This window comes from Primulina tabacum, chromosome 16, assembly GCF_025594145.1.
Source record: "Primulina tabacum isolate GXHZ01 chromosome 16, ASM2559414v2, whole genome shotgun sequence".
Classification (NCBI taxonomy): domain Eukaryota; kingdom Viridiplantae; phylum Streptophyta; class Magnoliopsida; order Lamiales; family Gesneriaceae; genus Primulina; species Primulina tabacum.
In genome coordinates this window covers 32,367,950-32,478,452 of record NC_134565.1, presented here as the reverse complement: position 1 = coordinate 32,478,452, position 110,503 = coordinate 32,367,950, and the positions used below count along the sequence as shown (strand labels likewise).

General features: G+C 32.9%; 7 protein-coding genes, 1 long non-coding RNA gene and 2 pseudogenes across 11 annotated transcripts; 3 read left to right on the top strand and 7 right to left on the bottom strand.

The window, feature by feature from the left end:
• Positions 1-7,111: 7,111 nt before the first annotated feature.
• On the top strand, positions 7,112-8,266 carry LOC142528606 (uncharacterized). Its single transcript, XM_075633668.1, has 2 exons — positions 7,112-7,253; positions 7,674-8,266. The coding sequence occupies exons 1-2, from the start codon at positions 7,148-7,150 to the stop codon at positions 8,159-8,161; spliced, it is 594 nt and encodes a 197-aa protein (XP_075489783.1). The 5' UTR covers positions 7,112-7,147; the 3' UTR covers positions 8,162-8,266.
• Positions 8,267-8,344: 78 nt separating this feature from the next.
• LOC142528604 (5-methyltetrahydropteroyltriglutamate--homocysteine methyltransferase-like) lies at positions 8,345-13,453 on the bottom strand. Of its 4 annotated transcripts, XM_075633665.1 has the most exons (14): positions 13,284-13,389; positions 12,724-12,937; positions 11,935-12,288; positions 11,755-11,842; positions 11,432-11,559; positions 10,945-11,336; positions 10,704-10,867; positions 10,441-10,521; positions 10,193-10,359; positions 10,007-10,112; positions 9,646-9,896; positions 9,361-9,562; positions 8,587-9,000; positions 8,345-8,549 (listed from the first exon to the last, which is right to left on the bottom strand). In XM_075633665.1, the coding sequence occupies exons 2-13, from the start codon at positions 12,783-12,785 to the stop codon at positions 8,632-8,634; spliced, it is 2,364 nt and encodes a 787-aa protein (XP_075489780.1). In that variant the 5' UTR covers positions 12,786-12,937; positions 13,284-13,389; the 3' UTR covers positions 8,345-8,549; positions 8,587-8,631. The 4 variants fall into 4 exon arrangements, with proteins under 4 accessions (XP_075489780.1, XP_075489779.1, XP_075489781.1 ...); XM_075633664.1 differs by having other exon boundaries at positions 8,345-9,000; positions 13,284-13,388; XM_075633666.1 differs by lacking the exon at positions 12,724-12,937 and having other exon boundaries at positions 8,345-9,000; positions 13,284-13,453.
• Positions 13,454-18,317: 4,864 nt separating this feature from the next.
• On the bottom strand, positions 18,318-20,266 carry LOC142529461 (protein VAPYRIN-like). The gene is made up of 2 exons (XM_075634993.1): positions 18,444-20,266; positions 18,318-18,410 (listed from the first exon to the last, which is right to left on the bottom strand). The coding sequence occupies exon 1, from the start codon at positions 20,149-20,151 to the stop codon at positions 18,535-18,537; it is 1,617 nt and encodes a 538-aa protein (XP_075491108.1). The 5' UTR covers positions 20,152-20,266; the 3' UTR covers positions 18,318-18,410; positions 18,444-18,534.
• A 7,307-nt stretch (positions 20,267-27,573) lies between these two features.
• Positions 27,574-32,643, bottom strand: LOC142530058 (FH protein interacting protein FIP2-like). Its single transcript, XM_075635819.1, has 11 exons — positions 32,369-32,643; positions 31,295-31,404; positions 30,956-31,090; positions 30,349-30,504; positions 29,642-29,725; positions 28,957-29,003; positions 28,680-28,753; positions 28,411-28,469; positions 28,282-28,341; positions 27,886-27,969; positions 27,574-27,789 (listed from the first exon to the last, which is right to left on the bottom strand). Exons 1-11 carry the CDS (start codon positions 32,415-32,417, stop codon positions 27,697-27,699), a joined length of 951 nt encoding a protein of 316 aa, XP_075491934.1. The 5' UTR covers positions 32,418-32,643; the 3' UTR covers positions 27,574-27,696.
• A 1,045-nt stretch (positions 32,644-33,688) lies between these two features.
• LOC142528584 (protein RRP6-like 2) lies at positions 33,689-43,236 on the bottom strand. The gene is made up of 14 exons (XM_075633628.1): positions 42,390-43,236; positions 41,602-41,757; positions 40,147-40,305; positions 39,987-40,070; positions 39,545-39,624; positions 39,133-39,183; positions 38,436-38,544; positions 37,265-37,347; positions 37,079-37,124; positions 36,380-36,467; positions 36,079-36,248; positions 34,978-35,328; positions 34,621-34,716; positions 33,689-34,523 (listed from the first exon to the last, which is right to left on the bottom strand). The coding sequence occupies exons 1-14, from the start codon at positions 43,080-43,082 to the stop codon at positions 33,873-33,875; spliced, it is 2,817 nt and encodes a 938-aa protein (XP_075489743.1). The 5' UTR covers positions 43,083-43,236; the 3' UTR covers positions 33,689-33,872.
• On the top strand, positions 43,116-50,305 carry LOC142529347 (putative inactive leucine-rich repeat receptor-like protein kinase At3g03770; annotated as a pseudogene).
• Positions 50,306-50,696: 391 nt separating this feature from the next.
• Positions 50,697-51,819, bottom strand: LOC142528876 (histone-lysine N-methyltransferase SUVR3). Its single transcript, XM_075634134.1, has 2 exons — positions 51,191-51,819; positions 50,697-51,112 (listed from the first exon to the last, which is right to left on the bottom strand). The coding sequence occupies exons 1-2, from the start codon at positions 51,777-51,779 to the stop codon at positions 50,724-50,726; spliced, it is 978 nt and encodes a 325-aa protein (XP_075490249.1). The 5' UTR covers positions 51,780-51,819; the 3' UTR covers positions 50,697-50,723.
• A 2,467-nt stretch (positions 51,820-54,286) lies between these two features.
• Positions 54,287-55,027, bottom strand: LOC142530033 (uncharacterized; annotated as a pseudogene).
• A 2,186-nt stretch (positions 55,028-57,213) lies between these two features.
• Positions 57,214-83,094, bottom strand: LOC142529812 (calcium-transporting ATPase 10, plasma membrane-type-like). Its single transcript, XM_075635461.1, has 35 exons — positions 82,964-83,094; positions 82,558-82,780; positions 73,048-73,164; positions 72,928-72,967; positions 72,401-72,522; positions 72,157-72,288; positions 71,969-72,058; positions 71,378-71,447; positions 68,139-68,209; positions 67,978-68,061; positions 67,744-67,821; positions 67,584-67,658; positions 67,117-67,200; positions 66,949-67,031; positions 66,746-66,854; positions 66,612-66,667; positions 66,269-66,311; positions 66,081-66,164; positions 65,792-65,929; positions 65,313-65,378; positions 65,133-65,231; positions 64,871-64,981; positions 64,461-64,631; positions 63,723-63,782; positions 61,934-62,098; positions 61,720-61,836; positions 61,174-61,272; positions 60,515-60,652; positions 60,281-60,381; positions 59,409-59,454; positions 58,852-58,986; positions 58,040-58,147; positions 57,832-57,923; positions 57,585-57,668; positions 57,214-57,494 (listed from the first exon to the last, which is right to left on the bottom strand). Exons 2-34 carry the CDS (start codon positions 82,717-82,719, stop codon positions 57,587-57,589), a joined length of 3,228 nt encoding a protein of 1,075 aa, XP_075491576.1. The 5' UTR covers positions 82,720-82,780; positions 82,964-83,094; the 3' UTR covers positions 57,214-57,494; positions 57,585-57,586.
• A 19,005-nt stretch (positions 83,095-102,099) lies between these two features.
• Positions 102,100-104,107, top strand: LOC142529228 (uncharacterized). The gene is made up of 3 exons (XR_012815856.1): positions 102,100-103,692; positions 103,783-103,852; positions 103,950-104,107. It is a non-coding gene; the product is annotated as an uncharacterized LOC142529228 (long non-coding RNA).
• Positions 104,108-110,503: the final 6,396 nt, after the last annotated feature.

Below are 110,503 nucleotides of genomic sequence, written 5' to 3'. Positions count from 1 at the left end.
TGTCCCGGCGTAGCCCCTCCGACGCTCAACTTAGAGACTGAAGATATAAGTGGGGAGCAGCTAAGGGTGCTGCTGAAAAATAATCTATTGAATGAATGAACTTGACACTCAAACCTGGTATTTATAAGAGGGTACCTGGGCGCGTGATGAGCTTGTCTTCCATTTGGGCTAAGTATGAGCCAGGGATAATGGGCTTATCCATAGGGTATGGGTTCATATTTACTATAATTAGTAGTACTTCTTCATAAAAAGTAATATTTTTTCATGGGTGACCCAAATAGAAAATCAGTCTCACAAAATTGACTTGTAAGATCGTCTCACGAAAAGTTTTTATGAGAAATATATTCTCTCATCCTGTGATTTTTTATTTTTTTATGATTTATGATTTTTTTTTTTATTGTCATGTATTGGAGGCTGTGAATTTACTAGTATTCAGAATATAACATTTATATTCATATCTACACAAAAGTGTGGTAGCCATCACTTGGCCTCTGATTTAAAATTTGACATCTTTCTTGAAAACGATTCAATAATAACGTACATTAATAGATAGATACGAATGAATGGAGGTTAAAAACCGCATATTATAGTTATTATTATTTTTATATATATATAGAGTTAAAATAGTGTTATTTTGTATTTTTTTTCCTTCAAATTTCATTCTTTAGATTGCAGTTTAGTTCATTTGTTTTTTATTTCATTATTTCAAATTATTGTTTAAATTATTTCAAATTATAGATTTTCACTTTCCGTTCCTCGCTGGAGCGTGCAAAGAATGTCACTAAAGAACCACTTCGATATCCCTTGAGAGCTTTCCCAACAGGGTGAAAAATGAAGTGCTAGCTTCCTCTACCGTTGGTTTTTTCGGTCTCACGGATCGTATTTTGTGAGACAGATATTTTATTTGGATCATAAACGAAAAATTAGTACTTTTTATGCTAAGATTATTACTTTTTATTGTGAATATCGGTAGTATTGATCCGTCTCATAAATAAATATTCGTGAAACCGTCTCACAAGATACCTACTCTAGATTTATATAAACGTCTTCCAAAAAACTACTATTTTAAAAATATTAATAATTTATCGAATATTAATTTACACATATTTATCAAATTTATTATCGATACTTTATTATTAAGTGAATAATCCACGATAACTTTCAATTTTCTAAATTATTTTTTTCTAATAATTAAAATTGTATCTTAGTCTTTTTATTATCCTTTTTCCATAATTTTTTTAAATCAATGGCAAGCTTTGTTATATAAATAAATTATCTATACATTACATTAGTTTCTACAAAATATCTTTCAAAAAAGAAATCTACAAAAATAAAAAACAATAATAATAAAAACACTTGGGCTTGCGTGATAAATCACCCGTCTTCGAGAAACGTGGATAAGTGACTAAGTGGGCTAATAGATTATTTAGTCCAGTCTCGTTTAATGTTGGACTCGTTCTAACCTTGTCAATTGATCCAATCCTATAATTTTCCAATAATTAACATTAGTTAAAATTAATAAAATAAAATATATAAAAGTTTGGATATATATTTATTTTGAGTAAAAGTTTTGGGTATTTTGAAAACCTTAAAGATTATTTTTTTTCCTTTCCTCTAAAACATCTACCACATATATAACTCGAGAAACGAAGCTTCTTATCCATTTAATAAGGAGTAGATCTTTTGTGAGACAATCTCACGAATCTTTATCTGTGAGAAGAGTCAACCCTACCGATATTACAATAAAAAGTAATACTCTTAACATAAAAAGTAATATTTTTTCATGAATGATACAAATAAGAAATCCGTCTCGCAAAATACGACATGTGAAACCGTTTCACACATGTTTTTACCTTTAATAAGTTAGATTAATAAAATAGATTATACTAGATAAGCATGGTGATTTTTCCTTCAAAATTATATGTTTTTAGTCTTTTAATTCTTCTGCGCATTTAAAAAATGACAGATTCAGAATTTTCCCATCTTTGTTTGAACAATTCTTAACTTATAAAAATTATAATTTTAGTCATGTATATTTATCTTTTCGCGTTTTTGATACACTATTTTCAAATTCCAATTTTAATTCGTTATTTTTTAATCAAATTTATTCAATTTTAATATGACTTGACGTTGGCATGACACTGATATGTATGTACAACACCACATAAAAACCAACATGGAAAAAAAGACTAAAACTGAAATACATAAGAAGATCGAAATCAGATAACTGACACGATAGATGATCAAAATATTAAAAAACAGACAAAAAAACAGGCGTAATTAATAAAAAATACAAATTTTCTTTTTAACTCATTATCTCATCAGGTCATCAACGCTCCTTATAACTAAGGCATATCTATACTTCCTAAACATCTTTGTAGAGCAACTGAAACCTTCGGGTAATCCTTCAGCTAACAACAAGCTCGCCCTTCATAGATCCTATAAGCTATGTATATTGCCAGCAATATTCAGATAAAGCAAGCATCATGTATCCAAAAACATTGTTTGGTTTCGAGAGTGGGATGGCTACGCATAGTAGAACCAAACGCCGGAATAGAGAGTAGTGGTCCTTATTCCCTTATACTTCTTTTCTCATTGGGAAAAACTTAGATCATCTCACGAGTCGATTTTGTAAGACAATCTTCAATCCTAACAGGTTCATAAAAAAATATTAATTTTCTTTAAAAAACTAGATCATATTAACCCGCAATCTATATATATACCTATAAAAGTGTGGATAATCTACAATGTTTTTCAATTGTGCATTGTCTATAATACCCTTCATGCAAAATTCAACAAAATAAATGACATAAATTGCTCACACATTTTCCTCATCATTATTACTAAAACCTTTGTATGTGACCGTTGTATATTCATTATTTAGAGTCTTATAAATAATCTATATCTATATACCTATAAAAGTGTGGTTAATCTACAATGTTTTTCAATTGTGCATTGTCTATAATACCCTTCATGCAAAATTCAACAAAATAAATGACATAAATAAATTGCTCACACATTTTCCTCAGTCATTATTACTAAAACCTTTGTATGTGACCGTTGTATATTCATTATTTAGAGTCTTATAAATAATCTATATCTATATACCTATAAAAGTGTGGATAATCTACAATGTTTTTCAATTGTGCATTGTGTCTATAATACCCTTCATGCAAAATTCAACAAAATAAATGACATAAATTGCTCACACCTTTTCCTCATCATTATTACTAAAACCTTTGTATGTGACCTTTGTATATTCATTATTTAGAGCTTTATAAATAATATTCAAAAATTGCTGTTAACCTTTCATTCAAAAATTGATGTTACCCTTTCATAATTGTCATTTAGAAGCCTCTTGAGTGTGACCATTGGATTAAAGGTTTTACTCACTCTGAATATTCTTTTAGCAAGTCATTATTACTTTTAAATTAAATAAAACGATTTGAATTGAAAATAGAATTATATTTAATAAATTCAAATTGATTTAAAATTATAGTTTGACAAAATAGATTTAAAATTTTGATTAAATATAATTTTATTTTCAATTCAATTTTTGTACAGTTGCTAAAATGAGAAAAAAATATGTAGAAAATCAATCAATTTTTTCATTAGTTTTTTCGCACTAATATTGATAATAAATAAAAATAAATTGAATTATTAATTGTTTTAATTACTCTCATAGATTCTATTTTATTAAAGTTTCCCCGTATTTATATATTATCAACTAGTACTCAATTATAACAATAATGACATGACATTTTATTTGTATTTGTAGAGTTATTTACATACAAGTATATTATGAAAATTATTTTGACAAAAAGGTAATCAAACATTAAATAAAAAAAATCAATAAACACTTAATTTGAACAAAAAAAATATCTTGAACTTATTCACATATGTTATCACAATTGATACTTTTTCAGCTTATTTCTCTAAAAAAAAAAAAATCAATGACGGTATCTATTATATAAAGAAAAAAAGTATAGTCAAATGGTACATAGATAAAATTATTATGAAATTGTTTTAAAAATGACACAAATGAGTCAAAAAGGAGTGAGAGCAAGATATTCCTACAAATAATTCTTAGTATAACGTTACCATAACTAAATTGGAAGTTATGTTGGTGTTGAGTAAGTCTCTTGTGAGACGATCTCACGAATTTTATCTGTGAGACAGGTCAATCCTACCGATATTCACAAAAAAAGTAACACTCTTAGAATAAAAAGTAATATTTTATTCATGGATGACCCAAATAAGATATTCGATCAATGAAATTGATCTGTGAGATCATCTCACAAGAGATTTTGTGGTTGATGTAATGAGAATTACCAGTTATGCAAATAATATATACAAATTAGAATTTAAATGAGAGGGAGAAAATAATCTATAATTAATTTTCTATATTTTATGTTAAAATTCTAAATTTCTATCTTTGTGATGCCTTTGAATTTGTATAGAGAAATATATAATTGTATCTATTTACAATTGTAAAACAATTAAGTTATGACAATTATATCACTTAAATTAATATGATATAATAAATTTTAAAATATGAAAAAAAATCAGACCATTATAAATATGACATTATCATCATTCATCTGACACCTCTGAAATATTTCTTATTATCATGAGTCGCAATTTGACTATCCTGATTAATAATTAATAAGAATTGATTATCTATTGTTATTACTATCTCATTATTATTTATTATCTCATGCATCACCATTTTGTGATGTTGAATTTAATTGTTTTTAATTAACAAAAAAAGAAGAAAAATTTGAAGAAGTTAGGCACGATATTAATCTAATTTATTGATAATCTTCTAATAATAATCAATTGAATTGAAAAATATTATTATATTTAAGTAATTATAATTTATCCTAATTCAAATTTATTAACATTTTAATGTCCAATATATATATAGAATTCATTAGTAATGTACATGATTTTACTTTTCAAATGATAATAAGAAACATCTTAAAATATAAATATATAGTGAAAACGAATTCAAATTTTCTATTAATAGTTTCGAACCTTAGCAAATGTAATTCTAAAAAAATGAGAGGATAATGATTATGATGATACATGTCACTGAAGATTAATTTAGAGTGGTGATATTTTTTTCTCTTTTATGAGATAGAATAGTGATATTTCAATTATTAATTTAAGGAAATGAATCTCCATTTAATAAAATTGTTGGAAATGAAATTTTCTTAGTTCACTGATTTAAGCAAATATATCTAGGGCATAGAAAGGGTTAGGGATGACAACTTTCCCCACAGGTTTGGGACCCTGCGGGGAAAACCCGAAATAGGGATGAGATCTCCGATTTTTTTGGGTTGGGGTTCGGGATCGGGTATTTTTTAAAATCTCCGAAGTAGTTCGGAACGAATATGAGCTTACTATCCTCATCTCCGAACTTACCTCGTCCCCGCCCCATTGTCATCCTTAGAAGGGGATGAATGGAGTATTTATTTACTTTATTTTCAATTCTTGTGTTTAAATATATTAATTTTTTTTTCTCAAAATACAATTTGTGTCAATAGGCTTTCTTTAGCTAATGTAATGTTTTATTATTATTTTATATAATTTATTGACTAACAAGATATAGGTTTTTGAAAAAATTCGAATTTACGATATTTACGTTAGTATATAACTTAAAATGAAAAATTGTTGTCACATGTTCTTAATTACTCCAAAATTATAAGTAAGTACTATTTTAGATTTTCAAGATGTAATTTTTACATTTTAGGAACATATTTATCAATTAATTGATGTAATGAGTAGATAAATATCAACATCATATACTAAAATGTTTTCTTCCACTTTTATATTGCTTAATTGATTAAAATATATTCATATAATTCTATGTACACTCTTATATTGCTTAATCAATTCAAATCCTTTCATATCATTGTATTTGTATTGTTATATTGATCTATCTTTTTTCGAACGAAATGTTGTTTGATGGATTGAATCACTATGCAAAGATTAAAAATATTTTTATTATTAATTTATTTTTTAGTTATTTAGAATATGGGTTCACGTGCGAATGCACGTACTTTTATGCTAGTACAAATATAGATCCGTAAGACCGTCTCACAAGAGACATACTCTATTTCATAAACAAGAAAAACGAGACTAAGCGAATTAGTATGTTGGCGTTGCTATGCGTAAACACCTATTTAACAAATCAAGGACACTTGTTTACCAATAAAACTATACAAAAATGTGGAATCCAAACTTCAAGAATCAAAGTATGGATCTTATACATATTTTTTAAAAGATTTAGAATTTATGAGAAATTGTTCAAATTAGATCAAACAAGGACAAACCAGTTTTGGTGCAGAAAGTTTCCCACAAGCAACATAGTGGAAACAGAGGGAGACATCACACAATGCCTTAAGGGGACAACAACAAGCGAGAAAGGCGCATTGGTGCTAATTCTGGTTAGCAGGGCAGAGGTAGACGTGGATGAGATTATAAGATTTTTCAAGAAAAAATATGGTAAAGAATTGAAAATTGTAATTTGTGAAAGTGTAGAGGAGGGAAATTACAGGGGATTTCTGGCTGCATTGGCCAATAAGGCCTCCACCTGTTAATTTATGTGGCTTGTAGACTTATATCGAAGGAAATGAAGGATAATTTTTCCATCACCGACAATGCACGCATTATATGTTTGTATAATCTTTTTAACGAGAATGTTAATTTGATTTATCCGATTTTTATATAAAAAAAATTGGGAATGTTAGGAGAATAAAACCTAGAATGTTATCTGATTTTATTTAAAAAAATGATTTTTCACGTGAAATAAATACGAAGAAATCATATATTTCTGGTAATAATTTTACACATGAAAAGTTGTTATTAAGTAAACGAGGCGATTTCGATTGCCCACATAACGAAGAAATAAAAACACTAAAAAATTAAGTGGGATTTCTCAAGCATAAAGCAACAATATCCCTATAAAATCAGCAAGAATTGATTCTCTTTCGCAATGGGAAATCCACAAGAAACCACTTGGGTAATCCATCGCATCATGTTTTCTCAATTGTTCTTAAACGTAACAATATGTATATAAATGAATTCAAGACAAAAAATACCTCAACTGAACATACAAAACATTCTCAACAAATTGTAACAAATGGAAAGAAAATCAGGTGCTCAAGCGCTTGAAATTCACGAATTCGAACCATTTTGTAAATGGCAACGCAAGGAGGATCGTGACATTCTTGAAATCCATCTCCAAGGTGAATTTTTTTATGCAATCAGACTATGATGTTGTCGATTTTTAGCTTTTCCTATTGAGCATAAAATAATATATTTTACTTCATAACGTTTAGATAAACTCGTTTTTTTTCCTATTGTCGATTCATTAACATGTTAAGTATATGACGAAAAATTGTTTCATTTGATCATAAATAACATAGAAGAAGGGGAAGAACAGTAGCCTAGTCACCACAAATAGTGTTAGACCTATCTGAACATCAAGTCATCAAGTAACCTTTCCTTCTCTCCTAATTGAACGTCACATTGCCATTATCATTTTCACATTTATATTTTAAAGTAGGATAATGTCTCCAAAAGGGTCCTTTTAGTTCAGCATTTCTACGTCTACTCATTCTCATGTGAGGATTTTGGCCATAACTCTTTCCAAATTTTATTTCAAGATTTCGAAAAGGAACAGCTAAGAGTGCAAATTAGCCATCAAGCGACTCTAAAGATTTCAGGGGAACGCTCAATAAATCCATCGCGGAAAAGTAAATTCTACAAGGAACTAAAAATATCAAACATCTATGATTCCTCAACAATTAGTGCAAAGTTTGTGAATGATTGTCTCCATATTACAATGCCCAAAATAAAAAACAGAGTCACTGAAAAGGATGACAAAAGGGTCATTGGATCCAAGGATGATCAAAGGCCTAAAATGGAGTCCACCAAAGATGAAGCCACGGCACTTCCTTCGAATGATGTAGGAAATACAAATGCATATATAGAAGATGAGTTCCGGGGACGGAAATGGGTGGCTTCAGCTTTGAAAGTGGCCAAGACAGCCGTGATCGTGGCAGCTATGGGCGTGACTGTGGCGGCGTTGGTGTCTTATGTTATTTATATGTACAAATCTACCGTTGTCGAGGTTGATGATTGTAATTACTAATGATTATAAACTTGATATTTGGTCAGCCCGTTTGATAGTAATGTACGAATTCAGGTTAGTTATGTACATGATGCTTTGTGAATAAGAGAAAAAAAAAATTTCCTACTTGTTCGCCATTCAGTTTCAGCATTACTTATTTTTATTAAAAATAATTGAATTTAAATTTAATGCAAAAAACAATAATTACAGCGAATTTAGCCACTTGTTCTGATTTCAATTTCTCCCTTGATCAAGATACACTAATTGAAACAATGCTTAAAATACAAAATACAGTAACACTTAAGAAGCGTGAAAGATAAAAACACGGAAACCAAAAATAAAAGGCCATTTGGCAGCCTACAACCAACCGCTGAATGAATTTTCATGACAGACAACAAATTATTCAATACTGAGAAACCATTTCTTAGAACTTGAGAAACAACTACTTATAGAAACTAGTGTGTGTGTGTGTGTGGCACCATTAAATTTGCTCATTTAGCACTTGCAAGCTGAGTGCGAAGGAGTTTTGCTGCAGAAACCATGTTTTCGAGTGCAGGCTTCACTTCACCATACTTGCGCGTTTTCAGGCCACAATCGGGATTTACCCACAAGATGTTGGTTTCAAGAACAGCAAGCATCTTATTGATTCTGTCCGCAATTTCTTCAGTAGATGGTATTCTCGGGGAGTGGATATCGTACACACCAGGACCAATTCCAGCACCATATTTCACGCCTTCACGGAACACAGATAGCAGCTTCTCATCAGACCGGGAGTTTTCAATCGTGATCACATCAGCATCCATGTCGATAATGGAGTGGATGATGTCGTTGAAGTTGGAGTAGCACATGTGGGTGTGGATCTGTAGTGTCAAAATGAGAAAAAGGTTATTGATAAGTGTTATTGTGGTGTCGGGTATATACAATACATTTTTACCTAAAAATTTAAACAGATGAAAAAAATTAATTTTCTACCTTACATGACGATTCAAGAAAAAACTGGAGTTCGAGGAAAATATACACTGGTATTAAATTCTATACATATACATGCACGTTGGTCTTGAATACAAGAAGTTTATTGCCCCATGTTTTTTTTTTAACTACTGCTATCATGCTAGAAACCATTTCTTTTAAAAAAGTTGAGCATGCTGATGGGAGGTGCCCGACATTTTTTTAACACGATAAGATAATTGACTAGAAAGGGCGAGGTAAATGGGACAAACCTGGGTTGTGTCCTCGACACCAGAGTTGGTGATTCGGAATGAGTGGACGGCCCAGTCTAGGTAGAAAGCATGTTCAGCCTTCCTCAGAGGCAATCCTTCTCTCAGTGCAGCTTCGTCAATTTGGATCACAGTAATTCCTGCCTTCTCAAGATCCTCAACTTCGTCCTTAATGGCCAAAGCGATTTGATAGCAGGTTTCGAATCTGCGAACCAAGAAATGCGAGTCAGAATTTGTTTAAATGGTGAGAAACAAGAAATGTCGTATCTTTCCAGGAAAGATATAGACCTGGGTTGGTCGTTTCGTACAAAGGACCAGTTAAGAATGGTAACTGGGCCTGTAAGCATTCCCTTCATTGGGCGCTTGGTCATGCTCTGGGCAGCAGTGGACCAGAAGACGGTCATTGGCTTGGGCCGACTCACATCACCATAAATAATCGGTGGCTTCACACAGCGAGATCCATAAGATTGCACCCACCCATTGGCAGTGAAGGCGAAGCCAGACAATTGCTCGCCGAAGTACTCAACCATGTCGTTCCTCTGGAATTAAAAAATTCAAAATATAAATACATAATCACAATGACTTTATAGTATCTTCGATTTGTCAGAACATGACAAATAGCTTATTCATGATCATTTCATTGGCTTACCTCTGGCTCTCCATGAACAAGAACATCGATGTCAAGCTCCTCCTGAAGCTTGACAACTTTCTTGATTTCCTCTTTTATAGAGGAGATATATTCCTCCTCAGAGATCCTACAAAACGAAATGTTCTAAAATACATAATCTCAAGTCCGTGCTGATTACAAAGTGCAGAGGAAGAGAGAATCACTCACTTTTTGGCTTTGTATTCACGGCGGACTCTTCTGAGTTCTATGGTCTGGGGGAAGGAACCAATGGTGGTGGTTGGTAGGATTGGAAGGTTAAGCTTCTTTTGTTGAACATCAAGTCTAGAACTAACATTGGTAGCACGGCGGTGGTCAGAGCCCTTCAAAGCGGCAGCCTTGTTTGCAAAAAGTAGAGTAGATTGGTAAGCACAAGACAGAACTTTATCAAATGGTAAATATGCAGATTAACTACTTACAGCCTTTTGGACAGCTTCATTATTCACCCTCGGGGAGAATTTCCTGGAAGCCTGAGCAGCAGAATTAGCAGAGAAGAATGCCTGACTTGCAATAAACAACCAAACACGCATATTAGTTTATTCATCTCATGTTCCAGACAAAACTATAAGGAAATTGTGGAAAGACATGTGAACAGTATACTAATGAACAAATTATTTAGGAAGAAAAGTCCAAATGAAAATAATGTCCTCAATTCATAAGAGAGCTGTTGTGAATTATATACCTCATCCTTCTTTCCAGCCAGTGACTTTGCCAAAGCATCAACTTCAACAATTTTTTGCGCAGCAAATGCGAGCCAGGATTTAATTTCTCTGTCCAGCTTAGGCTCATTTACAAGATCCACAGCAGTGTGGAGAAGGGAGCAGGAGGTGGACACAACAAGCTTATCTGCACAAAAAGTGAATAAAAAGACTCTCCATAACAGCAAATTGATACCTCGTAAATTCAGGAATTCGCCAATATACCCTTTCCCACGATGCCTTCAAGAGACTGCAGGGTGATGAGAGATGCATCCAGATCATTAGCCCAGATGTTCCTGCCATCAACCACTCCAGCAAAAAGGACTTTTCCAGAAGGGAATTCACTCTTGATCAAATCAAGGGTCTTGCTACCACGGACCAAATCAAAACCAAACCCAGCGACTCCGGCAAGAGAGGTAAGGGTTTTGAATGCCGCCGCAGGGACATCAGCAAAGTAAGTCTCGATAAGAACATGAAGCCCAGATAAGCTTGATTCTAATTGAGCATATGCCTTGGTGAATGCTTCCAATTGGTGAGAGTCGAGATCCAAAACAAGTGTGGGCTCATCAAACTGGATCCACGAAGCACCTGCTGCCTTCAATTCAGTAATAACTTCCCTGCAGGTAGACATCCATTTAAATACCAAATTGGTTCGACAATGTGATGAGTGAGACAGTCAATTGATTAAAAATATTGCAAAATGTTTTCTTACTTGTAGACTGGAAGAATTTTGTCGAGAAGAGAGAGAAGAGGGAAAGTCTTTTCAACACCCTTGGCGGGCTTAGAAAGCAACAAGTATGTAACAGGGCCGACAAGTACAGGGACGGTATCAACACCAAGCTGCATGACGGTGAATCCCATCAGGTGGCAGTAACAAATCAAACAAACTTTTAGTTAACAATGAGACACCCATTATACAATGACACTTAAACATACAAAGATGTGAGGGCAATGACTACCATCTTTTAGAAAAACACACATGTTCTGTTTGTTGGTAAAATTGGAAATATAGAAGGATATTTACAGAGCTCATACCGCTTTAGCCTCTTTGTATTCGTTCACAGCTTTGTGGGAAGCATATGAAAATTTCACATCTGGTCCCAATTCTGGTACAATAAAGTGGCTGCAATGGCAAAAGAATGCATGAGTTTAAAAAGCATAATCAACATAAAGATGAACTCTCTAAGGCTATGTGGAGTTTTACACATCACTTACTAGTTGGTGTCAAACCACTTGGTCATTTCCATAGCAGGAACTGAGGCATTTCCTCTTGCCATGGAAAAGTAGGTTGAGAAACCAATCTCAGTGCCACTCCAATTGTATCTCGAGGGGACAGCACCAAGCATAGCAGTTGTATCAAGTACCTGATCATAGTAAGAGAACGTGTTGCTAGGAATATACTTGATCCCGGCATCAGTCATCTGCTTCCAGATGGATGCCCTGAGGTCAGCCGACACTTTTTCCAAATCCTCTGCGCTGCTCTTGCCATCCCAGAAAGATTCCAGAGCAAACTTCAGCTCTCTCTTAGGGCCCATACGTGGGTATCCAACGATGTGAGAAGCCATGTTTCTGGTTCATCAAATTCATTCGATCACATCACGATTTAAATCGTACAACATAAATATCACATAGGTGATACATACAATCAAATCAAGTTAATAAAATTATGCATGTTAATCATGTGAGATACCAGAAACCAAAAAAAGTTGTTGACTCTATTAATCACATGGCTAACATGCAGCCCAGATTTTCTTACAATTACAACGCATCGAATAATCAAACAGGGAAAATGTCTGGAACAGATCTTATCACTGATTGCCCACAAGATTAGCTCATAATGCTCACAAATGATAAATACTAGTAGAAATTTCACAATTAAAATCGTTACGATGATTCCACTGTATGGTGGTGTTAAATCAACCACTATAAAAGTTCTAAGATAAAAAAAACTTATTGCCAAAAAACCAAAAGAAAATTCCAGATCCAAACAAAGAAACCCATTACATGCCCGAAACCCGAACCAGGGGCACAATGCCGACAAATTTAATCGAACTACACACTCTCATTATCCACTTCAAGCCAGATCTACTCGGATCAAAATCTGAAATCCAGATCTACAAATTCCACCCCGAAAACTAACTATGTATAGCGTATCCACACATATTCCATCCCCGCCACCCAATCACAACTCCTTACTAAAGCCACGTCAGCACATTACCTGCATCGAGATTCCAGAACACACATAATCGACATCAAAACAAATCGAATTTCAATCAACAACAATAACAATTCAAGTAAACGGAAATCACATCAACAAAAGAACACATGAAAACCAATAAAACTGGCTCTCACCGATTGATCTAAGCGAAACGAAGCAAAAAACCTTCAAAAATGCAATTCAAAAACCACAAATCTACCAAAACAACACAAAAAAATCGCTAGTCTAATTCTAATACCACAAAAAAAGGGACTCAACAAAATGAACGAACGAAGACGTCCAGCAAAAAACATAAATACACAACACGAACGGAGCGAGACACTAGAGAAAGACAGGGAATCCATACTTTTCGGGGAAATGGAGACGGGGAGCGGTTGATTTGAGGGCGAGAAACGGGAGACGCGAGTTTTGGGAGTAGGGTGATGAGATTATTTATAGAGACTAATCAATTAATTAACAAAACAAATTCTGAGTACAGTAATTGTCAGCTACTGTGCTGTAGTGTGGCAGAAGATTGCTATTATTTATTAAAGTAAAAACCTGTTTAAGAAGACATTACGATCGTATTTTATGAGACGAATATTTTATTTGGGTCAGTCAGAAAAAAATATTACTTTTTATGATAAGAATATTACTTTTTATTGTGAATATCGATAGAATTACATGTTTCACAGATAAAGATTTGTGAGATCGTCTCACAGTTACCTACTCGTTTATTAAATGTTTGGATTCATTCATTCATTTAATATTTAATTTAATTATAATATATAAATAAGTGATTATGCGTTGAATAAATAATATCATCACCCATAGTTGACATCTACCAAACTACGGTGGTAGATCTAGGATAGTGAAATCTTCCTACGGAGAATTCAGTGAAACTTCGATAGGGGGTAACTGGGTGACGCGCGATTATTGGGGCGCGTGCTTTTAGTGCTATTTGTGATATGATTCATGATATCGACCAATATTGAATTTGATTTGATTACTTATTTTTGGTCAAAAATATTATTTTAATTCTTCACTGATTTGGATTATAATTTTATATTACAAAGTTTTCAGAAGTTTTATATAAAAATTTGACCAACTTATTTACTGATTTATTCGAACATAGAAAATAACATATCCATTTCACAATTTTATTTAAGCGTCTTTTTATTGAAATAATTTTTTTACATTTAAAATATATATATCCCTAATTCGAAACAAAACAAAACAAAATTGAACTAGATCAGAACGGGTTTAGAACATTATTGGAATCAAATTTAATTTTTTGCCCAATCTCTTGAGAAATTATTTATGAAACAAATTACTCGAGATTAAAAAATGGTTTTGCATCTGTTTGTAGTGTTAAATTAACTATTAACATTTGTTAAATGCAAAATCAGTCAGTCACGCGCCCCATGAAAGCCTGAGCAATTTTGACAACGTAAAAAAAAACCATTTGGGGACGTAACTCGTAAGTCTTGGGTGGTGACGATAGTTGGTAGGAATGGGTGGCCTGCCACGTGGGCCACCCATTTTATTTTTATTTATTTTTTATTTTGCATATTTGATTCTTGAAATCTATTCTTATAGTTGTAATGAATATTGAATAATTTTTTTTTAGTAGTTCTCTTGTGAGACGGTCTCACGAATCTTTATCTGTGAGACGGGTCAATCCTATCGATATTAACAATAAAAAAGTAATACTCTTAACATAAAAAAACAATATTTTTCCATGGAAATCCTTGGTGGAGTATATATAGAGCTCTTCAAAACGCTATATTGTAGCACATAAATTTTTATAAACGTGTTTTATGAGTTTATTTTATGAGACGGATGTCTTAAATCTGACTCGTGAAAATTATTATTTTGAATGTCGATATTATTATTTTTCATTCTAAATATGGACCGTGTCGATCTGTCTTATGGATTAGATCAGTTAGACCGTTTCATATGAGACCTACTAAAAAAACAAAAACTCCTATGAAATCGTCTCATGGGTCGGTTTTATGAGACAAATCTTCGACCCTGCCTGATTCATAAGGCATATCATTTTTATGTCAAAAGTAATAATTTTCAATACATATATGAATCAAGTCGACTCATCTCATATATAAATTAACATATACGATATTAATGACATTGAAATTTAAATGATTTTGCTCTAAAAATTTAAAACACAGCTTAATTAACTCTATGTGATACGATAAATTATTATTAAACATTACAAATTTTAAACTGAAAAAATTTATCCAATTAAATCAGTATGAATAATTTAAAAAAAAAAAACAGAAAAATTCATTTTTAAAGTTCTAGTATAATCTCTATATATGTTTTTTTATAAAAATTACTTAATAGTAGAAATTATTATATAAACAAAATATTTAAGTTTTTTAAATGTTGTTTGAACCCGAAGCTGTTATCTTTAAATGCACATTGGGTACATTCTCGGGTTAACGTAGTAGCTAACGAATTACGCTAGTCAGATAAATCACAGTGGATAAGTCATGTACAACAAGTTCATCTAAGAAGATCTTGGTAGGAAAAATCGAATTCATGATTATGAAGTCAAATATTCATTCATTCTACCAGATACAACGAAGACTAAAAACCAAAAAAAAATTGATCCCTATGTGCACAGCAATTCAGAATTATCAATGATAGGCGTGTTGCACTAACAAAATATATTTTAATTTCTTACAAATTTCTATGTTTATTTTATTTGATTATATATATTAACGTGACCATTTATGTATAAATATATATTTGAAATACCATTTTATATTTTTTAGAAACACAAGATTTAACCAATATTTGGTCGTGCATGATTCATTAGGAAATTATATTATTGTACCTTTTGTATTCCTAATGTTCGAAACGTTTTATTTATACACTAATTAATTCACTTAAAATTTTAGTAAAGCAAAAATTTCAAAAAGTTATACTATACATAATTTAATATTATAAAATATTATTAAGATATTATAAATCGGTAACTTAAAAACTACGTTTAAAAAATTGATTAAATTGACCTATCGATCGTACGGGTGCAATATTAGAATCGTGATAAAAAGTGTATTGTATTATATTATATACATGTAAATTTTATTTAAAAATAAAATTTAAATTATTGTTAAAGTATACACTTATTCCATGTTTATCATAAAATTGGTTATTTTTGTATTAGGTTTAAATTTTTAATGACTTTTGTGCAATTTAAAATTTTAGAAGTATTCAATTTAAACTTGTATATATTTAATAAAAGTTTAGTATTATTCAATGTAAACTTTTGTATAGTTTTAAAAAGTCATGTGATCTTCAAATTTGTCTTTTAAAAACTTTACAAAAGTTTAGAGGTATTCAAAATGTCAATAATTTTTTAATGACTCTATGAAATTTTATTAAGTACAATAATTAAACCAAAATGTATATCTATAAAACCGAATTTTATGTTTAGTCCGTTTAACCATGTGTTGATCAATATTTTTAAAGTTATTTTCAATTTATTTTTTTTCGAGCCGAAACCAAATAATAAAAATACAATCAATTGGTCATATTAAATACACGATACCTACGAAAATATCGATTAATAACATAAAATAAATCAAGACCCTGATCAATTCAATATGCACAAAAAGATCACAAGTTTGATTCTATCGTGGTCTTCGTCATAAGATGACTACACCATAAAATTAAAGTTAGATAAAAACATAATGTTTGATATCGTGAAAATAAAGAAATAAAAATAAAAAGAAGAAATATCAGAATTATGCATGAATCTTGCTTGTTTAGTGTGTCTTTCCCTCCACCTGTTCTTCCCTTCCATATGGTGAATTCCTATGAGACTGCGTGTAGTATTTAACTTAACTTGTAGATAAGGATAGAGGAGATAAAGTAAAAATAAATTACAAAAATAACACATCATCGAATAGAGTATATCCAATGAATCAAAGATTTTTAAAATATGGTATTTTTATGATCAATTTCAAGCTCCTATATGCAATGACAAGGTAGTCGTTAAGCAGTCACAAGACGTCGCCACACTTTATTCCATGACTAATTCTATTTTGGTTTTTCTTTCAAAATTTCATCCTACCAACTTCAAATGTAATAAAAAAAAAATATTCTTTCTTATCCAAATTTGTTGCAAAAGTATAAAACTTCCTAAAATGTTATCACAAATCTGTTTGAAAGATAGAAAAATTATTCATCAATTATTTTCTTTATTATCATGAATCATTCATACTTGACATTAAATTTTTTGTGATTATCTTTAAAATTAAACTTTCACACTTTTCGATCAGACCTAAAAACAATAAAAATATGACGATTTAAGCATAAAAATCGGGGAAAAAAAAAGTGAGATAAGACAAAATAAAGTTCTACAAGCGCTAATGGATTCATGCTTGTCAACCGTGCAACATGTTAAATGCTTTGTTAGCAACGACTATGTTTTAAGTTCACTGATATTTAATCAAATAATTTTTTCGCATTATAATTTACTAACAGCTAACAAATCATGAAATTAGGACCTGGAAGTGGCTCAATGTAATTATTATTATTATTTATTTAACTTATTTTAAAAAAGAGACTCCTTCAAATGTCAACTTTCCATAGTTTGTTTGTAATATCGTATAGTCATAGCAGTTTAGTATAATAATTGTTTTTGCTAGACGGGTGACCAAAACGTGACATCTGAATTATTATATGATTTAAAAATACTCGAGTTATATCGTTGCCACTTTCGATAGCTTTTAGTAAACGACAAGTACTGATCTTACAATTAGTATCATAGTCAATGCATGTATTCGATTTTCATAAATTGCAATCAATGCAAATATTGGGAGATGTTTGGATGTGATAATTTTACGATGTAAGTTATCAAAATTTGGCGTTTGAGTTGCTATATAATTTAAAATAAATTTGAATTATATTGTTATCATCATCTATACTATTGATAAGACGAAAAACATTCGATCCTATATTATATTCTTGAGAAACGAACCATAGTCTCAATGAAATATCAGTTCAATATGATTTCTTTCACTTACAATATAATTACATTGGATATATTTCAGGTTTGGAGCTTAATCTACTACCTCTTTGTGAAATAAATAAATAGAATAGATTTGCCTATGAGCCTCGGTAGGGAGCAAACAGCACCGGATTCGGAGTAATCCCACGGTTTGATGTACAATTGAACCACCAAACTGTAAGATTGTTTTTGCCTTAGATAATCTCGTCATTCATCGGCACATTCAAAGCCCATCAAAACAAAACAAAACAAAATAAATGGGAAAAAAAAAAAAAAAAAGATTTCTCGAACAAACATCCACCAAAAAGGTAAATAACATCCATCTTTCATTTAATCACTGTAATAACAGCAGAGAAACAGACAGACTCGAACATATTTGAGCACTTCTATCCTTGTGAATCAACACTCATAATTCTACTGATTTTCCTCTGAACTGAAAAAGAACGCTTCCACCTTTCGCTTAATGAATCAGTTGTTTCCTGAAACTAAATCCAAGTGATGACTTTATATATTTTAGTATGCAACAAATATTTTTTTTTTAAAAAATGTTTCACATGAACTGTGTTTCTGTCCGGCCTCAGACCACGGCTAATGGAGCATAGTGATCGAAGCTACTCCGACGAACTCTCCTGCTATGATTCTGATTCCTCTTAATCACACCAGTATCCATTTCTCTGCTAGAAATCCCCTTACCAAATGCCACAGAATCTTGCTTACTTTTAAGCTGTAAAACGCCATCTTTTGCAGCTCCTCCCTGTACAAGAATCCTAATAATCCCTGTATAGTTTAAAGATTCAGCAATTTGAACGGCTGTAACGCCCTTATTTGTTTTTGCTTCAACGTCAGCTCCTCTCTTTACGAGCAATTCGATCACATCCACCTGCCCCGACTCCACAGAACAGTGCAACGCCGTGTATCCATCTTCATCTTTCGCATTAACATCGACGCCCTTTTCGATCAACATTCGTGTCACGTCTATACGTCCCTTAAATGAGGCCCGGTGAAGTGCGGTCCAGCCGTTCTGGTCCCGCCCATGAATGGATGCCCCATTTTCTAGAAGCTTGAGGATCATCCTCAGCTCTCCCTTTCTCGCAGCAGTACATAGCTTGTCGGCAAGTTTTAGGACGTCAAATAGGTTTGTGTGCCCGTTTTCAGCAGCAAGATCGTAGGCCGTCTTACGTTGTTTGTTCCTTATATCTTTATTTGCCCCCTTATGGAGCAAAAGTTTCACCATTTGCTCGTCTCCTATGGTGGAGGCTGTGTGTAGAGGTGTGTCACCATCACTTGTGTTTCGAATATCTGATCTAGCTGCATTGGCTAGCAGCAGCCGGGCACAGTCTCGTCTTTTCTCTTCGACGGCTAAGTGCAGTGCAGTGTTTCCGTCTTTCGTGAGCGAATTCGGATTAGCACCTTTCAGTAAAAGATGCCTAAGAACTTGAACATGGCCATTCCCTGTAGCTAGATGGATTGGACCCCAAGTGGAAAATTCTGATCTCTCCGGGCTTGCTTTGTGAGCCAAGAGTAGCTCAACTATCAGTTCTTCCCCCGAGGCAGAAGCGGCCTCGAGTGGGCTCGATCCGGTTCTATTAGTAGCCTCAATATCTGGCTCGAATTCAAGCAACAACTGGACCAAATCAGGCCTACTCTGAGCAACAGCCAAATGTAACAATGAATTTCCCTCAGAATCAACAGAATCAGCGGCTCTCGAATTCGGGACACTCTTTTCGAGAACCTCCCTGATTTCATCCATACAACCTTTAGCTACCAAACTGCTCAAAACCATCGATCCAACAAACATGATCTTGATCCCACTATCAGAATACACCTGTTTCTTCTTGTTAGTGAACCAATCGTTCGGAACCGAATCATAAGTCGACGTTGGATCCTTCACACCTGCTCCAGGAGCCACCACACTTTGCAAAATGAAAGAATCATCACAATGCGGGTACCGGTATGGCAGCGAAGAATTCGGAGAAAGTTGGTAAGTGATTTCAAGTGTGAGTGTGGTGAGAGGTAGTATGATCCCGGAGTGTGGAACAACTGTGTACCGTGTCTTGTTCAACGGTTGGATGCGAAACGCAACCGGCATCGTGTGCATAACGTTGCGTAAACTGATGGAACCGGAGCATTTCTGCCCGGGTTCAATTTCGATCGCCACTGTATTGGATGGCTCTAACCTTATTAGCCTATCCATTCTTGGATTTCTTCACTCTTTCAAGTTAATATTTTTCAGTTGTATATGAAGAGAGTAAAGCTCCAACCAACTGAATGGAGTGGAAAAATATATGCAGCAGCCGGCTTTAACAAGGCAGCGCCACTTGTTGGAGTTGAAATCAATGAAAAGACTTGTTCTATTCTCTGTCCGACTTGTTAAATACCCACCCAAGTCAGTAGTTTGTGTAAATTATATTATATATTAATCCAAACCAAATTATAACTAAGATTATAGTCCTCACAAAATTAAAAACTCCTGTTTATAATATAATTAAATTAAATTACAAAAAAATATTAAATCCAATTTTTTTTTAAAAAAATTAAAGAATCGTATAAACACAAGAGTAACCATGACACTAATATAAATATATAAAAGAAGAAAGACATTTTTTTCAAGTATATTTCTATTTTATTTTAGGCAAAAACTTGTGTGAGACGGTCTCACATGTCGCATTTTGTGATACAGATCTCTTATTTGGGTCATCCATGAAAAAATATTATTTTTTATGCTAAGAGTACTACTTTTTATTTTGAATATCGATGAGATTGATTCGTCTCATTTTACTTCGGAAAGATTGCAAGTACTACTCATTCTGCAAAGATGATTAATTATGTAGAACTAAATAATATATTTAATAATTTCATTATTTCAGGCTTAAAAAAAACAAATTCTTACTTGGTTATAGTTGTATGACATAACTTTCAAAAAAATAGTTGTATGACATAAATTAAACAAGGGTACATAAAGAACACAAAATTAAAAAAAAATGTTTTTTTTTATTTGTTGAGGTCATTTTCAGTGCTTTGTGATGTTTTGTGGCGGTAAAAAATAAAGAATTTCACATTGTAACAAGGCAGTATACAGTTCAAGAATGTGACACATGAAAGCTAAATGATTCCAATTAAATATAAAAAAAAAAAAAAAAAATCGAAAACTACCCGACGCCATTTCCATATCTTGTGCTATATATGAAAAATATGGTAAAGTACATTGGAATGATGCTATATTGATTGTTGATGATATCGGATAATATATTTTAAATTACTTTTCTTGGGATTTAATGGTTTTTCAGATACTTATAATATTCTATATTTCAATGTCTCCAAAGCTACTACTACAATGTAAAATAATCTAATCTGAATTTGTAACAGTAAATTGGAAAATTAGTTAACAAAATTGTTTTAAGTATGGAATTTATTTAAGTCCGACAAGTTCTACGATTTAACATCTGATATCTGATATTATTTATAAAAATTGTTCCAAATTTTATTGATGTTATTATGAAGTTTCCATCTTATACTAAGTTATAACGTAATGGTAGGACCGAGCGTTTGTCGTTTTACTAGAATCTATGTCTGGTGGTAATGATTTAATTCAATTATACAGCATCTCAAGAACCACGTTTCGATTATTCTACGCATCGAACCCATGATATTGGATCTGATATCAATTGTATGACTGAACGCTTGCCGCTTTATCAAAAATTATAGTTAATGGTAATAGTACAACTCAAATATTTTAAACCGTATATTGACGCAAACATCACGTAACAATTCTTGCACCTAAAAACAATTTACACAACTTGAAACTTAAAAAATCAGTTAGTTTATATTTTTATCTTGATTTGAGGTATTTAAAAAGTCCATTATTATTTTCTAAAGCTTCAAATTTCAATTCTATTAAGGAAAAAAAATAAACAAAAGTACACATTGAAAAATGAAATTTAATGGACCCGTTCAAAGAACCAATGAAGAACTAAAATTTAATAGTAATAATAATAATAATAAATCAACGAATTACAATATCAATGAATGTTTAATGTTTGATATAGAAAAAAAGATTTGAGGGTTGTCTCGTTGCTTGTCTTACAGGGTAACTTGCCATTGTCCATTAATTGAATTTGTCAAATCTATTACTTATTCTATGGTTCGTATTTGTTATAATTATATTATATTAGCTAGAAAAATATTTCTCACATAAAGAAGATCATTGAGTTTATATGATTATTATATATTTATCTAAATCTATATTTGCTTATTTTAAGCAAAAAGAGTTTAAAATAGTATTATATATTTCTCTCTTTAATATGTGCAATTTTAAATTTTATAAAATATTTATTTTTATATACACAAAAACTCATATGAGACGATCTGTCTATTTTATGAGATGAATATTCTATTTGAATCACTTATACCAAAAATATTACTTTATTGTAAATATGAGCATGATTAACACGTTTCATGAACAAAGATATGTGAAACCGTCTCAAACATACTCATTTATATATTAAAGATTAAGATATCGATATCTTTGCTTGTTAGTTGTCGATATCTACCTCATTGATATTAACGTGATGTGCAAAAATTATCATAATATCTTATTTTTTATTATTTTTTATTATGTAATGTTTATATTATCTATTATTAAATTTGAGATTACTTCTCTAAAATTATAAATTTATTATATTTTAATTTATTAAAAATATTATAAAATTTATTTTAATAAATTTGTATATTTCTTTATAACTGTAGTATTCACTTTTCAAAATTTTTAAAATTATTAAAATATTTATTTAATATTTTACCCAAATATTTGAATTTTTAAATAATTGTATCATTCATAATAAAAAAAAATTACTTAAGAAACCATTGTATTTACTTTGATAATGAAGTAAAAGATTAAAGCTTGGTATTTAAAAAATATTTAATTACGCACGTAATTAATTTAAAGACACACACCTTGTATGAAAAAATTAATAAGTAAAAAAATTTGAAAAACACCGTTAAAAGGTTCCGCTTTAGATAATATCTTTATAATAATAATAATAATAATAAAGATTTTGCCCCATTTGAAAAATGTCAATAATACCCTCATCTCTTAAATAAATTAACACTCAACATGCATCGGTTATGCCCTTTACGTTGGTATATTCATGATATTTTGTAATATGATTATTGAATAATTAAATTTATTTAACAGTGCATCATTAATTTTTATCGCTAAAATCTTTAAAAAATATACATTTTAATTTCAAATTTAATCGAATTTAGATTTATAATTTATTGATATCGATATAATATTAAACACAGAATTTTTTTTTAAACATAGAACTTCAGGGCAAAAACTTGTGTGAGACGGTCTCACGGGTCGTATTTGTGAGACGGATCTCTTATTTGGGTATCCATGAAAAAAGTATTACTTTTTATGCTAAAAGTATTATTTTTTATTGTGAATATGAGTAGAGTTGACCCGTCACATGAGACTCACTGGAACTTAGTACCAAGCTGTCATCAAGACGTCCAGTAGTTTCATCTAATATAATTTTTCAGCATTTTAATGCAAATACCTTTATGATTTGCTAATTTTAACTGTAAAAATAAATTGACGCCAAAGACCAGTGGAACACATGAAAGCAAACTCCATAACTGCAAAATTACCTTAATAAATCATCATAAGTTTAATCGCTACCATTGCTGCTGCTACTGTCTCCTCCATGTTCTTTCTTCTTCTTCGTCTTCTGCTCTTTTCCGCCCTTGATCTTATCAATCAAACCCTCCTTTTGTTCGAACTGCCATACTGGGCGTGGCCTTAACCCTTGTACTCGTCATGTTTCTTGCCTTTCTTTTTCCCACCCTTGAACTTCTCTTCTATCTTGTGGATAATTCCAGCCATGTGCTCAAAGTGAATGCAAATAAGATTGAATAGATTATGTTTGTTTGATGACAAGTTGGGAGTGAGTAGTTCACCTTATATTTATATTCATTCTCTATTTTTAAAGTACTTCACCATAGGCATGCTTAACGGACCGGTTCAGACCGAAACCGATCCCGGAACTGGTCCGTTAAGCCCGGAATCGAATCCGGTATGTAAGAACCGGACCCGAAACCATGTACAATCCGTTGGTTTGTGGGTTGAACCGGTTCAGTATTTTCTGAACCGGTACCCGGAACCGGACCCATAACCCGGAAACCGAATTTAAAAAAAAATAAAAATAAAAAAGGCCTTTGGGCCAACGATTGCGCCCGAAGGCTGCAATTGCAGCAGCCAACGGCTGCATTTGCAGCGGCCGTTAGCACATTTCAGTAGCCGTTCAACAGCTACTGAAATGTGCAAATTTTTTTTTTCAAAATTGGGGGTCAAATTGCAAATATAATTTATCTTTTTAACCCTCAAAATCACCTATAAATACAAGTCATTTTTTACATTTCACATATCAATTTTCTCTCAACTTTTCATTTATCTACGATCAATATCTTTCTTTGCTATTTTTTCTCCAAATATATTCAATAATTGTGTTATAATTTTAATTATAATAAGTATTATTTTTATTGTTATTTATTTATTATTCCTCAATTTACTCATATAAATAATTCGAATTTCAATGGCATCATCTTCAAACCGTCGTGGTGATGGTGGCGAATACGCTTCCGACTTTGTGAACATTTTGGCTACATCCCCGACTCTGATGAAGTCGAACCTAGCCACGAGGATGAAGAAGCCATGGAACTACCCAACAAAGATTTAGGGACGCCATCGTCTACGCGAGCAAGCAACACAATGTCAACGAGCACGACGACAACCCGCGCAAAGCGAAGCAAAGTTTGGGATCACTTTGATATTGAACAACAAGGTACGAATAACTTTTTTGCCGTTTGTAAAATTTGCAAAACAAGGTATTCTTACAAAACGGGTGGTGGTTCCGATGGTACCGGCACTTTGAAAAAACATTTAGTTAAGATACATAAACTTGATCCTGATACGTTACAACCATTCGGTAGGGAACCAACACAACAACAAATTAATCTTTCAAGTGGTAAAGCTTTCACAATTACAAAAGAAATTTATCGGAAAGCCATCGTAAAGTTTGTTACCAAACGTTGTCAACCTTTTATAATAGCTGAACAAGAAGGTTTTGTTGAATTTACTAGTACTATTCAACCTGATTTTCGCAATATTTCTAGGCACACACTTAAGAAATATTGTTTTGATATTTATAAAGAATATAAAGAAACACTAAAATCGCATCTTTCAAATATTTCTTGTAGAGTTAGTTTGACAACTGATATTTAGACTAATTTAAAATATAAATCATATCTTGTTGTTACATGTCATTGGATTGACGAAACTTGGACTATGCAAAAAAGAATTTTAGCTCTAGATCATTTAGAATCGTCTCAAAATGCATACATTATAGCTAGATATGTTTTAAATGTTGTTAAGATTTATGGCATACAAATAAAATAATGTCGATAACGTTAGATAATGCGAGTGTCAATACTCTTGTAATTAAATATCTTAAAGATTCACTAAAACCAACTTTAGAAGGTAATTTGCTTCATGTTAGATGTGTGTGTCATATTATCAACTTATGTGTTAAATGTGCATGTGATGAGCAAATGTCCACTGTAATAGAAAAATTCAAATTATGTGGGAAATTATTACGTGAATGAAGAGATGGACGTGACTGAAAAACACTAGTCGAATCAACCGGAATTAAAATTAAAAAATTTCCTCTTTCTATTGAAACTAGATGGAATTCTTTATATCATTTGCTTCATACTTTATTACGTTTTCAAGATTTAGTTACTCCATATTATAATAATATTGCGGTACAATCTTTAATGTTAACTGACGATAATTGAAATATTTTGAGTAAATGTGTTTCTTTGTTAGAAATTTTTAAAGAAGCAACCAAAAAATTTTCTGGCATTAACTACCCTACTTCAACTATGTTTCGACCTTTGCTTTTCAATATGTTTTATAAATTTATTGAATATCGCGATAATTCTGTTATGCGTGATTTTGTTTCAAATATGGAAAATAAATTTTTAAAATATTGGGAAACTATCCCAATTGTGCATGGTTTAGCAACATTACTTGATCCTACTCAAAATCAAGGAGGAATAGATATGTTTTTTGAATATTATGCTAAATTTCTTCGGAAGAATGTCGACGATCAAAATATGTCAATTATGTATTCTCTCCAAGAATTGTTTGATTTGTATGCTAGTGAACAATGTGATGAACCGAGTGCGCAGCCGGAAGAGATGCCGACATATACAAGCAAAAGTGGAGCACTGAACTTTTTTCAAAGTTTGAAACGACAAAAGTTCAAAGGAAAATCGGTGACAACAACCAATTACAATGAGATCCAAATTTATCTAAGCCAATATATTGAGGCTACGGATAATTTCAAAGTTCAAGTGTTGCTTCTGAATCATCATTTTCAGTATGTGGAAGGATCATTGGTGAACAAAGAACTAATTTAAAGCCAGAAACACTTTCCATGCTAACATGCCTACAAGATTGGTTTGCAGCAGAAAAAAAGAATAGGACCTCTGGCGCGATCGACGAATTTCAAAGCTCAAGCTCCGACGAAGATCCAGAATATTCAAAATATATTTTAATAAATCGTGATGAATTTTAGATGTTCAATTGTAAAAATAAATGTTTAAGTTATTTTGTTATAGTTTTTTAATGTAATGCACAATTATTTGCATCAAAATACTAAATAAAAAAGTGTCCATCAATATTTTTAATTTTAATTATATAGTAAAATATAATAAATTTGAGCTCGGAACCGGTTCAACCCGAACCGGAACCGGTTTATTAGAGATCGAACCGATCTTAGGTTTGGATTGGTTCCAAGTATTTCAACTTGGAACCGGAACCGGTTCTGAACTCATCGGACCCAGAACCGATAGGAACCGGTCCGGTGGAACCGATAAGCATGCCTACTTCACCATCATAACTAAAACTGTTCCGTAAAATATATTTGAGATAAAATAGTATTTTTTGGTCGTGTAATTTTTTTATTTTGTTATTAAATTTCAATTTTTGACAATTTTAGTCTTTTTTTTTATCAGGAATGCTGATGTGAGTAATACTACACACGTCAATGCCACATCAACATTAAGTTGATGCTACGTTAACATCACTCCGAAAAAAGGCTATTTTTTTTTTAAATAGAAGATTAAAACTTAAATTTGATAATGTGAAAGATAAAAGTGCAAATAAACATAGCAAAAACTTTTATGAGACGGTTTTACGGGTCGTATTTTGTGAGACAGATCTCTTATTTGGGTCATTCATGAAAAAATATTACTTTTTATGCAAAGAGTATTACTTTTTATTGTGAATATCGGTAAGGTTGACCCGTCTCACAGATAAATATTCGTGAGACCATCTCACAAGAGACCGTCTCAATAAACAAACATACACGAACAAAAAACAATTTTCCTTATCTTGCCGTTCATAAAATGCACTTTATAAAATTCACACTCAAACTACAATAAACACAAGTTACATTTCGAGTTTCAAACATCGAAGTGCAAAGGAGGAGGAACCCCAGCTACTATATTATAATAATGTATATAAATTATATTTGTCGATGAAAATAAATATATCAAGAATTTCACAATTCTACGCAGTTCATTCATAAATTAATTGATATTAATATTCATCACCAGATTGGAAACGAAACTTAAAATGACGACGTCACTGTATATTAAATCTTACGGCCAATCAGCATACATACTGTGTTGTGCAGAAGCTTTTCTGATTACCTCCGATTGCTCCAAGTAAATTGGCACCATCAAGTCTTGCACCTTCCAAATCCTGTCAAGAACGTATCAGCAAGATAAATATTGATCTGTAGATACACGTGAGTGCTCTCCACTGGGTCGTAGCTCGAATTTAAATTGAATGACTTACTGCATCGCGAAGATCTACATCCCGTAAAAAATAAGCTCTTTGTAGATTCGCACCTCTCAGATTTGCATTAGTTAACTTTGCGCCCTGTGATACACATATAACCAAATGGCGCCACGAGTTTAGCTGAATACAATGACATCCAATTACTGAAAACTAGGCAACTTTTCAGTGGAAAGAACCTCTTTTGATTGTTTCCAGAATCAATGCAATGGATTTAAGATGAGAAATTTGAACACCGCAAATGAAAGCCATCATTAAGTCATACTTGAGATAACAAGAAGAATTGTAAGCACAATACAACAATGAGATTAAGTCCTTAGGAACATAATCCTCTTACATATGATTTTGTGATGGTATTGGGAAATATATTACATGAAACAAATACAATATTTTTACCTTCAGATTTGCTCCTTCGAGATTAGCTCCTTCTAAGTTGGCATTGGTTAGATCAGCAGTCTGGAAAAGTAAAAATAAAACAGCTTTCTTCAATCTAAACTCAGTATTTCTAAAGAATTGGGATAATACCTGTAGATGTGCAGAACGTAACTCTGCTCCGAAGAGGATACAGTTGATCAAGCGAGCATCTGTGATATGAAAAATGACAATTCATTACTTAATTATATCCTCCAAAACTTGCAACATGCTAAAAAACGTTAAAAACCTTCGGCCAAACAGGGGTACATATGTACAAAGATACTCTTTCTCGAAACTCATGTATTGAAGAGCATAGTCATGAAGAACTATGAATATATATTTTTCATCGACATACATATTTGAAGAGCAGATAGAATTACCTTGTAGATTTGCACTCTGGAGGTTGGCCCCAGCTAAAAGAGCCCCACGAAGATTAGCCCCCGTAAATTCACATCTTTCCTAAGCAAGTTAAATTGATTAGAGACAACAAAAAGAAATATTTATGAACTTAACCCAAATAACAATTCCAACAGGAATTACATATTCTCATCCCAGAAATTCATGTACTGAAAGCATTATGTAGGAGTCTACTCCAAACAAAAGTAATAATAAAGGAACTCCCAGAAAGGAAAAAGCTCCTTAAATTGATAATCTTACTCTCGCAATGTTGCGTTGTCAAATATGGAAGCCTCAGCATCCACATCCTGTCACAAAATTAAACCATTCTAACATGATGAATATCACATCTGTCTTCATATGACAAGGTTCCAAAAAGAAAAAAAAAATCCCAGAAAAACGGTGCTAGCCATTAGAAAAGGAAACCAAGTAAGATGCACATCGTAGACACTAGTGGATTAACTTCATAATGTTCAAAAGAATCAAATTTTATCCTATATCTTACATTCATATATCGGATAAGAACAAACAAATATGTATAAAATTACACAAGCATATGTCAACAAGTAGTTTTATCATGATCAAGATAGAAAGAAAGAAACAAAAATCAAGTCACGAGCTGTAAGAGATGTCAGATGACATGATTTCATTATTTTCCATATTTCTGTAGTCTTCGATTCCTTCACATTTTATCTTTCTACACTAGGGAGGGGACAAGAATGTGAGAAATTTAAAAGCATGACAAATATAATTTATAAATCATATAAAAACTAGTATCCATAAAAGACCTAACATTTATTTTGAGGATATATTGTATGCAGTTTAAAACACAACTTTCCAATAGATTAAAACATATGCATACATGTTACAGGAGATGTGGCAGCACCAACCATCCATGAAGCAGAATAATTTACATTTTCCTCTCAAAAGAGATTATAATACTCACCTTGAACTTTGCACATTGAAGATTGGCGCATGAGAAGACGATAATTTTTAGACATGCATAACTGAAGTCCACATAAGATAGGTCCTGCATTTTTAACAAAAGTTGCAAGAAGCTGATCAGAGTAGAGGACAAGTTGAATAGAAGCAGAAAAAAAACTAAGAAATTCATGGCCATAAATCTTCTACAGTGGGGTAAAGAAAGCATCATCAACTACACTGATAGACAAAACTTAACCATCTTATAGCAAGCAACAGGGTTCACAGATAAACCACAATCCATATGCTTTTAAGCAAAAACTTTGATGTGATGTTCTTAATAAATTTATAATAAACTATAACGGAAATAATGGGTCTTATCAGACATGATGACTTGAGAAAAAATTCATATGATAAGCCAAAAGGAAAAAAATGACTTACATTGATAACCTAACAAACACCTGTTTCATAATCCATGAAAGAATATAAACTCAATTACAATAAACTGTGTTTGAGAACAAGCAAACTTAAGTTTCTAGCATCCAATGGTAACCAAAGCTAATCTTGTAATCATTTACTAGTTTTATATTTCCTTTTCCCAGTTGTATATACTCTTCTCTAATTTTGGGATACTATAAGAACTTAAGAAGGTACAAGTGCTTAACACAACATCAAAACTCTGTTAAATATTTCAGTCCAGTGGAAACATGCATCAGAGTCGATAAGTAGTACCAGTTTTGAAAGATCAAGGCCAGAGAGATTGACACCTCGAAATCTGACTTTCTCAGACTGAATGCATTTAATAATATCGATGCGTGTCAGTTCAGTACCCATCTCCTCGTCCACCTTCCTATTGATCAACGATGTTTTAATTCCATCAATTAATCCCTGGAAAGTACATGGCATTTTCAGATATGCTCATTCACAGACTTAGCGAGGCAAAGGAAGGGTGATAACCCCTCTAACTTGACAAATTTTTCTATATTTTTTTTTCAAATCCAAGTTTCTTTCCTCTCCGACTTTTTTGCTGTCAAGTGTATTACTAAAACAGTTTTCCACTGTAGCTCATGAATTTATGATCATAGTTAAAATAGAGAAAAAAATTTACCCATGCATGGACTGAAATTTTTTAATTTTTTTTCCTATCATCGAGTTTAAAGTAGAAGAAATATGATTGTTTAAACAAAAAAAGGTTATAAAACAGAACTTCAAAGAACAAGCACATTATTCCTGGTCGCATGCAAGGTTCGTCACATAATTTAAATATTTCATGATTAAATAAAGAATTAGGAACTATCTAGAACGACATGAAATCAACAAAGAGTAAGGAATGACTCACAAGAAGCTGGAAATATTCAGCCTCTCTCAAAAGCTCAGAATATTCATAATCTTTCAAAATGGGAACTTCACCTTCCCTCAACCAATTCAAAATATGCCGAAAATGTTTCCCATCTCTATCAACAAAAACATAGCCCTGTGGCAACATCAGTAGAAACCAGAAACTACGTGAATTTGCAGAAAACCCATCAAATGTTAGTATGTTACAAAAGAGCCCAAGTTCGTATAACGCTGGGCTTTGACAAAATTAATATGACAGACGAAGAGAACGGTAAAATAACTAAATACATTTTGAATCAAAATCATGGCTCCTTGAATGCATCTCTTGCTGTTGTTATACCGTATCAGTATCCTGACAGATAGTGTGGCGATCACTGAACATTGCCGCAAGCATTGAATCAGGCTCACGCTGAGTCAATGTATCGATTGTGGTGCAAAACTTTTTGCCCCCTAAATAACAGAAACACAAGGTTCATCATACTGTGCAGGATGAATACTTTCCAAAAACTATGTTCACAAAAGATTGAAAAAAATCCATTAACCTCCCTTCAAACTCAAAACCCACTAAAATCTATCATCACACTATCACAAAACTAGTTCATATAACTGTCTATACACGAAACCATCAATGTACACGAGTAGTCGAACAAGGTAACAGAGTAAATACTTACAATTTGACTACAAAATCAGTGCACCTTACACAGAAATATAGTTTTCATAGGTGGTCAATAGGTACTAGAATTTCATCGAATTAAAAGTTTATGAACACACACACATACGATGGTTTGCCAAAACGGGATCGGAACGCTACCTACCTTGACGGAGTTCCGGTGTTTGGACGTATATGATGTGGGTCGGCGTTCCATGCATGAAGAACGGCGATTTAACGGGAAAACGGAACGGGCCACGCTCGGAACGGAACCGAAACGCAATTCGCGACGGTTTTATTAAGAACTGTCGCAAGTAGCGACGGTTTTATATATGTTAGCGACGGTTTTTATTCAACCGTCGTCGAATCATCTACGGATTTAATAATGCACGTATCTTTGCTTTCTAGTACAAATAATGCAATTGTAGGTCCTATTGCACGTCGTATCTTTGCTTTGTAGTACAAATAATGCAATTTTGAGCACATGCATTGTTTGGATAAAAACGGTGGCCAAATTAGATTTCTTATTTACATCAGATAATCTATTTAAATGATATTTATTTTAATTTTTATATTTCTAAATATTTTTCAGAATTTTTAATTTTTATATATTTATAATATTTTTTTTAAATACCCGTTTCGCAACTGTTCCGCGAAATTTCATTGTAACTGGAACGATAGCATCCGTTCCGATCTCCACGACCGCGACAGCGAACCATGCATACCACAAACAAAAACACATCACACACACATATTGAGAGTTACCAATGTTAAGGCTGATCATGCGAGAAGAAGCTTGGGAGAAGAAGGTCATCTTCCGAAAGTTGGGGTTTTTAAGCTGATGATTATGGATACTTATCGAGTTCTGAGAAAGCTGAAATCTTGCGATGGAGAATTGGTATTAAACGACGCGCACAGATGGAAAGATGTTGGCAAACGAATAGGAAGAAAGAACGAAAGTGATGGAGAAATTTCAATTGGTCCTTATAAATAATTTTAATTAACATTTGATACCCCATTTGTTGAGCTAATTACACAAAACTCCATATTAAAAGCCTGAAATACATAAAAACTTCTAAAAAATGTTTCCTCTAATTTTTTTTAAATCAAGCATATTTAAGTTTGTTTTTAAACTCAAACATTACTTTCTCAAAGAAAAATAATTTACAATTTATTTACTAAAAAGATAATATTTGACATCATTTTTTTTCAAGTAGCCCTTGATTAACTTGATTTAAATATATTTGGAGAATGATTACATGAACTGAAATCTTACAAAATTAATTTATGTTAAAAAATTAAAAATGAAAATTCAGTTATTTGATAATAATTTGTTAAAAGAAATATACAAGTAGATGTGCAAAGAAATATATATTAGTTTTCAATGAGAATAAAATTAAATTTTGGATTAAATCAAATAATTTAAAAATTAAATTATATTTATCAACTCGATATTTGGGCTGCGTTTGGTTTTGAGGATAGAATAATGAAATGATTAAGAGAGAAATGATAAAAAGAATTATTGAAGTAGAAAATTAATATATAATGATAAAATAATATTATAATTGGTATGATGGATAAGAATGTGATATTTAATAATTTTTTGATGAATTGACAAAATTACCCTTCTATTAGTGTGTCGGCGGGGGGCGACGGTCGGCCGGTGGTGGCGGTCGACCGGAAGCGGTGGCGGCGGTCCGCCGAAAGCGGCGGGGGTGGTCGGCTGGAAGCGACGGCGGTGGTAGGCCGGAAGTGGCGGCGGCGGTCGGACGGAGGAGGCGGCGACAGTCGACGGCGGTGGGCGGTCGGCCGACGGTAGAGGTTGGCGGTGAGCGGTCGGTGGAAGGAAGTGGTGGTGAGTTTGGATTTAGGAAAAGGATAAAATTGAAAAAATATGATGGATTAAAAGTGAGATAAATAATGCTAGGGGATGAGTAAGTATTATTTTAATCTACCTAATATAACTTAATCATTTATAGGAGGGATTGAGTTGGTTAAATAAAAATCGTACCAAACGCTTGATTAGGAGGGTTCCCATGAACCAAACATGGCCTTGGAGGAGAAGCCTCGTGCATAAATGAAAAAGTACGTGTATTTTTTCAGAAGAATCAGCAAAGGTAAAGTATATTAAAAGGAAAAAAATATTGAATTTATGGATTAAAAATTAGATGAATCACAATGTTTCGCAGTAGAATTAAAATTCAGATGATATACTAAACCCGGAACTGATGTAAACTATATGCGTATAAGAGATCGGTCGTCCATCTATTTAACGGAAAGTAGCACTGCGATTCCCGGATGCTGGAAAAGCCTGCCGCCTTCTACCCTGTGGAAGAACATCTGTTTTTTCTTCACCATTCTGTGGTTGAATTGTCACAGAACTCTTTTTCCCATCTCTTTTAAGCCTACTCCTAGTATTATCTTTGTTTTCTTCCGTTTGCGTCCTGTGAACATCCCCAAATTTTACCTGCTCTTGAGCAGCTGCATAATTGAACGGTTCAAAATCCCGGGAGGGTTGGAATTTTTCCACCGTTTCTGAACTCTTAGGTTGCTCTTGTGAAGCAAAGAACTTTTGGAAGCTTGAGGATAGATCGGACATTGACATGGGCTCATCTCCATCATCAATCTCTGATGCATAACCTGCTATGTTGTTTGCTGGGTGGTTTATGTCATGGTTGGATGTAGAATCGGGGTTCTTTTTTGCAGATTCTTCTATGTCTGAATCATCACCGAGATTAATAATGTCTTCAGTGGTTGAAACAGTAGCTGGTGCTGGGACTTCTTCCATGTGTGGTGGAACTTCAGTTATTGAGGGAGATTCCTGAACGGATGATTGAAATCGTTCATCCCTGCCTGAAAATATATGGAATGGGAGACTCACTGTTGACTTTATTTGCTCCAGTTTAGTGTCTTGTTGTTCCTAAAGCCAAGTAACTAACTTTAATCTTGAGAAGAAGAAAAGAAAAGTAAACGAATTTAGTCAATCAGGAATTGTCAAACTTCACAATGAAACTCACTATTTTATCAGGATTATACTTCCGCTTTGCTGGATTGCCAAACAATGCCCCAAAAGCTCGGCTTGGCTTTTCCAGCGTCGGAACAGTTGCTGCAGCCTAAGGTAAAGCAAGTCAATTTGCTAGACTAGAGGTGTTTTTAGCAGTCAAGGGACAATAATGCTCTGACAGCAATTTTACGGCAAGAATGAACTGAAACATGATCTTTGACTTCTTCTAATCAATAATAACGGGGGATTTTATTTGAGGAACATAGGACGGTCTGGTCAGCATGTGCTGATAAGTTTACAGTTTTTACATGAATATCATACACAGGAACCAGAAGACTATGCAATGGCAAGAAACAGAAAAGTAGCTTACGGCTGGTGACAATTTCATATCTGTAGCTGTATCTACAGGATGGCCAGATTCATGCAATGTTTCTCTAGGAACGGTAGCAGCACAACCATCTGTCTCACTTTTTTCATTCTCATTACTCTCATAAGAGTAGTGAGCAGATTTCAGCTCGTTTGTACTGATTGTAGCATTAGAACTTTCAACGACACGAGACTCGTTCACGTGTTGAACCGAAGATATTGAGGTGGCATCTTCGCGGTCATTAGGTAAATAGCTATGTTTTATTTCAACTTCATCGGAAATTTTTATTACTTCAGGAGCTGCTGGAGGTGACAATTCAGAATCGTTTGCAGCCAAAGAATTTTCTTCACTTACCTGCAACAAATGATATTGTTATCAAATGAAAGCATTACATAACATATTAGTGAAAGCAAATGGTTATGGATGAGAGAGGCCAGACATAGACCTCCAAAGAGAACTTTATTGAGCCTATCTGACCCAATACCACATATCAAGCTACAAAGGTTCGAGAAAATTTACATATAATTTTATAAACCAAAGAAGAAGAAGGGACCACTTATCTAGTGGCTGCAATAAATACAATCCACTAAAAATTTACAACAAGCATATCTATATTTGAGAATGAGATGTAAGATGCTTCCACACTTGCAGAACAAACTTGAAAGCAACTTTAAGTAAAATAATCAGCTAACATGCTTCCTGGTGCGTTTATGCTGTTCATTGTGGTAGATTGTTATTCCTCATCCTCGCGCTCACAAATTTTATCATGTCCTCTAGACTCAACCCACATGACGCTTGGTTTTTTGTCAATTTAAATGTCAAAATATTTTTGTGTCCTAGAAGCAAACAACAAAAGACGATAGATAAGCGGGCACAAGTAATTCCACGAGCTAGTTTCCTGAGAGTTTATAAAAACTTTATTTTTCATTGTGATGAGAATATGAGATACCGGAAGTAATGCTCTCCACAAAACTCGAGAGAGACTATGTCAAAATGTAGATAATTTTCCCCTTTCGACCAGCAATTAGTGAGTTCACGGAGACAAGTAAGCTAGCTGTAGACAGAAAATAAAAGAGAAGATAGGATAATTCATAAAATACATACCATTTCCAATCGCCTCGCTTTAAGATGTTCAACGGCTTCCTCAAATGCAGAAGCATTTCGGATGGCATATTTTATTACACTAACAACAGAAGCAATATTTTGTTCAATGTATGGGTGCTTAGATCTCAAAACATGACGTAATTTGCTGGCAGTGACAGGCATCTGTTTAGCTTTTAATCAACAAGCATAAAGGAAGAAGAATATGCAATGGGTGAGGAGGCAGAGAAAACAGTATGAAAAAAATACATCGGAAAACCTAGAAATACTGGAAGTAGTTAAATTTGGAAAAGCTAGCAAGTACCGAGTTCGAGAAGAGTCCTTTTCGGTAAAATATATCCAGTGCTCTCATCCTCAGCGCGAGCAACAGCATCCCTCCATTCATAGAGTCCCTACATGCCATTCAAGAGTTGCTAAAATTGTACTATGTATCGTTAAAAATTTCCATCATAAAATACGAATCAATCCTAAAAATTTTAAATTTAAATAATGAATTCATTTCTAAATACTTAAATTAGCGATTTAAAATAATTAATTGAATAACAAGTTAATATATGATATATATTTTTTATTACATGAATATATGATATTTAGACACAGACATAGCGAGCGTCCATATAGTGTTTAATTAGATGTAAGATGAACTTTTTTACTCAAATGACAGCACAAGCTTGAAACTCTAACAAAAGTTCCAATCGAACCTGCTGGGCAAGAGCCCAGATTTACCCTCACATATGTCCACCTTTGTAAGTATGCGAATACGACAAAATATCCAGGAAAAGAGAACTGAGAACAATGGATAGAAATCGTTTGCTTGTCGAAATTCCCAATAGCTTGCATAGCGACTGAAGCAGTCTAAACAAATGGGTAATAACCAACCCAAAGGCAAAATAAACAACGCAAACAAACATCATGTAAAAATTGTATACAGGCCAGGGAAAGACAGACATGAATAAAAAAAATGTATATAGGAAAAAAGACAGGAATGAATAAATTTACTCACAGAAACAACAGCTAGCTGCTTAGTGTTGAGCTCAGCATCCTGTAACCTGCATCATCATTTTTAAACCAAAAAATCAGAAAAGCAGATGAGTAGAAGCGAACACAGGCCAAGAACGCAATTTGTTTGACCTATGGACAACAAGGTCCATGACTAAATATTGCCACAAACTGACAAGTGGAGCAATACCCATAAATGTAAAGGTACGAGTCATCAGTCAGAAGCTCCTTTTCATAGAGTTGACAGCATATATCATAACTCCGTTTATAGACCTGCCGAAATACCACATAATTGTCAGTTGCAACAAGTGTTTAGTCATGCATTAAATTCTATAGCCCATTTATTTGGTTAGCATACCTTCTGCAGGTATATAAGTAAGAGAACTGAACATATTTTTCTCCACAAAAAAGTAAAATATACTTTCGAGTTTCGAGGTATGTAAGCAAGAGAACTGAACATAAATTTTTCCACAACAAAATTCGGTTAAGAGAACATTAAAGGTACTAGCTATAATGACAGCACAAAGTAAATATGTCTAATCATCATGTTTCTAGATATTTTAACAAAGTTTAAAAAAAAATTAATTAAAATTATATCCAATACATATTAAAGAATTGAAAACTACATTATTATAATATAAAAATATGTAAAAATGTATAGAAACAATTTTTAGTATTACTCTAATGATTAAGTTTAGGAATCAGGACTTTGATAGATAATAAATAAAATTATAAAAATAAGAAACGATGATTAATTATTAAATTATTAAACAATTAAAGGCTTGAATTTTGATTCATGAGTTCTAAAATTAATGTAAACTATGTTATGTTCGAAAAGATTGAGCTCCAGTCAACCAGGATCACCTTCCGTCACTAATTTTATGCGTGGTAGCAAAATTGGAAATTGTGTAAAGATTGCTCCCCAACGCACAGGAGACTTGAATATTAGGACACTGGTATTATATGCCACCACTCACATTAAACTCTCAAGTTGATTGGATATCCCTAACAGCAGGGAGGAGCCAAGGTGAATCTAAGGGGTATATAATCAGGTTTTAAGATTAAACATGTCACAATATTAAGTGTGGATATCCAGATTGGACTAGTTTTTCTTTAGTCTGATCATACCAGTCCTCGCACCTTGCTGACTATAATTTTACGAAAGAACTTCAATGTTTTATTTCAAAAAGTTTTCTCCAGTCAGCTTTGAAATTAGGTGGTATTTTGGATCTGAAAAAATTCACCTTTGAAATTAGGAAGCATTTTAAAGTTTCATCTTTTATAGTTTTAGAGTCGAAGTCACAATTCTGATTAAATACTTGAAACCAAATTCCAACGAAAAATGAATTTAAAGTGCTTGCCTCAGTTAGAGGAGGATCGGAATTTTCAGATTCAGCAGCTGACATTAGCAACTTTTGCCTCAGCAAGTCATAAATGTACAGCAAATAATGTGTATCTTCTCTGGCATATCTGTAAAACACAAATCATAAATTGACATGAAGATGACTGCAAAGTAACAACTAAAATCTTAAAAATTTAAAGTCCCGTGATTCTTGGTTGTCTAACTTTAATGCTTCATGTTACTACACAATCAATTCACAGTCCTTCATCCCCACCTTCAACTATCTCATCTACTAAACTTGATTCACCTGCTAACTACCCCGGGTCAAAAAAATAACATATGCATGTGTACGACACAGGAAGTGTATCAAAGCCTCAAAACTAAATCATCTAATCATAAAAGTGTCAATTCGGCACTCTCATGTTGGTTTAAAAGCAGTAGGGTACTAGTTGTGTAACTCAAATTTCGAGACAGGAGACAACCATATTTTACACTCTATTAGAATTAAACATTCAGTCCTCCACACGCATAGTTATGACAACCTCACAAGTACGTGAGCAAAACAAAGTCCCTATATTGCATTAAATAACAGAGAGAATACTATCAACAGAAAGTCAACAAGAGGATTCTTATGTACAAATTCACATGCAACATCATAAATAAATTAATAAATTCATAAAAAATATAACAGAGCATGAGTTTAAGAAGAAACTTACGCAATCATCTCACGGGGAAGTGGGCGTAGTCTCCAATCTGCATTCTGGTATCTGCAGAAAGTAGCTGGTTAATCCAGTAATCCGCTTCTAACTATACTCTTTCCTTCTGTTCTTCCATTTCTTTATAACTTTTCCTAGGAGTTCCACCAGTTCCAGTACTAATAGTCAGTGCTTCTCTATTTTTACATGAGGGTAGTCAGTGCTTCTCTATTTTTACATGAGGGTAGGGGGTTTTGTTGTTATCAGGGTCTGAACCCTGGCCTCTCCCACATGGAGAAAGGATTATGCCACTCCAATTACAAGGGCGGTAGTGCGTAGTTAATGCTTTTACACAAGGGGCAGAAACATCATGTCTGTTAAATTATATGGACCACCATATTACTGGATTTTTTATTACAGGGAGAGATCATACTCTTTGTTTGCTGCAACTCCACAATAATGATTCAGCAGGTACTCCAGGCTGTTACGTTCCAATTTCAATACCCTCGAGGCCTGTCAGCGAAGAACAAATATAATCGAGATCAGAATCAGATAAAGAAGTGTGATAACTTTAACAGTTGTGTTTAAATGTCATTAATACAGAAATCTATTTTCAATGATATCAGAAGAGAAAACATGGAAAAAATTCATTTAACATACAGAAACATGCCCAAAAATGTCACAATGTGAGTGCATATAGAAATCTTCAAATTGTTCAATTGAGTAAAATGAATTATGTCACGCTCCACGATGTTAAGAAATACGACATGTAGAAGCTTGAATAATTTGGGATTTAGGTGTGTTCAAATGCTTAGCGTAGCAAAATAATTCATTTATGCAACATCATCTACACAAATGGGTTTCAATTCGAAGACCTGTCCTGTGTCAAACATGTTGCAGACATATATGCTGAAGTCCCGTTGAAGCCATAGAATGTCACGATCTGCTCCATGCATGACCTAATCAACGCAACAATTATGCTGATTTAGAGAAGCCAACGTGATCCCAATTATCCACAACAATCAGAAAACTCACCTTTCTCTTAGTTGGGTCTTTGAATACAGGTCTGAGATAAGGACCAACGTGAACCCGGAGTTTCAGTGTGTCAATCACAAAATCCTCAGTTCTTGTGGAAATTTGCATCAAGCACGTCAAGCCTTGAAAAGACCTGTAATGGTTATGCTCCAAATCAACCTGCAAAATAGTTGCACACGTAAACAACAAAAACACAATAACTCACAGAAATAACCTTAAGAAACTCGAGTATCAAACTCTCCAGGTGCAAATAGAAGAGCACACACTTTTGTGGGTTCCATTGGATATCTCCTGAAATTGTACCAACCATCGTAATAATGCAACACAAGACTTTTAGAAATTTATAGCAACTATCACCACATAAGAAAATACATACCATGGACCATGGTACGGTTTTACAGGACTGACAGGGGAAAAACCAGACGATGATCTAAGCTGCTTTAAAATAGCAAGTTATTGATCATAAACTAAGTTCAAATATTCTGATAGAACAAAGCATATATTCAAAACATGGACTAATTATATTTTTGGGTTTTCGAAGAAACTGTCTCACTCATAAGGCAAATAAAAGACCTTGAGCTCAAACTACAAACCCCCAGCTATGAGTTACACCAAGCTTATTACAGGAGAAGTGATAAACATATTAACAAATAAACAATGCATATATATGCAGGCAGAGATAAGGAGAGCTCAAGAAAATGTCAATAACTCGATATCAATAGATGTAGTTGAAGTGACGTGTTCAGTACTGAATTGACACATTAGGCAGGTATCTGTAGGAAACTAAAGACCCTCTCTTACAATAAAAATCACATGATCACAAATGCGCCAACAAAGATTTCTACTAACTAGGTCTTATCTGAAGACCTTGAGAATTCTAAATATAATATAATTTGGTATACACTAATTTCAGACCCACCACCATGAATATGAAAGTGATCGATAAACATAACAAAACCAAGATACTTCATACATCACGACTTTAAGAACATGAAGCCTGGACATCTGAGCAAGTGTTGTCTCATGCATTTGAGAACATAGTGGAGGGTGCAATAAGAACAAAAAATTGTCCAGTTCAACCGTTATAGCCTAGATGTTTCTCCTTTTGGGGCATGTGTCTAACTCAAAGGTGAGACAAATTCATGATAGTGCTTTAAACAAACTAAAACATTTGGGGGAGCTTTGGCATTTGGTTAGTCTGGCAGGAGATGTGATTCCAGACATGGGTGAAAACAACTTTAGCACAAAAATTGGAAAGCAGCTCTCAATAGCTAACCATGAAGAAAGGCACCATAGATTATCAACTACGACGAAGCCTCTACACCCCGGACAATTATATGAACCAATAATTGATGTATACAACGTCAAATCAATATATCAATACATGTGTGTGCGCGTGCGCGTGTGCGTGTGCGTGTACCCATGTGTATTATCAATAAACAGGACATAGTTTACCGCAAATTCCTCCACGCTAGACAATTTTGAAGCCAGCCGTCTCAACTCATTCACATCTTCAACAAGTTTGAATGGGGTAAGTTCTATTGGAGGAGGTTTAATAGGCTCCGCAGTGCTGTCATTTTTATCAACAAAGTCAAGGACAGAGAGCTTTTCCTGTTAATATAGGAGAAAATTAAGTTAACAGTAAGCACCATTAAAGATTTTTATATATTTCTTATCATATGGTACGATTAAAACATGTAATAACCTATGAGAAACATCTAATCAAACAATCAGAGAGAAGCTAAAGTCAATATATGCATTTCGTGACCATTTCCATACCCAAGTTTGAGCAGAGAGATAGATACATGTTGTGCAGAGAATGATTTCAGAAGGCTCGTTTACTCTGCCAAAATTTTCAGAAGAGCATTCAATATATTCAGAAACATTGTCATCAGCCAGACACATTCAATCTTAGAAAAATTTCTAACATTAAATTAAACAAATGAGGGTTGTCACTTTGGTAAGGCAGATGATATGATGGAGGATCGATTGAAATGAAACTGAGAAGAATAACGGCAAAAGCAAACAAGAACTTATAATAGCCAATAGATAAATAACCTCAGTAATCCAATCCGATTTTCTTGTAATCACGTAAACACAACAATCATCACCAAGACACCAAACTCTAAGGCAAGGCAAGAACACAAGCATAACCTTGACAAGTAAGAACAAAACAAGAAACAAACAAAACCCAGAAAAATACGAACAGAAGAAAGATCGACAAATGAAAACCAGTATCTAACCAGGTAATGTACGAAGGTAGACCCATCTTCACTCCTATCCAACCAGACGTGCTCGAACGGCTGATTCAAATTATTTACAATTATTTTGTACTCATCTTGCGGCCTGGGTATCGTAGGTACGTGAAATGGAACCTTAGGCTTCACCTTTTCTGCTACCCTCACTTCTTGACTCTTCACTCTGAATTCTTCCACATTCGCATCCAAACTTGAAAACTTTTTCTTATTCTTCTTCCCATAAACCATCTGAAACCCACTATCGGAATCATCATCAACAGCATTAACTCTCGTCTTCCTGATACCACTCTCCTCTTGGTTCTTCCGCAACCTCTTGAACTCCTCCAGTGACACATCAAACTTTTCAAAAATATCGTCATTCACATTTTCAAGCCAGTCGTTCGCCACATCATCATCCAATTCCATCTTTTCATCAGGCGGGAACATAACCGCCTTTCCTAACAAATCTTCCGATGCCCCAATTTTTATCAACAGATTTTTCGACTTTTCGCTGATTTCTCTAACAAGGTTCTTGAATTCCGGAAAATTGTTATAAAAATGAAAATCCTTCTGCGAGGGTAGGATTCTCGATGAGCCTGAAAGCTTTCCTATTGACGTTCGTAAGGAACCCCTCGCTGCCAGCTTCCGCAGAGTCCCAGTTCTTCCTGGAGCTCCTTCATCAGTTCGATCAATTTCCATTATGTGTTTCTTTTTCCCCCTCAAAACACGCTTATGCTTACAGTTCTGAATTTTGGAATTTCAGTGACGGCTTTCGAGACTAGGGTTTATAGGGTTTTTAAGATAAACCCCATTTTCATTTCAGAGGTTTCAGGTACACAACAGAATGCAGATTGTACAACGCACGGACTAGTTATTTTTCGTCCTTTCCTGAAAGGCAGAGATGCATGACAAGTGTACGGTCCCGATGGTGCCTTTAAAATGTTTTAATCTTTTGTAGAACAAAATGCCGAAATAATATATATAATGTGTTTATTAATGTACTCAAATTCAAGTATTAATTTTAATTATATTAAATTTTACAGTAAAATTAATTTAATCCACGGATTATATATGTCCAAAAATGTTCCGTTGGAAGCATAAATTAAAATACAAAACCAAATTGCATATTTAGCTTCAAAAAATTTCAAGAATAAACTAATACTTAACAAAATATATATATATATATAATCAGTTTAAGTTCTGCTTTTAATTAACTAAGCATGTTATTGTTAATATATATATATATATATATATATATATACTAAATGGCTGTGAATTGTGAAACCTTGCTTATATATTAAAAGTTAATGAAGATTCATATCAAAATCAAATGTTAAGAACAAGATTGAAGCCAAATCAAGATTGAAGCCAAATCAAGATTAAAGCCATTAATTTAATTTTGTACTTATACTAACTGATTTGTAATACATGAAATCCTTTCAGATCATCGTTTCTTTACTTATATTATAATGAAATATCTGTATCATTCATGTTCAACTAGACGTGCTCGGTATTTGTATAAGATAAAACATAATGTAAGCTGAACGTATACTTCTTACAAATACTTTTTTATATCTTAATTTCTCTCATTGTGGAATTGAGAATTCTCCATAATAATCATGGATTTTTATTTGGAGTGGTGAAACTTGGAAGTGGGAATATTGTACTATACATGGGGACCATACTCAATTTTGGTATATTTGATCGACATGGTCCAAGTTTAAAAGGCTCTCCAAAGATTTTTGGCAATTAGGCGAGGAGAGGCATCTCAACTCATTTTTAATCTAAATTGCTCACGTTTACGCGAAAATCAGAGGAAAAAAAAGACTTTCGATGTCATTTTATTGTTTTTTGTTTCAAACACGAATAAATTGAATAATGAATACTTTTAGGATTACGGATTACCAAATTATTGCTTATTTGAAGCAGCTATAATTTCCATCATGTTGGAAATTTTTAATCGTGGCAATCGTTTAGTAACAAAGTCTGAAGCCAAGAATTATAAACAAAAGTAAATAATCAATAAATTCTCAACGATATAGTTGTATTTGTGTTTAGTTCATATAAGACCAAAACAATTTATGCAATATCTGATTCACAAAAAAAAAATCTACACTCACGGGACTCCAATTGTTTTCTCGAATAAAATTTGGTACAAAAAATTAAAGATTTGGTAATAATATATGATATTTGATTACAAATATTTCATATATGACACTAATATATGATTTCTCAGCGCTCGAATATGTATATCAAGTATAGATATTAATGAAACGTTTTTTCCGGCTAAAAATCGGCACAAAAGATTGAAAATATGATACCAATATGTGACATTCGAGTACAAAATATTTCGGATCCGATACTAATATATTATTTTTCAGTACTCAAATATGTATAACAAATATTTTATCATTGATGAGTGTCTTTTTTGGATGAAAATTGGTACAAAATTTTTAAAAATTGATACTAATATATGATTTTTTAGAATAAGCTCTTTCAGTTATGATATTGATATATAATATTTGAATTGAAAACAAGAGTAACAGGTGTTGGTATATATATATATATATATATATATACACTTATTCTAATTTTATACTCGAAATTTTATTTTTTGTATCCGATCTAAAATAGTTAACACTCAAATATCATATATATGCTCAACATTTTCAATGTTTTATATGAAATTTCATCTGAAAAACACATGTGGGCCTAGATAGTGGAAAACCATTTTTTTGTGAACCAGAGACTGTACAATATTTTTTTTTTTTCGACAGAGATTGAACACAAATACAACTGTTATGGAAATTTAAAAACAAGTCTCCCAATAAACAACGTCATAGGCTTGTGGAAATTCCATTAATGTTTTAAAATATGATGAAATATATTGGGGGTGCTATAAATAGATTATTTACATTTATGATACAGTTATTTATAGGTTATTTTCAACTGATATGATAATAACATGCTATTTCATTAGAGTCGAAGAAAATAATTGAAGCATATATAATGGAAATATTCCGGAAACACCGTTTTTCACCCATCCAACAACAATTCCCACAAATAGTCAACTTGTCGAGAATTTAATCATATCTAAAGACTATAATGGAGTAGGGAAAAACCCTACAAGAAATGATGGGGGAGAAAATGAATAGGCAAGAGGGAAAAAATAAAAAAAGAAATTATCATTTAAAAATTTATAATATAATTGACATTACATAATCTTCTATTAAATATTGTCTTGTTTTAATAAGAGGAGTAACAACATCTTTATCCATATATATATATAAACAAAGTTGTCTATTATATTTAATAAGTTCTCGCCAAAATTTTTACTAAATTAGGAAATTAAAAAAAAAACTTATTTCATAATATATTTAATAATATTACAATTTTCAATTAACAATAAAATGGATTGTCTTTTCAAAATTTCTTTTCGAAGTTTTAATATCTATTGGAGAACATAATTTGAAATATTTGATAATAGGTAATTAATATGTAATTAATTAAAGTATAAAAATTAATAAAATTATCGTAAAACATATAATTTTTTTTTTAAATTTCAGTTTTAAAATTAAATTTCTTGAAAATATAAATTTCACTTTTAATTTCAAATTTAAATCTAAATATCTTGAAAAAATAAAAAACATTCAAAGATTTGACATCGGTACCATCAAATGATTTAATATCTTGATTCCATCACACGATTCATACAACGAAGTTGTGCTGAATATAATTTGATTGAAAACAATTAATCTTAAAAATGATAATTCTAAAAAAAAAGATATATCATTAATCTCAATATAGGTGAACTGCAATAAATGATTGAAAAACAATTAATTTATACGATTTTTATTGATATTTTTATAATAAAGAATTATATATATATATATTTAAAAAAAAAGAATTCAATTGTGAATTGAAGAAATTTGAATCATCCCAAATCCAAGCCCTTCTAAATGTTCGACAGCTTCTTGGTTTTCCACCCTCTTTGAATAGCCGGAACAAGGGCACATATTTCTGAGATAGTGAGCCATCGTTGAATCTTACCGTTGTTTGTTATGAAGAGAACATAACTCAGCTGCATATTGTGGGAGAAACAGGGCCTCCTCGATTACATGAGAATTTCTCTATCGATTCTTTTGTTGCCACGCTTGCTAAGATTCCAGGCTTGGAAGTCCTACGATTGGTTTATTGGGACCATTGCCCGGTGAATTCACTAACTCATCCTCCTCGGAATTACTAAACTTAACTTCCAAATTTCTTTCAAGGCAGCATATCGCCAAGTATATCATCAATGACAAGGCTTCAAAGTTTAATACTCGATAGCAATAACCTCACTGGTCGGATGCCAGATGGGATAGGTACACTTTCATCTTTGGTTGTTTTGAGCACGAGGAACAATTCTTTAAATGGAACTTTGCCACATTCATTGAGGAACTTGGGGGACCTCAGAGTTCTTGCATTGTCAAATAACAAATTTTCTGGCGAAGTGCCGGGGGTGGGTTGACAAATCTTCCGGGGCTAGACTTGGAAAACAATGCTCCCGGCCCTCTATTTCCTGTGGTTTACGACAATATCAAGAGCATTGTGCTTAGGAACAACAAGTTCACTTTTAGGATTCCAGAGAAAGTATCTTTGATCATTTCCTCCAACAGATTCGTCAGACCATTTCCAGTATCTTTGCTATCTCTGCCACGTCTCACTTTTCTCGATCTAGCACAAAACAAATTCACAGGCATGCTTGTTGAAAACCTACCTTGCAGTAACGAACTTAGTTTTGTGAACTTGACTACTAATCTGTTGACTGGAAAATTGCCCAGGTGCTTGTTGTCGGGATCAAGAAAAAGGGTTGTGTTGTATGCCGGAAATTGTTTGTCAACAGGAGATCAAACTCAAAACCCAATTTCTGTGTGTAAGAATGAGGCTTTAGCTGTTGGAATTTTACCTCATCCCGAGAAGAGGAAAAAAACTTTCAAAGTTATTCTTGCTTTAGGCATATCTGGTGGAGTTGTTGGGGCAACCATTTTAGCTGGTGCGATATTTCTGGTTGCAAGAAATTTTCTTGCCAAGAACGAAAAACAAAAATCTCCTCCTAGACTTGTATCAGAAAATGTAACAGCGGTATACACCTCAAAGTTGCTTAAAGATGCAAGTGCGATTTCTCTCTTTTCTATATCTTTTTTTTAGCCGGAAAGTTTATTGATTTAATTAATTTTATATGTTTATTCCTCATAGGATACATAACTCAAGCCATGAAAGTAGGAGCACTTGGCCTCCCTTCCTGCCGGCCGGACCTTTTCACTGAAAGAGCTTGAGGAGGGAACCAAAAATTTTGGTACATCGACTTCGATGGGAGAAGGATCTCACGGTCAGGTACTTGCTTTTGGTTTCCGTATGAAAGAAATGAACATCTTTTCAATTCAAAATCTAAAATAATGATCAGCATCGTTGGTGATGACCTTCCTCTACATGGACTCAGATGTACAGAGGTCAACTAAGGGATGGCTCCAATGTGGCAATTCTATGCCTGAAATTGAAGAAAAGCCACAGCACGCAGTACTTGATGCATCATATTGAAATGATCTCAAAGTTAAGGCATTGCAATCTGGTTAGTGCTCTTGGGCACTGCTTTGAGTATTATTTGGATGATTCAACTGTGAGCAGGATAATTCTTGTCTTTGAATATGTGCCAAATGGAAATCTAAGCAGCTGGATATCAGGTAAACTATTACACGTAATTCTTGTGAATCCGTCTGTGTTTTTATGTTAAGAGCTAAATATTAATAAACATAACAGCCACAGTTCATTGTCATTTTTGGCAGACACGCGAGCAGAAGCTTACCTGGGCTCAGCGAATAGCGGCTGCTACAGGAGTAGCAAAGGGTATCCAGTTCCTTCACACAGGAATTATGCCGGGTGTCTTTTCCGATAATCTGAAAATAACAGATGTTTTACTGGATCAGAACCCTAGCCGCAAAATCAGCAGCTACAACCTGCCTTTGCTAGCAGAAAACACGGAAAAAGTACAAATAAATATAGCTTTCCAAATTTGTATCTTCACATCATCTTTGCACAACCTGACAGTCTAAATCTACTCGATTTGACAGGATCGTCTCCAAAATTTCCTTGGATCCAAGGAGGCCAAGAATGCAAGGTTTGTTATCATAAGTACAAGTGAATGTATGACATTCAAATACGAAGTCATTAAGAAAATGCTTCTTCATGAAAATAGTCTCTTCAATATTTATTTCTTATTATTAATTGATTTTCAGGGAAAAGCATCAAAACAAGTTGGGTAGTTATGACTTTGGAGTGATGCTACTAGAAATCATCTCAGGGAAGCCCATATATTCCAGATACGAAGTGGAGTTTCTAAAAGAACAGGTACTCACTGAACTAAACTACAGTTCATTTTTCATTCTTAATCCCAAAGCACCAAATGATGCACGGAACTCATCTAATAATTAGTGATACTTTTTTTTCACGTTATGCAGTTCCAAGCCAGCATAATAGTGTTAGTTTTGTGGCCCACGTGTCACATTATTATTAGATATTTAATTAATATTTTAATATCTAATTGGTCAGAGTGGTTTTATACTACTAACACACGTAGATAGAACGTGTCATTTTATCTGATTTAAGTGAAACGGTCCTCTCTCTCCCTATAAAAGAGGAGCACAGATATCACAATCCATCACTCAAGTGAAAGCTCTGATATCACATGTAAAATTTAACATGATTCATGACAAATTATAATTCAAACACATATAATTCGACATATATATAGATCATAGAACTTCATAATAATCACATTCCATTAGTTACAAAAATAATTAATTACTAACCTTTGTTTGCCATAGATTCCTTCTGCTGCACAATTGTAGAAAACGATTTCCCTCTCTTTCCTAATTCTCGAGTCACAGAGCTTTCTCTTGAGTGATAGATTATGATATATGTGCTCCTCTCTTATAGGGAGAGAGAGGACAGTTTCACGTAAATCGGATAAAATGACACATTCTATCAACGTGTGTTAGTAGTATAAAACCACTCTGATCAATTCAACTTCCAGTGAGTTGAAAGGAAGGTCCTATGATATCCTTCTTATTCATTTAATAATAAGTATTATCTATTAAACCATAAATTAGATATTTAATAATAATGTGGCACGTGGGCCGCAAAACTAACAAATAGCGGATGATACATCAAGAAACAGCATAGTTGATCCAGCGATTAGAAACTTGTGCTCGGGTGAATCATTGAAAACAATGATGGAGCTATGCTGTAGATGTTTGACAAAGGATCCAGCTGATAGACCTTCCATTGAAGATGTTCTATGGAATTTGCAATTTGCTTCTCAGGTTCAGGATGCATGGAGGGGTGATTCCCAAAGCAGTGAGAGCTCTCCAACTCTATCTCTGAAATCTGCACGCTTAAAGCGCAGTATCAAATAATGGATGTAACAGGCGCTTCTTCTTTTCAGTTAAAAGCCTCGACCAACCAGATTGTAATCTCTACTTTTTGTGCCAGATATTTGATGTTTCAGCACTTATGAAAGTTTGTTTCAGAATAACAAAGGAAAAAATGAGGTTATAAACTGGTATGCCAAGTGATGCTGGTATCATTTTGCTTTTTCATGTTAGTGGATATGTTGATTGACAAAAAGATATTGATTTTGTTGAATCTCTCTTTGCGTAGAGATTGGCATTTCTCATAAGAAAATACAACATAACAAAATTTTCATCAAAAAAATTATTAGCAAGATTAGATACAGCATGACGTACGGGCTGGATGATGCTTCCAAGTTCCATCTTCTAAGACCAAATTATTGTGGCTTTCTTTGTTGGTTTCGAAAAAACATCTTCTATCTGGAAACACATGCATTATGACAACATCGATGTAACAAGAGTCAAGAACGTTGCAAAATTCATCAACCATCCTTGCGATGGTGGAAATCTTGACACATAGATCGTGCACAGTTCTGGGTTTCTTTGCTTCCAAAGAAATTCAGAAAAATGAAGAGCTCTTTCTTTTAGTTACGAAAGTTTTAGGCTTAGGTCAAACACCCGACAATATTTATGTAGTGCTTCTCTTGTGCCGAGTTCCTACCATCACAACACACCCGAACATCTACAGTTAAACACGAAATAACCTTTTGTGTTTCAATTTCTTACATGGTAAATAATCATCACCAGAAAATAGCTAGTAAGAACAAAGATAGATCGTGTTTCATTCTTCGTTCACATATAACAAGGTATGCACAGTCAAACAAAGTTAAACTAACTTCCAAATGGATTATTGCACACAACAAAAGATTATTTTGTGTAAATTTGTATATGTTCAAGTATGTTCTGATGGAAGAAATCCAGTACAATAAGAAGTATCACAAAAACATCGTTGGCCATTTGGTTTGAGCCTAAAACATCCATAACTAAATGAAATTTCTTCATTCTCCTGAATTTCTCTCAAAGCAAAGAAGCAAACACGAGACAACAAAGACCCAGTACTTCGTACAATCACCGTGTCAAGATTTCCGCCATCGCAAGAGTGATTAATGAATCGTGCAACGTTCTCGATTCTTGTTGCATCAATGTTGATCCTAATGCATACATTCCCAGATGGAAAATGCTCCTTCACAACCAACAGAGCGGGGGTCAAGCATCCATTTGATGCAAGTTCATCATATTTCTGCTGTCGTTGTCTAGATTCTTTGGTAGAGATAATTTCACCTTCAAGTTCAAGAACATTAGATCAACATCTTTTAAACATCGGCCTATAAAAAAAATCAACTTCAAAATCTAATTTACCTGTATATTCACACACAAACTTTCCCTCAGGAATCAACTCAGCAGCATACAAACCCCAACCCTTTCTATCATCTTTCACAATCTTCAATTTAACGGACACCCCTCCCTGAGTCATCCTGTTCCCACATCCAAAGTCACACATACAACTTGGACCACACTCCGTACAAGGACAATTATCACAAATCCCACCCTTATCAACACATCCACAATCAATTCCACCCTCGACCCGGAAAAGAAACGGGTCGGGTCGAGTATGTCCCTGACACATTTGCGATTCATTGTCGGAGCCCCATGGCTGGCGTAAGTCGGGCTTCATCTGGAGAACCTGCGTTGGGGTGTAGAGAAAGTAAGGGTATGGTTGCGAATCGCCCGCTATGGGATTGAGAAAAGGGATTGGAACGTTCTCGAAGTTTCTGGAAGCATCCGAGGTTCTTCTCGCGGTTACTAGCTTCGCGATTTGGTACAAGGTATTACAGGTCGACGAAATTGATGCTAGTTCGACGGGAAGAAGGTATGGGAAGAACACGGCAGCGCATTGAAAAAATGCTTCGCCGGAGCTGTGAGCTTTCTGGCTCTGTTGTTCCTCCATTGAATTGGGAAACTGTTGCAAAGAGATTTTTAGCAAATCAAATAATATAATTATTATTATTCTTATTATTTTTTAATTCGGTAGTATAAAACCACTCTGTGAGTTTAAGTTTTCATCGGTTATAAAAATTAATTCGATCGGTTCGATTATTGCTAAATTTTTCGGTTCGATTCGAGTATGGTTAATTCGATTCATTCGATAACCGAATCGACCGAATGCTCACCCCTATCGGAGAGCCATTTAGATTAAAAAACTAGAGTAATTAAGAAAGAAAAGTATATTTTTTTAATTAAAAAAATGTTTTTATAATTATAAGTGTTCGGATGGGTTTGTAGTGATTTAAACACTTAATTAAACTAAATGAGTGATTTTCCAAAATCCCAAATGATAAATTTTTATTAATTAAAGAAGTTTTTCTTATCTAATTATCCAAACACAAAGACACTTTTACTAAAAACACACACACATTAAGCTAAAAAAAAACACTTGAAAAGAAAAATGAAACCAAACACGCTTTAAGTCAGTATGACACGTTTCCAGACTCTCCATCTCCAATATTTAAAATAAGATAAAAACTTGTGTGAGACAATCTCAGGGGTCATATTTTGTGAGACGAATCTATTATTTGGATCATCCATGAAAAAAATATTATTTTTTATATTAAAAATATTACTTTTTATTGTGAATATCAGTAGAATTGACCTGTCTCACAGATAAAGATTCGTGAGACCGTCTCACATGAGACATACTCTTAAAATAATCTTAAATAATAGAATTAAAAAAAAAAAGCAAAATAATAAAATTTAGAAATTTAATTTCATAAATATATTTTTTAAAGGAATTTCATAAATATATTAGTAAGTGATATTTGTGAAACAACGATAAAAAATTTGAAAAATAAAATATTTTATATAATTTAATCAATAACAATGCATCACAAAGTATGTATGATCAACGAAGACGAAAAAGAGCCAATTAAGACCTTTTGGTGTAGTGCAAATTGGGACGGGCCACGGATCTTCCGCAAGAAAATATAGTGTTAGGCATCTTTTATTACAATTCAACTCTTCAAGCTTTATATCAAAATTTATCTTATATATCTTTTAAATTTTAAGTTGTGCTTGGATAGATGAATTTTTATGATATCAATGAACGGGTATTTTATACGACCTACATCAATAATGGTTTCACAAATCATCATCTAAAGCCACAAGGAAATCAATGAAGGATCACAGTTAGGTCCCATATTTAGGCATACCAACAAGGATGTACAAGTTAAAATTCTCTTAAAATTATGAAACCCGAAAAACCCAATACCTGTATAGCAAGATAAAGAAAATTGGAACAAATAAATCACAAGAGAAAACTGAATGAGATCAAGTAAACAAATGGCCACCCGTATGCTTTAAGTTTAATACTAGCAAAAAACAGATATGGCGTCACGGCCTTCTCTGTCTTTACCATAAAGAGAATGCCAAGGCCTGCGAAGATAAAATTTCTGTAGCATCCAATTTGAAGAACCATGTGCTCGGATGCAAAATCATTTCCACGAGAAATTCTAGGATGTCTTTCAACGTCATTGTCACCCTTGGGAGCATGTTCTAAATTTATTGAATCAAATAAAGACATGATAAACAGTTAAGGTCCACATCAAATACCTAGTCATTCACTTGATCACATATATGCTCTATGTTATTAGTACATTAGCGTATCTTCAAGAGTATAGTAACGAACGTCCCCACAAACTCAAGCAAATCTTGTCATACAGGTCTAGCTAGCTGGGTAGCTGACCCTTGTAGTCCGTTCTTGACCGAGTGCGAACTTCCCTAAACATAATAGTGCTTTGGAATAAGCAGATACGACACAACCTAAATTATTCCATAAACCCCAGAAGCAGATATCCCAACAAAAGACTTTTTATGTTTATCTTCAATCCTACTGGACACTCTTTGCTAGTAAAACACATTCAAAAGTCCCTTTGGAGCCTCAACTGTTTCTCCACACAACATGAATCATGGCCAACGTTTTACAGGCAAACAGCAGACTTTTATGTGGTCTATGTAATAAAGACACTTCAGGAATCGCTATAGCTAAGAACAAGTTCAGTATCAGATAAATATTCACCATGTAACAGGAGCCCAGCTCTAAATAGGCATTAAAACAATAAACGATAAACTTATAAGCAAGGACTTGGTAAAGCGAAACGCTCGAGTAAATCCAACAAGGATGTGTGTCACGCAAACAATGTAGAATTTCTAATATTCACCTTATGACAGACGAAGGTGCTCACTTATCACACAAACATACTCTGCATCTAATCTACATTACTTAATGATTTCTACTTCAAAATACAAAGTTTTTTGTTTCAATTACAAGCAAGAATTACAAATAAAATGTGGTTCATCCATAACAAGATTAGAACTAACTTTACTTGGGGACGAAAAGGAAAATCACACATTTCGGCAACAGGTTCCCAAGCATTCAAAAAATTAAGCATCTGCACTGAATTGTTTAGGCCTTTTCCTTTACTTCTAAATCGTGATAGAGCTAAGAAATAACAGTGAAACAAAAGGGTTTCTCCATCATCCAATTCTCAGCGCATTACAATTATAAACCCCCAAAAATAACAGAAGCTAATTTTTCTCATAATAAAACTGTAAATCACCGAAGATATGCCGGGATCTTAATGCGAATAAAAAGCATACTCATAACATAAGAAATCACAACAAAAGCAACCCCAGTTGACGCGTAAGACACCTTCACGCTCTTCGCCCTGTTCTTATCCAGCGCCAGATCCAACAGCACGATTCCGATGCCTCCCAGAACAAACATGAACCCCGACGAGAGACCCTCGATGATGTACTGGCCATTCACCCGGCCCGGAAGGAAGACCACAGGTCGAACCGACCCAGTGAAGCGATCCTGGGTGGATCCGATGCCCGGTGGCTCGACAATTACGTCGTAGACGATACCGGATACGACCATGAAGTATGTGAGGAGGACCAGGGAGAATACTGTCATGGAGGAAGGGAGAGTGAAGGACGGCAGCTTCAGGCGGAGACGCGGCGGCCGGAGGACAGAGAAAGGTAGCAATCGGATGAGACTGGAAAATCGGGTCAATCGAGTCGGATGATGGATTGGGTTGGGTCGCAGTGGTGGAGCTTGAAGTTGACATTTTTGCCGGTGAGTTGAAGGACGACCAGAGGGGTGGAGCTGAGGTGAATTTAGGTCACCAATTAAATAAAATTCTTTTTATATTATATAAAATTAAAATGTTTGACAATATACATACATACATATATATATATATATGAGTTTTTTTTATTCTTTTCTTTATTTTTAATTCATATATCAAAATTGCAGTGTAGTCTCTCACTATTTTTTATAATTATGAAAAATATTGTATAAGCACGTAACGTGTGCGTCAGTCCACTAGTATATAGTATATCTAACTTAACTATTTGGCTAAATTTTGATAGTAGCTCTCTTGTAAAACGTTCTCACGAATTTTTATCTGTGATACGGGTCAATTCTACCGATATTCACAATAAAAAGTAATACTTTTAGCATAAAAAGTAATATTTTTTCATGAAGGACCCAAATAAGAGATTCGTCTCACAAAATACGACCCGTGATACTGTATCACACAAGTTTTTGTCAAATTTTGATTGATTGTAATACAAATAATTAGATTAATTAAATGAATATACTTTTATTCGAAGTGACACGTCAATTTAATTGTTTTTAAAAAGTATTAGAAATAATTTTTTCCCAAATAAAAAAATTATGTGGACTAAAATGTATCTGTAAATTCGATTTTAATATTTGTCCATCGGGCGACTATGCACAAATACAAAGAGGTTTTAAGCCTTCGACAAATAACACAGAACAAAGATTTCACACTGCTTTAATTAATCAAATTGCGACTTGTTTGGGCCGATTATTGTGCATCAACCATATCATGGCATCATCACAATTCAATTTCTTCTGAGTCCTTGGAACACAGATGGAAATAAATTATTTATGCAAAATATTAATTGGGACAAAAACTTGTGTTAGACGGTCTCACGGGTCGTATTTTATGAAACGGATATCTTATTTGAGTCATTCATGAAAAAATATTATTTTTTATGCTAAGAGTATTATTTTTTATTGTGAATACCAGTAGGATTGACTCGTCTTACAGATAAAAATTCGTGAGATCGTATCACAAGATACCTATTTTATTAATTGATATCATATTAATTTATTCCGTAGATAATTGATATACTGAAGTCGCCAAACAAAACAAGTTAAGGTAATCACGATAACTGCTTGAAGGTGTATGCGTGTGAATAAATAAGGGTAAATCATAATATATATTTGAAAAATCCTATCACTTCGATTCTCATACATATCTACTCCATGTTTGGTGTCTGTTTTTTTTTTTACTTTGATAGATTTCATACTGATTCATATAGTATTTATTTGTTCATTGGCGAAATCTAATACTTTAATCACAAAACTCAATTTTGTGAGACACTCTCATGTGTCAATTTCGTGATACAGATATTATATTTGAATCACTTCATAAAAAAATATTATTTTTATCTCAAAAATATTACATTTTATTGTAAATAAAAACAAGATTAGCTCGTCTCACAAATAAAAATTTGTAAGACCGTTTCAAAAAAAACATATTCTAATTTAATTTATGATTTACATGCTTAACTATGACATTATAACTGACAACATTATCTCAAATCTCAAACAACAAAAAACCTTATACCTAGTGTAATTTCTTTTACTACGTGAATTCTTACCTTGTCTTATGTCCTGAAAAAAAGATGAACTCGGTGTTGGACTTCAGGGAATGGGTTTTTTTTTTTTTCTTTCTGACTCCAGGGAAAGGGTTGAAAACACCCTAATAATTTTTTTCAAAAATAAATAAACAAACAAACAAAGAAAAGAAAACTCAAAATAGTATATTTTATGATTTTTTGTCCCAATATTATCTTCCATAATTCTCTGTCATGTCGACAAAACTGACGAGTCAATATAGACTAGTAGCTCAATTGATACCCACACTCTAAGAATCTAAATACTTGAGGCTATAAATCTTGGATTTGAATATATGCGAAAAATTCTACTTGCTAATGTAAGATATTTTATGAATGTCGTTGCATGTGTGAGTTACAACTCATATTTAACCAACCTACTACCCATAACATGACAGTGGTAATGTATGGGTATGGATGAGACTCATGTTGGGTCAACCTAAGGTCCATGATCATTACAGATTAGACTAGATTAAATACAGCTTATCTTGTTTATTATATGCACAAGATAAACGAACACCAATCACCAAATATATAATGGTCGATTTTAAGTTTGTTTCGAGTCCTATGGACATTGTCAGCGTCAACAAAACATTAAAAGCCACCAAATGTTCAACCAAAAAGCAACAAATATCATACATTTTTCACACCAATGAATGAAACAGTCGATTTCCAGAACTAAAAATCCAGCGGTGGCTCGTTTCACATACTACCAAGAAAAATTGTCGAATTAACTTAGAAAATAGTAGTACTTATTCACACGAAAAAGATTAGGCCACTCCGCTACCCAGAGACCAGAAACTTGCCGTTGTAAAGTTAGTAAAGTCTGTACTATCTTTATGAACACTTGAGCTGGCATATACCACAGCAATTTCTATAAGGATCCCTCGTCATTAACCTGTAAAACCATAGAGATATAATACATATATTAATGAATTGAAACAGTTTTTTAAGGCGATTCTTAAGACCAAAGATATCTCAGATTTACCATCACCGGGATTTCTTCTTGAAGTATTCACCAAAAGGTCTTTCAGGAACAGGAATCAGTTTTCCAACAATAGCAAGAGGCCAGCTGGTAATCAATAAGTAACATTCAACATAAGCTCCCATGAATATTGCAAAGTTGATAATGGGATCTTATCTGTGTTGCAACTAAAGATATTGATCCTAGCATTTTAGATATGTTGCGAATGAAGAAGCATGAAACTCGAAAGTGAGGGCAATGATATACAGACCTGACCAAACCTATGACAATAGAAACAAGCCACAGTTTCCAACTTAGACGTATAGTTGAAGCAAATTTCCCCAGGAAAAAGATTATGATGACCTGGATAGCAAGAAAGTGTATATATACAGAGATGTTAAATATAAAACAAGAGTGAAGATGATAGTTCACTAAGGAAATAAGGCAGTTATCTATTAATTTGGGAAGAAAAAGAATACCTGAAGCACCACTTCGAGACCAATTATTCCCATGAAGAGATGGTTCTTAGTGACTCCTTTCCAAACATTGATCTGATCGGGCTTTCGAGCATTAACTTCATTGAATATCTACAATTATAAGAGATTGAGAGAATTTCAGTTCGAAACATCACAATTTTTTGAGGATAATATAAATTGCCATTACAAGTCACCAGAAATACTGGCCGTACAAATCTTCATCGTGCATAGAGATGCTTATAGTTTGAGTTTGGTTGTTGATTTGATTTTTCATTAATTGATTTTACCTAAATAAACATAATTCTTGTCTGACCTAGGTTCAGTAAGATTTGAATACTGAATTCATTGATAACTTCCATGTTCTATAAAATTTTCTACACAATTTCACAATTTTTTTTTTCATCCTTCCTAATTTCAGATCTCAAGTTACTAGAACTGGCGCAAGATGATATGTGACAAGATGTCTATGGCTGAACAATTTGCAACCTGCTCGCTGTGCTTGTGCCACAATGTTACTGTCTAATCAATACCCTTTCACCCTTATGAAATAGGAATAAGGAGATATAAAAAACTGATAGAATTATCTAACGAGCATATTTCCCACAATCACAATCAAATAGGTTTTCCTAGCTAATTTCACATAAATATCAGCCACCATTAAAATAAAGAGCAACAGATTTCCAAAACAAACGGTATATTTGGGGTATGTTCAATGTCCTGTCATGGTAGATAGCCATATTCCACCTGTCCATACATTTCCAACACTCAAGTAGCATAAGCTGCAATAAATCTTTTTACTAGCCTTGTCAACATACCTGACAGAGGACGAATGCATTGAATATTAGTGTATTCTTTACTTTGAAAGCACGATCTTTGGTCTCATGTTCCAGATTCAGTATCTTATTTCCTCGGAAATTGAGAACTAAGAGGACAGTGACTTGATAAAAAGCCTAAAATAATCCGATGAGAAAAATTAAGACAAAAAATAAACACACGTGGATTAAATTACGACAAAAATTAAACATACATGTGAATGGATTTAACTATCGAATATACCACCTCCCATGGCTTTAGTTTTTGTTCGATGATTTCAAAATTGTATCAGAGTCAAGAGATTGGAAATTCATGACCCCTTAAATTTCATTAAGTAGCTATTATATGTCCTTTGTTGCTTGATACCAATCAACTTGTACGTGTACACCTAGGTTATTACTTATTACATTCTAGGCACAAATTTACTGGTCTCTAGCTTAACGTGAGAGGAAGGGTGAAAAAATAAATCTATTTATTGTACCATCTTGCGATTCAAAAATACCAAAAGCTATTCATCTCACCATCCAATTAGCATGGTCATGACAAAAGGAAATGATACCTGAATTAACAAATTCCTCCACATGATATTGGTTATCAAAGGTTCCCTAAAACAAGAGTATTTCTTGATTAGTAGGTATTCAAAAAATAAATCAAATTACTGAATGCATCCAGAAATTCTAAAATTTGGCAACGGATTGAGATAAAAAGAACATGGAAATCTCATTATGCAACCTTTATAATCAAAAATAGTTATCAAAGATTTTGGATTAACCAATTTTAGCAAGCAGATGATCATTTTTTCCAAAAAAACCAATTAATAACATCATGACTTCTTAAATAATACATTTCATGCATGCATATAAAATATAATTCAGGAAGATCAAAATGCCACATTAACAATTAAATAGTATGAAAGCGTTAGAAATATGTGTCCAAAACACATTTATTAAGACAAAATTGATATTCCATAAATCCAAATTCCCAACTGCAGGATGACAAAAGAACGCAATTCACTTTATCAACTGGCATGAGACCTTTTCACAGAAAGCTTTTAACAGATTATTTATAAAGGATAGACAGAATACTTCGACTTCCAGATACAGTGAACTATTTCTTAAGGTTATTGATAGGTTTGGAAGCGAGGGAGAAACCATTACTTGTCTAAAATAAATGGACTATTGAGAAAGGCCACAATGCGTAGATCAAGGGATCCTATACTATGTCAATCGCTGAAGTAGTAAAAATATAAACATCATAATTCTTTATATTAACATTAAGATCCCATTTATACAATCTCAATTCCCGCATTTGTAAGATGCATAATGGTTGGTGGACAGGGATGACCAGTCCTGTCATCATTCAAAAAATGAAACCCACTTTTCAATAACACAAACATGAGCATCAGAACTCTGGCTAATACACATTTCTAACCTTCTACCAACTGGAGCTCTATGCATCAAATGATCTGTAGGAGCCTCTGTAGCTAGTGCAAGAGCTCCTAGAGTGTCCATAATAAGATTTACCCAAAGAAGCTGGAGAAAAAAGATCAGAAAGCATAATTAATGTTTACCTGAAAACTGTTATGTACATTAATGAAAGCAAAAGCTAGACAGAGGACACCAATGCAAACAAATAAATGGAGAGGGAAGGAGAGAGATTTCAAACCTGCACTGCATTGAGAGGAACATTACCAGAAGAAACTGCTGCGACAACATTGATAATCAGAGCTGCCACATTAACTGTCAGCTGAAATTGTATGAATTTCTGAATATTGGCGTAAACAGATCTACCCCATCGTACAACCTGCAATTGATATAAAAATTAGATATAATTTTGCATTATTGACATGACTTTCAATTCTAATGTTTTAAGGCCAAACAAGCTACAATAGCAAAAGTTGTCACCCAAGAAAGTTGGTTATGCAAACTCTTAGTACTTCCGAAATCAATGAATAATTTGCTTAAATAATGAAAAACTTTAATGGATTCATGATTTCCCAAATTTTATCTCAATTACTGCAGAACATACAGCTTTTCATCGCATCCCTAAAATTTTATGAACGTGCAAACCAGTGCCAGGAGTGGATACAACTACCAGTGATAAGGACGGAGACAATTGCACCATCATAAATGTACACATCATCCAGGCAGCAATTAATGAATAGTACATAGACACTGCTCAAAGGTTAACCGCAGTGATTTCAGATTCAAAAATATATGACAGCATTACTACAAGATTGCTAAAAGTGAGAAGAGCATTCCGTAAGAATCAAACTCAGTACTTGCACAACTGCCAGCATCAACATAAGAGAGAGATAGGCTAACCTTTACAACAGAAGCAAAATTATCGTCCAATATAATGATATCAGAACTTTCTTTAGCAACTTCTGTGCCTTGGATACCCATAGCAAGGCCAATATCAGCCTGCATCATCATACAAGTATAAACCAGGTCAAGTAAACTGAATAAGAAAAACAAAACCCAAAAACAAACAGAATTATTTTGAGCATAGCAACCTTGCGTCTAAATAAAATACTGTCTACTGGTAACACAGTGAAATTTACGAGCGTAGTACATTTCGATGTGTATCCAAAATTTGTGTAGCAAAACTTTTATCATTGGCGAGCCAAATAATATGTATTGATTTTTTATAATTTTATTAACATGTCTGGTTAGCAAAAGAAAATGCTATCACCTATCTGTTATATTGATTTCGACAAATCAGCAAAAAAAATTAATAAAGTTACAGCGAGCTTTACTGGAACTAACACAGTTCAGCACCTACCCATTAAAGGGTGGCTTTCACAAGCTAAGATTTCCTTTGTCTAAAACATAAGATGTGCAGATAAAACTGGGAAGTGAAAACCAGACCTCGTGCAGTGCAGGAGCATCATTAGTGCCATCTCCTGTGACAGCAACAACATGACCCTTTTTTCTCAATGCTTGCACAAGCAGTAGTTTGTCATTTGGTGATGACCTTCCCATCACCTTTACAAGGTCAAAACAAGAAGTTATCAGCACCACCTCCTCAACAATCAGAGGTATAGAACCATCATGTTAAGCACAAAGAAAATTCAGCTCATACCGAAATCCTGTCGGCCACTTCTACTCTTTGTGTCTCAGTCATGTTACGGAATACCTTTCCTTCGATAATATTAGGTTCAACAACATCTGCCTTTGACCCCAAGATCCCACACTCCAAAGCTATAGCTTTTGCTGTTTGAAGATTGTCTCCAGTGACCATGCGCACCTATACAATGGTTAAAACAATAATCACAACATTGTGTCAGGTATCAAGCTCCAGGTATAAGCAAGAAAGAAAATATATAGGCCAACCATTCATAAAATATGAACGAGTTACATAACAAGAACTACAGGAGCAGAGAACGAACTAATACATAAGTGATGACGTGACTCAAGTGTTGCACAAGCTCATCAAACTGTAATCATGCATGCTTGAGCAATAACAGAAAAGGCATTTATGTACACAGAAAAGGCATTTATGTACTGAATACAGAAATGTCGATGAAAAAAGGAAAAATAAAACGAAAGCAACAATTAACAATACAGATTATTAGTATATGCTAACAGTCAACACCACATTAACCGGGTGATTAGTCAATCTCAAAAGTATCTCCAAACACACAATTTTAATAAGTTGAGCAATCAAGAGTGAAAAGGCAAATAAAATGATATAAGCATTACTATTGGAAAGGGAAACCAACAATTCAAATTAAATACCAATGAGTTAGCAGGGTGAAAACAGTCATGCATCAAAACTCAGGTGGCTATCACAGCCACAGGATGTTTAGGAACTATTATAATTTAGCATTATGCCATTTAACTCATAAATAAAAATTATGGAATTGTTCATCATTTGAAATCACAATATGAGGAGCTCATGAAGTTTAGATGTTAAAGAAAGTCTAAAATATTTCTAGCAAAATCTTCAGCAAAAGTAAGCAGTTTCGTGATTTTGATATTAGGCTGTAAGTACTTAAGTATGTTTGTGGGAATCTCAAGAACCATATTCAAGGGTGCATTCCTATGATTCAGTTTGAATGAAAAAAATACAACAAAAAATTAGAATAACATTAAAAAAATATAGACAACCACAAACATCAATTAAGAACAAGAACTTTGCGGTAATACAAGAGTAGTGACTTTGGATTGTGCCACGTAACATAGTGTTTCACTCATATATTGGAGGATGAATAACGAAGATTGTGCTTGTTTAACATGAACTGTAAAACTTTAATAATTTCATATTTTAGCCCAGGAAAAAGGGGAGGAGTCGCAGGCAAAGGAACCATTTGTTTTTTATGGAGCTATGGTGAATTAAGGGGGACAGCAGTCCAGTGAGCTCAGCTCCCTCCTCCATTGTGCCCTTGGATAGAGGAATAAAGTATTGAATGGGAGCACTTTAAGTTACTTTAAGAATTCTTTCTTTCATGTTTTCATGACATTTAATTCACGGCACAATTGTCTAAAAATTTTGAAGTAAAGATCAGCTTATTTAGCAACGCAAGGAGGATCTGAAGCGGTTGTGCGTTGAATGGAAACCATCATGGGCTCAGGGCACATTAGCATAATGATCTGAAGTTTAGATGAGTATATTTAGACTAGCTCAATGAAGATTGTAGGCAGCAGCATGTCGAGCAGAAACCATCATAGGTTCTGTGGCTCACTGTTGATGGAAATTGCAGCAGGTTACTAGGCAGGCATTAATGTCACAGAAGAGATATTACAGAATCACATATAAATTAAATAACAAATGAATGGTGATACATGTACTAATCCACAACTAAGAAAAACACAAAACAAGAAAAAAAGTAATGTCTTTTATGGGCATGTGTATTGACATTAATGCATACCTTAACACCAGCATTAGTGCATAACAGAACTGAATCTTTTACACCTGGACGACAAGGATCCTGCATCCAACATGTGTTACCATAAACAAATACACATTTAAAATATATGCATAAAACAAATCGATTTATGTAAACAGGGAGAAAAATGGGAAATTTCAGGATGAAAAGCATTGTGTGCATTAGATGTTGAAATTATCGATGATACGGACAAAAAGGAAATGACAAAAGAAAGCTGCAAAAAATTGAAAATTAGCATGCCCAAAGAAAAGATCAAACCACACTTTAAAAAATAAACTAGAAACAAACCAAATAATACATTTTATAATTAAGATTAAGATTGATGCAATAAAAGCTTTACATATTTTAATATAGTTTTGTTTGTGATTCAATCATGAAAGATTTCTACCATGTTGATCAAAACCTTTCACCTATATAAAGAGATAATATCATATTCAACATTAAGAAATATTGATAAGAGTTTTTGCCAACTAGTGTTGCTTTGTATTTGTCAGTCTTCATGCAAAACTACATAGATCATGTGTTGTGTGGAGGATTACACACATCAGAAGTTCCAATAACCACACATGCCAACTTACACAACAAAGGATTACACACATTAGAGGTTTTTAAAACAGTATATCTTAATTTTCTTGATAGCACAAACATGCTTATACATGTGGAGGATTTCATGTGATGAACCATTCATTTGATATCCATACAAAAAAATACGACACACACCTTAATACCAACAATGGCAAGTAAAATTAGGTCTTCTTCAGGTAGCTGCCAATTATCCAGTTCCTCATCACTAGCCGGGACATTCTCCAGTGGATATGGACGATAGGCTATAGCAACACAACGCAAACTTCCCGCAGCCATATCTTCAATTGCTTTCTTGAAAAGTGACAACTAGAGAAAACAAACACTGTCCTTTAATAGCTGGTACTAAATTAGCTGGTACAAACGCAGTCCTTTGCTTGAAGATAAAGATTGGTGTTCATTATTAGGTAATATTAAAGATTGGTGTTCATTATTAGGTAATATTCTTCACGCCCAGCTCGAGCAACCAAATTCTTGTAAACACATTTTGAAGAAAAGGAAATGGTTTAGAACAAGCTGAAACCAAGAAAATTAGCAAACTGGTAAACCTTATCTTCGTCCATCTTTGTCACCCGGTCATTTGCATCAATGTAACTTTTACAAGAATCCAGCACTATTTCTGCGGCCCCTTTCCAATGCACACGAACTTCAGAGTCCGACTGCCAAAACAGCCACAATTACTGCTACATAAATAGATAACAAAAAATAACAAGTATAACTCATAACACAGAAAATGTATTAATGCTCTTCAAGTTAAAGAGGATACATATGCGGTAAAAATGCACCAGCTGAAAAAGATTCTACACTTACCACTTTTAGTGCAACACCACCACGCTTTTTCTCTGAGTTGAACGGAAAAGCATGAATTATCACCGAATCTGATCGTATAGCACTAAAGTCCATTCCAAGCTACATGATAACAAAATAAACGGGAATGAAATGATCAAACGAGTAACACACTATTCACCGGTGAAGAGGAATGATTATTACATTCACTGCCCATTGTAGAATGGCCTTTTCTGTCGGTGATCCAGAAACTTCAAAAGCTCCACCACTCTGTCGAAAACCAGCAACAGTAAGTGTGCAAGCTTAACACATAAAAGTAAGTCAAACAAAATTAATGCCACAGCTAGTACAGTCACAACAGTCCTCTGAACAGATGATAATCAAAATTTTGTCCAGACAATTTTATACGTTAGAAGCTTCTCTGTACAGCTCAAGTGTTATAATATACTCCTTAAAAGGACTATGGGTTCATGTTTTATTATTCACCCGAAAACCATTGTATCATCGCCAAATTCATGTGTTTAAAGCTGCTGGCACAAAATAGAGCACGTCTTTGACAACAATATGAAACAGCGATGAAACTCATGTGATGTGTTACAAGATTCTTTGTTAAGCTCTCAATTAAAACATAAGTACAAAACAAGCAAGCAATCATTTACAAATTTCATCATCCTGCAACATACCTCAGGCACAAATACACTTCCCGTTGTGTTCTGTGCAATGCCTTCAATAAGATATGAAATGACAGTAGGAGGAAGCAGTGACTTATTGTCAGGAGGATCAATTTTCTTTTCACAAGCACACACCTCGACCACAGTCATCTGTACAGAACCCAAAAAATTGATTTTCATAAACAAAGAAAATGACCAAAATATTTCCAATCATCCCACAACCAGAGGAACCTTACCCACCCACATCCCAGGTTCGCCCTCCAAAATAGAAGTGGAAACAAAAGGCAAGTTGATAACTTACCTGATTCAGAGTTAGGGTACCAGTTTTATCACTACAAATAGTAGTTGCAGAACCCATTGTTTCACAGGCTGACAGCCTTCTAACCTGCAGTTCAGATGTTTAATATAATCCAGGGACAATAATTGGATAATGGATAAGAAAAAAGAAACATGGTTAGCATCACATTAATCGATAGTACACATACTAACCAGTGCCTTATCAGCCATCATTTTTCTCATTGAATACGCAAGCCTACAACGCAAATATATATAAATTAAATATGATTATAAAGAGAAATAGCCCTCAACGCCTTCCATTGAAATGGAAAACTAAAAACAGCGATATATAACATATCAAATGATGTGGATAGCAATAATGTATCATGGAAACATGAAAAATAATAGGCCAACTTATGATTTGTATTAAGTTGTTCAACAATTGGAGCTATAACAGGTAAGCAACGTATGGGTGTTACCATCGTCATTCTTGTTTTCACCCAGTGGCCATCATACAGGATACAAGGGAATACAGAACAGCAATTCTCAGACTTACGTCAGAGTTACAGCCAATGGAAGGCCTTCTGGCACAGCTACAACTACTATGGTAACCTAGAAAATTGTATTCATATGTTAGACAATATACAGATGACGTACATTAAACCAAATACAAGTAGGATGAATACATACCGCAACAGTAAATATTTTTACAAATCCATCGATCGCCTCACCAACTTTAGTCTTTCCACGTATGAATTGCTTGCTGCCATCTGGATTTGTGGTTTTCCCCAAAAAAAATCTGCGCAAACCAAATATTAAAATTGACATATCAACTTCCACTAGGAAAATGATGGCAATATAGATCGCGCATACTAAATTCACAATTAAGTTACCGGGCCACAAGAACACCCAGAACTAGTACAGCTACGGTGAGGCCAACTAAGCCAATGAATGTAGCAACCCCATTCAACCGTACCTAAACTCAGTAACAAGTAATTTAGTGTGATTCAGAAACCAACTACAGTGACAAAACAAACTTTCAAGAATTTCGAAAAATTTACCTGTAAGGGAGTTTCTTCACCATTGTCCTCTGATATGCTTGCCATGAGTAATCCCCATTCTGTATTAATACCCACACTTGTTACCTAAAAAAAGAGCAGCATTTCAACACACTATAAGATTGCCACATAGAATTTCATCGAAGATTGTAATAGAATATTTACTTCAGGAAAATCACATGCAATCTGTAATAATTTACAAAGACCATCAAGAAATTTCCCGATTTAAAGCCAAGAAAATAAGTAATACACAAGGAAGTGACGATAAGATTCTAGCATATAATAATGCATCTTAGATTTCATGTGCTCCAGGAGAATATGTCCTTGCGAATAGGAAAGACAAAAGACTCCCCATGTTTAGCAACTCTCAGAGAAACACTGTTATGCTTAAATTGAGTTTTTCCATTATATATATGAAAATTCTCAGATTAAAATAGCAGGTAAGAGATGTCAAAAAACAAGAATATTACCAGCATGGTGCCATATCCATCAGCCACCTTACATCCAGACATAAGAAATGGTTCTCTAGTTGAATCCTTGTGGACCTAACATGAACACAATTGACGAATGATAAGATCATAGAAGGCTAGGACAACCACAAAATAGAGTATATGATCTTATGAAGCTTACAATTTTACTCTCCCCTGTCATACTTGATTCATCAATTGCAAGGGAATGTCCAGCGATTACAAGTCCATCTGCAGGAATCTGTACATATGAAAGTGATGTCAAAATAAATTAAAATTTGAATAAACCACCTCCAGGCTCACGTTCTTCCACAAAATACTCATGTAGAAACATTTCCACTGTTATATTTCAGGGAATATTAAGTGGATGAGCAGAGAAACATATCTTCTTATTTACCTGATCTCCAATTTTGAGGGGAACTACATCACCAACAACTATTTCAAATATTGAAATTTTAATTCTCCGTCCATTCCTAACAACCTAAGAGGAAACCACTAAACGTAAGAAAAATAGAAGGAAAAGTAACAAGCATGAGGCACTATCTGTATAATACCAACCTCCATCTGTATGTTTTGTTTCTCCTCGTTCAAATTTTGAAATTGAAGTGATTGTCTGTAATCACTGACAGCTGCAAAGAATTAAATGTAGCATGTTTTCCAACTGCTTAAAGTTGACGATATTGAAGGATGAAATATACTGGACTTGCATTATTATTGGAAAAGGAATGTTTCCCTTTCTTAAAGTCATGCCTCTCTCATTTGCAAAATTTGTTCCTAATAATTTATTTGGTAGCAAATCGAGTGTATAAAAAATTACATTATTCTGAAGTTCCACCGCACTATAAAACAGGTTACATGTCATATAAACAATGTTCTCAGTCACTAACTGATTGTTCCAGAAATACTCCAAATCTTTTACAAACCTGTATCCTCCTCTCTTCCAAATTTCTCAGGAATTTGTAATTTCACGAATTTGTGCTAACTCCTACAATGTGCCAACTTTCTACTTAAAAGCTCATTAACCTCCTCGGGCAATTCTTCAAATATAACCTCAGAATATTTAAATATTTAGTGTAATATTATCGTCAAAATCTTCTCATGATCCTTTGAATTGCTTTATCACAATAAAGAATCATAGCTGTAATAATATATTTTAAACGTTGATAACTACACTACTTTTTAAAATTTTGGCCCGTAATCAAAAATAGTTTTCGATACCTACTACAAATTATTTTTTTTATTTTGTCCATCCGGGAATGCTCCCCTTTGTGTTGTTGACACAACCAAGTTAGAGATATTTCTATCATTCATAAAAGCAATTAAGTGCCCCTTGTGATCATGCATTTGGTAAAAAATGAACAATGCGAGAAATGATACAATTAAAAGTTTAAAACTCGGAATTGTTGAGATATCAATAAAATTAGCAGATAGAAACATGAAGTACGACGTAGCAACAGCCAGAAAAGAAATAAACTATTGAAGGATGCAAATTACGTTAATTTGTTGCAATGATTAAAGACTTCCACCACTTTCTTAAATATTATTGCTACTATCTGGTAAACAGACTTTCCCAACCAAGATGAACGGTTTATCTAAAAACACCTACATTTTTACAGCATTCATTAAATGGAATTATATGATGGTAGATAGTATAGAAACATGTGGACAGAGGTCAAGAATCTATTCACCATTCCAAATCCACTAGATCATTCAACATAAACAAGTCGACAATATTACGTGCATATAAAGACATTTTTTTATATAGGAAATGATATTATATTAATATTAAATAATTAAATATAGTAGTTACAAAAAGTGGACAACAAATACGCAAAGTAAAAAAAGAAAAACAAAAGCATTGATCATATCAAAACAAATATGACTGCAATCTCTCACTGAATCTGAGATCGAGAAATTTTTAAACTCTAAATGTTTCCAATCCAGCCACATGTCCGAATCTTAATCTTGTCTCAACACTCTTCAACTAATTCTTCTAGATTGTCAAAAATACTTATATTCCACTCCAGCCACAACAAATAAAATGAAATACCACAATCCAAAAAATTATACCCCTTCTTATCAAGATCACATCCAAGATCTGCATCAAAAGGTTCGCGCATAGATCTCGGAACCACCCAAACCAAACTCAGCTCCTCCAAAGCTCTGAGCCAAAGATAGCTCGTGAAAAGACAATGAATAAGTATTTAATCTTGAGTCTCCACCTCTTACCCACAAAGCACATATCAATTTGGACAAAGAGCACAAGTAGGCCACCTATCTGGCATAATATCACAAGTTGGAAGTTTACCCAAAACCACATTCCACGAGAATACTTGAACATTTGGTGGGATCGGTGTTTTCCAAATAACATGAGAAAGATGAAAGAAAGGAAAATCACATATCAGAAAGGACTTATAGAAAGATTTAACTGGAAAAATCCTGAAGGATCCTTGTCCAAAACCCTTATATCTACACTTTCTTCAATCAACCTGACCCTCTCTAAAGACCTTAGCAAAGAACTCAACTCATTAACTTCCTCATCTCTCAAGTCCCTCCGAAAATGCAAATACCAAGATATAAAAGAAGAAAGATAATTCTTCCAATGGAAGACAATGAGAAATAGGCTTGTTATGAATCGATAAAATCCAAAATAAAGAAAGATAGAGACCCTTAAAAGACCGAATCCCTCCACCACCTATCCTCCCAAAATCTGATCTTGTTAACCACTGCCCTTATCAACTAATGAAATGCCGGATAAGTTCTAGAAATAAACTTTCATGGGATTCTATGTGTAACATTTCTTGCTAAGCCAGCGTCCCAACCATTATCTTGTAGCCCGTATTTGTTCACTATAACCTTCTTCCATAACGACTCATCCTCGACAGAAACACCTTCATCACCATTTCCCCAAAAAGCTTATTCTTCAAACAAATGTTCTCGATACCCAAACGCCCTCTTATGTTCGGTTTACGGACATGCTCCTACGCAACTAGATGACAATGCAAATCTCCATCAGCTCGATCCCATAAAAAATCCTTCATAGTCCTCTCCAAAACCACAGGTACGACTCTTGTAGAGACATGAAATACATTGGCAAAGCATTCAGCACTGCTGAAATCAGAGTTGATCTACCCCTAGACAAAACGCTTTCTTCCAACTAGCTAACTTCTTACATCTTAGACAAGACAGGTTCCCAAAATCAAATTTTCATTTGATTTTCATCCAGTGGAACCCCCAAATATCTTATGGCCCAAATCTCCCTTACATATCCAATCTCTCTAGCTAACAATTCCACTTCTACTTCTACACAATTAAGGCCCAACAAGACGTGTTTTTCCAGTTTGTCCTTTAGTCCTGACATTCGGCATAATGATTTCAGTATCTCCACCAAAGAATGCAGACGGCTATCATTTACCTACTTGCAGTCCCTGGATAAGTTCATTGCCTTGGCCTTATCAATCAATCTACCAAACACATCTACAACCAGATTAAACAGGAAAGAGGAAAGTGGATCACCTTGCCTTAGACCTTTCTCACCCTTAAATTTACCATTTGGTCTACTAGTAAAGTAGAAACAATACGCTAGAGCAGGAACTGGAAGCAGTAAAAATAGTGGCTTAATCCAGCATCCAACCTACATTATATTTCCTACCGCATAACATTATTCTGTAAAGCATGCATTTTTTAGGAATAATATTTATCATCAGTATAAATCAAGCAAACAAAAAGAACAATGAAGTAAAACAGCCACAATTGGACACAGTTCATATTTTAAAAACAATACACAACTGGCATACCTGTGAATATAATGACTATAAGAACTGCAATCGCAATACTTCCTCCATCATACCAACCCTCTTTTATGCCCTAAAAATAAGAATAAACTCTTACTATACCTAAAAATTAAACGACAAGCATGCACCCATCACACATCCGCAGAATGTCCCCTACATGATTGAATACGTGAGCGTGATGATTCATGACATCATATTTTCAAGATCAAAACTACTGTAATAAAATAACCTCAGTTGGATCAACAGCAGCAAGTCACTAATATATTTCTTGCAACAAAATAAAAGGCAAGTAAGTTTCAGTTTGATTTTTATTACTTTAGTATGCAGTTAAAATTATGGCATCATTTAAAAAATAATCAAGTTCGCCAATAAAATATCTAATACAGTATTAAAATAATGTTTTCATACACACCACTGTTGTTTATAACGAAATGACCACAACAAACCACAAGACGAGATAAAGGTCGCAAGCAATGCTGCAGTTACCAAATAATAAAAAAAATGATTGTAATGCAAGCAGAAATAATATACATGTACACGTCAAACAACAATCCTACTTTATAAAATAACAAACATATATCTTCTTAACCTTACCTCAGTCTTTATACCTAGAGCTAAAGAAGCTGCTGCTGCAACCATCAAAATGATTAGAGTCGTGTCCCGACATGCATCCCAAACAAACCTCTGTAGGGTCAGGCAAACCAAAATATAAGTTTTAGTAATCATTGAAGCATTTTGATGTACTAACCATGCAAAGTATTGCTTTAACATCCAAGTCTCACCCAAAAACTACGCCCCTTTTTCCGAGGATACGTGTTCGATCCAAAAGCTTTTTTTCGATTCGCCAGGTCAGTCTCATCTTCAGGTATACCTTTGTCCGGATCAGATTTCAATTTCTCAGCCACTCCATTAACCTGATGACAAGAAAAGAAAAAAGAAATCAAGATACATAGAATAATATTTTATCAAGAGAGCACAAAATTTTATTCAGAGATGAAATTTAAGATGCAACTGTTTTGAACTTGCCCCTCCAATATTCTGCAGAAGAGAAAGATCATGCTCTCTGGACAATGCAACTAGTTCCTCAGCACTAGTACCGAAATCCCCAAATCTAGTTGGGCTTGAAGGTACCTCCTCCTTTGGAGTTCCTGGAACAAAGTTGAAGAAAAATGATTGAATTTTCATTCGTGATAGAACAGTGATTCTACAAATTGATCCTCCACAAGTGGGCCATCATAAGTCGAGATCACATCCAGAAACAAAAAATATCCAAAACAATTGCACATGAAGCATTCAACGTGTACAAATCCACAGGAAAATGCAACAAAAAAATTTAATATTATGGCTCAGCCTACTTTTCGAACTTCACCAATATAATGATTATAAAAAATCACATGCTGAATCATGCCAACAATAACCAAAGCCATTTTCATATAGACAAGGTTAGGATTATGTATTAATCATGACAAAGGTGGCACGGCGCGTAGTATAATACAGCCACAGTTGCTTACTGAATAAAGAACTTAGAATGATGGAATGCAAAAAATAATTACCATTGGTTCCTTGCCCGCCCGATTGGAACAGAACTGCTGCCTGGTGACATTTATATATAGACATGTTTAATAATCAACAAATGATCATTAATGCACCAATTAAAATTGAAATATGATTACTCGAAGGACTTGGGCATGCATTCTGATTTTAGCAATCAACTGCTTTCTCTCCTCTTCTTTCTTCAAATCCAGAGTATAGCGAAATCTCCTAGAAGCATTCAGTACAAGTGCAGCTTGCTGGAAGGAAACAATAAGATTAAAACAAAAATAAAATTACCCCCAAAACATCTGTTGGCCTCACAAAAAAGTCAAACTAAAGCACAATTAAACAAGATAAAATGTAACAACCTGGTTGAAAATCCATACTGGCAAAAGAAGTAAATCACAGATAAGAACCAAATGAAGGTCATAAAAAATTGCAAAAGATGTATAAATGCTACAAGCATGCGAAAATTAGACAATCACTAATGCCTCTTTGTTTGAGCATATATTATTGTCCTTCATGGCCCGTTTTCATCCTTGTTTGAGGGAGTATTAATTATAAAAACATAGGTAGTGTTTGATTTTAACTCGATACATTTGGATTGTGTTTCCTGGAAATGTGTTTTTTGAAGATTGCAGAATTTGAAAATTGTCTTGAATTATTTATGCATGATATTTTAAAATTCTAAAATAATATAAGAAGTAGAATATGATATAAAAAGTACAAATATTTACGAGTGATGAAAAATAAAATTAAAAATAATGATTAGATTGGATATGTGAAATGGTTGGAAGCATATTATTTGGATGAATATGAAAATAGGATGACATGCTAGATTTTCTTTCCAAAGATGAAATATTTTTTTCTGGAAAGCAAACCAAACAAAGCCAGAGCTTCCTAGAAACATTGGCTAAGACAGTTGATCTTCCACTAATATATCAACGAGTGATACAAAGAAAAGGAAGCATTATGGCTGGTTTTCTATTGACTAGTATAACAGTGTACCAAAGTTTTATCAATAAGATCAACGACATCAGGTTGAATAAATGGAGGAAATATCAGCTTCCGGAAAACATAATTAGTGATCCATGTTGACAAACTCCGCAAACTTAACCATCAAATAATCACTTAGTATATCGTCAAAAATAAATAAATAAATCACCTACATCGTCAAAAAAATCACTTAGTATGCGTTTACTAAATCAGAGCTTTACCTTTATGTCATGTTTTTCTATCTGGCAGATTCACAACATCTACAAGGTATGCAGTCGTAAAAGAAATTGTATTTTATCGGGTAAAAAATTATACATGCTAGTAAACCCAACAACTACAGGGAGTTGGGAGTAGGATGGTAAATGAATCGATCTGGTTCGCGAGCTATTTGAGATGACTCGATAAATATTTGATTTATATTTGAATCTATCGAACTCAAAAATGTTCGAATTTCTTCGAGTCGAACTCGAGCCAAAATTATTTTGTTCACGAGTTTATTACTATAATATCATTATATATTAAACATAAATACATTTCGATCTTTTCGGACCATTCGAGCTTTGGAACCATCATTCTCGAACCAAAATATCCAAGCAATAATTGGAATAGCCCGCAAATATGTTCAAATATTTCGAATCGAACTTGAACTTCCTAACGAACCGAACTCGAGCCAAAATATTTAAAATTTCGAGCTTCGAATCGAGCTCGAACTTGAATATACTTAGTTTGAGCCAAATTCGAGCTTTAAATTTTTACTAATATTCGATTCGATTCATTTCGTTCACACCCCTAGTTGGGAGCCATGAAAAAAGATATGCGGACATTCAAAATAGCAGAAAGATATATATCTAAACTGAGAAAAATTCTCAATATTGGTTCGTCATTTAGGCACATTTGGATGAAAACCTCATAGACTACATTTAGTTTGTTTTTGTGATTAGATGACAACCTATAATTGTCTAAGCAAATAACTATGTTGCAATTTTGTTCAAAGAAAATCCACCATAAAAAGCAAAGTTAACCAGAAACATCGAGTGAAACGATAGAGGTAGCATAGCCGAAATGGACCAACATGGCGAAAGAAATACGAAAACACATACAAGATCAATTAGTGAAATGCATGTTTTGCCGACAGTGCAAGCGAAGCAAAGTAATCAATCATCCCCAACATAGTTGCACATTGCATCTAGTTTTTTCTTCATTGAGTTGGGGTTAATTTTGTAAGTTTACCTAAATATACCAAATATAATTACCATACAACCATCTTGCTTTACTAAATAATAAATTAATAATAATAATAGATAAAAAGTACTTGTGATAAGATTTTACTTAATTTTCAGGCACGAAATTAAGAGATAATCATCTAAAAGTATGAGCTATTTTAATGAATATTGGGATAAATACAAATTATTAGTTCATAACACCGTAACTTAAACTATCTTGCTAAAGTTCTTACACATAACTTAAACCAAAACTATTCAGGTGTGAACTCCTCGTATAAGCGTTGAACGATAGTATGAAGTATAAATTTGAGCATCACAATTATTCAGGATTTGTTTTAAAAGCTTTCAATTAATTGTTTTATAAGACTAAGCTATAAAATCTTGGGAAAATTGTGTTCTTTCATGATAACAACCATGATATGGGTCTTGACAAGTAAAGTATTTTTAAGCCATATTATTATAAGTATCAAGCCATCTTCTAATCATATTTCTATGTAATAAGAAGGGATCATGGATATTCCGATAATTGTTTTGAGTTCTACAATTATTGAAGATGTTTTGAACTTCTTGACAAGTTAATGTTGTTTCTGGATCCATGATGAAGAGATTAATTCAGTTTTTGTGTCTCATTTGTGATCTATAGTACAAGTGAGTGTTTGCTATAGATCCTCTATGTGTATAGTACGAGACAAATATTCATGATATGATCACGTGCATATTAAGTAAAATCATATGAAGCCAACAAACTTTAATATTTTGTACTTTATTTTAGCACAATCCAGTTTATCTTTCAATTTATTTAAAGCCATTACATTATTTACTTTTAGGTTGTTTTTCAATCACAAATGCTTTGACTCAACTTTGTGCTGGCTGAGTTGGAAACCCATTCTTTTCCCTGATATATGACTGTATTTCGAATCAGTTGATGATAGTGATCGGATTAAGTTTTGATCAAGAAGCAAGCTGAGGATTCCTGGCAATAGAATCATTTTCACTGAGTTTTTGTTTTGTAATTTGGCATTTGATGGAACTAAACGAGTGCCGCTGTACTGATATTTTGATTCTTAATTATGGTGTACGTGTTGTGCTTGTTTCAAAGATGTTGGTTTTGTTCAGCTCACTTTATGGCATTTTGATCCAGCACGGTGAAATCTCTATTTTCCACTTGACAAGCTTAGTTCCATTTCCATACATTTTGAAGAATTTGATAAACTGAATTCTTAAATTTTAAAAATATCAAACAGAGTATAAATACAAGGAGCAGAGATCAGGAAATATCCTCAAACTAGGAAATAAAACAGAATCAAATCCTCAAACTAGGAAACAGAATAAAATCAGAAACAAAATAAAACTAAATCTAGGATCCTAATCTTAATAAAAAAAGAAACTAAATATTATGTATATCTCTCCTAACTTTTAATAATTCGACACTCCCCCTCAAGTTGGGACGTAAATGCCATACATTCCCAACTTGTTACATATTTCATCAAAGTTAAGACCAATCAAAGCTTTGGTCAAGATATCCGCAAGTTGTTCACGAGTTGGAGTATACCGCAGTAATACTTCGGTACTCTTAATCTTCTCGGCAATAAAATGACGATCGATTTCGACATGCTTAGTACGGTCATGATGAACAGGGTCTTTAGCAATGCTAATCGCAGCTTGATTATCGCACTTGAGGATCACAGACTCATGGTACATCATCTTCAATTCGGCCATCATTCTTTGATCCATATCCCTTCACACGTGGCTAAGGACAACGCTCGAAACTCAGCTTCAGCACTGCTTCTTGACACAACGGGTTGCTTCTTGCTCCTCCAAGTCACCAAATTCCCCATACGAAGGAACAGTAACCCGTAGTAGATCTTCGGTCAATACGACTTCCTGCCCAATGAGCATCTGAAAACATAATGATGTTACGATCATCATGTTTCTGAAATAAAATCCCCTTTCCAGGAGACTTCTTCAGATACCGAAGTATGCGGTAGACTGCATCCATGTGGCATTGCTTCGGATTATGCATGAATTGACTTACGTAGCTAACCGCGAAGCCAATGTCCGGTCGTGTGTGCGACAGGTGGATCAATCGTCCCTACCAACCGTTGATACCGTTGTTTCTCGACGGGATCTCCTTCGGGTACACCTTCGGCCTCTCGAGTCGATACCATTGGTGTGCTTGCAGGTTTACAACCGAGCATCCCAGTATCGTTAAGTGGATCGAGTACATGTTTCCGCTGAGAAACGGATATGCCCTTCTTTGAACGGGTAATTTCCATACCTAGAAAGTAGCGGAGAGGTCCCAAATCCTTCACCTCAAACGTCCGAGCCAACGTAGCCTTGATACTACTGATTTCCTCTTCATCATCTCTTGTTAATATAATGTCATCCACATACACAATAAGAATGGCAATTCTATTATCTTGAGAATGTTTAACAAAGAGCGTATGATCTGTTTGGCACTGGACAAACCCCTGGTCTTTAACCACCGTGGAAAACTTTCCAAACCACACTCTCGGCGATTGTTTAAGACCGTAGATGGACTTATGCAGTCTGCACACTTTATTCCCTGGTTCATTCGGAACCACTAAACCGGCGGGAACTTCCATATACACTTCTTCCTCTAGGTCCCCATTAAAAAATGCATTCTTAATGTCCAATTGCTGCAATTTCCAGTCGAGATTCGCTGCTAAGGAGAGGAGGATCCGGACAGTATTGAGTTTCGCAACCGGCGCAAATGTCTCTTCATAATCGATCCCATAAGACTAAGTAAACCCATGAGCCACTAATCGAGCTTTCAATCTCTCAACACTCCCATCAGCGTTAAACTTCACCGTAAAAATCCATTTACAACTCACCGCTCTTTTACTCGGTGGAAATTCGGTAATCGACCACGTACCATTCATTTCTAGAGACGTGAGTTCGGATTTCACTGCTTCAGCCCAACCCGGATGCAGAAGTGCTTCATGTATGGTATTCGAAATGTAGATATTATCCAGCTTCGTGACATATGCTCGGTAGGACTGGGAGAAACGTCCGTAGGAGACTCACCTATCAATCGGATGGTTAGTGCATGTACGAGTACCTTTCCGTAGAGCTATAGGCAAGTCTTCCAGATTCTGATTCTGAGGGGCTGGAGTCGGAGTGCTTAGTGTAGTTGTCTCCGGAATTGGGATCGGTGTAGTGGTATCTTCAGCGGCAAGTGTAGGATGTGCTGGAGCTTCACACTCCCCCTGACCTCGTCGCCACTGACCTCGCGTATAGACTTGGAGGTTTGGCGAGGTGGGTGGACTAACATGGGTTTCGGTAGCTGGTGGGTTTGGGTTCGGTGGGACAGTAGGTGTAGTTGACTCGGGTGGTTCGGGATCAAGAAGGATTTTACAAAACGGGACTTCGATTGTAGGTTGTTTCTCCCCCTGAAGGACAGTTTTGGGATAATAAGGAGTATCCTCAAAAAAGTTAACATCCATAGTTGTGAATGTTTTTCGAGAGACGGGGCAGTAACATTTGTATCCCTTTTTGTTAAAGGAGTACCCGATGAATACACACTTGGTAGCCCGAGGATCAAGCTTACTACGGGAATGAGGGTAGATGTGAACGAAAGCTGTGCAACCAAATATTTTTGGTGGGAGATGAGATGATAATGTATTAATATGTGGGAAACTGGACGATAGGGTTTGAAAAGGGGTGACATACCGCAAGACCCGGGACGGGAGCCAATTGATAAGATAGGCAGCGGTCAAAACAGCCTCTCCCCACAGGTATTTCGGTACATTCATGGAAAATAGGAGTGAACGTGCGACCTCTAAAAGGTGACGGTTTTTTCTTTCGGCAATCCCGTTTTGTTGCGGTGTGTCGACGCAAGAGCTGATTTGGACAATGCCCTGCTTGGTGAAAAATGATCCTAAGGTGGTGTTGAAGTAGTCACAGGCATTATCAGACTTGAGAACCCGAATACGGGTATTGAATTGTATTTGGATCATAGTGTTAAATGCTGGAAATATATGGACGAGATCATATTTGTCCTTCATAAGAAAGACCCATGTAAGGCGGGTATGATCGTCGATGAAGGTGACGAACCACCGGGCTCCATTTATATTGGGTATCCGAGATGCGCCCCAAATGTCACTGTGGATAAGTGAAAATGGTTGAGAAGGTTTGTATGGGATAGGATTATATGAGACCCGAGTGTGTTTTGCAAGTTGACAGATATCACAATGAAAAAACCTCGACTTTTTATTAACGAATAAATTCGGATACAATTTTTCAAGATAAAAGAAACTTGGATGACCTAACTGAAAGTGTAAGCGCATAACATCACTTCCAGACTCTATATGAAAACCAAAACTAGTATTTGAACAGGAATGGGAGCGAGACTCGAGGCTGGATAGACTTGTATTGAGGAGATAGAGGCCTGAGCACATCCTAGCACTGCCAATCGTCTTCATCGATCCCAACTCCTGGAAAAAACACACATTATTGGAAAAATTAGCCGAGCACTGTTCATCGGTTGTCAATTTACTAATGGACAATAAATTGCAATCCAAAGAAGAAACATGCAGCACAGACTTAAGAGTAAGGTCGGAGGAAATTTGTACAGATCCGAAACCAGCAATCCGGGTCTTAGTGCCATCCGCAATCCGAACATGAAGAGAGTCGGTATTGGGTTGGTATGTTGTAAAGAGATTCCGGTTGCCGGTCATATGGTCGGAGGCACCCGAGTCGACAATCCAAGAGCACGAGAACTGCTGAGCGGAATTAGATCAAGAACTTCTGTACCTTTGGTAACGTGAAGGCTGGTGGATTTAGATCCAGTACCATGTTGCGCTAAGGTTGCAGCCATGATTTGTTGCAGTGCTTCAATCTGTTGCGGAGAGAACAGACTGTCGTTGGCCTGGTCGCCTGAGGGCTGAACTGAGAGGCCGCGGTTGGGCTTGGCAATCGGAGGACGGGAGGATTTCCAATCAGAAAATTTGCCATGGAGAACCCAGCAAGTGTTCTTTGTGTGCCCTGGTTTGGAACAGTGACTCACATGTTGGCCGTGACTTACGCCTCTCTTGTTGAGTTGCTCCAGTAGCACCGAGTGAAGACCCGAGGAGGGCAGAACCATCAACCGAGGTAGAAGGTGGGCCCATCATGACCTTCTTGCGGCTTTCTTCGCGGCGAATCTCAGCAAAAGCTTCTCGAAGACCCAAGAATGGCTTGGCACTCATTACTCTGCCTCGAACATCATCTAGTTCTTTGTTGAGACCGAGTAGAAACTTGAAGGTGCGCTTCTGCTCCACAATCTTGCGATAGCGCTGACCATCTTCCGGACACTTCCAAGCGTGGGTTTCAAAATCATCAAGTTGCTGCCATTGTTTGGTGAGGGCATTATAGTACTGGGTAACACTGAGGTCTCCTTGCTGGAGGTCGTGAAGGGCTGATTCAATAGCCGATAGTTCCGAGGTGTTATCGGAACTTGAATACGTCTCACGGACTGCCTCCCAAACATCTTTAGCAGTCTCGTAGAGAAGGAAATTCTCACCTACTTCCAAACTCATGGAATTGATGAGCCATGACATGATTAAATGATTCTCCGTCTTCCACTTCTTATAGCTGGCATCAGTCTTTGCTGAGGCTTCAATTTCTCCGGTGAGGTACTCTTCTTTGCCTGCGTCCACAAATGAACATTCTTACGGATTGGGACCATTGCAAGTAGTTCGGACCTGTAAGGCGGTGAGGAATGATAAGGAGAGAGTTATTGGAAGGGTTGGGATCCGCTCAAGGATATCGGATTTTTCCTCCGAAGAGGTTCCTGTGGCGAGACCGTGTTTTACCATGGTCGCTCTGATACCATGAAGAATTTGATAAACTGAATACTTAAATTTTATTAATGTCAAACAGAGTATAAATACAAGGAGCAGAGATCAGGAAATATCCTCAAACTAGGAAATAAAACGGAATCAAATCCTCAAACTAGGAAACAGAATAAAATCAGAAACAAAATAAAACTAAATCTAGGATCCTAATCTTAATAAAAAAGGAAACTAAATATTACGTATACCTCTCCTAACTTTTAATAATTCGACACATTTCATTCTATCTCGGCTACTCTTTCGATAGAACGAGCATTTTGATCATGCACTGGGAAGAGATATTTCAATTCCATTTGCGTGTAATGTATTCATCTCGCCATCCATCCAGGTAAAAAGAGCTCCTTCTCGAGCCCCACGGGTACCGTAGTTGGTACAATGGTAAAACATAAGGAGAGTAATGAGAAGACAGGAGTTCAAATTCCAATGGCATCTTATGAGAGAGACTTATTCCTAGAAGGTAGATCCTGCTTGGGAAGGGAAAAACCCGGGTCAGTTCTAAAAGTATATAAGATATGACCACGTTCGGATTTACGACGGAGTGAATCAGGGGAGGAATGTCACCCACCACTTGAATTATTTAGCAAAGCTGAGATAACCCAGGTTACCAAAGATGGAACTGAGATCATTCTCGCACCTCAAGCACTCATCCGGCTAAGAGGATTTCCTTTCTATAAAAAAATGCAAGTTCTGTTCCATGTGCATCAATGCACTTTTGACTCAACTGTTTCTCCCCCACAAAATGAAGGATATATTTACACTTGAATTAGCTTAAGCTTTGTGCCGTTTTCGGTGTCAGGTGCCCTTTCGGATATGAGAGTTCTCAATTTGCATTTGTCCCACTTCAAGCAATGTTCCATTCTCAGACACATCTTATTCTCAGTTCCGATTAAGCGTAGACGTGATTAACGATTTATCATAGACTATGACCCATACTACAGTGGTAATATGTACACATAGTTGTCAAGGGTGTGAGGCACACAAGGAGTCAAGGGCCATGAAGCCTAAGGCGCAAGCCTTACCGAAGCAAGGGACAATAAATAAATTTTTAAAAATATATTTATCCTAGAATAAATATATTGAAATATAAATATTTAAAGTAACAATGTCACACAAAACAAAAAATAATAATTAATAAATTCATAGTAATTAGTAACGTGAATTTCATCTTCTTCCATCGAATTATCATAATCCTCATAACTTTCAGATTTGTATTCTTCTTGATCTTCCTCATTTTCTTGATAACATCAATTTCTCCATCGTCTTCATTCTAAAGATGTGAAATCGATCTTTTTCTGGTTGTTTTGGATGTAGATGTGCACGCCTCGTTCTTCGGTTCAGAGTCTGATTCCCACGTTTGGGCTTTTTGTTTTAAACAAGTGATTAAAAAAAATACTCAGGCGCACGAACTTCCAAGGCTAGTCCAGGCGAGCTCAATCATTGCAGATTTTATTTTTTTGAATTTGTTTCATTTTCTTATTACGGCAGTACCCGTAAACGCGCACACACATACATTGTAACATAAAAAAATTTACCAAATAATTTCAAAAAAAAGGATGAAATAATGTGATAAACTTACCCTCCACCTACGTAACCGATCAGCCGGAGCACTTTTCGTCCGGAAAATATCGAAGGGCCCCAAGCCTTCTTCATTATCCTCAGCATACTCTCGGCGACTTCCACCGGATTCCAGGTCGTTCTGGTGTCGCCTGTACGGCGACATTTTGTGCTCATCGCTCATTCTCGATTTATATTAAGTCGCAGGAGATATGACACTGCTGGTCACCGTCAAACCAAATAAACTGCAAAAACGAGAAGCCGCATATTCAACATTCTGACAAATGCAGCTACAATCATGTCATCGAAAATGGATTTACTTCGTCTTTTTTATCATTTTGTCTCAACTTCATTCGCTTCGAGCAACCAAAAACATGGCGCTTTAGATCGAAAGAAGCAAAAATACTGGAAATTAAAGAGATTCAAACCTGCGGAATCGATAAAATCAACACAGCGGCGCTTGTCGATGATGGAACCAAGACAGTGGGTGAAAGGAGAAATTTCAAAGAAGCTTCCTTTAACCGTTGCCGAGAGCATTGTTATGTGTTATTTTTTTTTCTTTCTTTTTAAAACGGATTTTATTTAGTATTTAACTAATTTTCCAGATGGTACCGTGGGTCCCGCAATATTGTATACGTGGAATGATTTTAACTGATTAATTTCGAAAGAGCATATCAATTCTGAAACAATTTCACAAATTTATTTTTAAAATTTCACAAATTTATTTAAAAAAAACGAGTTTATCTTATTCTATATAAAAAAAATTTAATATAAAAAATAATATTTATAGTATAAATTGGGTCGAACTTGAAATTGTCTCACAAAATTAACTTATGATATCGCCTCATATTATTTTTGTGTTTTAAAATTTGGTTACAATTTTTAATAAAGAGATGTTGAGGACCTGATAAAATCTTTTTCATAAAATAAGATTGCATTAATTTATTTTTCCAATGAATTTGGACTCAGTAAAATTTTTATCATTCATAAAATCTATGTTACAAACATTTCAATGTCATTTATATGGATTATTATTATTATTATTATTAATAAAGTATGTAAATATACACCACTATTAAATATTTAGGACAATCATAAAGTTTATTCGACTAGGCTTATCTTAAATATTTTACACACTCTTCGAGATTCATCTTATTTTTATATTAAACAATTAAAATATTTGATAAAATAAAATTCTCATTGAATAAAAAAATTTACCAACAAACTAAAGGAAAATGTTTGCAAAGATAAATTAATTGGGAATATTTAGGGATACATGGAAAAAAATCAAGATAAATAAATTATCTTAAAAATTAAAATATCATATAAAATATTAATGTGTTATTTATGTTATTTCGAAAATGTTAAATATCGTATAAATTGTTTTGAAATAACTTAATAAATATATCAAAAAAACATTCTCGATTTTTAGACTCGATTATAACAAATTTCTCTCTGACTTAAAAAAAATACTTCTTTCAATTACACGGGGCAACCTTTGGTCTCGAGTTAAACATTCGTGTCGATTGGAAATTAAAATTAATATTTGACAGCTAATTATAACAAAATAATTTATTTCAATTTAATATGACCGTGATTGGCATAGTTTCGAAAGGATATTTAATACGTTAGGACTAAATTAAAATTTGAAAATTGTGAATCTCTTAGAAAGCTAAAATCGTGTTTACGTTACTATAAATAGGTAAAATATAAAATAGAAATTAAAATTTGATATTTAAAGAAAGGTGCCAAAAGCGTGTGGATACGTGAAATTTATTTTCCTTTCACTTATAATTAATAAAGAAGAGATATTGCGTGATGAATAAGAATTTTGGTATCTACTTTTTTGGGCGGTGAAGTGAAATATTTCTCTTTACGAAAGTTTAAAATATTCTCTCTATTTTTTTTAGTAAAAAATGTAATATAATTCTTATATTATTTATTTAAATCGGCAACTGTTTGCCAGATCGTAACCAATGGAAAATCAATCGCTAATATGTTTTCTTCGACCTCGACAACTCAAAAGTATTCGCATGACACGATGTGTAATAATGAAGTAAAATTATCTCGTATTATCGATCAAATATTTAAAAAAATATTATTCTATGTTGGATGGTATAATTGTTATTACTTGGTAGAACGATCGAACCGTGGTGTTTGAGCTGATGTGCGATTTAAAAATTTGAGTTGTCCCATTACCACCAGCTATAGCTTTTGGTAAAACGGCAAGCGCTCGGTCCTACAATTAGTATCAGAGTCAAGGTCACGGGTTCGATTCACATTGATTGCAAGGAGTGCAATTATTGGGAAGGAGATTGTTGGGTGCAATAATTGTCTCTGCTTGGTAGAGCGATCGAACCGTGGTGCTTGAGCTGCTGTGATTACCACCAGCTATAGCTTTTGGTAAAGCGGCAAGCGCTCGGTCCTACCATTCTATGTGCATAGGAGTATAAACGAATATGTCAATTTACATAAAAATATGTAAAAATACGAGGAACTGACGTGATCTAATAGTATTAAAATAAATAAAGAAATATTCTCGATATAACGTAAACTAGATCGTTAGAAAAAGAATATGGAATAAGACAGGTATTTGTTGAAATCTTCTTAGGAGTCACCGTGTGGGAATATGATGCAATTAGGCAAATTAAACATATACTTTGCACATACACACGAATCTTTCTATCTTGGGACATGTGGATCACATGACGGGGGAAGTGATGTTCGATCGTGAGTAATATAAAAGATAGATATTTTTGGGTTATTATCGAACTATTCTTAAAAATATATAAAGGTCGATTCCGTGATTTATAGTTAATTCGACATTTGGGACGATGTGTCAGGTTTGAAATATCTCCTCCACTTTTATCTAATAATTAAATTTTGTTTGAACAAGTATTTTAAAAACTTTTTTAATATTTGTTAAGTTAAAAAAATTAAACTTAAAGTATGCTTTTGGACAAGATTTTTATAAGTCGATGAATAAAAATTTCTCCGATTATAGTTTGTAAAGAATAAATTTTTTAATGTATTTTGTTATTCTACGGTAATAATGAATGATTAAAAATATAAATTCATTGCATTGCATCGTGTTTGGATCCGTATTTAAGATATTTTGAATTTGGATTGTATGGGTTGAAATTCGAATTTGAAATGCTTCTAATTTTAAATAATTCTATGGAGAATAGACGACCAATAATTGAGTTGACTTATGATTTCATTATTATTTATCAAACTTATTTACAATTATTGAGAGATATAAATGAACGGAATAATAGTACAATTTTAAGGTTTGAATTTGACTAAAATTAAATATATTTGAGTTAGAGCTCGATTCCAAGTTCGATTTTTTATTTTTATTTTGGCTCGTCTTTGGCTTGAAAAGAAGTTCGAGCTCGGCTCCAAATCTTCGAACATACTCGTGAGCTATTCAAATTATTGTTCGGATAATAAATATCGACAATGAAGGTATGAAAACTCGAAATGTATATATGTTTAATATATAATTATATTATTTGGCTCGCGAAATATCGAACAAAATAATTTTGGCTTGGTTCGGCTTGAAAAAAATTTGAACATATTCAGGTTTGACTTGAGTTCGATAAATTTGAATACGAATCAAATATTTATCGAATGGATCGAAAAATTCTTGAATCAACTCGATTCATTTAGAGCTCTAGTTGGGATATTCGTATTCATCATAATTATGTTTGTTCACTAACGTTAACCTGCTATACATACATATATTTATATTCAAAAATAGCAATTATTAGATTAAAAATCTGTTTTTACATAAATTATAAACATAAGCATACACTTTCGCCATTGGCTGTTTCTATTTGTTAAAAATAACTTCTTAATTTTCATATTTGACCAAAATATATATCACCATTTTTCCACAATAATTCTTTAGTTATTATTTTATATATAAAGATAGTATGTAATTATTAAATAACAACTAATTATATTTTGGAAAATCGATTATTCTAACACATTTCAAAGTCATATTTTTAAAAATGGTTTTCTTTACTAAACATTTCACATTATGTCTTATATAATTGAAATATCCTATATTATACTTTTTTATTCTAAATTATTTGATCAAATTCTTTACTGCATAGTTATCAGGAAAAAATAAATAAATAAAGAGGCTGATTCATGCCAATTTTCATGGACCTTCATTCATCTTCTCCGTCTTTGCTCTACATTTCTATTCATTATTTCAAGTAAGTTACTTTACAATCATTGTTCAATATCTGTTCTCATTTTTTATGCATTTTAAACTTGTGTCATTCAATATTTGATAACTAATTAAAATATAATCTTAAGAATATTTAACTCAACATAAGAGGTTCCATTAGAGACGGTTCGAGTCCAACATAACCCTGTGACATTCCATCATTTCCCAATAATTAGATCCTAGAACTCGAGTTTATATGATAAGTTTGTATGGTTTCCAAGAACTCAACAAAAGAATTATTTAAACAATCAGTAATAACACATAAATATACAATTTTATTACATACAGATAAAAAATTCAAACATATTTCAACTTCAAAATATTTTTTTTCGAGTCAATATATCGCGAATCTTTCACTCATTAATACATACAAATAAAATAATTCACACACATTTCAACTTCGAAAAATTCACACATATTTCAATTGCAGTAAATCGCAAATCATCCATTTATTTCAACTTAAAAATATTCTTAATTTAAAAAAAAAACTTAAAATTATGGAAAAATCATGACAATATTCAAGTCAAATTTTTTAAAAAATTAAAATCAAAATTAGAAAATTATATTGGAGTCAAAATATTTAACAATTTGACAGAAACTAAACTGTTTTGCTATATATTTATGCATATATATTATTATAAACAAAAAATTAATCATTATTTGTGTAAAAAAATTAGGTGGACAAAAAAAAAATGAAATTCATACATGTTTGAAGAACTAGAATGGATGTGCTTCAAAGCTTCCAAGGCATGGAATTGTGAGAGAATAAAAGAGATTGAGAAAGAAATTGATGGTGGTGAAGTTTAAATGATATCTTTGTTCTTTGATATAATAAAAAGATTATTTTGATAAATTAATTTAATTGAAGGTTAAAGTCGATTATAGTATATGGTAGAGGCTATTTAAAAAAAACTTCAATTTTTAACTAAAATGATCAGTAAATTAATTCAAATAATTATTTAAGTAAATTATATCAGTTGTTTTGATTAAATATTTATTTATCAATTAAACATAGGTTTCTTGAATTGATTGGATGCAACAATTTTGAAACATGATTAAACACGTATATATGCTTAAACACATAAACAAGATTGGATGCAACAATTTTTTTTTTCAATAAATAATGAAATTGTTATTATATTTTTATGCAAAGTTAGTATCTACTGAGACTCATTCCAAATTTCCATCCATGTTCATATACAAGATTGAATGCAACAATTTTGAAATGTTTGGCTAAATTTATACATATTATTCAAGATTATGTAAGTTTTATAGATTTATTCCAAACAACCCTTGTATCCTTAATTATTTTTAAATCTACTTAGTATACCAATCAAGTAAGGCATAGTTCGCTACATATGACAGGATAAACATGTGATATATAATATAAGGATAATTTAATGATAAATAAGATGTATGATATTATATTTAATGTTTGGTATGATTTTAATAAGAATGATTAAATTTATATATTATATTGTAATTACAAAATTAATCTTATCATAATAAATTTTATAATTTCAAAGTTGTTGTTTGAGTTCATATTTCTTATCTATTCATGCGCCGACAGTACTTGCATGATTTATTTATTTTTACCTAATTTATATATTATATAATATGATAATTGAGCCCTTGATTTTGTGAGTCAAGTCAAATATCGATTTTTATGGTTAATCGAGTGATACTAATAATTTTATTGAGATTATAAAAATCATTTATATTTCGAGTTCATTTATATAATTATCATATTATATAATATATAAAAATAAATAAAAATATTTATTTGATTTTAATTTCTACCTACTAGCAGAGATTTATAAAAATCATTTATATAACTATCATATAGTAATACTAATTTAAAACTTGATCATATATAAGGTTTAGGATTGATCATATATAAGGTTTATGATTTTTATATATTGACGGCAATTAAGTCATTTGTGATGTTTTTTATCATTAAATTAAAATTATCACATCTCATAAAAAGGATACTTTATCCTTGTATAAAATTATTTATCACAGGCCCATGATATTATCATGGTCTTTTTAAAAAAGTACCAAATGTGGGATAAAGATGATTATTTATCACACTAATTTTATGGGGAGTACAATCTAAGTTAATATATATAATTCTCAATAACTTAATTCAGACAATGTAGAACATCTAACATATATCTATCATGCCTAATAATTAACATTTTGATCATGAAATTTATAAGATATTATAGCGGGTGTCCACAAGGACAGTCAAATATATAACGATCAGTTTAAGCTCTGATATCATGTTAAGATGATGAACTTATATCTAAGGGAAGATTGTCCATGTTCATGTATACAATTCAGAAAAAATTAATTCAGCTGGTGTGAGACATCTAACAGTGAATACTTTTATCTAAATATTTTAACAATTATATATACGAATTAATGCATAATTATAAGATCTAAGACTCTAAAAAATTTATAGATAATTTTATTTTTGTTTTTTAATGATGTTTTAAGTTTGTCCTTTAATTTTTAAGAAACGAGGATCAAAATATATGACCCTAATAGAAAAAAAAAAATCTGGTTATCTAACACCAACACATATTAGAATACACTTTCAAAAAAGAAAGATGGAAAATGTGAAAGAATACATACCTAGAATAATAAAAAAATGGCCAGGGAGTTGAACAGGTTTTATTTGGTGAAGTTAGCTATAGCTATTTTTGAAAAGGGAAAGCTACAGTTTACCAAAAATGGAAATATGGTTCCACTTACATTTCATACATGCTTTTCTTTGCCAATAATTTCAATTTTGGTTTTATAATATGACTATTTCCATTTTTAGTCCCAAAAACTTTCAGTTTACAGTTTTAATCCAATTAACTGGTCGTTTTCACTTTTAATCCTTTTTATCGGGTCCTGGCGTTGGACATTACGTTGGACATTGAATGTCCAACGCCACATAGCCATTTACAATGTTACATCATTATTTTCCGATTACACATAAGCACTTCAATAAAACATGACTAAAAATGAAGACAAAAAGCCACTTAGATAGTGTTACAAAAGTCTATAATCATTTTTAAAGTATTTGTAAACACTACCTTATTAAACTAATTAACCTTGCAACTTGAAAATATTTTGGACTGAAAATGGAAAATCGATAAGCTGCGTGACCTAACTATAATTTTCCCTTCTCAAAATGAATATCAATAGAATTCAAGGTTAATTTACGGAACTCCCATTTCTCGATATATATTAAGATCAAACATTTAACTAAAATATTAAATCGAACGAGTTACAAATTCCAAACGACTGCATAAAGACAAAAAATTCTTGTGAGATTGTCTCACTATGTGCCAGTTTTGTGATATATTTTCAACCCACCTAACTCATGAAAAAAATATTAAATTTTAAGTTAAAAGTATTACTTTATATGATCGATATGGATTGGGTCGGCACGTCTCATAAATCTTTGAGACATTCTCACAAGATACTAATCCATAAATGCACGTTTTAATGATAATCGCATTATTGATACATAAATACAAGTAAAGTAAGTGATCATTATATGAATTTCGGGGTTTAATTTTTTTTTAAAAAAATAAAATATAATTGAAAAAAGAAATTACTATTAGTTGGTTAAACTCCTCGGGGGGTTCTTCCTGCAGACAAAAATGCGACTTTTATACGCGTTTTGTCGCGCTGATTTGAATTCCCATTCACGGAAATAATAACGTGCTTAACAAAATGAACCAAAAGCGCAATTTTTTTGTTAATATCTCTTTGTCTCTATATCATCTTTTATTTTCGCATGTTGCGGACATTTCACCACTGTGATAATACTAGTTTAGCTTCAAAAGCAAAGTAAAGGAGTATCTTTTGAAATTTGTTAAAGTGAAAAGCATTGATATAGGATTACATTTGGATTAATGAATTTCGAATTCACGATTTCAAATTAGTTGGCTTATTTGAATTAGGGCGGTAAACTGAGTAGATAAATATTTGATTTGTATTTGAATTTATCGAATTTGAGACGGACTCAAATATGTTCGAATTTTTTTTGATTCGAACTCGATCCAGTGTTATTTTTAATATTTTTGCTCTCAGATGACTTAATTTCATCAATGGAGATTACGATTAACGTTTATGTATTAAAAAAATCAGATATTAAATACCAAATTATTTATAATCTACACTTCTTCTTTTTTTTTTACCCAAAAGGGGTATGAAACTCGACGGGAGAAACGGAATTCGTTTTTGGACAAGAAGCAAGACAAATGGTGAGTTTCATTAAATTGTCATGCATGAAACATATGAATGATATTAGTGATATATATTTTAAATATGTATAGTCCATAGAAAGTCAAGAATCATGTATTTTTTTAAGTGGTTGATCTTATAATGTTTTAGGGGAAAAAAAAATTCTTTTGTTTACTAGCTTGCCCAATTTTGTATTTTAGTTATATTAAATTGTTAAATTTTGGTTTTGGTACATTAATTTTTATTTTCTGACTATCTTGGTCTAATTGATAATGTGAGACCAAACATATCAGCAATTTCCAATTTTTATGTCAGTAATCTTAACAAAAAAGACTAAACCGAAAAAAGATCATAGTGACTGCATCACAACTAAAATTTGAATACTTAGTGGACTAAAAAATTTATTTTACCTACTCTTTTAAATATGCACAAGAATGACGTGCATTTATAATAAAATTTTGTTTCGTTATTGAAAAAAATCTATAAAAGTTTTCGTCCGCGCGTAAATGAAATAAGATTTAGATAATTGAGTGAATGGTATATTTAACTTATTTTTAAGGAATAAAAAATTAAAATTCTGTAAATGAATTAATAAATATAATTAAGTTCATTAATATTCTCATAAATCGTGTAATTAATGTTTCAGTAATCTAGGTTGACATTTTTGGTCAAGTCATGATGTAAAGCGTTCGTGGCCAAATAAACTTTTTGCGAGAACCAAACTAGAAAACGGGTGGTTAGTGATCTGCGGTCATCTACCTGTAAAACCATGTATCCAGCGCATTCAAACACGACGATACTTAATAAATTAATAGATTTTTTTGACACGGTTGTGGACGGATTTATATCCGTGTGATTGATCGAGTCAATATATATCTGAAGTGAAAAATAATACTTTTAACATAAAATTAAGTAATATTTTTTCATGAGTCATATATAAGATTTGCAAGACAGTCTCGTAGAAATTTTTTTGTTCATGAAATCAGGGCAATGAGTCATATTGCTTTCAAACTCCACCTTCTTTCTTTCTTTTTCTTTTTTATTTTAAGTAAACTAAAAGTCTTGGATGAACAATACATTTTAAATTTAAATCTATTTTATTGTATGGAGATAAGATTGTCAGACAAAAGTGTTCGTCACGACCATTTATTGGGATGCCACTTAAATTCAAATAATAAAAATAATAATATTGTTATATATACATATATATATGGTTGGAACAATATCTACTCTATTATATGTATTGGTGGACCAAATACACGACGTCATGTCAACCAATGCATGCATGCAGCTTCCATTAAGTACGGTGGGATCAAATTTTGCCGAATGTTCTCTAAAAAAAAGCCGAATATCATATAAATTATTATTTATATCGTATATTAAATATATAAGAATATGACATGAATTTAAAGTTTCAATCTACGACGGAAAGTAATGTAAATGTATTGGATGTAATAATTGTCCCTGCTTGGTAGAGCGATCGAACCGTAGGTGTTTGAGCTGCTGTACGGTTTAAAATATTTGAGTTGCACCATTACTAGCTACTAGCTATAACTTTTGATAAAGCGGTAAGCAGTCGGTTCTACAATTAGTATCAGAGCCAATGTCACGGGTTCGATTTTCATTGATTGCAAGGAGAGCAATTATTGGGAGGGAGATTGTTGGGTGCAATAATTGTCCCTACTTGGTAGAGCGATCGAACCGTGGTGCTTGAGCTGCTTTGCGGTTTAAAAGATTTGAGTTGCACCATTACCACTAGCTATAGCTTTTGGTAAAGCGGTAAGCACTCGGTCCTACAAAATATTTTGATAACAGATTCAAATATAGTAAATAATGAGTTCGGGCTCGATTTCGATTTCGATTTCGTCGAATCCAAATAATGCCACCTAGCTCTAAATTAAACCAAAAATTTACAATACATAACAAGTATATATTTCTTAATATATGTAACGTCTGACCCAAAACTTGGTTATTTCTAGCTTTTTACCTGTAAACATAAGCTAGAAATTTATCTGGTGTACGTATAATCACTAATTATATTGTTAGAATATCGATTTTTAAAGAATAGCTGAGATATGAGATAACATCCATTTATTAGACTGTGCAATTTATACATATAAACTGTATAATAACTTGAATCTTTTGCAAGCCAAATCAAGTCAGTAATAAAAATGTTACAGAATACGCGATTGCTTAACTAAGACTTAATGCTAATTATATACTAAGATGTCACATCAGAGGAATTCGATGTAACTTTGATTCTATATCGAACCTCAACTTTGAGAATTCTTTGAAACCTCTGGCTATATTCTTTTCATATTTATAGATAAAATATCGTAAGCTAAAGCTGAAAAAAATAATAATAATGGAGTTGTTCATTTGATTTGATTTTGATTTTGATTTGATTTGAGATCTACATATTGTTTTTCAACTATTCATTACAAGAAAAAACACCTTCAACAACGCACATGCGAAATATGCTATACGTGTTTTAAGAAAATTTTAAAACTATTTTGTCTAAATTATCGTATGAAAATATAAATATTTAATAAATATCATTGAATTAATTAAAATTAGGAAGTGGCCAATTATCAGTTGACGCAATTCGATAGCACTTTTCTTGGCGGAAATTTCCTAGAAATTCAAAGAGCAACGTGCATATATATGTTCCCCACGCAAATATTATTAAAAAGAAAAAAAAAATATTCTGGACAGTGGTGATGTATTTTTGTCTCAAGAGCTGAAAATATAAAATTATAATTATAGAAAATTATATTTTTTTAGAAAAAAAAATATAATTTATATTTAAGGAGTCGTGAAATACATGAGTCTCGAACTTGAAACTGTGTCGTATATTAAGATATAATGGATACCATTGAGTCAAGAAGCTTGTGGTTTACATGGTTCTACATTTGATCATCTCACGACACATGTTTAACCATGGCGAGAGGGGGAAAATCTCGATTTGGTCTCACATTGTTTTGTCTATTTTTTTGGTTTATTTAGTTCCGGATGAACTTGGAGGGCCAAAATCTCGATTTGGTCTCACTCCTTTTGTAAAAAATTTAAAAAAACACTTTAATAAAAATATTTTATAAGTATTTGTCCAAACAATAAGTTTAATATTTTATTTATTTTAAAATTTGCAGCATCAATGCATCTCTTTTACCAAAAAAAAAAAAAGAAAAAGAAAAAGAAAAGATAAGAAAAGAAAAAAGAAAGGTGTATTTCAGGAAATCCATTGGTGACCAAGGTAGTTCTAAATGTCACACATTCTTAATTAATAGTAGAGTATGCCTCTTGTGAGACGATATAAAAAATCTTTATCTGTGACACGAGTCAATCCTACCGATATTCATAATAAAAAGTACTTTTTCATTGATGACTCAAATAAGAAATCCGTCTCACAAAATACGACTCGTGAGACCGTCTCACACAAATGTTTGTCTTAATAGTATATAATACACATAAATATTTATATTTCATTGGTTTTTATTTTTTATTTTTTATTTTTACACTAATCTATTTTATAGGAAACATATATATATTTGGGCAATTTATTAATTATGTTAAAAAGAATATGTTAAATCACTTGAATCATTTTTTAACTATATATAACTCAAATTTCTTCATTCGATTTAAATGAAAAATACGATAAAGTTCAATCATCAATTATCATATCGTCTTTTTCCGTATTTAATATTAACATTTTCCCGTTTCCGTTAGAATGATAGAGTGCTATGGAATAAAAAATTAAATTATTTGTTAAGGAAAAATATAGGACAGCTAAATAATAATAATAAATAAATAAATAAAAATATAATCAGCGTGAAAATTGTAAGAAAGCGGGTGGGCGAAGTAATTCTGATTTGTTGCACCGACCCATGTGCTAACTTAACAAACTTAAAGAGATAGGCCCCAATCCAGGTCAGTTAGGCCCATTTAAGACACGATCCGCAATCAAACAAAAAATATTGCCCGATAATTAGCTATTGTTTGCAAATATTTTTAAAAAACATTATAAATTTTTGAAAAAATTCATAATCATTTTTTAAAACATTTGTAAATTTCAACTTAATGTTTTTTGAACATTGCATATTTGATTCTTGAGACTTTTGATGAGTTACTCCGTAAAATTTACATTTGAATATTTGAAAGTTATGTTTGATTATTTTATCTTAATACTTCATTTTGTTTGACGATAATTAATTTATTATATAAGAGTTTGTGGAGTTTGTACACAAATATATAGTTGAAGTTTCACATGGAATGTACGATAAGATTTATTAATTTATTTTTTTGTTTTTTTTAAATAAAGCGAATAATATGGTTTAAAATGATATATTTAAAAAATCATAAAGATTTTTTTTAGTAAATATTTAAATTTTCATATTCAAATTCCTTTTTCTCCAACAAAGAAATGAATCTCTCTATATATTATTTGTTATGATCGGATTAGAGTTTAAAAAAGTTGAATAAACTCTTTAAAATATTTTTACGATTAAAAAAGCTATAATAGCTCGTACTTGAAATATTCAAAAATGAGTCGAACACTGAGAAATTAAGTCGAGTTTGGTTCTAAAATCAATCGAAAGAAACTTAAAATAATATCTCTAAAAATCGATTAAATATTTTGAAAAACATTTAAAAAGTATGTAAGTTGAAATCATAAGAATGATTTGATTTAAACATTTTGTACGCGATATTTTGGTATTTGAAAAACACATAAAAATTTAAACTATACAAGCCAAAAACAGTAGCAGGAGTAAGTAAATGTGATAAATAAATATGCGCAAATTTGTTTATAGATGTCTGGAGATTAACAACTCATATGTCACATCTCATTCCTCTTTAGGGGATTCATTAGAAGACTTTGATTTATACAATCATTTGTACAAACTCATTTCAACTTAAGACTTATATCTTGCTTAATCAAAAATCCTAGCACACTCTTGATGGTAGGCCACCGCCGCACAATGCACATAATGTTTAACGTCTTTTATGTCAAGAGTACAGATACAATTTTTAATGTCTTTGTGAAAAGACTATAACTCAACTAAACTTTGAAGATTATCTCTCTTGTATATATGAGCGATTGTATCTGTGAAGAAATTAATTCATTATAACTGTATAAACTCTCAAATGTATCCTTACACACGAGGAAATACTCTCATTAAGCTAATATATCTATTTAGGTTCTCCTTCTTGGGCTTGCTCTCGTTTTAGCTATATTTTTTTCACATAGGCTTCTCATACTTTGAATCCCCTCCAAAAGCTTGTATTTTATCTTTAAGATATTGTATATATAGCCTCCAAGAGTGATATATATATTAGACACAAGAATATGGCCGTTGAAAAAAGATTATGTACTGTTTCTGACATAGCAACAGTCATATTTGACTTTCTAGCATGTTGCTGGCGCGGTTCGGTTCCAGAGCAAAACGAATGAATGAATGAACAAAACGGTCGAGTGAAATGTGATCTGGTCTGGTGAATATATCTCTTGATTCGTTGATTTTTGGGCCAAGTGATAAACATTAAAGTTGTATACTTTTTATATATATAGCTTTTCATAGAATCAAGAATCACTCAATTTTGAGGTTACATGAGATATATATGCTCAAAATACTGGACTGTGTACATACTTGAACTCTTTTTGCAACCTGTGCAGAACCAGCAATTTCATCGCGAATTATCAACTTCTTAAGCTTCGATTCAAACTTCAACCTTTGAAGATGATTAATATATAATTGTCTTGTATTTTTAACTCATACTAAATCGTTCCATTACGATAACTGAATTAGAGATATCGCCAAAATACCAGAATTGGTACATGAGCCATCCGACTCGAGGATGTTTGGCCGGTAGGATATTACGACTTCCACTTCTAATCAATGATATCCGAATTCACTCATTTAAGTTCCAAATTTTCAAATCTCTCAACTTGATATATCACAACTACTTACTTGATTAAATATGTTAGAAACACAATAATAAATTTTTTTATTATCAAAATCAAGATTGATAACATTTTTTCAACTCAACACCGTTATTTAATTTCAAACTATACACTAAAAAAATTCAAAATCCATTTATTTTCAATTCCAATTCCAAATCTAAATCCCAATTTTTAAAAATCCAAACACATTGTTAGGCTGAAATACTTTAACTCACGTTTATTTTATTGATCAATTTCCAAGATTGTATTTAGATTGATAGATTTGAGATGACTCACTACAACAAATAATGGTTATTATGACACCTTTTTGTAGACACTTTTAATTAAATGTTGTTACAAATACTTTATAATGACACTAGTAAAAAATTAATAATATGTACAATAAAAAAACATATTAGATTAGTTATCCTGACATTTTTAATTGATGTCATTTTTTATATGGAGGGAAACAATTATTTTCCGTCCTCTGATATTTATCCAACCCAAATACCGTTTTTACTTCAAAATTTAAAAAACATGGGCTTCACTTCTAATTTTTTGTAATATTTTACTTTGACGGATTAGTTTTGATGAAATAATAAATTAATAAAACAATTTATAATTTATATTTAGTGAAGTAAAAAAATGAACCATAATTTAATTTTTACCAAAACAAAAAAAAAGTTAAAAACTCATATTTCTAACCAGGCATGCTTATCGGTTCCACCGGACCGGTTTTAGACCGGTTCCCACCGGTTCTGGGTCCGGTGAGTTCGGAACGAAACCAAGACCGGTTCGGCTTCGAATAAACCGGTTCCGGTTCGGTTTAAACCGGTTCCGAACTTTAATTTATTATATTTTACTATATAATTAAAATTAGTAATATTAATGGACAATTTTTTATTTAGTATTTTGATTGCAAATAATTGTGATTACATAAAAAAAATATAACAGAATAACTTAAACATTTATTTTTATAATTGAACATCTAAAATTCATCACGATTTATTAAAATATATTTGGAATATTCTGGATCTTCGTCGGAACTTGAGCTTTGGAATTCGTCGATCGCGCCAGAGGTCCTATTCTTTTTTTCTGCTGCAAACCAATCTTGTAGGCACGTTAGCATGTAAAGTGTTTCTGGCTTTAAATTAGTTCTTTGGTCACCAATGATCCTTCCACATACTGAAAATGCTGATTCGTAAGCAACACTTGAACTTTGAATGGGTAGGACATCTCTTGCAATTGCAGATAACACCGGATAAAGTTTAGAATTTACTTTCCACCAATCAAGAACATCGAAATTATCCGTAGTCTCAATATATTGACTTAGATAAATTTGGATCTCATTGTAATTGATTGTTGTCACCAATTTTCCTTTGAACTTTTGTCGTTTCAAACTTTGAAAGAAGTTCAGTGCTCCACTTTTGCTCTTATATGTCGGCATCTCCTCCGGCTGCGCACTCGGTTCATCACATTGTTCACTAGCATACAAATCAAACAATTCTTGGAGAGAATGCATGATTGACTTCTTTTGATCGTCAACATTCTTCTTAAGAAATTTAGCATAATATTCAAAAAACACGTCTAATCCTCCTTGATTTTGAGTATGATCAAGTAATGTTGCTAAACCATGCACAATTGGGATAGTTTCCCAATATTTTAAAAATTTGTTTTCCATATTTGAAACAAAATCACGCATAACAGAATCATCGCGATATTCAATAAATTTATAAAACATATTGAAAAGCAAAGGTAGAAACATGATTGAAGTAGGGTAGTTAATGCCAGAAAATTTTTCGGTTGCTTCTTTAAAAATTTCTAACAAAGAAACACATTTACTCAAAATATTCCAATCATCGCTTGTTAGTATTAAAGCTTGTGTTGTAATATTATTATAATACGTAGTAACTAAATCTTGAAAACGTAATAAAGTATGAAGCAAGTGATATAAAGAATTCCATCTAGTTTCAATAGGAAGAGGAAATTTTTTAAATTTAATTCCGGTTGATTCGACTAGTGTTTTTCAGTCACGTCCATATCTTCTTTCACGTAATAATTTCCCACATAATTTGAATTTTTCTATTACAGTGGACATTTGTTCATCACATGCACATTTAACACATAAGTTGATAATATGACACGCACATCTAACATGAAGCAAATTACCTTCTAAAATTGGTTTTAGTGAATCTTTAAGATAGTTAATTGCAAGAGTATTGGCACTCGCATTATCTAAAGTTATCGACATTATTTTATTTTGTATGCCATAAATCTTAACAACATTTAAAACATATCTAGCGATAGTGTATGCGTTGTGAGACGATTCTAAATGATCTAGCGCTAAAATTCTTTTTTGCATATTCCAAGTTTCGTCAATCCAATGACATGTAACAACAAGATATGATTCATATTTTAAATTAGTCCAAATATCAGTTGTCAAACTAACTCTACAAGAAATATTTGAAAGATGCGATTTTAGTGTTTCTTTATATTCTTTGTAAATATCAAAACAATATTTCTTAATTGTATGCCTAGAAATATTGTGAAAACCAGGTTGAATAGTACTAGTAAATTCAACAAAACCTTCTTGTTCAGCTATTATAAAAGGTTGACAACATTTGGTAACAAACTTTACGATGGCTTTCCGAGAAATTTCTTTTGTAATTGTAAAAGCTTTACCACTAAAAGGATTAATTTGTTGTTGTATTGGTTCCCTACCGAATGGTTGTAGCGTATCAGGGTCAAGTTTATGTACCTTAACTAAATGTTTTTTCAAAGTTCCGGTACCACCGGAACCACCACCCGTTTTGTAAGAATATCTCGTTTCGCAAATTTTACAAACGGCAAAAGAGTTATTCGTACCTTGTTGTTCAATATCAAAGTGATCCCAAACTTTGCTTCGCTTTGCACGGGCTGTCGTCGTGCTCGTTGAGATTGTGTTGCTTGCTCGATTAGACGATGGCGTCCCTACATCTTTGTTGGGGAGTTCCATGGCTTCTTCATCCTCGTGGCCAGGTTCAACTTCATCAAAATCAGGGATGTAGCCAAAATGTTCACCAAAGTCGGGAGCGTATTCGCCACTACCACCACGACGATTTGAAGATGATGCCATTGAAATTCGAATTGTTTAAATGAATAAATTGCGAAATAGTAAATATATAACAATAAAAATAATACGGATTATAGATAAAATTATAACACAATTATTGAATATATTTGGAGATATGATAGCAAAGAAAGATATTGATTGTAGAGAAATGGAAAGTTGAGAAAAAATTGATATGTGAAATGTAAAAAATGAGTTGTATTTATAGATGAATTTTGGGGTTATAAAAAAGATTGTATATTTGCACTTTGGCCAAATTGATAAAAAACACTGCAGGTTCCGGATACGGTCCTGAACCGGTTTGAAACCGGACCCGGAACCGGTTGAACCGGTTCAGAATATGCTGAACCGGTTCAACCCTCAAACCAATGAATTGTATATGGTTTCGGGTCCGGTTCTTTCATTCCGGATCCGGTTCCGGGCTTAACGGACCGGTTCCGGGTCGGTTCGGGTCCGAACCGGTCCGTTAAGCATGCCTACTTCCTAACTTTTGCCAAAAAAGAAAAGAGATAGAAGCCAACCCTATTTCCCAACTCAATCCCACGGCGGTAACCTTCTTCCCCAAACCCGTCACCCTTCTTCCCTCACCAGAAATGATGGTGCAGTCACCGGGATTGGAGTAGCAACCACCGTAGAAGGTAGCTGAGTTCTGGACAACGATTGTAGAGGCTGGAATAGAATTAGGTAAGCTTCTGGACAACGTCACCCCTTTTCTTCCCCGAACCCGTCACCCTTCTTCCTCTGCTTGTGCTTCTTGGTCCGAATTAGGTGAGCTTGTGATTGTATTACTTAGTAGTTTTGCTGTTTGTTAAGGTAGTATTTGAAGCCATTTAAGTTTCCCTGTTTTTCCAGCTTAGTTTCGGTCGAGATTTAACATTTTTCGGCAAGTTTCGGTAAACTCCGACGATTTTCTGTACCTCGATACCGCTAGCGACTAATTTTAATCCCGATATTGTGTTTGAGCCTTTGTGGTTGCTGTACCTCGAGACCGCTAGCGACTAATTTCCCCCCTGCTTCTATGAACGAAATTATTCTTCTTGTGATAATATAGAACCAGTAGATAGATATCACATAAACATAGACTTACTTGAGTGATTGTTCATATGTGGCTTTATAATATGACATTAGTTGGAGAAGCGTTAGTGGCCCTTCAGGAGGTACTAATACTTGTAATGTGTTGCAACTTGATTGAAGACGTTGTAGCTTGAATCCTTGCGATATACTCAGGTCTTTACTTTTTAGAATAAAAACAGCTTCTTTGGATGACTCATCTTGTGGCACCAATATCTATAACATAGACTTTGTCCAATTTGTTGAATTGGACAACTCATCTTCTTTGGATAACTTATCTTGCTTCTCTAATGTGAATTTACGAATTATATAGCTGTCTATGTTTTAGACTTGTGTTCCTGCTTGACTTTGTGGTTTTCGATCCCCGTAATTTTCGCAGTGGTAAACATTATTCATTATCGGTAACTAATTAATTTCTGAAAATATTTTAACACATTAAATTATGCATCCTAAAGGGTGTTTTTTTTTTAGGGAAACACCATCATGCATTTCAAATGACTTTTATTGGGATTCTCTTTTAAACTCACACGAACTTCAGGAGATTTAGCCCTTGTTCTTTAAAATTTGACATAGATTCCAAAGTTTTTTTTACAACTACTATCCATTACTTCTTCATCAAAAATTCAAGTAGGCTCTTTTAGTTTATAGAAGATTACTCTAGCTGCAAAGAATAGTAATTTTCTATGTAAAAGCTGGTTTGTATTGATACATATGATTTTGTAAGCTATATATCAAATATGATTAAACTTTTAAAATAAATTCACAAAGAATCATATTTAATCAAGTGTTAATCCATTTCAAAAAAAAAAATCAGGTGTTAATCATGACATTAATAGTCACATTTCTTTTATTCTCATTTTTATGCTGATTTTTTTTATTTTTATGCACTAATTTTCTTGATTAAAATGTCTACTTAGCAAAGTTTGTTCATTTTCATTAATAGGTATTCTTCTTTCGTTTTTTGTTTTTTGTGTTCAAGAAATTAAATGTCATTATATATTTTAATTTCATTTTTCACTATGGATCTTTTATTTATCATATCAAAGGATATAACTAACTTTTTTTTATCTGCAAGTTGTGGCTTTTGCTCTTGATATGAATGGATAGTGGGGGTAAAACTATTGGAAAAACTCATTTTCAACATCAAGATAAGGCAAATACACTATCTCGAATTATGATTGCCAATCACGCAGCTCGAAGTTCAAAAAGAGGTAGCATGTAACTTTATACATCAAGGATCTATTTGCTTCTTTTGTATTACTCTTATTGGACCTTTTGATTTTGTCTGAATTTTATGTACTTTGTTCAAGTTGGTCTTGCAAGAGAACTCGGTAGCATGACAGCTAGCGGAAAAGGTTAGCTTTTTCTTGTTTATTGAGTTAGTACTTTATTGATTCAGCATTGGCTTTTTGGTTTAAGAATATACGTTAGATGCGTAAATGATTTTTCTTTTGTTTATTTTGATATTATTTATTATTTGATGTGGCATAATGAGTTGGAGTTTGCTTTTTTGTAAGCTATGTTTTGTGTGAGCTTATAATTATCTCAAGTTAGCCATTTATTGATTTAGATAGTATATTTTGGTTGAGAATATATATTACATGTATAATCGATGTTTTATTATTTATTGTTTGACATGATATAATGATTTAATATTTAACATTATAATGCTACACAAAAAACTCAAAGTTGTGTATACATATTTTGCATCTCTCTAGTTATAATGTGTTTGCTTAGACCTGATGGAAGATTAGTCCAATCTTTATGTTTTTAACCTCCAGACTGTCATTCTTTTCCAAATTTATCTTTTGATGTGATTGTTGAAGTAATTCTATTTTCTGATCACTTTAAGGAGATTTGAATGTCTTATTCTATTAATTTCCCCCCTCTTTTTCTACTGTTGTAATTATTTTTTCTTGGACCTTTACTTGCATGTCTTGCAACTTGTTCTTGTGATAATATTTGTCCGATCAATACTGAAAGATCATGCTCATTTCAATCTTGGCTCATTTTGAATGAGTTTAACTCATCTATTATCTCGATAGAAGCATTCTTGATTGATGTTGGGCTGTGTTTTACTGTTTTAAATACTTGCACATGTTGACTAATTTTTCTAAATGAAATTTTCTATCTGATGTTTGTACTGTTAAGTAAAATCTCTTGCTTTTTGCTGTCATGAGTTAACTAATTTGAATTATGTTTCTTTATGCTTTTTTGTTTTCTGGCTAGCTGGACATACTCATTAGCATAATAGTTATTGATGATTGTACTTTATAATTGTTTTTATCAAAACCTTCTCTTTTGCACTTTCACGTAGATTGGATGTTCTGTCTCAATAAAAAGTCTATTTGATTCGACGAAAATTGTGGCAAAAAGAGTGGTTCGTAGCATGGATCCAAATACCGAAGTAGGAAGATAGACGTTGGGACCAAATTTGTGTGAAATACAAGTACTAATTGTCCTAGAACGGGAAGAGTGTTTGATTAGGCCATATGATCTTTTACAAAAGATTGAGGATACACTTGGAGGAATGATAGCTTGGCCTTGTCATTTGGTATGATATTCAACTTTTCAATTAACTAGTATTTATTGTTATGTCCGTCATTATAGTATCTTTTTAAACCAATATCAATTATATTTGCAGTTGACTGTTAATAAGAAAGATTTCTACTAGGTGCATTTGGATAGATAATAATTTTTCAGTTTATCATTTGGTATGATATTCATTAGTTTGAATTAAATTTTAATCTCTTTATTTTGTGCTTCTTTAATTATATTTCATTCATACAAATATATGAATTTTTATCGTAGCTGACAAGAATATTGGATTTTGATTAAGATGAGATGGTTGAAGAATGAAGATGCGTCACGAGTTTGCTTATGTTGTGCTTTACAAGACTTAATTGTTTGCTAGTTCTTAAACTAAATACATTTGGTACATTTGTTGGGGTATATATGTTTTTCGAGGTAATAAATTTGTCAGTCTTATACAGTAATGATTGCAAAATTAATGACAATTATTGATTAGCAATTTAATTTCTATTTTAAAATTTTGTATTTGTATTTATGTTAATTTGTTATATCCTTGAATATTATATTAAAAAAATATTGAAAATCGATGTCATTTCATAAAATATGACATTTTTTATGTCACAATAGAACATTAAATCATGTACATAAAAAATGTCATTGTAAAACTCATTTGGAGACATTTCAAAAAGTCATTATAAATAACTATTAATGACAATGTTCAATGTCCTTATATACTAGTATAGAAGATATTTGTAAGTGTCGTTATAGATTACATAATGAGACATTTTAAATTAACTTTATAACCTATCATTAATGACATTTTTTATTGTCAATATAAATAACATACACGACACTTTTAGTTATCATTATAAATGATTTTAAATGACATATAAATTTGTCATTATTAATATAATAACAAGACATGTATAAATGTCTTTAAAACGTTAGTTTTCCTAACATTTAAAATTGTCATTATATGAATAATTAGTAACACGTATGAAGTTGTCATTAACATCTTATAATGACATTAAAAAATGTCAGGAAGTTTAAGACGACATTAGAATAGACGATATTTATTAGAGGTGTCACTAAAACTTAAATGTCACTAAATATTGAATATGATGACATTTATGAATGTCACCATAAGCATTTATTCTTGTATGTTTGGGCTAAAAATAAAAATAAACACAATATTTGAAAACCCAATTTTAAAACTAAAAATGTCCATCAATGATGAAAGAGTTAGTCGATATGTCAAAGGTGATTTGATCTAAGTTAAATTAATCATAGAGTGAAAGTGGCAAAAGTTAATGGCACAACTGAGGGTTATGGGAAAAATGACACAACAAGCTCAAAAATTCTAGCAGCAATTCTGAAAATGTTAGTCTTTCGGACCAAGTATTTTCATGTTTTTATTCAAATTCTAGCATTTTTCATCTTTTATTCCAGTTTCTAACATTCCATCAATTTTATTATATTTTTTAAAAATTAGGACCGGTTTTTGTAAATACAAGCATGTTGATAGTTTGTTTGTTTGTTTTTTTTTTTTTTTACAATTTTCAGTACAATTTTCATTTATTTTTAGGATTTACACCAACTTAGGATATCATAACTAACGATAAAATTTGACATTTATATCATTTGAGTTCTTAGGAATTAGATTTATATTGTTTTTCACATAAATCGATGCTTTGCATCAAGCATGTCCGCACACTCGCAACATTTTGTTCAAACATATTGATTTGAAATTTTCAATCCATGAATTCAAATTTTTTGACTTGTTAGGATGAAAAAAATTCAAGTCGATCATTTTTAAATCCACTTCATATAAATTAAATAATTTAATAATAATTGTGACAAACTGAAAAAAGACACTCAAGATTATTGTTACTTTAAATTGATCCATCAAATCATTTCCCAATTTAAACCAATTAATTCAAAAAAAATCCATACATTCAAATATAATCCTATATAATTTGGTTCATTTTTCAACTTCTTGAATGAAGCGTGAATTTTTCTTCCACTCCTCAAAGACAAAAATCACATTTATTTAATTTGTAAACTCATTTTTACCCCCACATGTCAGCCTAGAAAATTTCATGTTATTCTTATGACAATACTCCAAGGAAGCAAGAACCATGGTCGGGCTTAATCCCTAAGCCTGATACCAATTAATGTGAGGTTAGTAGATTTTCTTATAATGTTACGATTCAAAAAATCTCGAGAGAGCTTGGTAACCGACCTCCATAAATATATGAATAGCACTAAAGTTATATTCATAGTTCGCTATATCAATATTTATAATCATTATATCACGAGAATTTTTATTCAATATATAATGAGAATTTCACCAAAATTTTTTTACTTTTTTCAAATTGAATAAAAGAATTTTCGCTTTATTTTTTGAGAGAAAAAAGTCAAATTCCATAAATACTAGTTAATATATATATATATATATATATATATATTTCACATGAAAAGAAGTGTGTTTTTTGCTACAAAATGATTTTCAGAAAAGTGAGTTGGAATTGTTTGATTTTTACGGGGTAATTTGCTAATCGTGTATATGGATGTAAGAAATGATGTACAAATATTTGATGTACCTCTAGCATCACTCAAAATATATTTATGATCAAGTCTAATAAAAATATATTTAAATTACCACAAATACTCATAGGAGAGCGTCTCATGGGTAAATTTTGTAAGATAGATCTTTTGACCGACTCATGAAAAATTCTAATTGTCTTCTATGTACAGCTGCTTCCCGTAGTTGATATATATATCAATTTTGATATGTTGTCCATACTCATTTTTATGTCATTAAGTGTCTACCAACCATGCACATCTATTTGCCTATATATATGTATTTGTCAAATGTCGAGCAAAGACATTTCACTTCAAAAAATAATTAAACTATCCTTTTAAATTATGTTGCCATAAAGGTAACTAAATTAGACCTTAGACAAAGGAATTATTTAATCATTCCTAAAACTATTTATTTTATTTTGGGAAAACTGCAATATTAGACCATTATATTTGCCTCTTTTCAATCCCAATCATTTATGTTCTCATATTTCAAATTTGATCTTATATCTTTATTTTTTCACAATTTTTGTTATTTCTCCTATGCGGTACATCACATCAATACTTCTAATAAAAAATTATTGAAATTACAAAAACATGAACGATAAATGACTAAAATTAAATTGAACATTATAGATGTAGGACCGAGCGCTTGGCGCTTTACCAAAAGTTATAGCTGGTGGTAATGGTGCAACTCAAATCTTTTAAACCGCAGAGCAGCTCAAGCACTACGGTTCGATCGCTTTACCAAGCAAGGACAATTATTGCACCCAACAATCTCCCTCACAATAATTGCACTCCTTGCAATCAACGGGAATCGAACCCGTGACCTTGGGTCTGATACCAATTGTATGACCGAGCGCTTGCCGCTTTACCAAAAGTTATAGCTGGTGGTAATGGTGCAACTCAAAATCTTTTAAACTGCACAACAGCTCAAGCACTGCGGTTTGATCGCTCTACCAAGCAAGGACAATTATTGCATCCAACAATAGATGACTAAAATAGTAAGAAACAAATATATAAAACAAAAATTACTTTCATTGCGAAATAGTAAAATGTCACCTTAGGTTGATTCATAACTTTTTTCCCTTTTTCTTGAAAAAATAATTACAAACAAATATAGGGAATTTATTCGAACAATTTAGGGAAAATCTTGACCGGTATCTTGTTACCAGATGGATGGACTGGTTTTCACCATGGACATTTATACAATACACCGTTGACACACTTTATATACTTGAATTATGAAATTTATATTATATACATAAATATACAATATTTGATAATCTAACAGGCGTACAACTAAATAAATCTCATTTCCATAGCATCGAAATGGAATTAAATATTAAAATTTCATCAATAATCAAAATAGGTTAATATCAAGTTTTCTGTATTATATTTACTACAATTATTATCACATTAAATCATGGGATAAAATTAGGTGACAATGCAAGATTATATTAATAAATTATGGCAATAAAAATCTTTCGCAAATTATAATCTGGATTAAAAATAATTAATCCTTCCAAACCCTCTGCATTATATGATATAAAAATCGAGGAATATATTATATATATTTATATATATAGTTTTGAAAAGAATGGCCATCTTGATCAGAAGGATTCCCATTTTCCTAGCCATACTTGTGGCCGTATTCGTAGGTTAGTCTGATATTTTTTTATCCATGATTTTTCTTGTTTTTCACTATGCCTACAGATCAACCTTCAAACATGTACAAAAACTAATTACCACATACTAACACGACGAGAAAATCGTCGTTTATCAAAATCTTGATCGAATAGATAGTAAATTTTCGATCTTTTTACGTTCTTTCTCAATGTATATACATCTAGAAATGACGTCGAACTGTTCGTAATAATAATTATTCGGGATGATAGTTAATGTATTTTTAGAAGACGAAGCTTAAATGTTTTTGGAATTTTTTTTTATGTTGTGTGTATAATTATTAAATATTTTAATAGGCACCAACGGCGAATATAGTTTTGAAAGATGTTGTCAAAATGTTCCAAGCCTAGGAGACTGCATTCCAGGCGTAGATGACAGCGTTGAACTCAGTGGGAAGTGTTACGAATACTGTGCTATGGGTTGCAAGTTTGGAGGTACGTGTTTAAAAGTCAGAAATGGTCACGTTTGCCACTGCGAATGCGATCCACACAAGCTTCCTCGTCCCAGTAATTTCCTTTCTTGATAAGGGGTATTTGTGACCGAAAGTTTTTATTGGGAGAAATAAAATTTGTGGGATTAATTCGTTTTATAATATGATATTGAGATAATCCTAGTAAACAAAATTTTTTCCTTTCTCATTAAATGACTTTTTTTATTTTGTTGATGCGATATTTGATACATATGAGTTTGATTTCGCTATCAATGGTAAGCTTCTAGGCTTGTCAAATTATCCAATGTTGTATAAAGTGGTAGATGGTAACGGTGTAATGCGAATTTTATAGTAGCTCAAATGTCATATTTTGATAACTTTTATAACTAGTTGGGATCGATGTTCTAAGGCAAAAACTTGTGTGAAACAATCTCACAAGTCGTATTTTGTGAGACAGATATCTTATTTGGGTCATCAATGAAAAAATATTATTTTTTATGCTAAGAGTATTACTTTTGTTTCGAATATCGATAGGGTTGACCCGTCTCACAGATAAAGATTCGTGAGACCGTTTCATACGAGACCTACTCATGTTCTAATCTAGAAAAAAAAACTTGGAAACAGCGTTGACCACATTAAGAGCGAAAGAAATATGAAAAAGCGCGATATAATTTTAAGTTAATTTTGTTCTCGAATACAAAATTAACTTTTACTATATTTTAAATAAAATTTAACTTTAAATATTAAATAGTTGATAATACAACATTTTTAAACAAAAGAACATAAAGACATTATTTAATGATTACTCTAAATACTAAAAAAAATTCTAAGTATTTTTAAAATTTTGTATGTTTGTGTGATGTTTAATCTGATGATTAACTGGACATATTTAAAATTATAGTAAAACTAAAAATTTTTGTCACGTTTAATTTCACAGTGAACTTATTTAAGCTTGATTGACGATTCACGCTTTTCAGAAAATATAAATATAATATTGCTCCTCAGTATATATATCCAATATCCATAATTTTTAGACGTTGACAACACCCGAGCAACAGGCTTCATAATCTGAACTAGATATTCACAACCCAAACAATAAGGAATGAAATTTAGAATTCGGTATAAACGTAATCCAAAGATTCCAATTCCTTACCAACTTTCATATGTATATTTGTTATTATGTTACAAAATTTTATTCACCAAGTTTTGACTATTGAAGTGTATTAAATCCTTCGATTTTCGATCTGATGTTGGAAAGCACGTGATGGGGTAATTTGAAACATAAGTCAATTAATTAAAACAACTCCCTGAAACCAAATCTTCAAGTACATATATATTAATTGAAGCCAAACCCTAAAGTAACTGACTTTTTTTAACGTTAGTGAATCTTTTTCCTAATTCCAAAAATATAATTTAACCATGTATATTATACGTTCATCTTCGCACTGTATCTTTTCTTATACCATTTCAATTTTTTTTTTAAAACACTTCTTGATGTGTCAGGGCCCGCTAGTATGTATAATACACGACGATATATTGTAAAATAGTTATCATCACCATGTCCAGGGCCGTGCTTATTAATTAAGAGGTAAATGAGTCCAATGACTCAGGTCAATCTCTTTTTTGGGCCCCAAATTTTTTTTAAAAAATTATTATATATAATACTAGTTACTAGATAGTCCAAAATCAAGTATTTATTAAATAAAACTTGTTTAGCCTGTTAACGATTTATTCCTCATTAATCTTCCCCAATATTCATCTGCAGATAAGCCCTAATCGACTCCAGTCGTTGCGTCGTCTCTAGGTTTGATTGAAAGACTCGTGAGGAGCTGTAAGTCTATTTTCTCGTATTTGTTTTGTTCGGGCTTCTAATTTTTTATTGTAGTTTTTTACTTTCTTCGGGGCTTTATGTGGTATCTATAATCTACGCTTTTGACTGAAATTTTGGTGGACGTAATGCTTATAAGGCTTTCAATGTGCAGGGCATTTTCTGTTTTAATTCAAAGTATTTTTTCTTGAAATTTTGGTCACGAGTCTTTCTCAGACTCTGTTGTCTCTGTTTGCTCATGTTTTCTTTTTCGCCCCACGTATGACAAGTTCTCTTTCTTCGTACGAGCTATTTGTCTGCCTCTGT

What these genes read in the sequence shown, in the direction of transcription:
- LOC142528606 (XM_075633668.1), top strand. Translation starts at nt 7,148, where the DNA reads ATGGAAAGAAAATCAGGTGCTCAAGCGCTTGAAATTCACGAATTCGAA. An exon ending in TCTTGAAATCCATCTCCAAG is followed by an intron (nt 7,254 to 7,673) that starts GTGAATTTTTTT and finishes TTTTATTTCAAG; the next exon opens with ATTTCGAAAAGGAACAGCTA.
- LOC142528604 (XM_075633665.1), bottom strand. Translation starts at nt 12,785, where the DNA reads ATGAGAGTGTGTAGTTCGATTAAATTTGTCGGCATTGTGCCCCTGGTT. An exon ending in TGGCTGGAAAGAAGGATGAG is followed by an intron (nt 10,522 to 10,703) that starts GTATATAATTCA and finishes ATTGCAAGTCAG; the next exon opens with GCATTCTTCTCTGCTAATTC. An exon ending in TTGTTCATGGAGAGCCAGAG is followed by an intron (nt 9,897 to 10,006) that starts GTAAGCCAATGA and finishes TTTTAATTCCAG; the next exon opens with AGGAACGACATGGTTGAGTA.
- LOC142529461 (XM_075634993.1), bottom strand. Translation starts at nt 20,151, where the DNA reads ATGGATAGGCTAATAAGGTTAGAGCCATCCAATACAGTGGCGATCGAA.
- LOC142530058 (XM_075635819.1), bottom strand. Translation starts at nt 32,417, where the DNA reads ATGACCTTCTTCTCCCAAGCTTCTTCTCGCATGATCAGCCTTAACATT. An exon ending in TCTGTCAGGATACTGATACG is followed by an intron (nt 31,091 to 31,294) that starts GTATAACAACAG and finishes ATGTTGCCACAG; the next exon opens with GGCTATGTTTTTGTTGATAG. An exon ending in GACAACGCAACATTGCGAGA is followed by an intron (nt 28,754 to 28,956) that starts GTAAGATTATCA and finishes TGCTTAGGAAAG; the next exon opens with ATGTGAATTTACGGGGGCTA.
- LOC142528584 (XM_075633628.1), bottom strand. Translation starts at nt 43,082, where the DNA reads ATGGAAATTGATCGAACTGATGAAGGAGCTCCAGGAAGAACTGGGACT. An exon ending in CTTCCCCGTGAGATGATTGC is followed by an intron (nt 38,545 to 39,132) that starts GTAAGTTTCTTC and finishes TGTGTTTTACAG; the next exon opens with ATATGCCAGAGAAGATACAC. An exon ending in AGCAGCTAGCTGTTGTTTCT is followed by an intron (nt 36,468 to 37,078) that starts GTGAGTAAATTT and finishes AATGGCATGTAG; the next exon opens with GGACTCTATGAATGGAGGGA.
- LOC142528876 (XM_075634134.1), bottom strand. Translation starts at nt 51,779, where the DNA reads ATGGAGGAACAACAGAGCCAGAAAGCTCACAGCTCCGGCGAAGCATTT. An exon ending in GTTTGTGTGTGAATATACAG is followed by an intron (nt 51,113 to 51,190) that starts GTAAATTAGATT and finishes TTGAACTTGAAG; the next exon opens with GTGAAATTATCTCTACCAAA.
- LOC142529812 (XM_075635461.1), bottom strand. Translation starts at nt 82,719, where the DNA reads ATGAGCGATGAGCACAAAATGTCGCCGTACAGGCGACACCAGAACGAC. An exon ending in CTGGGTGTTCTTGTGGCCCG is followed by an intron (nt 66,855 to 66,948) that starts GTAACTTAATTG and finishes TGGTTTGCGCAG; the next exon opens with ATTTTTTTTGGGGAAAACCA. An exon ending in AAGTGGCCGACAGGATTTCG is followed by an intron (nt 61,837 to 61,933) that starts GTATGAGCTGAA and finishes GACCTTGTAAAG; the next exon opens with GTGATGGGAAGGTCATCACC.